Below are 128993 nucleotides of genomic sequence, written 5' to 3' on the forward strand. Positions count from 1 at the left end.
AACTTTTCTTTATGTAGTTCATGCTGTTGCTGCCCTGGACACGAGAGGATTGAGGGCATTCCAAAATGGCTGACAGTGCTGTACCTTAATAGCACTACAGTGTCTAGGTAATTTGGTACAAGGGGCTTGACAATAAGTGGGAATTCGGAGAGGCTGATCCGGTCATACCTCTGGCAACCGCTCGCAGTCTGTGATAGAACTCGTTCCCTCAGGCTGAGCCTCTCTGAGGCGCCGCGCTTCTGCTGGAAAATGCCGAAAGCTGCCTCATGGCACTCTCTGCAAGTCTGCTTCCCTTTTGTGTGTGTGTGTGTGTGTGAGGTTACAGCACAAGTGCAAAAGAGAAGATAGCGACAATCTATGTGATGGCCCGAGCTTCCTGTGATTGCTAGCACCAGAAAGACGGGCGTGTCTTACAAAGAGATTTTAGTTTTATATACTTTATTTCCTCAACCTGTTGCCACAGTTTATTTATTTATCCTTTCTATCATATTTCAATAGGTCTGTCAGCCCATTTCTCCTTTTCCTTCTTTCCTCCCCTCGGCTTTTTTCTGACTCTCCGTCACTCATGATCTTAATGTTCATAATTTTGGACTTAACACTTTCCATCCTTTTTCCCCTTCTGTATCAAATGTCACACTTTCTTACTGTCCCCTCTCATAGTTGCAGTCCATCCCTAAAAAAGTGAAAGAAATGGGTTCTCCAGGACATTCAGCACTAAAAAACAAACCCCCGGGAAACCTTTGTGGTGCTTAAACACATTCAATACATGTATTTCTGTGCGCTCCTCGAGCCTATGGCATTTCCATTATAGGCCCTTGATGTCAGCTGGCTTGTTACTGCATGCTGATGCCATTTGCCAGTGTAATTATGTTTCAAATTGCTCATCTGCTTGCAAGTGTTTGACTAACTAATTGAAGATTCATCTCAAGGCTCCTTATAAGGTCATTCCCTTCATTTCCTATTATTGGACAGACAGAGTCGGGCTACTGATTAAAATTGAGCTTATATTGTATTCGCATCATATAATATTGGTATAACAATGAGCTGTTGCTGCGTTCAGAAACACACAGCAGGTATTAGGCTGAGCATTGTTGAAAGCAATCACAATGCAATGGCTGGGTCAGATACGGCGACACATACTGCATTATGTTTATGACTCATTCTGATGGGGGAGATAGTGAAGTCTGCGTCTCTGCCTGCAACTCGGTATGTGTGTGTGTGTGTGTGTGTGTGTGTGTGTGTGTGTGTGTGTGTGTGTGTGTTTACAGATACATGCTCAAGCTAGTGAGACATCCTCTGCCAGATATCTCTGTTTGCCTCTGAAAGCCATCACGTCCTTGCCATTGTTGGCTAAAACAACAGGGGCAGGCCGAGTGCCTCCCTCCAGCAAATCTGTCAGCCTGGAGGGCGAGCGCAGAGGGGAGAGAGCGGGAGGAGGGAAATTCCTAAGAGGTTCCACCTCTCAGGAGAGTTGTCAACTTAACGGGGTTTGTCAGACGACGTATCACAAATTCCATAACTCAACACAAAAGAGAGACCTTAGATGACGTTCAATTTACAATTTTTTTTGCAGCTTATCAACGCCGTGTGTCCTGTCAGAATATCCTTCATCAATGCACGCAAGACTTATTATAACAGGATCATATTTGAAGGGTACTCAAGGGTACTGTGATAACATATCTTGATTGACAGATGCACGAGAAAGAAAGAAAAAAAGCATCAAAATCAATGGAGCAGAACTAGAGATATGGTCTTTTTGAGTCTGCGCGTTCTTCTTCAGGGTTAAAACTTTTGCGCCTCTATTGCCCACAATGCAATGCTGTCAGTACAGTTAGAGATCTGAGTGTGTTACTCTCGAAGCAGTTAATGTAGCCCTGAGCGCTAGCCGCTAGCAGAGATGAGGAGAGGGCTACAAAGGTCTGGTAAGCTCACATCCCCATATTCATCATTTTCAAACTTGTAACTTTACCCAACCCACTCGGATAAATTGCCTTAAGTGACATCACTTGAGGCAATTTATTAGACTTCTCCCAGCTGCCTCTGAGGCCACAAAAAAGGCTTCTTATAACCGTATTCACAGAAGTCGTACTCCCCAAAAGTTCCCCTTTTAAATGTGAAAAAAAGACAAAGGGTCTGATAAGCCAACATCCTCTCACGGAGTTTTAAAAACATGTGTTGGTTCATGAGGGAAGCGAGAGACGCAGAGAGAGAGAGCGAGAGAGAGAAAGGGAGAGAGAGAGAGAGAGAGAGAGAGAGAGAGAGAGAGAGAGAGAGGTGCATGGGATTAGATCTGAGGCTGCTGTCAGGTCTGCACAAACTGCACCTGGTTGTTAGGACTATGACAGCTTTACAGGGCATGGGATTCCAGTCTAATTACAGGTGGAACCGCTGTTGAGATGGGAACACTGGGAGGAGGAAGACGAACACTGTGAGAATAGAGGAGAGGGCAGCCGGGAGATGGGTGGTGAGGGCAGGGAGGGAGTCAGGGAGAATTCAATGCGTTTTAAAAACGTCAAAAGCGGAGACGTAAAACTTAAAGCGTGATGGCTCAGCACGCCGCCCGAGAGAGCCAAACAAAAGCATGTCAGCACGCACACCTGTTGACAGACAGACACATGTGTAGGTCATTATCCGAATGTGACGACGATGATTAAAGATGACGCTTGAAAGGAGGAAGAAAAATAAAGGAGATAATGGCAAACGCAGGAGGAAACGTGGAGGACCAGTCCCACGGGAGAGAGGGGTGTTCATCAATGAGTTCGCCATGACAACCCATCGACAGAGAGACGGATGAGTGGGAGGGAAAAGGAAGCAGTGGAGACTGGGCCGCTGTCCGAATGGCAAAATAAGCACGGGAGGAGATTGTACATCCCGGGACTTGTTTGTGTATGTGGGACCCCCCCCCCCTCTCTTCCCGCAAGTGTCACGTCTCCCCTACTTCCTGTATGTGCAGCTCTGTTATGTAGAAGGAGATAATGCATGCAGACCATGGGATTAGACTCACAGGAGGGGTTCAACGTCAGTGATGTTTGCGTGTAGTAGTTAAACATTAAACCAGTCCAAAGATAGCATAAGAAGCCTGGAAACATAGCGCAGTAACTTCAGAGAATTAGCCTCATTGCCGTGCATGTGAACGGGGGTGCGTAACAGGTGCATGCTACGAGACAAAATGTCATGCCTTACGTCCCAGCATCGGGTCGTCATCTCCAGCTCACATCCAGAAGGTGACAGAATGAGATTAACCTCCTGGACTAAGTTGTTCCTGCATGCTCTTCCTGTAATTTCAATAATAGCTTCTTCGTCTGTCAACACGTACAATTTCTGTTACTGATGGGTTGATCCATTCAAATTAGGATTTCAGAGTTAATTCGGATAGTCGGACGAAACCCACAGACCCTGACGATGGAAAAAAGAACTTGTGGCAATATGTTGTTTTTTAACACTTCTGTCTTGTTTGTGGCTCTTTAATAAATCAGTCATACATAAGCTACTGTCCAACTTCTTCATGTGAACATGGTGTTTGTTATCAAGCCGTATTATTACATTTGCAAACCTAGCTGAAGCTCACCCCAATACGTTTTCCGACTAGTTGTGCTCGAACACAATGGACCCGGGAGTGATGTCATTCCCCGGAGTCCAACTTCAACACTGCTGGCAAACGCTGTCATACGGCCAGCTGACTGAAGTTTTAGGCATGTGTTGGTTATGCTCAATTGTCTGCCTTCTAATAAAAGCGGACGCGCTGCGTTGTGTTCACCGAGCACACAAAATAAAAACTATATTTCCAGAGGAAAAGTTTATCAAAAGAAGTCCCTTATGTATATATCTGACAACAAAAAGAATTTCCAGGGCACAAAAAAAAAGTTTCTTTCCTCTTGATCCAAACTGCTCCGGAGTGACAGCTCTGCTGACCTAAATACAAATCACATTAGGACTTCTGCGATCCCCCTGGTGTCCCACCAAAACCCTTCTGCTATGAACCTGATGTTTTTTGGTGTGTGGACGGTTAAGTAGCCACACTTACCACTGCAGCTGCCCTGCTTCAGAAATGTGGTCGAGCAGCAAGAATTTTGTCACAGATCCAGTTTCCCTGAGGGAGCCCAGATCTCATGCAGACTGCTGCTCCGAGTTTTTTATGTCTGGGATAGAAGAGGGAGGAGGTTTCCGGGTCACTGTACATCCAAGTCTCCCAGGTCCGTTCCACTTTCCTCTTCCTAAACTAAAGAAGAGCTCGGCTGGGATTTTAAACTCTACATCAGCTTGTGAATTTCAGGAGCTTCAAAAACAACATTGCTCGTCAAAGAATTTTCATCTTTACTCTCAACCTGCTCCTTAAATGACACATGCATCATGATGCATTTTGTGTGTGTGTTTTTTTTTTATTTAGTGACCCGCCTCTAGCGGCAGCAAGAAGACAGTGGGTGCCATGCCAGGGCACACAGCAAGGGAATGAATTAAATTGCGTCTTATCGCATTGAGCAATATGAACAAATAAACCACGTCAATAAATTCAGACTACATATTTGGACAGGCTGGATGTCACCCAGTATGTCTGATGTACACTTTGAGCATGTTAACATCTCACTGAAGTGACAGGCATGTCACTACATGTGGGTATCTCTGGGTATCGATACCATCTATGATTCTTATCAGCATGAGAGTGATACACTCCTGGTTCGGGCTGGGATGCGAGCCAAGCTGAACAGACTGCGGTTAAGTGGTCCGTTCCTCCTTTGCTCTCCTCCATCTTTCATGGCGTTCTCATTTCGGAGTCCTTTATCGCGATGCCAAGCAGGCTCGGCGCTCCCTTATTTTTAATTAAAATCTAAAACGTGCAATAACTGCACGGAGGCTCTGGGCTCGCTGGCAAATAGGTCCGTTGGCCTTGTTTCTCCATTCGAGCCTTTGTTGCTTATTCCATCAAAGCCTTCCACCAAGCCTGTCTATTTGTCCAATTCTGTTCACTTCACTGGATAAAATACTTTGAGATAAGCCACACGAGGGTACACAGATTTACCAAGGGTACACCTTTGTAGAGAGGCTCTACACCGAGCAAATGAACTCTCCCTCTTAGACAAGGGCCTAATCCATTCAAGGAGCCTGAGAAAAATCCAATCCCCAAAGTCAGTCTTCTTGACTGCTCCGTGCTGAAGACAAAAGGCTGTTTGTGTAGACACGGACTGGATAAAGACCCCGGTGCTTTAGCTCAGTCACCTGTCTGCGTCGGGTTCTCACACACTTTCCGGAGCCACAACAACACACACTCCATCTCTCTTTTGGAATTACCCAAACAGCTATAAGTCTCCATACCTGGGGAAAGGTGAATTATACGGTAGGTTATCTTGCTTTGTTCCGTCTTGAGAACGAGATTAAAACATGAGCAGGTGGCGGTGGTGTCTGATATTTAAATTATAGGGAGCAAACAGTTTTATAGCGGAAGTGGACTGCGCCTCATCAAAATTATTTATCTTTTCAGAAACAAAACAAGTAGAGGCGACACACCAGATAAAATAATCCCTAGAGCCATTCATTTATTGGGAAAGGACATTGTTTAGGCCAAAACATAATAGCACGAGACATATTAGGATCTCAGCTCAGATGGCAAAAAAAGGAAGTAAAAACCTGGGAGTAATCCCAGGCTGGCCTATCAACATAATCTCAACATCGCATGAGCGTCTTCCAGGGCTCTGAGTCACTGATTAACCACAGCTGTTCAGTGACCTGCGCATTTTTTTAGCAAGCCTTTAATTGTTCTCGAAACACAGGAGGCAACTGATCTGCGGATGATTGGCATTTACGTAATGGAAAAGCAAAAAAAACGAAACAACGCTCTCCATTTTGCCCTTATCATTCTGTCATTATCTCCTCACATATCGAGAAGGTGAGAAGCGGAGGAGGTAGGAGCTGGGGCAGGTAAGGAATTCCGATGCCGATTGCGGGCCTCCTCCTTGAACAAACACTCAACGTTTTTCGCGAGGCCAAGGCTCATTCACTGAAGGGAGCGCTGGAGGAAAAGAGTAAGGTGGAGGGGTGGGGGCGGCTCAAACAGTCATCCCACATCCCACCCACCCCGAGGAGCATTCCACAGGACTGTCTGCTCGCCCATCATTAAGCGAGACCACCTGCTGGCAAATCAGGACCCCCATCATGTTCTCAGCAAGCCTGGCTAACCCCATTACCAGTGAGCCTCTGGACTGCTGTACACATACATCATACAGAGTCAGTGGTGTGTTGAGCAGTAAAAATGCTGCTCATTAACATCCCACAAGGAGTTTTGATTGTCCAACCAGTGGAGCACACTGGCTGCCCTCAGCGCAACGCATTTAAATAGACGCAGGACAAAAGGGACGAAGAAAAAGATCTTTGATGCAGCTGTTGCATGACGACGCACTGATTTCTGACTGGCTCGTCTCCCCCTTTTTTTAGAGACAGATAAAAAAGAGAAGGAGAAGGAATAAATGAAGGCAGCCCTTTGTTGCCGTTCTTCGTCGGGGCCTTGAGGGAAAGAATCTGGCATCAAGTCACCGAGGGTTGAAACAAAAGCAGCTGATAAACACGCCGAGACAGATAAGATCTCCTTGGACGCTCAACACTTTTCCATCAAGAGCACTTCCTCTCTTCCAAAGCCCAAAACACCTCCGCCTTCTCCCTTTGTTGCCATCAACACCGTGTTGGGGCAAATGTAAATGACAATAAACACAGCACACACTTTTCATCCTCCTGCCTCTATGCAAAGTTCTAGTTTGAGCCTTACATTTCTCCCTACATCCCACTTTTAACAAAACCGGCACTTCATTTTTTTTGCCAACAAAGGACGCAGCCAAACGCCTGCGTTTGATTCGGAGACATTATCTGTCGACTCTGCTCAGCGCGGCTGACTTTGGGAGCGTTTCCCTCAATGGCAGCTGGAGGGACCCAACAATGGAAGAGATTCTGCGCCAAAGGCCCTGTGTTTATCAGGCCCTGACAAGGTGCAAACCCACGAATGCAGTGCACTCAATTGTAGATTTAGGCTCCCCCCCGACCCTCCCGCACCCCCTCCCTGCAACCACACACATGGTGGTTAAGGATGTAAGTAGGTAAAAAAAAAGTAGGGGTGGGGGCATTCTTTTGCACTGTAAATAAGGTGCACAGCATCCTAAAAGCTGGTTCACTGAGATCTTGTAAACACTCCTCTGGGGAGGGCCGCTATGTGGCGGATGAAAAGCCTGCAGCCGAGTGATCGCGCACACATGGACCGAGTGGCCCTGAAGTGCCACCGCCCAGTGCGAAGAGCACAGGAGTAGAACGAGCGTGAATCACGGCGCCTGAAGGCATCTACCTTCACGCGGCACTGCTCCAAACTCTAAACAAATATGCCACAGCAAACACAAGATCCCTCGCGCTCCACATATCTATACAGTCTTTGTTATTTTTCTTCTTCGTTCTACATCACTCATCTCACTTTTCTTCTGTGTCCCTCTCAAAACTCTTGGTGGCTCACACAAAGCCTTTTTTCTCTTCTTCTTCTTCTTCTTCTTCTTCTTCTTCTTCTTCTTCTTCTTCTTCTTCTTCTTCTTCTTCTTCTTCTACCTCAGACAATGCGCCTCCCAACCCCAGCTCTCTGCCAGGCATTCCTGAGTCTATCCTAGCTATCGAAAATGTCAAGAATGAGACGAAAGCAGAGGAGGGTACAATGAGTGCCGTGGCAGGTAGAGTCTTGTCCTGCTGCACTGACATCCCACAGTCTCCGGGGCTGGTGGTTGCACAGAAAGGATGGGATCTGACTTGACTCTCTTAATTAAAACTCTGCCGTGGAACAGGCCTTAAAGCTCATTCTCTCCCGGATGGAGGCATGCAAGTTAATTACCGGGGCCAATTCCAAACCCCCCCAAAAAACAAATACAGTTTTTGCGGCGGGGCTGAACCTAACAATTAGTCCATAGGATGTTTCTTTTTGGACAGCCAGTGCATACGATTCTTCAGAGCTTCCCGAGGGAAATGTTCCTTCAGATGTCTTTAAACATCCTTTCTGTCTCGTTGGAAGTATTTCCTTACTGCTATTCCTTTGACTGTAAGGCGATATGAGAAAAGCAGGTTGTGTGAAGTAAACCCTCTTCAAGCACAAAGCCACAAAAACAGAAAGGGCACATTCTCGACAGTTCGTCAAGAGCCAAGAAACTCCCCTTGCCACAACGGGAGTCCAAAGGGAAGAAATGGGGGGTGAATAAAAAGGTTAGCAGTGCAGTGTTTCGTGCCTGGACAGACAAACAGAAGAAGTTTTTATGTGTGTGCCAAATGCAACTTAACACTGCAAACAAGCTCGATCCATTGGAACATCCTGCCACCCAGAAATGTTCAGAGGAAAGTACCCATAATATAGACCCTGCAACTCTGAAACACTGATTGCCCCAGAAAGCCTTCAGCAAGGTGATTCGTGCTCTGATTCTTTTCCCCCTGGTGCTCCCGGCCGGCCTAAGTGTTCAAACTTTGAACGGCTGCCAACATTGTCAAGCGCCAGTAAAAGTTAAACAGCAGCGAGCTCCCCGCTCACTGGCAATGGGGGCAGAGGCTGCTACAGTCTCACAGTCACGGTAGATGCTGAGATTTATTAGTTATGGCTGTATGGTTTCGTCTCATATGAGCCTGACAAATTGCTTCTCAACCCCAAAAAAGGTCTCGGAGGAATAAAAAGGACATTTTTGTGAAATGGACTCCTCTCATCGTCAAGTTCTGCTAATACTTAGACTAGAGTAAACGACAACATTTGAAACACGCCAGTCACTGCACCCACCTTTCAAAAGCTTCTTAGGAACTATTGTATAAAGCCTTATTTGTGCACGGGCAAGTTTGCTCTGTCCATTCATCGCCTATAGATAAATATAATATCTAGTATATATAGTTAAAATGGTGGGTCAGTTGGAAAGATTTGAATTTGCAAAAGTGTGCGGGAACCTGCCTTGCCTCGTTAGGATCCCACGTCATGTGATATGTGGATGCAAGTGTTTCACTCTCACCTCTGACTTCATAAAATGCCACAGCTACATGGTGCAAAGGTCGGCAATCGGCCCTGAACCACTCAACCCGAGTCCTCGAGGTGTTAATCAGACACATCCACCTTACGGGAAAGGCTGGAGCTTCACCATGGCAACAAAGCTCCTGAAAATGACTCAGGTGTCCTCGTTTCGGGGAGTTCAGGTAAACTTTGACGCCACTGAGCCTGAGGCTATGTAATTTCAGCAGCCATGAAATCCTCGCTGCTTTAAGTGATTAGCAATTACTGTGAGAAACTACAGCACGGATCTTACACTGGAAATTCCTCACAGGCAGCACAAAGTATTGATACAGGTCACAGCAAATTGACTTTGATGTATAGCAACTATAGGCCCTGGTGGACTCCCCTACCGGCTTTATCCTTCATATAATTACTTCCAACGGCGTTAAAGACGTAGGTCCCTCACGGATGGACAGTAAATGGAGGAAGTGAACTCGATGGCAGTTGACACAGACTTGATATGACAGCAGGTTTTTCTTTTTTCTTTTTGTTTTATTATTGTTGTCAATGTTGTGGATGACTTGTATTGGTGTACTTATTGTTGAATAAAAATAAAATGGTCAAAAAAAAAAAAGACGCAGGTCCCATTTCATTCCCAACGTGCCGCTTACCTTCCACGCAGTGCTCCACGTCCTCCAGGTTGCGCAGGGTAATCCTCATCAGACTCGAGTTGAGCATGAGTTCGTTCTTGTGTTCCGGCAACATGGCCTCCAGGGCCGGGTTGAGGAAGAATATGCGCGTGTCGCCCGTGGCCACCTGGTTGTCGCAGATCCCGGGGTTGCCGAAGCCGCCAATCATCAACTTGTTGCCACCGTCCAGGAGAATTTCGCGGTTGACGTCGGACTTGCCTTTCAAGTAGCGCCACACCCTGACCTTTGGGCCGAACAACAAGAGAAAAAGAGACAGCACACCCTTTTTTTTAGTGTTTTGTTGAAACCAAACACAGATATGATATTATGCTCTGAGATTTGGGCTTCCGTCCAGCTGTGGAGGAAGGGGGGGCATCTGATTGGATGTTTCTCCATTGAGCGTGCATGTTTTTCGTGACGAGCTGGTGCTTCTCCTGCTTTACCGTTTCAAAAAGCAAGAATGGTAATTACACCCGCACAACCCAAAAAACATCCCTTGACAGTTTACACAACAACAGTGATTACTTCTGCTGGAATAATTACCGTACAAAACCCCCAGAACACTGCAGACTTCCTGCAGGAAGCGCAGCAAAGCTCGCTTCGGGCACAGTCATAGTGCACAGCTCGCACCCTTTCTTTCCGCTCCAGGTTAGCCGCCCTGTCTCGTTTTGGGGGGCTTCTGTTCCCCCACCACCAAGTACTCCATCTCCTCCATCTACGCTGCTGATTCACCGCGAGACGGCGAAGAGCGTGGGTGCTGAGTGGGGCAGCAAGAGGGCTGACCGAACACCACTTGTTTATTTTGACAGATTACAGAGCGGTCGACCACAAGTCCACGACGATGCAAAAGTTTAGTTTCTCGGCGAATGGCTTTGGAACGAGGACGGAGGACGGCTGCGTCCTGACTGAATATGTGCTTATTTGAAGAACAGCAGATGCTTTTTTTCTCTTGTTTTTTTTTTCACCACAAACCATAATGTGATCTGCCACTCATACTGTGCGTGTGACACTAAGGGGATATGACATTTTTACAGTTTCAAGTCCAACACACAGATGGATATGACTAATGACAGTGTAAGGCACAGCGATACACCTGTATTGCTTTGGGCACACCTTGCGGCACTTGTCGAAGCTCTGCACTGAGAAAAGCAAAAGCATGCTATAAGTGTTTCTGTGGAACTTCACAGTTATCTTATTACATGTTTTGAACATTTTTCTTTTCTTTTTTCCTCAAGGGACATCACTGTTATAGCCAGTGACACACATTTCCAGTTGGGAATGGCACATGTCAGCAACACCACAGTATGAGGGATTCAGGGCACATCACCTTCTGCTGCCAAAGCAGTTGAGGGGCCAGTCCTAACCTTCCTACCGCAGCCTGCCCCGGGGATGATTACAAGGTCGCTTCGGCCTCCCTTGCTGTGTAATTGGTGTGAGTGGAAATTAAAAAAAAAAAAAACCCACCATCTATTTATTTCTGAAGCCAAAGCGAATTCGCTGTCAACGTTCATGCCAAACGCTTTCTGGATGGAGTTTGCAAAATGTTTGTTTTTTTCTTCCTTCGTTTTTTTTCTTCTTCTTCTCAGGCAAGCTGTTGATGCCCTTTGAGAATTGGACTGGTGTCGTACCACCGGGTAATGGCTTCCACCAGCGCGAAAGGCATTAAGCGATAATGTGACTTCTAATTGTCCACTTACAACCCCGCGAGCGGTTTTATTGCCAGGAAGCAGGTGCATGTTTCGCCCCGGAGTACGCTCCACGGCTACTTGCGCCTTACGTTACGGGCAAGCTCGCAGAAACCACGTACCTTGCAAGAATAGGTGTTGTGCACCGGGTCCATGTTGATTATTTCGTCCACGGTGCCGGTCAAAACTATGTTGGCCTCCTCTTCCCTCTCCTCCAGGTCTCTCTCCGGGCAACTCGCGGCGCAGCAGTGCCACAGAGCCACGAGCAGCCCCGCCAGAAGCAGCGCCGTCCGGCCGGCCCCGAGTGTCCGCTGGGAACCCATGACCACCACCGTGACCACCACCGGCGATATAACCCCCTAGAAAAAAAGTTAACTTTCTTGAATTGATATTTCACCGGCCGGCGCGCCCGAGAACAAACTCCAAACTCTTTTGAATTGTGCTTTTGAAGAAGAAGAAAAAAGAGTTGCTCCTTTCCACAACTTCCCCCTGCGGTCTACCAGTCAGTGTCTCTTTCCACTCTGCAGCCCTGCTCCCCGCATCTGCAGCCCGGGTCGAAAAAATCCCTCTCTGCCGCCGCCGGCTGGGAGACCAGGAGGGAAGAGAGGAAGAAGAAGAAGAAGGAGGAAGGAGGAGGAAGGGGCAGTGATTCTGTCTCTCCAGGAATGCAACCGCGCTTCTCTCTCCCCCTCTCTTTTCCCTCTCTCTCTTCTCTCTCTCTCTCACACACACACACACACACACGCACACTCGCGGTGACGCTCCTGGATTTGCATGCGATCTGAATTGCTGATCCCACAAGTGAGGGTGATGGTGGGTGTTGGTGGAGTTGGGAGGAGGGGAGGAGGGGGGGGCTGGGAGGCCAGCGCGCGAAAAGTGGCTGTCCAACGTCGCCCCCAGTCGGACAGACGGTGTCTGTACCTCCGGTCCCGACATAGGCAACCCTCCAAGATCTTGCAGAATACTCGTACCCCCTCCTAGACCTATTTAGACCATCTCCATTAGATTTGATCCTACGTTTGCCTGCACTGCACTGATGGAGGACATGGCTCTCCAATAGGATTTTACAGCTAGAAAGGTCACATATTGTGTAAAAAAACAAACAAAAACAGTGAATTATCACCTCGCTCTTTTGTGTGATTTAGCACATGTGAGCTGATCATTTTGGTGTGACAGACTGCAATTAACTTTATTCTCTCGGATCACTCTCTCAAGCTGCATTTCCAGCAGAAAGTAGGCAGCTGTTTGCACCTTGTAGCAGATAGTTTGTAAATAGCTGGCAAACATAGTGGAGCACTTAACAGCTAAAAAGGCAGCTGTTTTTTTAAGGAGTTGGTGGAGACCAAAACAAAGATAAAAGTGGAGTTGATATTACACCAGAAAAATGGCTCAAAGTGAATGCCGCATGCGTGTCAAACCCATGTAGAAACAGTCAACTGTTTGCTGCCATTACAACCTTATAATGCGTTATCTATGTGGCAATAATAATTGTTCTGTTTACAGCTTGCTAACTCCAAATCTCCAAATAAATCAATGACTGCATATCAATCAGAATAGCACATTGTAACATTTGTACTTTGACCTTACTACTAAGTTTGCATGTAACAATGTCTCATCATTTGAAAACTCTGACATTTCGCTCCCAAACTTAAATCTTGGAATTCAAAAGGATCCTTGAAAGGTGATAAGGCTACAGGCTGTATATCATTTCATTACAGTACTAATTATCTGAAGATAGCTTTCCACAGTTTTAACCTTTTCCAACCTTTACCAAATCTGGATCTCTGATTCTAAGTATTAACTTTGGGGTCTGGGACAGTGACAGAAAATCCTTGTGAAACTGATGTCTACAGCTGTATAGGCGGATGCTATACTCACGCTATGTTGTGTGTCATTAAAGATTCCCCATGTATCGTTAAACTTCCCATGTTTCAATCTGTAAATGTTACCATATGCCTTTTTTGTAAGAGCTTCTTTTTTAAGAACAGACAGTGCGTAAATTTCCACTCCTCAGAAGCTGTAATTTTAACTACCCTGCTATTCCTGGGAAAATGACAGGCTTGGTTATGCACAGTTGCAAGAGAGGATATTTGCAGAAATTTGTTCAAGTAGGCCTCAGCTCTGACAGCTGAGTTAACCCAAATAGACAGCTGCCTTTTGAATAAAAAATTATGTTCGTCCGTGCTTTTAATGTTGTTTGTACGGATGGGGTGAGAATCAAATATGTTGCTTCTACAACGGGAGAACACACACAGCTCCTCAAGGCCAATACATTGAAATAAATTCTAGTCAAACAGAAATGATCTCTCAAATCAACAAATGACATCATCTGTAATATGGTCTGACCAGGAGTTACTCTAGAGAACGTAAACGGCTGACTGACTTTGGGGTTTTAAATAATATTTCCGTTGGCTTCCACATCTAAATGAGCTGCATTTTGTACAGCAGTAATCACTAGTTTGAACAAGAGTACACCCCAACATTTCCACTGCATGTTATTATGCACATCAATTATTCTCAATGTGTAATGTATGTTGTTGTCTGGTCGGGAAATGCTGCTGTCATTTTTGGACCATACTAGCTTTATTTGTGTGTGGTTTTAATAGTTTAGTTAATTCAGTGGCATTTCCTTCTTAACACACTGTGCACAGTTCTTAAAGCTTTTAAGCTAACGTGAAATGTGTAACCAAGTAACGACAAACACACTTCTATTGATCATTTTAGCATCTTTTAGCTCATTGTTTTTAGTGTCTGTGCCAGAAACCAGATTTAGTCTCTCTCATCAGTCATGTATCTCGCAGCTGCATTTAGCAACAAATAGATAATATATATATATATATATTTTGAACATACCTTCTCCAACACCAAACAGCAGACAGACAAAGCTCGCTAGCAGCTAGCTGGCAGACATCAGCCGTTCGCTGCTCGCTGCTAGAAGCTAGCAGCGAGCAAGCAGCGAGCAGTTAGCAACTAAAGAAGGCAGTTGTTTGCTAACTCCACCACATTACCTTCATCAATTTGAAGTTTATAGCTTACTCCAGCCATGTAAAGAGAACACAAGTTGTTTAATACAGCAGAATAACAAATAAGATGTCAAGTCCTGTTGGTCCCATTAATCTATATCATCTCAACTATAAATCAAATGTTTGCAATTGTTGATTTGTATCACAGAAAATTAATTCAGTACCCAAATTATGTAAAATTTGTTTTTGAAGCATATTTTCCTACAGAGAATCTTAAAAAAAAAAAAAAGTCAAATGTAGTCAGAGGCATTTGTTAGCTTAATTATTTTCCGTATCAGGAAAACGTCCTTGAAACATTGAAATGATCAGTTGTCGGTCTCTGTGGACACAAAACATGATTATTGTAGCACCTCTCATAATATGATACTAGCCAGAGCACGTGAACTATCACCTCGTACGCCCCCACACTTCCAGTTATCTCCCGATGACGGCCCCTCCTCCCACAAATATTTCAACACAAAAAGCCCCAGAGAGTAAACACGCTTTAACAAGAATTTTACTGAAAGATGACTTTTTATAGTCTCTTTTGTGAATCAAAGTGTAGGCAGATGTAATTACAGCGGGCGATGAAGAGGATCTGGGGAGCGAAAACATCAACCTACATTCCCTCAGAGGAGTTTTCTGGCTGACATGGAGAAGGTGTAGCTAAAAACACAGTGTATTACATTTCTTGGACTCTTTTTTTTCTTTCTCTCGCCTAATGTCAATTTTGCACTCTGAGATCGTCCACTTGATGACTGTGCCGTCTTGTAACAACACCTTTTTCACAGTATGTGCAAAGCTAGTCGGTCTATACTTTAAATAACACATGGCAATAGAAGGGCCTCCTTTTAAAATATTAAATATCATCAGGAAATACTGGCTCTCAATTTAAAAAGAAAAAGAGAAAAAAAACACACAGTTATGACAGATGGAGTCTTTTATTATAACGTACTTTGATAAGTTACACTTATGATGATAGCTCACACAGAGGAGTCCATCGCAGCTGGAAAGAGTTGACTGTATTCAGGCGTGTGTCATTGGAAAGAAAGAGGTGTAACCCGAGATGCAGCATTAGCAGCCAAATTGTATGCAAAAGCCCCGGGGGCTGCGTTTCACAGAGAAGCAGCTGCGTTGCTGCACCCCTTGTGTAGTATCACTGCATCACGGTCAGTCGAAGAATCCCTGTGCAGTGCGGTATAGGAAAAAAAAACAATCCAACCTTTGGAGCTTGTGTTTCAATCATGTAAGTGATACCTTGCAGTGCATGCCACATAAATAATGCACCACTCCTGCAGAAGGTATTCAGCCTTCTTGGCATTGAATTGTGTGCTCTGTTTCGACATCCTTCAATCCTGACAGTGTCTGTCCGGTCAGTATGTTATGTTTCACATCGGCCTTTATAGATAATGTGCAGGCACACTCCCACAACACACAGGCGCACACAGTACACACATAGGCCGAGACATTCCAGCAGTATCAAAACGAGGCTGTTGCAGCTCTTTCGTTTTTTTTCCCGAGGACAGGCTCGGTCCTTTTTTATCATTATCAGGTAACAGCATGAGAACAGAGGAGAGAGCCTTGCCTGCCTGGTATCTATCTGCCTCTGACCACAGACACGGTGTCCAGTTCCCCGGCCCCTTTCTCTGCTGTGTCTCCCGGTGTCTTCGTCAGACCTGGCTGGAGTGGGATGAGGGGGGGTTTAAACACATCCGGTGACATGCTTATGTTTGGAAACTCGCAAGTCCCTATGGTTGTGTTTCCATTATTTGTGTGCGCGCATAAATCTGCACACAGATCGCTATGAGAGTAATATCAGATTGAGGCGAGGCGAGAGATTGAACGCATCGCTGGACTTCTCATTACAGCCTGGACCAGGTGGTCTCCGCACCACATTGTGTCAAAGTCAAACAAAGTCCTCAAAGATTGTGAAGGGTGGAGCATTCAACTTCAAGTCCGGATCTGGATCTGAACATACCCGAACACACCTATTCAATGCAAAGATACCATGTCATGCATTATAATGATACCGTAAACTACAACCAATTATAAGTTTTGCCAAACAACCTTTTTACGTTGACCTGAGCGCAGATAGTATAGAGACACAATGCATGCATTATTCGTCAAGAGCAAATAAATTAAACGCATCACGATCACCTTTAAAGGATTCCTCGAGGGTCCAGGACCCCTCAAGAGGGCTGATAAAATAACCTCAAGCCTGGACCTGGTTTCCTTCAATCACCCCTTTTATAGACAAGGACCGAAGAAAAACATGTTGGTTTTTGGTATCATTGGCTTAACGCAGGTTCCCGGTCCTGGCTTCACAACCTCCACACCTTGTTCTAAACTATATTGACTATTGCAAAGATGCTTAAAGCAATCATCTGCAAAGATTTTCCCTTCAATAAAGGCAACGTGCAGGGACTACAGTTGCAGGACCAGACGGTGAATGTCTGACATGAACAGTCAAACACGGGCTGAACACATGTTCACTGTCAGGTGGCAGACACAAAGTTTGTGTGTGACAGTTGTACACAAAGAGGAGCAGGGAGGTCTATGTATGGCAAAGAAAATGTATACATGAACTGCAGACTTTAAGTGTTTCTCTGTTTGATGAAACAGAGCAGCGAGAGGACAATCTGAATAGCTTGAGAGTCTGTCTTTTTTTCCATCATCTTGCAGAAAAAGAGAGCATTATCAGACAGCTTTACTTCCGTCTATATTCCATTATTCTCGCCACGAGGGCAGACATTTACATTGCGTCTGTGTCTGGGAAACTGTGTTCATCAGTTCCTCGTTGAACTGCCATGAACAAACTGCCTATAGCGACCCACTGCATTTGCATAAGAAAATTGCTTTTTCAATTTTGTTTTTCTGCACATTTCAGAATTATCTCGAAGCCATTAGACCGTCGCAAGTCGATTCGTTTTGCAAAACAAGGTGCGATGTGTCACAAGTCTGTTTTGGGCATCGAACTGTGGCTTCGCAGGCTGCATATTAGGCATCGATGCAAGTATGGTGCTGCGCCAGTTTTATATGCGTCCATCTTGCATAATATGCCATTTTATTTCCAAATTACAATAATAGTCATTTCTCCGTACTCTACACGTCCAAACTAGGCAGATGGAAAGTTTAGTCCTCATCCCAGGGACAAACAACCGAGGCAGAAGAGCTTCAGCGATCGGACAGTGTTCAGCTGGCTGACAGTTTGCCAGATGGCCCTCTGCTTTGTGGCGTCAAGTCTAAACAGGAGAGGTGGTTTCACACCTGGTTTTATCCCTGTGCATTTAACTGGAATGTCAGATGGTTCATCGCCCTGTGGAGCCTCTCCTCCTCTTCCTCCCTCCCCCACTCCTCTCTGCTTTCTCTTTTAGTCAGAAAGTCTGAAGCTTGTCAACAGTGTGAAAAACAACTGGGTGCATTGTGGCAGACTCAAGCAGACATCCCCAGCAGTTTCTCACACCCAAATATGCTTTCTCTGTCCCAATAATTTAAAAAAAAATCCATAAGTTTTCCACCACCATCAGCATCTGTCCTATCGGAATGGATTGCCAGAGATAAGGCTGAGTGGAGACAAGATAAAGGAGTGTCAGTGAGGAACCCCATGTAGACTGTCTCTGTTTCATTACAGATAAGGACCAAAATAAGACATAATCCCATCATGTTTTAATGCCACACATAGTGGCTGTATGTTGCCTGGAGAGGATGTAATGTTGCCACACAAGCACATAGTAAGATGAGAGTAGAATCGAGGTCATACAAAGTTTTTCTAAAGCCCCCCAAATCCTCCAGATTAAGGCTGTAAAATTGTCAATGTCAAATACAACCTGCCAGTATGTCAATCATTGTGTTTTTAACCAGCTGTGAAGAGGTCACGGGCCATACCGACGGCGGTGCGGCAGAGAACGATGGCGAGGCGGATTCCATTCCTCTCAGTTGGTTACGAGACCTCTCCATCCATCTGCTCCCTGCTCCCCGCTCCCCGCATGTGCTCCTGCGGACCAGCCACAATTTGCTCATTTTATCTAATGGATGCCGTGCCGTTTATTCATTCCCAGCATGCCCTTTGGCAGGCGTTCGTCAGAGTCCATTAGCAAATGAGTCCACTGCGAACGACCACACCGCTGCAGATGAACGGAAAGCACTGCCCGACTCCGAGCGATTGGGTCGCTGATTTTGTTGTTAGATATGCAATGAGATACATCTCGATGCGAGATTGAATCCTTCCGTCCAACATAAAGATGATGATTTCCTAAGACAGTAATAGAAATGATGAGTAACGTCGCCATGGAAACACCAAACACCACTTTAAACCTGAGGCGCCAGTGTTCACTGTGATGCTGCCTGATTAAGGACTTTTTGATGTACAGTCAGGATCCTCATCTCCATAAGCCGGCCTTAGGTTTCCCTGCCCTGTGATTCATTGATTAGTGTTTGAGCTATAGGCTATGCCTCACTGAGGGAAGGAAACACAATCAATAGGCTGACTCTGTGGGGGTACGTGTGTGTGTGTGTGTGTGTGTGTGTGTGTGTGTGTGTGTGTGTGTGTGTGTGTGTAGCTGCTCTTCCCAAGTCAGGGAGCTGGGCACCGTGCCAGAAGACAAACTAAGCACTGTGACGAGAAAGTGCAGCATCATCGTGCCTTTCCTTTCTGCAGACTTGGTTGGATCCAAAATGGCTGCCCCGGCTGCATTAGCTAATTAGTGTCTCCATGCCGCCTTGCACATTTTCAGCTGTGCTGATTCACTTCGTCAGCCCGGCGATCACATTGCTTAATTCTGCGGCAACTATAGTGTTTGGACCTGCCAAGATTATCATTTATTTATTGAGGCTTTAGGAATCTTGGAGATTCAGACAGACCCGTGATTAGGGTAGCAAAATTCCGGGAATATTCAAAGCTGGAAACTTTCCACGGGAATTAACAGGAATTAACTGGACATTTTGGGGTAATTTAACTGTATTTACCTTGTCATAAGCAGACATGCATGCAAACATTTATAATACAACTTTTAAAAATGACTTTTTTGACATTCCGAAAGCCGCGAATAATGGAGGCGATGGTGTACTTTTGTGTGGACATACATACTTCCTACTATCACTGCTGTAAAAAGTCTACTGTATACAAATAAACTTGGTATAAAAAAGAACATGGCTTCTGTTCACCGAGTAATCAATATGCTAATGACAAACAGTGTTCTACATGAACTAGTTCAATTCATAGTCCATAATTCAAAATTTTGAACTGAGTTCACAGCTCCAAAAAATGGACTAGTTCAGTTATTTTTTTCAATAAGTTGCGAGCTATAATTGAAACCTCTCTCTGTCTGCAATACCGCTCTTGGCCTCTACGCAACTCGGCGCTCTCACACTTGCCAGGCATCGGGCTGAAACATTCAGACGCAACACTGATGACAAAAACGTCAAAAACAACAGAATGTTTTATGTTTACGTTTATGTTTCTGACAAACAATGTTCCCAACCAGCTGCATTCAGGGTCCAGCTGAGCTAGGTGTGCATAGTCTTGTTCTCAACTTCATTTAAGTTCCCCGTTACATGCACTTTTAGCATTAAGTGAATTCCATTATGATCTACTGTGTGACTACCGCCAGTGGAAAGCATAATTCTTTTTAGCTATTAATATGTGGTATCTTGATTTATTTATTTTCAAAAGAAGAACACCAACTAGTCAATGTATTGTAAGTCATCAACATCCTTCAAACACAAAATTTGTCGTCAAAGAAAAACAAAAAGGACTCTCAGATACAACTACAGTTGGACACCTAAATGGCAGCCAACCCCCAAAATGGTAGGACTACCTCCACCGTAGTGCTCACAAGCTCTCAAAGTCGCCTTGTCTGACCTGGATTGGTCATTGGACACATCCACAGGCGCCCGATGTCGGTGGGTGTATACATTAAGGCCAGGATGCAGCTCTGGGCTGTGGACCAGGTAGGGGACGAGAGCCGCCCCCAGCATCTAGAAGCAGATGTTACTTTATGAATCCTTGCCCAGGAATCTGTGACTCATACCAAATCCCTCCTTCGGCTCAAGGAGAAAACAAATTGTTGAGAACTGGCAGGGGGGAATGGGGAGAGGCGGAGAACATGGGCCGGCGGAGGGTAAATCATGATGATGTGTGTGACAGAGGGAGGGAATGAAGAAGGTGATAAGGATTAACGGATGGTAGGACGGTAGAGGAACAAGGCAGGTGGACGAGAAAGTGCAGGAGTGAGCTAACTTTTCTTTCTCTCTCTAGTCGAAACGAAAAGCTCCTTCGTAAAGGCTGGGAGGGGAGGAGAGGGGGGGGGGGGATTTCAAACGCACGGCTGAGTGAAGGAGGCCTGGCAGAAAATAAACAGGAGCGACAGCAGAGGAATCAAAGCCTTTGCCTGATGAAAGTGCTCCCACAACATCCTGTCTGTCACTTAGCTGAGGAGGCCGGGCTGACTGTTAGGACAAGAGCCCTTTGTGGCTGTGAGTGTGCACGCTAGTTGCATTTGTGGTACTCGAGTGGATCTTTTACGTGTGTGTCGAAGTCAAGTGACTGCATGTGTGTTTCATCTCCCTGAGGCACCTTCCCTTTGGGATATGTAACACAGACACACACACTCACACACACAGACACTTTCCAATGAAAGCACGCATCTAACAAGACATGTTGCCGATTGAGTGAAATATGCCTGGCTCGTCCAGGAGAGAGGGGCCCTTGGGTGCAAAAGCATGGATCTGCAACCCTTAGTAGACCCCCCCACCTCCCTCCGTCCCTCTCTCTCTCGCCTTCTCATTTTGCAAGGGCTCTGTCTTTATGCTTCCCTTCCCTCTGCAAAACACACACACACACACAAACACGCCACTGCACGTCGTTACAGTGTCAACCTGATTGGAGTTTTAACTAATGTAACATGTTCATTGATCAACTCGCACACTAATTAAATCAGCAAAAACATTTTAAAAAATGAAAAAATAAGTGGATTTACGCCTTTTGTTTCCAGTTTTTTTTTTATCATAATGACGAATAGGAAAAACAGAAATATACAAAATACAAGACAAAACAGTTATTCATTAAATGAAATGTGTTTAGCGACGTACAATAAGTGCGTTCAGTCATGTGGATACAACCACGAAAAAGTACATAAACTTTGCCAAGCATGCTGCACTTCCTCAAGTGTCTTATTCATACCCACATTTTATTCAAAAGAACACCCATTATTCTGAAATCCTGGGAGACAGGCTTTTTAAGTCTATGAATATGTTATTTTATTTTATTGGAGAACAGGGGTCAACAGTATAAAAGCACAGCAGTTTTTTGATTTAATGAACACATTCATCGTCGATTTCTCTGCGGATGTTTCAAGGTGATTCAAGTCCGCCCATCCTTTATAAGCAGCGACAGCTTCTAATACTCTTGGACTGAATTAAATAGAGATCAAATACAGGTTATTTCAAGAATACTTTAAAACAGATGCTTATTGCATGGTGTTATTCACACTAAGTGTTGGTCTAGAAGCTTGTTTGGAGCAGGTTCAGTCAGTGTTAGTTGGGTTCATCATCAGACTCGATTGGAACTGCTGCTCTGGTCATTGATGGTGAACCATTCAGTTTAATTTCCCACGGGGTCACAGTGAGAATGTCACCTGCTGGATTCCCATTAGAATTATTGTTTCAGGAAGGAAGCTAATGTGTTTTGGTGTTGCTTTCATGGTGAAGTGCAAAAATGACTAATGAGTGTGTTTGTGCTTTGAGGATCGCATTGGATTTTTTTCCTTCTTTTTTTTTTTTTGTTTGCCTGAAAGTAGCTAGTCGAGTTTGGTAACTTCAGATGAGGCCAATGGAATAGATTCATTTTGAAACTTGAACGTGAGCGTATACTTCCCCTTTTGCATGGGACTCACTGGAGCTGCCCAAAGGACCACCGGACCAGTTTGGGAACTACTCATGCACCTGAGCCACTGACGGAGTGGAACATGTTTGCTTACGAGGAAACATCCATCACACCATATGACCTTAAGCTAATGATGATTGTGATGGACCGGTAAAAGAAGACGGTGATTATGGTTCATTTTAATGATGGAAATGCTTTTGACGTTCAGGTCCTAATTTGAGACAACTTAAAAGCAAAAGGGGTCGAATTGGCGTGTGTGCACTGTGATAAATGTCATAAATCAGAGCTCCACTCCATCGAATATGTTCCTCTCAGTTTACACAATGTCTCCCCCCTAAGGCTAAAGATTATTTACACCGTGAAGAGAAAAAAAGAAGAGAAAAGAAACAGCGAAGTGTGCATCAACCACACCGTACAGTGTATACCGCTATACTTTTAGTATATTTATGCAGAAACTCAGTGCCATTTAATTTTGTACACTTTTTGCATGCTTGTAAAATTTAAACATGTTGCTTATAACAAGGCTGGTATTGTCATTACATATGAATGTGGATTGGTGATGTCCTTTCAATTCATTCTCACCTTTTCTGAATCCTTTACACAACACAGATTCCAGTAACTAAACTAGGTACCTGCAAATATCTGTCAGATTTCGAGTATGTTATTTATATATCCATTGTTATTGTTTATGAAAGTAATATTTTTCTTTTTTCTGTGCATTATATTATGCTTTTTGTTTTGTCATCGATGTCTACAATCAGAAAACATCGAAATAAGAACTATATGGTACACAGTGAATCCTTTCTCATAGCAGTAAAACTTTGGACTTGAGCTTGATTATATGTTGTATTTGTGCCTCTCAATTAGTTGCACAGCTTCTTCAGTCCCTTCAGTTCTGTTGGATGACGTGATCTTTGAGAGGTGGATCTCATCTCATCTCATTGGTGTCCCTGTCCAAGTTTAGGTCTTAATGCAACATAGAGGCACAGAATGAATAGCAGGGCCAAATTAACCTGCGGGGGTTTGAAAATAAATTCACCCGCAGGTCAATTTGACCATTTAATCATCTATACCTCCGACTAAATCTTGTCTTCTTCTGTATTATGTTTTAATGCTTTTAATGTGTTTATGTGAAGCACTTTCAATCGCCTTGTTGATGAAATGTGCTCTACAAATAAACTTGTCTTGACTTACTCTCAGGTGGCCTGTGCCGCTCCGTGTTCTGATCACACACACACACACACACACACACACACACACACACACACACACACACACACACACACACACACACACAGACATGCAGTCCCCAACAGTCAGGGGTTTAGTGCCTTGCTCAAGGTCTCCAGCTACCGGTATAGTTCATAAGATGGTCCGTATTACACTTGAACTGGGCCACACTCTGGTTCCCAAATCACCATACTGAGCTGCTGTCTGCACGTTTTAAGAGGGCTTTCTCCATATATAGCTTTTAATATGAAATAATAATTGCGATTTAAACGTGCATACTCCCAAACAGATTCATAATAAGCATGAAACAGTTTGTCGCAATTGACGAGTCTTTCTGACGTAAAAAACATATATCCGTGTATCCCTCTCTGGAATTCAAGCGTAAAGTATTTCAGACACAAAATGTTCCAGAAATTCTCCAAAAACAGTAAATGTGCTCAAGGACGTCTGAGCTGTATGCGTTTAGCGGACGCAACACGGCGCTCGTGGAGTTCGCCGTGCTTACCCCCTCTGGAAGAGAGGAGACGGCCCAAGTTAACGTAGCGCTGCCATATTTTGGCTAACACTTCCCCTGCACTGGCCAGTTGGTTGTACAATGAGAGACATTCTGCAAGAGCTGAATAGGAATTAAGTGGCCGACACACATAACAGAAACAGGAACACGTAAGTGGTTCAAAGCGACGTTACTGTTGTACCAACTAACACTTTGCAGCAGGTAGCTTAACGTTAGCAACCGTTAGTGACCGTTAGCTAAACAAAAACCAGCATGATAACACTCATGAGGCTCTGAATTAGCCTGTAACGTGCCTCACATTGCATTGCGTGTCAGTGCTGCACTAACTCTTGGCAATGTACAGATGGTCATGTTTCGTGTGGTGTGTGATGTTTGGTACGTTGTCGAGTGATTCAGCTAGAGTTTCTAAAGCTATGCTAGCTATCTAGTGGCTACGTCAGCTAACAACAACAACATTGACCAGTGTAAACAATTCTGGACAGGTATACTTTCTTTCCAAGTTTGGTCTTCAAGCTTGTTGTTTTTTTTTTGTTGTCTTTTTGTGGCAGAACGGTTCAGCAAAGGAGAAGGCGTAACGCTAAATCCTAGATTATTTGTTTCTTTGCAGATCAGGACGTCCAGATGGTGATCATGTTGGGCACAGCCACTGTGCTGCAACAGTTTGTCAGCGGGCTGAAGAATCGAAATGAAGACACCAGAGCAAAATCTGCCAAAGAGCTGCAGCACTACGTGACCACAGAACTCAGAGAGGTAAAAACCAAAGTGTTCATGTAATAGAGACCTGCCAGGAGACCTGCCAGGAGGATGTGATTGCCCAGCTGGAGTTGGAGAGTGATGAGCTGTTTTTACACCAATTTAGTAGTGGATATGAAGATTAGTGATGTACAAGTCACCAAGTATGCTTTTTTAAATATGCAATTCTACAGTTAAGCCAAGATGAAGCCACTACATTCTACGATGAGTTAAACCACCACATATTCGAGCTGGTATCCAGCTCAGATGTGAACGAGAAGAAAGGAGGAATTCTCGCCATCGGTAAGCCGTAGACATTGACATGCCAGATTTACTTTAAGTTTACTTTCAACTTTTGATTTGCCTATGGTCTGTTGGAAATCTTCGAGAGAGAAGTGACTGTCCTTGATGCATGTCACATGAAGGTGTATGAAACACTGAAACAGTATATTAATGTGACTCAATCATTTGTTCCAGTGAGTCTGATCGGAGTCGAGGGAGGCAATGCCACCAGGATCAGCCGCTTTGCCAATTACCTGCGCAACCTGCTCCCCTCCAGCGACCCTGTGGTGATGGAGATGGCCTCCAAAGCCATGGGCCACTTGTCTATGGCAGGGGACACCTTTACTGCCGAGTATGTGGAGTTTGAGGTCAAGAGGGCCCTGGAGTGGCTGGGAGCAGACAGAAATGAGGGCAGACGCCATGCCTCAGTAAGTGACTCAAAGATGGCGGGGGCTTGTTTGTTTGTTGTTGAAATACCACCACTTCTCTGTGGTGTTTACAGTATGTGTGGTGGGGATGAGGGCTAAGCACAGTTTGACTCAAAATTGTCATGTTGCATTTTCCATTTTTTACTTTGTAAAGCAGCTCTAGGCACATTATGTTCTATTTTGTAACACACTTGTGGCTGTTTAGGAGGCCATGTTGAATTTTGCTAGTAAAGGAGGAAATGATCGCTTTATTTACCTTCCCGACGTTTTTCCTGTCAATACATGTGAAATATTTTTGGAGAGATTTTTTTCTTTGGTATCAACTTTCTTTTTGTCTGAAACAGCCGCTGTCTCAGTAGATACGAGTGATTAGTAAATGTTTCTGGGACACATTTGCACTCTGGCCTTGTTTGTCTGTGATTATTCTCTGACGCAACTAGCAGTCTGTTATGAGCACCCTACAAAGTTGTAAAGTTTTGATTTGTTCGTTTCCTGCCTAACAGGACAAATGGGGGGTTTCTAAGGTAGATGAGTTTAGATGCTGTTCCGCTTCATTGGCAGATTTTGTGGCTTAAGTTGATAAAACAAGTGCATTTTCTATTCAATTGCTTAGTGAGGTTTTAGGTAGAATACACCCTTTCTATGTATGTCAACAACGCAGTCATAACTTGATTAAAACAATGTGAGCGATAATAAAAGCATACTTTGATTTTAATGCACTTATGCTAATCATGGGAGTGGTCATAATTGCACTAAAAGATTTATGGAGTGCTTTTATTTAAGAGGCATAATTTCATTGAGACACTTTTAATCTCTCACACTCTTTACCGCATCGTCCTTGCTCGAGTTGATTGTGTGATGGTGAATGATAACATCATTCTAGCAGCTAAAGGGAACATATTTTGGTACAAATTTAAGATGATGTTTGATTAGCATAGTTAGAAGGGATATTGGTTACCAAGCTTGCTTTAAAGAAGTTGTAGGCCCATCGAAGACAATTCTTGAAGGTGCGACATCACATCATTGTCTTTTTATTTTTTCTTCTAAGGATTGAACTGTGGATCTCTTTAATAATATATTTTTACACTGGAAAGAAATAAACCCAACACAAAGGAGATTAATGACCAGGGGTAAAATGCTCTCCCGTCATCCACAGGTGTTGGTGTTGAGGGAGCTGGCTGTGAGCGCACCAACCTTCTTCTTTCAGCAAGTGCAGCCCTTCTTCGACAACATCTTTTACGCAGTGTGGGACCCCAAGCAAGCCATCCGAGAAGGTGCTGTAGCTGCACTGCGAGCCTGCCTCATTCTCACCACGCAGAGGGAGACCAAGGAAATGCAGAAACCCCAGTGGTACAAAGTAAGACTTTCCGCTATGTCGAAGTAACGTCCTTTCTAGTGTTTGCCAGAGTGTAAACCCAATGTTCACGTAAAAAGCCAACCCGAGTGTTTGTCCTTTCTGTCACAGCAAACCTTCGATGAGGCAGAGAAAGGCTTTGATGAGACTTTGGCCAAAGAGAAAGGGATGAATCGCGACGACAGGGTCCACGGCGCTCTCTTGATCCTGAACGAGCTGGTTCGCATCAGCAGCATGGAGGGAGAGGTGAGGGCTGTGTTCACTTTGAAGAACATTCCCGCGTCCACAAAAGCAAAACCTTCACCTTACTGCCTTGTTATAACAGCGCATGCGCGAGGAGATGGAGGAGATCACGCAGCAGCAGCTGGTCCATGACAAGTACTGCAAAGAGATGATGGGATTCGGAGCCAAGCCCCGACACATCACGCCGTTCACCAGCTTCCAGTCTGTGCAGCCGCAGCAGTCGAACGCCCTCCTGGGCTTACTGGGCTACAGCACTCCCCAGGGCTTCCTCAGCTTTGGAGCCACACCCGCACCCGCCAAGAGCTCGCTGGTGGAGAGTCGATACTGCCGCGAGCTGATGGAGGAACGATTCGACCAGGTAGGTCTCGCCGAAGAGAGCTGCCTTTTCCCAGAAAAGCTGTTTCGGTAGTTGCTTGATCTGACAGTTATTTTTTTAATCTGTTGATAAAATGATACGTTGTGGGCTTCAGGAGTGATGGATACCATGCCATGGCTTTTTTTTTTTTATTACACAAGGAATCCAAGTGATGGAAGTAAATAACTTTGTTGTCCTCATAATTGAGCCAAAATGAGGCTCATTAAACCTTTACTGCCCCCAACACAAAATGAGAAGCTTGTTAAACGGTAGAAGCTCTGATTGCAATTAAGAATGTATTTACTTTTTTTAAAAATCAAAAGCACTTTAATGCATATCAACCCTCGCATCGCTACCCTTTTTTTTACCTGATTGTATTCATGTGGCATCTCAATACCAACAAAAACTAAGAAAAAAAATCATACCTGAAGGTGGTAAAATCAGTTTCCCACTCTTCCACAGCTTTTCTCTCCCATAAGTCGCTGCAGGTAATAATGCTCAAGACGTGTTCATTGAATGATGGCGTGTCTTTGACCGTAATGTATGGCGACTTTGCATCATATGATTTGATGTTTGCTGTTATTTTGTCCACTTTGGGATGATATGATTGCTCATCATGACCTTAGTCTGTGGCTGTTAGAACAATTGCTTAGACAATGGCTGAGCTGACTTTATCAACTTGCGCTCTCGAGAATGGGCTTCTAAGTCTTTGATTACCTACTGAATGCAAAGGTGATCTCTAAGAAAAAAGTAGTCCAAAGTGTCATTGACACCAAATTGAAATACGCTTTCGTTTAACAATTAAATTAGTTTTTTTTCCTGCTCTATATTAGTTTAGGAGTTTCATCTAACACTGCTTCTAAGCTCCCAAAACACTGCAGGAAACAAGTATGTGTGTCATGTCAACAACAGGTGCTGCTGCTACGGTGCCAGGTAAATCATAGTCGAAACAACCTTTTGTTTTGTGCTTTTGTCCAGGTGTGTCGGTGGGTGCTGAAATACAAGACCAGTAAAAACCCTCTCATCCTGATGACCATTCTCAACCTGCTTCCACGCCTGGCTGCCTTTAAGTCACAAACCTTTACAGGTGGGACCAGTTAATATTTGAACGTGATCCAGGATCCATTTTAACCTTTTAATGAAATAACACAGCTGATGCCTTCTCTCCTGACGCTATATCTGCCACGCTTTTTGGGAGTTATTGACAAGAAGTGCAAAGAGATCATAAACAATACCTTGCTGTCACCTCGGCCCTAATGTTAACGAGCTATGTTGTGATAAACTGCTTATAGTCTCTCCTCTCCCCTACCCTCCCTCCCGCCAGTCAGTTGACGTTTGTGTCCATACCAGACATATCGATCTTTAACTATTTCCACCGTGGTTCTTCCATCCTCTGTGCAGACCAGTACCTGTCGGACACCATGGGTTACCTGCTGGCCTGTCTGAAGAAGGAGAAGGAGAGGACCGCAGCTTTCCAGGCTCTGGGACTGCTGGTAGTGGCAGTCAGGGTAGAAATCCAGCCATACCTCACGAAGATCCTTGAGATCATCAAGGCCGCCCTGCCGCCCAAGGACTTTGCCCACAAGTCAGTAATTTAATACAAGACACGATGGCTCTGGCAGCTTTATTATATTTCTTCATATTGAAATATTGATCTGTTTGCTTTGTCATGTTTGATTTTGTAGTTATTGCTGTCTTCCTTAGTAGACCTGCTCTAAAACAGTTTTGGAAGACTTGCCATGATCTCGTGTTTTCCTCCTTGTGTGCAGGAGGCAGAAGACCATGCAGGTGGACGCCACAGTGTTCACCTGCATCAGCATGCTTTCCAGAGCCATGGGTCCAAGCATCCAACCCGACATTAAGGAGCTGCTGGAGCCTATGCTGACTGTGGGCCTCAGGTAGGACAGACGGGTCTCACGTGTCTCTGGATGATTGAGCGACCAACGTGGCTGGGTTTAAATCCAGACTTTGTCTCGTATGGCTTGTTCCGTTGTGTTCACAGTGTCACGTGTTGACAAACATAATCACAACACGCTTCCTTGTCCTTGTCTTAGGATGACAACTGTGATGATATTGGGTTTTGTTTGGTCCGTTCGTTTAGTCCGGCCCTGACGGCGGTGCTGTATGACCTGAGCCGTCAGATCCCCCAGCTGAAGAAGGACATCCAGGACGGCCTGCTGAAGATGCTCTCCCTGGTGTTGATGCACAAGCCGCTGCGTCACCCCGGCATGCCCAAAGGCCTGGCTCACCAGCTGGCCTCGCCAAGCCTCACAAACATCCCCGAAGCCAGCGACGTAGGCAGCATCACTCTTGCCCTGCGGACACTGGGCAGCTTTGAGTTTGAAGGCAAGGACCTTTGCACGGGACACAGCTTCATAGCAGGATTGCCGTTTCATTTGCTTTATGCCTGTTTCTTAAGAAACACTAGGAAGGAAAATCAACACATTGAAAATACATGTCCAGACCCCAAACACACCAAACTCTCGTGATCTTTGTTTGGTTCAGTCAGAAAGAAAAAAAAAAATCATGATTTTAAAATATGGACATTACAGCCCTTAAAAAAAAGTCTTAAAGCTTGAGTAAAAATCACAGATGGAAATGATTCATCGGTTCCTACTCACAGTCCTCTGTGGAATTGGAAACAAAAACAAGGTTTTAAATTGGAGGCATAAACCATCAGGTATGAAGCACATAGTCTGTAAGAAATAATTAAGTGAATAGCAGACATGGCTGGAGTAGTTGTATTCTGGACCCATGGAGTTTTGAGGCAGCATACCACAGATCATACAGCAGCCCAGGGTAAAACAATTCTTTAAATTCTTATTTTATCCCCAGGGTGGACTGCATGGGTTTGCTTTTATTTAAAAAAAAACTGCAAGCCAACATAGCTGGACAGCCGGTCTTGCATTGTTGGAACTTGTTGTTCCGAGTTTAGTTCTGTAATCCCAAATCAATTGAAATGGGAGCTGTAAAACTGAACATGCTTTATGATTACCTGTATTTCTCCTCTGACACTAACCAGAAAGTAGCTGTAATGCCAAACATTTCCTTTCCCCGATCATTCTGACTCTTAACTGTTCTTTCTCCAGGACACTCCCTTACCCAGTTTGTGCGCCACTGTGCCGATCACTTCCTGAACAGTGAACACAAGGAAATCCGGATGGAGGCAGCTCGGACCTGCTCACGCCTGCTCACCCCCTCTATTCACATGATCAGCGGCCAAGTTGTCAGCCAGACAGCTGTGCAGGTTGTCGCAGATGTGCTCAGCAAGCTGTTAGTTGTTGGCATCACTGACCCAGGTAACACCTCAAAGAACATAACAAGGGGAGGATGTGGATTTGTTGTACTCAGTTATGCAATAATTGGCATTTGCCAATAGGAAATGTTGCATTTCAGGTTAAGCGTGATGGAGTCAAATTGTCTTGTCCTTGTCATCCCCCTGCAGACCCAGACATTCGATACTGTGTGCTGGCATCGCTCGATGAGCGCTTCGATGCTCATCTGGCCCAGGCGGAGAACTTGCAGGCGCTGTTTGTTGCACTGAACGACGAGGTGTTCGAGATCAGGGAGCTGGCCATCTGTACAATCGGACGCCTCAGCAGTATGAACCCCGCCTTTGTCATGCCCTTTCTACGCAAGATGCTCATCCAGGTAGGAGAGGCACACCAGCTGGCACACATGGAGTAGCCAGATGCTTTAACAGCTGTGGCACAAGTCATATGTTTTCCTTTGTGAACATCAGGTCGGGGTTACAGTCGGTCCGGTCAGGTCTTTAAGGGGGCAAGATAAAACCCTCATTCCCAAAAACTAATGCTCCAAATTTGAAATTTGTCAAACTTTGAATCATATTTTAATTAGAGATACACTTTTTTTGTGCTTGAAATTATTTGAGAACTTATTCCCAATGAGGATGTTACAAAAAAAAAACAATAAATACAAAGATTCTATTTTTATCATTGTACAAATCTATATGTACATAAATGTTCTGTTGAAAATATCACTGTCTGTCAATTCAATTGGACACCTATAGATGGCAGCAAAGGCTGTGATATTGTGCACAGTTTAAACATCCAAAATATTCCTCAATAAGACCTAGTGAAGGTTTATTTTTTTTAACGACACCATTATGGATGAGTAGCCTCCACACTTAACTCTGCTTTGATTTCTGTTGCAGATCCTAACAGAGTTGGAGCACAGTGGCGTCGGCAGGAACAAAGAGCAAAGCGCTCGTATGCTTGGGCATCTGGTTTCCAACGCGCCACGCCTCATACGGCCGTATATGGAGCCCATCCTCAAGGTACTTCACCTGCAAGTTCTCCATTGTGACGGGTTGTACCGATTTCACACATGAAAGTCTGTTGACAGTTGTGTTGTGGGTCATGTTGGTGCCAGGTTTGGAGGAGAAAGAAGAATGGTTAAAATAATGAATAAAAAAAGACAATGTTATAGGGGTGCAATTCAAAGTTTATGGGGGACTCTTTTATGGTTGAATTTTCTGAAGCCCTTTGAAGATTTTTTCCCATATTATTAAAATGATGAGGAGAGCTTGGGTTCACCGTGTTAAGTGACCACGTTACCTTTTACGTTTGCAGGCTCTCATCCTCAAGCTGAAGGACCCAGACCCCAACCCTGGAGTGGTCATTAGTGTCCTTGCGACCATCGGAGAGTTGGCCCAGGTAATACCGAGTTCTTCTATTTCTTGAAGCTGTAAAAGGACACTATTAGCCTGTGTATCATATTAATTCTCCAGCTGCTGCTGAGGCCCAAACACATTATTGCTCACTGACACAGTTGTAATGCAAGCATTTCTGAGCTTGTCCTTTTCTGAGGTGGAAAGTTCAGGGTAGGTCTCCGCCCATGGATCTGTGCATTGTTCCACCCTCGCCCAGGTGATTCGATTGTCCCTACAGAAGAGTCAGGAAAGCACGATTACAGGCAGGCAGACTCCGACAGACAGACAGAGTGGAGGAGATGCTCAGGTAGACCATGTGTTCACAGTTGAGAAGCTCAACACAGGGAGACACAAAAAAAGTATGGAATACAGACCACAGCCATTTAAAGCCAAGCCAACTTGCATGCTTTTGTAAGTTTTTAGCCACTATGTGTAGAATTGGAAAATGTTTGATTAATGACCACAAGAGATGAGGAAATGTTGCAGCAAAACACTCCTCTCCCCTGTTGAATCCGACCCAAATTAGATGTCAAAGCAGCACACAGACAAACGCATCAGAATATTCAAACCATTTCTCAGAATTCTACCCATAAGGACTATAGTTTGATGTATTCAGAGTGAAACTGTTCACTTATATCTAATGTAATTTTAGAGTAAAAAAGTAATTATTTCATCCCCTTTTAAGATTTTAGGATATTATTGACGTAGAATTAAGAAGTGTGGGTTTGATCACTTCACCTGTGCCTACCTTGTCAGGTGAGTGGGCTGGAGATGAGGAAGTGGATGGACGAGCTTTTTCCAATCATCATGGACATGCTGCAGGACTCCTCCTCACTGGCCAAACGACAGGTACGCCAAGAAAATTAGTGACTGCCCCATCTGGTTCTAATCATTTGTTTATTTTTTTTCTCTTACCAAGTTCTGAAAAAAGTGTATTTCTTGGGTACAGTAAATCCACGTCTAACCGTACTTCAGTTTACAAAGTACGATGTCATTTCTGGAAACATTTTAAGACGCTCAAAAAAAGCATTTTAAAAACCAGTGTGCGGCAGGTATTTCATGTTTGAACAGGATTGTGTGCCAGAAGCTCACACAGAGAGGATTGATTAATAACTAGTAACCAACGATTTATCAATCAAGGACTGAAAGCAGCTTGAATTGCAGGATGAATGGCAGACAATTTCTTTTATACCTCTGAAAAAAGAATAAAGTGTAGAACGAGATCCCATGAAAATCAAGATAAAGTAACGGTAGCATTGTTTCTTAAATTGTACAAGGATGGTGAAGTAATGCGAAGCAGAGTGCATGCTAAACATGATCTTTTGTATGCTTTCCACCAGGTGGCGCTGTGGACGCTGGGCCAGCAGGTGGCTAGTACAGGTTATGTGGTGGAGCCCTACCGCAAGTACCCCTCCCTTCTGGATGTGCTGCTCAACTTCCTCAAGACAGAACAAAACCAGGGCATCAGGAGAGAGGTATGCCACTTCTGGTCCCATTTTCCCCCACAGTTGCCCCAGGAGCAATGTGAACCCAAAACTCTGTTGTTCAGTGAGTCACCATGAAGCCAGAAACCCTACCTGTCCACATCTATAGAACAAATACAGGTCTGTTTAGTTGTATTGACTTGACTGGTAAATTATAATCACGTGTATGCAGACACTATGAGGCTGTGCACATAGTTTCCATAGTTTGTATTGGACTTGAGTTGTGATGTAAGTGATAATTGCCAAAGTTTCTTCCCTTGCCTATTACATGTGTGTGGTCAATGTGTGTGTTGTGTGGCATGTGGACATTGGCTCTGGCTTTTTTCACCCCTGGATCCAGAATCAAATGCATCTGAAATCCAGTTAGGCTCATTATTCAATTGTAGTTGCTGGTCGAGGTTGACTGCATGTCCTCTGTGCCACAGCATCGGAACAAACTACAACACTTTAACAGCAAGCACTTGTGTCACGTCTTAGCTTACTTTTGCATGTTATCGTGTTTTATTAAAGGAACACCCCCAATGAAAGTCTGTCTACGTTCAGCTTGTAGCACCTTAAAATAGATGGCTCTTTTTCCTGTGTGAAAGAAGTTAGAAGCTGAGTTGAGTTTGAATTCACAGCACTAACTACCGATTCCAGCAGGGACTCAGAGATGCACAAATCTGTCTTTTTTTTCCACGTCTATTTATTGCAAATAAACTCTTGCAAACACCAATGTTGTTAGTATTAAACTATTTATAGAATTTGATTACTGAGCACATAAGTGTTTTCATATTGTGTGATCGACACATTTTCAATCACCGCAAATGTCTATAAGTAAAAATGTTTTGGAAAAAGATACGAAATTCACAACCCTTTTTCTTCTCTTTTTTTCTTCTGAACTAAATGTTCTGCTTCAATGAATATTCGGTGACATTTAGCGTTTCAATAACAACATTTTCACAGCGGTTAAAAAACTACTGGGTGGTCTAGCAGCAATCCAACTACATTTATATAACCCCAATGACAAAAACATGTTTTTTAAAGTTTTATTTAGGGTCATGACTTAACAGAACATGACAACATACCTTCAAATCTTCATTTTAAAACACCACACTCTATAGGAGCTCATAATATAAAAACCTGACATTCAGCACAGCCCTATATGCTCCTTCAACACAGCTCCAGAACTATTAGGAGGCCATCTCGCTTTGTAACTGTTTTTCCTTTAAATGCTGACACCATGACCAAGTCTGAACGCCTTGTTGAAGCGTTCTCTGCTGTTCGACATGTGTTACAGTGGAGGAAACACCGTTCAGTGGGCGCTTGCTAACTGTGTGCTGTGTGTCCCAACAGGCTATCCGTGTACTGGGTCTCCTCGGAGCTTTGGACCCCTACAAGCACAAGGTGAACATCGGCATGATCGACCAGTCCCGAGACGCCTCTGCCGTCAGTCTCTCAGAGTCCAAGTCCAGTCAGGACTCAGGTAGGCCACAATAACTAATCACGAATTATTTGTGCAATTCTGCAACAGCTGGAAAAAACTCCAAATCAACAGGAACCTTTTTTTAAAAAGTCCCGCTGTGATTCCTTCCATTGGGGACGTTTTGTTGCTTTAATAAGGGTTTGTCTGTGTGGGCCTGATAGATAGTATCCTAAAGAGTCTGTGTATAGATCGTCATGGAATTTGTGATGATTTTTTTTTTCTCAGTCAGCGGGATTGTAATGGGCAATTAAACTGCAAGGCAGAGGTTTTTGGTTCACATTTTATAGCCATTATACTGTAGTTCTTGTGTTTTAGTATTTTATTTTTTTCAAAAAGAGAAGTGATGTTTCCACTAAGGATTTACTGTATTACCTTTCATCTCAGAACCTCCCCAGAGCCACCCGTTGAGGTGGTCCAATGCGTTTGGAAACATCAAGACGCATATTGTACATAAAGCGCCTCTACATTAATATAATATATATCAGGTCCAACACCAACGTGCACGCATCTGGCAGCAGGCGGCCTCACACACTTCTTAGAGACGGGCTGTGAGGTGACTTATTGGAGCAAACGGCTCCAGTTTTAAAGGTCAGGCAGTTAGCATTTTGGACGATGCATGTAAATGCCATTTTTGAAAAAGCCATACAGGATGTAGACTACGGCATTTTGCGTTTGTCTTAAATTGACTGAGCGGTTCTCGTGCATGTATTTTAGATTTGTAAAAAAAATAGTTTTTTTCATATTTAGCTATTTAAAACAGCCGAAAAGGAAAAAGGGTCCTGGATTACACCGTTTGGTAAAGCAGCTGGTCCTACTGATACGAGATGTTTAACGTTTCACTGAATTGAACAATATTGAATTGTGGGACTATTTGTGCAGGACGGGTGTGATCTTGAATACAAGTTGAATGCACAGAGATTCCCCTACTGTTAGCAACAAGCCCGTGCTGCAGAAAGAACACACCGTTGCAATTATTCTTTGGTCTGAATATGATCACTCTGATTTCACCCTCAATTACATGAATTGCTGAATCTGACTCACAAAACCAACGTCTGGCTAAAAACACACATGATTATCCGCAGATCATTAGAAATAGAGGACAGAGACGTGATGTGTCGACACACTCGAGACAAAACACAATTTGTTTTTTTAGAGGTCTCGCACCTGCATTTGAAAAGTCAACAGCAGCTTTGGCTTTGGGTTTTGAGATTTGTTGGATCCCCCTCGCTCTTCAGGATCCGATTTCTGACTTCTGGTCTGATCGACGTCCAACCAAACCGCCAGTTGGGTTGGCTGTGCCAATTTAGAGGGAGACGTAACCGAGACAACTGGATTGGGACTATTTGGACTGGAGAAATAATTTGGAGTGACCCACTTCTGCATGTTTAATACAGTTAATGATATACATCACTTTTATACGTGTGCGAATGGTTACTCAAGCGAAAATGTATGAACCATTTGTCATCATGCATTATTGGAGAGTATTTTTTTCTCTCTATTCCTGTCGAACTATTTTTTTCCCCAATATGTTTGTTGTAACAAACAATGAGAACAAAGCATGGGCTTTACAGAGTATATCACCACAGTAAAATACTGTAAAAATAACACGGTTACTTGGTTATACAAGGTTACACTTGACATCTGGGTCATATTCAAACCCCCAGGAAGAACGGCGGGCTTTGAAGTAAATGTAACACCTCAGGCCGAACGGTGGAATGATGTTTCCTGGCTCCGTCACGTGATGCCATTGCAGCGTTTTCTTTTTTCGGTGACTCAAACAAGATTTTATTCAAGTCTATTCATCCTAAAAGTTCTAAAATGAGCCAATCAACCAAGCCTAGAGGGTTTAAAGACGGGGTTAAAGGAAGCGCCAATGTGCTAGCTCTATGGGCCCAATACGTGGAGGATCGAAGGAACATCCGTGTATTATTATACTCGGAATGAAAACTTTTTTTCTGCTGAACCGCGCTGAGCACCTTTCATAGAAAGGAACAGTGCGCCGACACAGCCAGCGCTGTATCCAGTTCTCTTTGAACACCAGTGGTCATTTTCTCTTAGTGTAAGTACCGGGGGTATCCATCAGAAGCGTTAACGACCTTAATCCGGGAGAGCGATAGGCTGCATTGTTTTTTAATTTCCGCAGTATTAAATAAATAATATCATACACTTGTGATTTTAGTTTTACTAACAGAGGTGTACAAACTGAAAGGCCACTCTCATGGTGATTCGGGAGGTTTTGACATTCCTCATTATACGTTGACCCGAGTGAAAGCTCCTGTTTCAGTTCAAAGCCTGTTATTCTCTTCAAAAAATTCACAATGATTATGGACACAAATGGTAATTTCGGGGCTCTCTACTCGTCTGTCTCCGAATGGGATCTTGCACGACATGGTAATAGTTTTCCCAGTTTGTTTGTAAATGGCCTGTGACTGGGAGCAGCGGCTGTGTATCTGTTGGCAGATTTGTCAGGGTGAGCGTCTGGAGCACCAGCAATATTAACAGCATGCTTTTCGTTACGTGGGAGGTCACTGGCGAGACTCACCTCCTCACCTGATTTCAAATAAGACTTATCAAGTCACTACAGAACGCCACGGTGATAAAACTTGATGAAATGGTGCGTATGCCCTCTTAACAATTTGCTGTATTTACATCTGTTATTATGGCTGGGAAACAGTTCAGTTTTTTTCCCTTTTTTTTTTCCTCCTCTGCACAGCTGAAACCCGAATTACTGCTGCGCTGCTCCCTCACTTAGCTCCACTGGTGCCTGTTTGTGGACTGTAAAGATGCACATGTGTTGCCATCTATCACCGCCATTATTCTGGACTTGGTGAAGGCCGGAATAATAAAAGATCCAAAGCCTCCCCTCTTTAGCCTGCGAGCTCTGTGCCAATCTGTTTTGTCTACGGTCCAGTCTTCAGGGAGACAACTGGAGCAGCTGAAACTGTACTCCTGCAGAAGGCCAGTGAAACGCTAAATACCAGAGATCTGTATTCTCAGATGCCTCGTAAAACCTAATAGCTCTGTATAGATAAATGGCCAGACTGACCCCATTTGTATTGCCTGTCACAAAAAAAAGCCATTAATAAAACTAGTAAGTTTCAGAACGAAATATGCATTATAACTGTTAAATAGACCACCGCTGTTGCTTGGTTTCTTTTAAGAAATGCATAAAACCGTGCTCTCTAATTTTGGGCACGACTGCTGAAACCCTCATGTGGCTCTTTTTCTTTTCTTTTTTTGATTCTCCTGTACTTAAAGGTGATTCTGAAGTGGCTTATCACATATGGCAGCAATTCCACAAATACCCTCAAAGGGAGAACTGCCGGGTGTTCAGACCAAACGGCTCTGTTTGAAAGAGACGCAAGAGACACCATGCAACCTTTTTAAAATGCTATCGAACAGAATTGTTGCGTTTCTGTCATCTTATCTTTGGCTTTGACGATTGCAAGGCAAGCTGCCGCACTAATCTTCCTGTTCCAACAATCAGGAATGCGAGCTTGCGCTGAAGTTGCGATGCAGTAGCAAATGGGGCTTCAAAACTCTGCCTTCGCCCGATAATTAACGTTAATTTCATGCAGCACGGAGCAAACGTCTTCAGATGTTTTTCTTTACCTTTCTTTGTAATGTTCATGCTTATCCCGTTCTCTGTGTAATTACATTTGTGACTGACTGGACCGAAACATATAACCGTGTGAACCCACATCATCGCGCATTACGTCATAATACTAATACAAAAAAATGAAAGTGGCTCTAAGGAGAAACGATACGATGTTTATGTTGGCAGAAAAAGAGGCGCTTGCGGTTCAAACAAGAGTAAACACACCAGCGCATAGTCATCAATTATTGCAATAAAACTCTATTTCATTTGTTGTCCACTGCTATAATCCAGGTCGGGGACAAAATGACAAGCCAACAACATTAACTCTCTTCTTTCATCAGCCGATTATTGTTGTCTTACTTTACAGCCAGCACCAAAAGCTCCGTCAGCTGTATTTAGAGTGAAGGAGGAGGTGTTGATTTGGATGGTAAGGGTACGGGAGTGGGGGGATGATTGGTGTGCCATGAATCACAGTTGATATACTTTTGCACACTGGAGAGTTATTGCCCGACTAATAGTCTCTGAGTGTCATGGCGCCATAGCTTTCTGTCCTACATAGTCACAAGGGTTGGGCGGGATGAAGTTATAGTTGGAGTTGGGTTCATACTCATAAAATGAGCTCAAGTACTCGTGATGGTATGATCACATTTGGAAAATATCAAAGTAGTTTAGTTTTGAAGTTGATTTTTTCTTAAGAATTGAGCTGGAAGTGTTATTTTACATTCTGACTGACACCAGTTCTGGCTTCACAAATGGAGTTAAAGACAAGTTTTTCCCCCACCACCTAAAAGCAAACCACTAGTTATTTTAATAGAGGACTACATTAAAGTTGTTATGGTTTTCAAAGTTTTTTTTAATTTTCTTTTTTTTTTTTACGTCTGTATTATATTTTTAAAAAAAACAGGAAAACTGGTGTTTAATATTAAGACCAGCTGTGAAACACTGCAGACTAAATGCAGATATTTAATCTACAACACATTATTATTTATTATTATTGCTCAGATGTAAAGCAAATGCAGATTGGACCTCTAATCCAGACGGCAGTTGATTGATTTGATTGAGACCTGTAACCGTTTTTCACTTTTGGATTATGCAATGCCTCTTGTTGAGCACTGGTGCCTCATCCAGGAAGGTTTAGCATTTGCTGTAGAGAATTGTGGGGTAATGAGACAAAGGAGCACTTGAGCGGTCCTTGACGATTTGTATTACAGCCAGAAAGCCTCCCTTGGGTGATTGACAAAGGAGGAAAGTTTTTTTTTTAGCGTACCAATTGCTACATTGTGCAATGGCCTCAGTTCATTCAACATATTTACCGCTTGGTATATGTGTTTTTGTCCTATGCATCTTTACGTTGCGTTTATAAGGACCGCACGGATGCCTCTTTAAATACATCTGAGCAGAGCGCGATGGCTTGTGAAATACTGATAGCGTTAAAGGTCACGTCAGGTGTGTCCTTATTAAAAGTTGAGCTAAAGATGCGGCAATTCTCAGCTGTATTATGAGCAAAATCTTTGGAACGAGCGTGCTTGAAGTTTTGACACAGCTCCTGTCCCTCGTCCGGTGCAAGCTGGGATACGCTGTCTGTGGATGGACAAGATATTTCTTTGTCTAGTTCTGATCAGAAAGTGCTCTGATTTCAAATGATGTCAATAACAAGTGTGCTACTTGTTTCAGTTCAAGGACAATGATTTTTCTCACGGTTTTAAGGATTTCCCTCCCCAAAAAAATTGCCACGACATTTGTTTCATTGTGCAAATCTCACCATGTGCTCCTCCTTACAGCGGACTACAGCACCAGTGAGATGCTGGTGAACATGGGCAACCTGCCACTGGACGAGTTTTACCCGGCCGTGGCGATCGTCACTCTAATGCGCATCTTGAGGGACCCTTCACTCTCCAACCACCACACCATGGTGGTCCAGGCCGTCACCTTTATCTTCAAGTCTCTGGGCCTCAAGTGTGTCCAGTTCCTGCCGCAGGTCATGCCCACTTTCCTCAACGTAATCCGGGTCTGCGACGCCAGCATCCGAGAGGTAGGCAGCGGGACAGAATTCGAGGCTATCAGAATTCGGCTATCTGGTTGATTTTGTCGTTGGTTTACATCTGGTCAATAACGGCAGTTATTCTCATCATCAGCGAGTCCCTTACTCTTTTTTTTCTCCCTCATGTGTGCTCTTTTTGCTCTCCAGTTCCTCTTCCAGCAGATGGGAATGGTGGTGTGCTTTGTGAAGATCCACATCCGCCCGTACATGGACGACATCTTCACCCTCATCAGAGTGAGTAACTGTGTCAACAGGCCCGCAGACACTCCTCAACTGATCAACGAGTCATCCCGTGTTTTCCTGTGAGTGAGGCGAACAGCTGCAAACTCTTAATTGCACTCAGTTGTGCTCTCCCCCAGCCTCATTGGGAGCAACGTGTTCAGGCCCCTGTGATGAAGTCTGGCCACACGGCAGTACACGTCGTGTGGGGTATGGCACCAATCAACAAGATTAAAGAGACTCATTGTTTAGAATGCACTTGCACAAACACACTTGCACAAACACACTTGTCGATCACATAAACATATAGCAAAGCACGAAAATATCATATGACTGACTGGTAACACTGTTAGCGGCACTTTTATTTTTGCAATGGCGGCAACTCCTCCTGCAGAAAAGTAATTGAGAGAACTGGACCGCTGCACCTCAAGTCCCTCTGAGTTAATAAACGGCGAGTGAAACAAAGAATCTATTCATTTTTTGCTCCCGCGTCCAGATGAGGGGGCTGGAATAGCCATTCAGGATGTTCACTCGCTCCCGAGTCAGCTGCCACAGGAAGTTGGGGGCTACTCGAGACCTCTGGCCGCTGACGAAACACCTCCGCCAGATCTCACAGCTGAAGCCCATTGACTGATTGAAGCGTTGCGTGACTTCTAGTCCGCCACCTTAACTCCGATTGCAATTATCTGGAATGGACACGTGGCCGTGCCGAGTTTTACCCCGAAAAAACAGTGTGTCATAAGCCACACAGACGTGATGTCAGTCCCAGTTGACGGGAAATCGTCTCCGTTCCTCGCCATCGGAGTATCGTGAAACTCCCCGCTCGGCCTCTGGCGCGTGAGCGCTTCGACCGTCCAGGGGGAAGTCTGTCCAAATGTCTCTGTCACACTCGCAGCTCATTGATGGAAACACATTTTGACCCAATTCTTCAGCACCATACAAACACCACGTGAGGGAAAGGTGGATGAGGTAGTTCTTTATCCTAAGTGCTTTGGATGTACCCTCTGAATATTCAAAATTTATATTCAGAAATTGGATTCTCATGAATTGAGGTCACTCTTAATTTGACATATAACTCACTACAGCCACATCTGTCTCTTGGCTCAGATAGTATTAGTTTTGTGTATTCTTTTGAGGTCACACTGGACATTTGTGGAGAATTTCAATTCTAGGATTCTCTACAGTCTGACCTCCTACTATTATTTAATTGTGTATATATAGTATTCCTGTTAGAGCTGTGTAGTCGCAGAATGCCTTTTTGCTTGTGTGCTATACAAAGCAAAGACAGTAGTCGGATTAGTTTATCGTGTTTTTTTTTCCCCGTATTTTTTATCGTATTCTATATCATTGTATTCTAATTCATGCCAACATCTTCTGCTCTGTCCCGTAGGAGTACTGGACACCAAACAACCCCATGCAGAACACTATCATCCTTCTGATCGAGCAGATTGTGGTGGCACTGGGTGGAGAGTTTAAGCTCTACCTGCCTCAGCTCATCCCACACATGTTGCGCGTCTTTATGCACGACAACAGCACCGGGCGCAGTGTTACCATCAAGGTCAGTGCCATGCGGTGCAGTCCAGCTGGCTGAGTATCACGTATTCCTAATGTGCGAATGGTGTGTACAAAGGTTGAACCTTCTGTGTCAGAATTAATGACCGGATACATACAAATGTCAGAATTGGGATTGATGTTCTATGACGGCAGAGAGCTTTACGAGAACATTTATACAACAACATTAAGGACTAAAGATGAAACCTACAAATACATGAAGTCAGAGGAAGGGAATTTAATTTAGTTATTGAAGCTGTTTTGACAAAAACAAGTAAATAGATTATTTTAAATGACCTCATCTGTTGAGGAAAAAGCCTGGAAGATAAATACCCACAATTGTACACAATATTTTTTAACATTGTCATGGTAACGGAATATGTTGCAGGAAAGTGCTTTCCCATTCAGATTCACACCATGTGTACAGTCTCTCACACTCAAACCATTAAACAGTTCCCGAGGGTTTGGGGCCTGAGGGGCGGGTGGCGCTAACCGTTACAAAGGTCAATGACAGGAGCTCAGTCCGTAGGGATTGGTCCTGGGAAACGGAGTCCACGGACCAGTTGCTACAGAGGTCAGACGGGCAGCTGCAGAGGTAACGTTTACCTCCTGGGCACTGTTGAGCAAGACATCAAACCCATAACTTCTTAAGCACTTGACTCATTACTCCGACATTATCCACAAATAAACTAATAATGCAGATTTTGGTCTGACTGTGGCGCATGACTCCTCTTAGCAGGACCAACCCTGCGTGCCAGCGAGAGGTCTAGGAAAGGATAAAGATCACCAACTCATTTAGATTCAATTCTCGACAGTTAAAAAAATAGGTTTTACTTTTAGTTTTAATTGATCATGCCAGTGAAACGATATTATGCATCACTGCGTTATGTAATTTTTTTTCATGGCTAGACTGATAGATGGAGAACGTATGTCATAAATCAAGTTGAGAAAGGGCACTAACGAGATTAGAAAGCTCACGTCATATTTGAGTTGTAGTTTGAGTAGATAACTTAATTCTGCCTAAGCTGCCAAGGTGTGTGCATGTGTGTGCGCGCGTGTGTGTGTGTGTTTTTAAAGTGCTTCCATCGCTCCACGCTCTCTCAGAAGGAACAGGAGGTCAGTTGACTTATTGGGGTGCTGTTTTTGCTTCGTAGCTTCCGTCGATATCCATCAAACTCATTCAGGCCTCCAGCCGTTCACTTGCAATACAGCAGTTCAAAGACTGTATAGACCTGTACCTTACGCGCTCTCCTGTTTCAGCAGCTGCTGCCAGAATTTGTCGGGGTTCTCTCGGAACCCCTAAATCATGGTCTGGGCACAGACCACAAAGGCAGAATATCAAGAAGCGCGGCCACCTAGAGCTCTCTGCTCTGCTGCTGTTTTGCTTCAAGAGTCTGCTGTATTCGATAACCCTGCAGCCCACAGTCTGGATAGTCTATAACTCAGGCTCAGGTCCTGGAGCTTAATCTTAAGCACAGGACGGGGGTTCACAAAATGGGAAAGCCGGGAATTGGGTTACCCTCGAGTCCAAAGGAGAAGAAAAGAAAAACATACCTCCATCATTTCAAGGAGCTGTTGGGCCCGACCACCACCAAACCCCCTAACACGCACACTCGCACACCTCCACACCTCCACCTCGGCTTCCTGCTGTCTCGCCGTGCGTCATTCAGACGGGGGGATGGTGGCGAGCAGAAGTGGTCATGGTGTGAGGTGGGGGCTGGGTTTGCTTCAACATACGTCACCCTTCAAAAACCATCTATCCGCACATACTGCTCACACACATGCTCCACACAACATGATGTAACCATCATATGAAACTACAGGAGCCTTTTCTGGAAAGAAAAGTAAAGAAAACAATCACACAGTCAATGTAAATTATTACTTTTTATTTTTTTGCGCCTGAGCACTGCAGCCTCAGTGATCCCCCTTCATGAATTCATAACGTAATACTCACTCATGAATTCATATTGCTCATTTCAGGCTCATGTAGGCCACCCTGTGCTAGCTGGTTTGAAAACCGTGCCATTTGAATACATGTCAGATCTGTGATGAAACATGATCACAAAACATTCAACAAATAAATGACAGAGAGAGGAGTACAAACTTAGGCTAGATGCAATCAAACAAACAATAAGCCATCTCTCAGTAGGATCAGTGAGAACATTACTGAAAGCATTGGCAATCTGTTTCAGTAAAGGAAACAAAGCATTTTTAATGAAGCAAAATTATGACGCAAAATGGGTATTTAAAGCTAAATGAATCCATGAAAAGCTTTTCAACCAACTTGTTTAAATACACTTGGGACTGTAACGCGGACGTAATCAGACTGTCTTTGTGAATACTTTGACGTTTCAGGAACAAAATGAAAATTTTTTTTTAATAATAGTTTAAGACGATTGGGTCCAAATAAAATGAACCGGTACTAGTGAAATTGACGTCTTGGAGCCATCTGCGTGTGTCTAACATTGTGCAAGGATGTGTAAAAAAAAATCCCCAGATTTATTATGCATAATGCTGAAGGGACAGAGGTCAGCTTTAGTTTCAGTGTGTGCTCTCTTTTTTTGCAGATGCTTAACGCCATCCAGCTGTTTGGTGCCAACCTGGACGACTACCTGCACTTGCTGCTGCCTCCCATCGTCAAGCTGTTTGATGCCTCTGATGTGCCCCTGCAGGCCCGCAAGTCAGTGCGCCACATGGCCGTCCATGTGTCAATGTCGTCTTTGTTTTCAATTTAGCAAGATGTTCAAAAACCTCCTCTCGCTACATCTCACGCAGCAAATCTGATTTTGATTGTCTACACACTCACAAAAATGGGGAAAAAAAGAAAGAAAAACTCGCCAGAATGAAGAACAGGGTTTCCCGTTTAGTGTTCTTCACAGCGTAACATTTTTATTTGCACTTGTGTGTCTCGGGTCATGTCTCTCTGTCGCTACTACTGGGAAAGTGAAGCTGAGCGTTTTGTGTGTGTGTTTTATCTGTTTTTCCCCTCTGTGTGGCCCAGGGTTGCCTTGGAGACTCTGGACCGGCTGACGGAGTCCCTGGACTTCACCGACTACGCCTCACGCATCATCCACCCGATCGTTCGGACACTTGACAGCACGCCCGAGCTGCGCGCCACCTCCATGGACACCCTCTCCTCACTCGTGTTCCAGTTGGGAAAGAAGGTAGCCCCAGTTGTCCCTACGGGGCTCCCATTTAGATCATTTAGACTGCTCTTCAAAAGACTACTTCCAGCCTTCCCGCTGCTGCGCTACACATGAACACCGCTTCGCTAAACCCTCCACCATCGCACCAGTCTTAATTACCAGTACTTCCCGCCAGACTGCTGATGTCATTGACCATTTGGCGGCAGGGGGGGTTGGTGTTTACGAGGCTGGGTGAGGTCACGTTTACCCTTCCCTTCCCCCGAGGCCAGCCCCTCCCTTATCCCTCATCCCTCCTATGGTTTTGGGGCCTAACCTCAGAAGCACCGGGCCACGTGCAGCCTCGTCTGGCTGCCAAAACGTGCAGGGGAAGCTTTTGATCTGAGACTTGTGGTGGTTCAAGACAAGTGCAGGTTTTTTTTTAGTTATTTGGCTTCTGGTGTCTGGGTGGGGGGGAGCAAGCCAGACTTAACCACATTAATCACTTGTACACCCTTTTATTTACTCTCCTTCTTTGTTCCCTCCTTTCTTAGTACCAGATCTTCATCCCCATGGTGAACAAAGTGATGCTGAAGCACAGGATCAACCACCAGCGCTATGACATCCTCATATGTCGCATCGTTAAGGTGAGTCCCCCCAATATAGCAGGTTGTTTTCTCAAAAAACATATGCGCCCCCCCTGAATTAATTGTTCTTTGCCTTTTGCCCAGTCAGGCCCAATCAATAGAACCCACACAGAGTAACTGCACATGGTCAGGCAATAAATTACAAAAGTCATCACCATGCTTTGTTTATCAACAGTTCAAGGAAATGCACTTCAACAGTCATAAAACATGTTTTGAGACCTCACTCAACTGTGTGTGTGTGTGTGTGTCTGTGTGTGTGTCTGTGTCTGTGTGTCTACATTATAGGGCTACACTCTGGCTGAGGAGGAAGAGGACCCTCTAATCTTCCAACATCGCCAGCTTCGTGGTAACCAAGGCGATGCTCTGGTCAGCGGGCCGGTGGAGGCGGGGCCTATGAAGAAGCTTCACGTCAGCACCACTGCACTCCAGAAGGTCAGAAGAGGGGTTATTGACATTTGGTGCTTTGATAGCGAACGGTAACGCACGCAGGTCCGTTGTTGATTTCACTGGCGTGGTTGTGTACAAGAAACAGCCGACTGTTTAGCTAAAGTGATGACATACAGACCAACAGAGCAGCGAAGAATTAAAGGGAAAAACCTGCCCAAATGAGCTCGAGAAGCACAATGAACTCAGGTGCTCCCATTCAGGTCACAAGGGGTCTCTGAATACTTTCATGAATTCGAAAGTGATGTGAATCATATGCTGTGGCCTTCACAGTCACTAGATATCAACAGGGCTCTCCGCCACTATCATCAAAACGCCAAATGAGGCAATCTTTTGGGGAGAACTCTGTTTTCCTTCTTTGGAACGTCTTACCACAAGTAGTAAAAACACAATTTATGTGTCCATCTCAGCCAGATGAGCCCCCACACACACACACGCGCGCACACAGACGCAGACGTTACCTGTGACACTCTGGGGAAACGGTGCTGCTCCCACGTAGTTCTCAGTGAATGCTGAGCTTTCTGTCTCTCCACAGGCTTGGGGTGCAGCCAGGAAGGTGTCCAAAGATGATTGGCTTGAGTGGCTGAGGCGCTTGAGTGTGGTCCTGCTCAAGGAGTCGTCCTCACCTGCCCTGCGGTCGTGCTGGTCTCTGGCGCAAACCTATATCCCTCTCGCCAGGTCAGGTCTACCGCTCTACCTCACTTCCTCTCTCCTGTATTTCAATTTCATTTTTTCTACTGTCTGTCCTTTTTCAGTCCACGTCAACGATAGTCCACCACAGCAGAACTGTTCATATAATTGCCATGCTAATGCAAGCAAGCTAATCTCGCTACTTGATTGATTTGCTGTTCCCCCAAATTCAGTTAAGACCTGTTTTTTTTGTGTGTGCACAATATCATATTGTGACCGTGCGTTTGCTGTTTCTGTGGTCCACAGGGACCTGTTCAACGCCGCCTTCCTGTCCTGTTGGTCCGAGCTGAGTGAGGACCAGCAGGATGAGCTCATTCGCAGCATCGAGTTGGCCCTCACCTCCCAGGACATCGCTGAGGTCACGCAGACTCTGCTCAACCTGGCAGAGTTCATGGAGCACAGTGACAAGGTAAGCGGTGCGTCGCAGCTACTTTACACCACAGAATCACTGTGAAATCGTGTGGTTTTATGAGACTGCTTGCAGGTCTCTCGCATTTTCTAAATTCAAGTTTTGATATTACATAGTGCATTTTAAACTGGCGGTCTATGAAGCTTTTCCTGTCTTATTGAGTTTAATGTCAAAACGCCCACCATAAATTGACAAGATGTTATTTATTACGACCCATGACTCAGCTCAAACTTGTCCTTTTTCCAGCTTTTTCAGACAAACTGCCCCTTTTGGGAACGAAACATGCGTGCTGCGTGACGTTGAAGTACCGTTTGAAATTAGCTGTACTCCTCTGTACCGCTGGCAATGCTGCAGCAATTAAACCGCATCTGCTTTAACGTTGTCTTTTGTGGAAACATCGATGATGGTTCACTTGGCTCTGATGTCTTCAAGGTTTTTCTCTGTCATCAATGTATCTTCACACTAAGTTGTGCGTGAAAGCACTCCGTGTTGTGAGCTGACGCATCTGCCGGAAAATTGGGAATGGTGCGTCAGATGCAAAACAGAGCGTATGACCACAAATAACAGAACCTGCACAGAGGCGCTCCGGAAATGATGTACCAATGTAAAAAATCAAAACAAGAGGAAACCAAGTCTCCTTGTATGCCTTCTCATTTTGTGCCGACACCCTTGCTACGTTTCATCATGGTCGGGAAAACCTGCGTCACTCTGCAAACTGTGGTTTTCGGTGCTAGGTGGTATTCAAACAGATTATGGTTGCAGGTTTGAAGCTGGCCCAAAAACTGCACTCCATTATGCTTCTTAACAATTATTCAGAAGTCGCAAGAGGAGAGCTGAGCGGAAACCATTTCGGCTGCTGTCATTGTGATAACAACATAAACGGGAGCAGATAACACTTTCAAACCACAAAAAAAAAAAAGAGTTAACAGAGAAAACCTTTCACAAGTGGCCTCTGTTTGACCGAACATGTTGAGCTAATTAGTGACGAAGCTGTTAGGTTGAGGGCAGAGACCGTCATGGCCGAGTCATGATATATTATTTCAGTAGGGTTACCCCCAGCTGTGAGGCTGCAGTAGAAACAGACATAAAGTGTCCGGTTCCAAGCCAGTGGAAAGAAGGGCATGATCTGTTTTCTCTAGGTTACCAGACGACCTTTTGCACGTTAACTCAATTGCAACGAGAAGCTACCTTATTTCGCAGTAATTGCATTATTGTGTTTAATAAAGTGTCCAGTCAAATAATAGGTTCTGTCGATTGTCACAAAAATTAAAGGCAGATGGAGCACAGTGGTGTTCATTTTAAATTTCATTTTATTCAGAGCAGCAATTCATTACGTGCAATTTGTTTTCCTTTTCCAGGGCCCTCTGCCACTCAGAGATGATAATGGCATCGTGCTGCTTGGCGAGAGAGCCGCCAAGTGTCGTGCCTACGCCAAGGCTCTGCACTACAAAGAACTAGAGTTTCAGAAAGGGCCGTCTCCTCTCATCCTGGAGGCTCTTATCAGGTAGGTGGTCTGAAATTTTTTAAAAATTATTTTTAAAACTGTGAGACGTTGCTCTCACTCTTCATCACAGTATTTGACTGACAACACCAAGCACACATTTGTTATTTACATAAAAAAGGGAGTGTAGTCTCTTAAGTTTTTTTTTAAAGTTAAGTTCGAGTAGAGTCAAAGGAACATGTTGTTTCTTCAAAGTTAGGATTTAATTTCTTTGTAACTTTGAGATCATTACATAATTCTGTGTCCGTGGGAGGTCTCTTCCTTCGGGTGTAGATTCATTTGAGTCACAAAACCTTATTTGACAGGTGCCTCAGTGATAAACAGTGACTGAATTATAAATCATTACTTCAAGACAAAACATTAAACCGATCTCTCAAAGTCAATTTTTATTCAAATATATACACAAGAAATGATATTACATATATCTTCCTATAAGCCTTTGATATCTTCCGTCATCTTTTCCATCCTCCTTTCTCATCCTTCTTTATTTCTTTGCCTTTGGCATGGCATGGAGAAATCTGTTTTCCAGCCATCTAATTGGACGCTTGCCTCCTTTTCATCTACGAGTGTCTGGACGTGTGTTTCTCAGGGGCCTGTTTTCAATTTCTCAGGAGCCTTGATGATGATGAATGATGGGAGCCGGTACTCTGGTGTTTTCAATATTCCCATCTGGTTCTCACCTCTCCAGGATTTCCCATAAAAAAAGATCCAGAGGCTGGTGTGCAAAACGCACCATGTAATCGCTGGCTCTACTGAGTCGCCGCCTTATTGAAAGAAAAAAGAAAACAACAAAAAACTGATGCACACTTTTTTGATGACAGGAGGCATCGTCACTGCTTTTTCGGTACCTGATGAGTCATGGTGTTTGTAGATGAGTGTGCGATTATTTCAGGGAAATAGAGATTTTTCATATATTCACAAATGGACTTTCAGTTAAAATTCAAAGAATTCAATCTGAGTAGGTGACACTCATAATAGAACATATTTTTACGAGTTGTAACTGGTATGAATAATGTGTGAAGGATTTTTAAGAAAATCCAAATAATTAGCTTGTGGTTAACGATATTCACAGGCCCCATAGCTGTGGACAGAGCCAGGAAACCAGTCACATTTTCCCCATTTAACCCCGCAACAGAAGAACATTGTCAATTGAGCATTTGGCGAATGGTTTTATTGTACATCATGCTGGGTATTTAAATTTACTTAAATAAGTAATTTCTTAATTTCATTCATATAATGTTCTACAATTTGACAATCTTCATTAACAATGGGGCGAAAAGTGGCGCTACAGATAATATAAAGGTCTGAAAAAGTGCTCCTTCATTTACATTAAGTGTAACTATGACTTTTGTGCCTCCGTCCAAACTGGCTACTAAAGCTGTGCATTCTTTGCATCTGGACCATGTGTTAATAATAAACGAGTAGCCATAATGTTACCAGCTCTATGGAACTGCTTAGAAATGGAAATATATAGTATGTATGTAGTTTTATCAGCTGTATAGGTGGCTACAAACTAACACAGGGACAGGATGCACAGAAGTTTGGTTTTATATAAAATCTACATTCCAAAGGAAAGTGAGGTGAACGTGAGATAGTGTAATCACATGACCAACTTTTTAAATGCGCACAAAATAAATTCCACGTGTTTCCTTAGGCTTTACTCCGCCCGTTAGGATATTTGGATAACCTTTAGATGGTATAATTCATTTCCACGTGATGGCTTCTGCTCAGAGGTCAAGTCACATTCACCTTAGCTCATCTTCATCAAATAACAACTGACCCATTTACTAAAGTTTAACTCCAGAAAGTGTATTGTGTGGTGCGTTGCCCCCTCACGCCATGCGCCACTCTTCAAGGTCTGTGTTTGTTGTTTAGGTCACAAGTTAGAATATTTTTAAACACTAGAATAGAGCAGGTCATTTGTCATCCAAAGCCCCCACCCCTTTTTTTTCTGGGTCCTTCATTCCATTGTGGCTATTTCCTTCTAAGGGGAGGGATAAATGTCCCGCTTTAATTAGATGTTTACCCTGACTGTGTCACCTTGTTAAAGGAAGAGAATTTCACAAAGCCTGCTACCACTGAGCCTGTATAGGCAGTGCTCCCCGGCTGTAGGTATTTAAACGCTCTGAAGAATTCTTTGCTGTTTCGAAGCGTAGCAAAATGACATTATTGTTTTCAAGGTAGTAAACCTCAAGGTAGTTTAACTCGCTGGCAGAATAGAGAGTGTGTGTGGTCCTCATTCTTGCATTTGTCTAAGGAGCCCTGGGACCTTTGACCGATATGTCATAAGATGGTCGAGGGGCCGGAGGTCTGTTGCTCAGGGCCAATATGTTGCTATTACTGGACATGAATGGGACACAAGACATTGTGTTGCTATCGGACATCGCTACATATCAACCTGATGGGCGATTAACGTTGGATTGCCTGTATGACACGGGTTGTGCTGCCATGTTTCGTTTAAAAAATATGTTTATTTTCTATCACATAAAACGACATAATTACAGAGCTGTACACATTTTACAAATGACACATTTCCATCATCAATGGTTAGGGTTTTATAATAAAAGGCAGCGTAATTCATAGGAAGTGCCTTTGGTGGTTGATCCCATTCCAGCAACTCACAAAGATCCCTTTTCTTTTTTGTATTAGTTCCTACCAGTCCTTAATGATTTATACCTGAACCAGACTACTCTGGACGGATTCTTGCTACGATCCTTACATGTGTTACTTGTGTTAACTAAAAAATACATCCTAGTGCTTTCAAGACAAACGAGAGAAGGAATCAAAATCCAGTCACCCTTACGGGACAGTGGTAAAAGAGCATCTATTAAAGCATTTGAAAAATAAAATAATTTTACTGATAAATACACAAAATTAACTACAATTTACAATCAAACACGGCAACAGACATGACACACTCATCTGACTGAAACGTAACCAGACCATCACAAACTACATTTTCATTGCTTTCGCATTGCGAGATCGTTCGGCATTCACGCGTGTCATCTCTGGTCCAGCGCGCCACGGCTGAAGCACTTATGGTTGAAAGTCCACGGGCCGAACCTTCATCTCTACTTTCTTGAGGGAGTAGTTGGACCCGTGCCAGCCGTACCAAGTGATACCATCTGGGTTCTTCGTTATGTGCTGACCGTAGCGATAAAAAATGCCGTTCAAGTTTGAGTCAGTGCAGCAGTTGTACCAGTAACCACCTGGGAGGAGAAGAGAAAATAATATTTAGACTTAATGTTGATCGAAGTGAAATGCCTACCTGTAATGTTGAATGTAAATGGATCGCTTCGGTTTACCTTTGCGCAGGGAAGCACAGTGGTCCACACACTTGTCGTTGTCCTTGTTGGCGGTGCTGAAGTTGGTGTTGTTGTGGTAGCGCAGCGAGTCTCCAGCATTCCCGCTGTAGTTGGCGACGAAGAGTTTGTAGCTGTTCAGCTCGTTACTCACGGTGAAAAAGCCGTACTCGGCGTAGCGCATCTCCCCCTGCCAGTCCTGTGTTGGGAAGCATACACAACCGGATTTAGAGAGGGACAGTTACATACAGCCAAAAGCCACTTTGATTTATTCTTCATCTTCCCGAAATCGATTCATGTGTTAAACGTTTACGCATTGGTTTACGTGTTTTCTCGCTCAGCCCGAGTTCACACCAGTGCCATGTTTTTTCCGACACGTACCTCCATCTCAATCCGGAGCACACTGGGCTGCCTCGTTAAACGGAAGATGTGGTCGTTGCCGAGCCAGAAGTCTCCACGGATGGATCCAAATCCGTTTTTGTACTGCTTCCAGTCCCGGTGGAATGATGTGAGGCCAACTTTGCGTCGTTGGATCAGAGTCCAACCACCTCCGTTTGTCTCCATATCGCAGAAGACCTGAAAGTATTTATCAAGATGTAATAGACTGCAGATGCCACACGACATGCAGAGTACCAGCTCTTGGAGTGTAACTTACGCTCAGCTCAGGTGTGCCCAGAAACTCATCTTTAGGCAGTTTGTACTCGCCAGAGATTTTGTAGTTCTTACTGTACAGGGATGCGCAGTTGTATATGGCGTCTGGAGGGGGGAAAAAACAAACAAAAAAACAATTTCTTTAGTTATGATGAAACCATATGTTGTTTAAAAAATGTCAATGTCATGAATTCTAACAGCTTAATGGATATCTGAGTGATTGGGCAGATGCAAAAGTGACCTTTACCCCCCACTAAAAGCAAAATGGATCAAAACAGAGTGGAACCACAGTTCTTCTATTTCACTCCCGTCACAGTATGGCGATGCCATTAATATACCGATGAGATCACTATGGAGCAACAAGCCCAATACTTAAAAAATAAAAGTCTGTGTGAATGAGAGAAAAAAGAGATGGAAACCTTCAACTTCTTCTAATCTTTACATCCCTTCCCGTTCGGCCCTGCCGTCTCTAATTTACTCCAGCTTTGAGGAAAAAGGCCCCTGTGTTCCCTTTGCCAGTGACATAAACGTGGCCCTGCTCGACCACACAGTTAAGGGTATTGACATAATAAAACTACGTCATGCCTGGTTAACCTCTCTGCGGCAGCCAGCACTGATTAGTGGTGTGTTAAAGTTGAGCTGAATGTCGGACATGATTTGGCTTTGATGGAAGTTCTTTATTGACAGCCGCGCAGATGGGACTCCAAATAAATGCTTCAGACCGCTGTCGGAGCCGCTCGGAGAGAAGGCGCGTGTACTGTAATCTGTGCCTGGCAAGCAATGCACAGCATTTTGTTGAGACTCTTCATGTAGCCATGGATAAGACTGAATATAGCTTTTCCCAGCTGAAATAAATATATAGTGTCTTATCCTCTTCGAGGACTGTTTTGGAAAGTTTAGTTACTTTTTGGAAATGATGGTTTATGAATAGTTTTTTTGTTTTATCTTAGGTCGTTATCTACCAGGTATTTATCTTTTCAATTTAAATTCAGTGCCCTCCTGAGTAAAAAAAATGCCAATGTAATGTAGTCAAATTGAGGGTGATTAACCTGTAATAGGTAGACAGACGGTACACTTTTAAGTTCGGTCTTGTCTGAAATCTTTGTCCGTATGTGGAAATAATTTGTCTGTGAATTTGACAACAGCTGGCTAAAGAGTGCAAAGAGGCAGGTTGCTCAAATATGTGATGGAGTCACAGATGGGTCTGTTTTTCCCCTCCCACATGTGAGCACTTTACAGCCTCTCTCCAGGTCTTACTTTTCTGTCTATAAATTGCTTTCACGTGAGTACGATTGAGCAAAAAATATATGCTATTGACACCAACCATCTGCACACAACTTCATTCTCTGCTCTACTAACAGCTTCCCATGCTCACCTGATGAGGTCTGGGTGGCAGACTGCAGGGTTTGCAGCTGCATGATCTCCACGCGGTTGTTGATCTCCGAGTACTTGCTCTCCGCCTCTGTCACCCGGGATTCTTGCTGCCGGTTCTGCTGGTCCAGATCCATTATTTGCCTCACAATGCTCATCAGGTCCGTCTCCTGCTTGCGACTCATCTCCTCGAGGAGGCTGGTCAGGTTGGCCACCTGCACCTTGAGAGAGCGCACGTCATCGCAGCACTGCGCCTTGGGAGGCTTCGGAGGCGTCAGCCTCTTCCTGGGACTTTGGGCCCACGTCTCGGCCAGCAGGAGCAGCGTGACCCCCAGGGCCACTACGCTCACGTTCACTTTTGCCATCTTCTTATCGCAAAAGTCCGGAAGGGTCGCGAGCCTTACGATTCAAGTTGCTGTGATTGTCCCCGTGGAAGGCCCTCTCTTTCTGGGAAATGTCAAACGGACAACAGCTGTGGCCGACCAGTTGAGTTGGAGCTCCTCTTTGACCAACGGCTCACCCAAGCTCTGTCTTATTTCCCTCTGTGAAGCCCTCCTCTGCCTGAACATCTTAAATATTTTTGCAGGAGGGTCCTCCCCTTTCTCTCCTGGTGCGCACCAGTCACCGAGCTGACCCTCTCCAACCTTCAGGGTGGAGGGCCTTCCCCATCCCTCCTCCCACCACCCCCATGCGCCCTGCCCCACTCTACCCCCCCTCCCCCCACCCCACCCGTCCGGCCCCCTCCCCTCACTTTCACTCATTCCACAGAGGCTTCGACCACGTTTCTCCACTCTTCGTCGTTCAGGTGTCGAGGGTTTATTAGGCCGTGTTGAGCCTCCGCCTCGAGGGGCAACATATGGAGCCACGTTGAAATGACACAAAGACTACTGTCCGAACTCGTTGCGCTTCCAGTTACAAGCCAGCCGCTTTGTAGAATGTGAAAAAGCGAACTTTTGAATACTGTGACATTTGAAGTAATTTAGCCGCACAGAAACATTTCTCACAACCTTTTAATACCTGTTTTTCAGCTTTCAAGCAGTTCCATGTAATTTCCTTCCCTGTCTTCACACCCAAATTACCCCGTTATTGAGGGGGTTTTACTATATCTCTGAGGCCAACCTTTTCTTCATTAAATTGGGTTCTCACATGCCAAGAGGTGAGTGAAGTCACTAAGCAGTCTTAATTGTAGGTTAAGTGTTCTATTGATGCTACCCGTTTTGGCAGATGTTGAAACAGGCACGTTTTTCCTCTGAGCCTTTCGGCATCAGATTTCAGAAGGGTGTTGATGCAAGGAGAACGGCTCCGTGAAACCTTCAGGATAACACAAAGCCAAAATTCAGTTTCCATTTAGCGGAAAGTATTTGTTCAGGAGAGGACCGGCAAAGTCTGAGTGTGCTGTCTACATGTGTAAAGGCTTAACATTTTGCCATCACACATGCACTTTATTTTTTTAATAAGTAGCTAAAATGGTTTACTGTTACCCACTAGAGAACAACAGAATGAGGTGGTATTCGTAAGAATAACAGAAGGCTGCTTCCTCCTCTGCGTTATAGCACAGACAACACTGATATTGGTTTTCGTGTTGCTTTACCGCCACAAAATCTATTTCAAGAAACCAATTTAATAGAAATACGGGAAGCATGGGAAAGGAAAGTGTAGTTGGACAAATAGCCACATAAATATTCCATTTTCCTTTTGTATTTCTTTGTATTCTACTGTGACCTTACTAGAGCTTAAACTATTAACAGAAGATTAAACAATTATTATTTTTAACCTTTAGTTTATTTGGGGGAGTTTTACATTGACCATGTCAGTAAAAATATGTTTTTTATATACTGTGTGAATGTATGTATGTATGTATGTGTGTGTGTGTGTATATATATATGTATATATATATATATATATATATATATATATATATATATATATATATATATATATATATATATATATGAGTGCACATAAAGTCGGGTACCTTCATTATTTCTGCAGACGTACAGTATAATGGTCTTGAAGTTGTGCTGATGACGGTCCTTTTTACTGAAAGTTCTTGTCACTTTTTGCACATGCAATAAATGCGTTGTTTTTCCGCAGAGCCGCGTTGACCCGTGGAAATTGACCTTGAATGTGGATTTGACCAGGTCACTCTGCCTGTCTGAAAAGGTTACAAAAGAGCTTTGTAGAGTGGTTCATAGCAGGTTAAATGTTAAAATGTGTGTACTGTATAGTGTTGTAAGGAAAACACTCACATGCACTGAAATGATCTTTGGGTGCGGTGAATTTTAACACCTCCAATTGTGGGAGACACAAAGCAACCTTGTACCAAGGAAAAGTGTTTTGTTGGTAGATTTAAAGCACGAATTATAATTTTTCCCCGCTGAATGTGGTGCGTTTTTGTGTGGCTCAATGACGCCGTTTGCAAAATTCCTGCTCCTGGCTCACCTTCGCCTTTTAAAATGTCTGACATGCCAATCACTGAGTGGAGCCGTGAATATTGCACCTTTCCGATGTCAGAGATCAGAGAGGCTTTCTTGAATCTCCATTCTCTGGAATTTCTATCTCATCCCAGCTTCCCAGAGGAGCTGCCAGCCCTGCCAACTTAGAGGAGACGCCTTTGGAGATTAGGCCAAGGGGGTGGGGAGGGTGAGGGTGTATGCCTTCGGCATTGAGACAACAGATCATGCATGACTTTTATGATACTCAACCATGTGTGATCATTGCTATGCAAAATAGATGAACTGCTATAATGAAGTGCCAGAGTATGCTGTAAATACAGGGAGTTGTGCGTAATAGTAACTGAGACATGGCTGCAACAGGACATTCCTGTCAGTATTTACTTGAACTGAATAGTTTTTCCCTTTCTGCTCATGGACACTAATGCAGTGTCTGGAAAAGACAGGGATTCACAGACGAAGAAGAAAAGTTGAACTATGAGTATTGAGTATTTCTTTCTCTCTGGGACGGCTGCAGCTCACGGGGAGAGTGGTCGTCGTCCTAAAACCAACAGGCAGCACACTGCTCCTTAATTACTTAGGATGAGTTAAATGCAGAGAATAGTTTCCCCAATGGGGATTAATAAAGGATACTTTCTTTCTTGAAACCACAACAAAGCCTTTGAAGACCAGCGTGTTTGCCTTAAATGCACCATTCTGGTGCCAGATCTGGTGTGCGCGTGAGCACAAAGGATGCAACGCACATTCCTGCCAAATGTTTGGCAGGTGACCCTCTCTTTCACTCCTTTGGTCGGGCAAACAAATGTGGAGTTTTGATTGTTCTGCTCAGCATCATCTTTGTTTCATGGAAAACGCGGTTTGGAGCACAAATTCCTGAAATATGACATAATTAGGACATGGTCTGTTATTGCTTTGATGCTCAACATTTGGATGCGCACAACTCTTCCTTTTTCCGGGTACTGGGCTCCTCGAATATTACGGGCCACTTTTTTTTTTTTTTTTTAATACAGCTGGTCACTGTTTTGCAATTTTCCATTTACTCCTCCTTTTTTTTATGTTGACATTTGCTTTTAGTTTCCTGTATTTGTTTGATTTGTGAGACGCATATGGTAATAATAAGCCATTTGTTGTCTTCATACGGACATAATAGCCTTCATGTTTAGTTTGCGGCAATGTCTTTAATTGCAGATTCTGCTCTCTGGTTAGATCATAAACATGATCCTCCTCTAGATTACCAACATTCATCAGAAATATAACAGCTCTCCAAAATGTCATGGTCAGCCAATATTTATGTGGCTCCGTCACAAGAAACCTAACTGCCAACAAATGCGATGATTGTAGAGTGAGTTCAGTCACCACATGATGTTCTCCTGGTCTTACCTTTGCATTATATTTTATAAGTTGATATCCGCCAGAGAGTAAGGTAATTGAGTTAGGATGAGCATCGTTGTTGCTGTGATGTGATAAATTTAATCAAGTTACAATAATCACTAGTTCCAAATCCGTTGGCAATAAAAAGACGGCAGAAAGGTTACTCATCCCTTACTTTTAAAGTTTTCTTTATTTTAATTCTTCATTATGTTCCCCCAAGCGTTTAATTATTAATATTCCCTCAGTTGGAATGTTTCTAACTCGTAATGTGACATTAACAATCTGATGTTTGATGGTTGTCGTGCTCATTGACGTCTCTTTTTAAGTCTTAATCCAGAGTCATGGATGCCAGATCCTTTTCGGCAAAAGGTGGATAGTTTTCCCTACCTGGATTTCTCTTTTAACTCTTACTGCTCTGTGAGTCACCTCTCACTCTCCAGCACTGCATTCCAGCGGCATCCCTTTCCTCGGGTGCTGGACTCTGTCATTGAGATGCTGTTTTATATGTTGAGCGCCACGCTGTTTCCCCCCCTCAGAAACAGCTTCTTTAAACAGCATTCGCCCTCTAACTATGTCTCACCAGACTCTGTGTGAAGAATGCACGGCTCCTCTTAACATTAGAGGCATTCACTGAGCTCTAACCAAAGCCCCCTTCTTTATATGACTTCCTCTGGAAGCCCACACATTTCATTGAACAGATTCTTTCCTTTACCCTCTGTGACAAGTTGGACACCCCGCTGTGCTATTTGCGGCCGTCGTCTATCTTTGATAAAGGCGGGCTGAAAAAACAAAGATTTTTCTTGACATTTTTTTTAATCAGAACGTTCTCACAGACCGCTATGGTGTCCCTAAATATACTGGAAAAACGTTTTGTAATCAGACAGGGGCCGCCGGGGCCAAGCTGTCAGCGGAGCGCTCATGGGTTCAATTACAGGAAAGGCAGGAGGTGAGAGCGGGAGCCAGTGGATTCCAACCCTTCTATCTCAAAACTTTGAATTACATAATCTTTATTAAAAGTAACCTTTTCCACCTGTCGGCCCTGTCCGTGCAGAAGAGCCTCAGTCTGAGTTGTACAAAGTGTTTCGGGTGGCTTATTGAATGGATGATATTTCTCTAAAAGAGCATGCGCCTGATTTGTAAATCAATAATTATCGCAGCCCGTGTGAAGATGAACCAAACCCATCAAGAGATGATAGTTATTCAATTTGAAGGACCATGTCTTTTCTGAATATAAGATTTAGTAGTTGGATATGATATTGGTGGTTACTTTCTCAGAGACTTGTTTAATTATTAGCACACCCCCTAAAGCCTTTATAAAATGACCATGTAAGGGATATTGCCTTAAATTGAGACATGTAAGGCAAGTAGCTGAGTTGCCATGGAAATAGCACAATGGATAACGATCTGCAACTCAGTGAAACCTGGTCACGTACAGGAGGAGAAATAAACTGTTCCATATTTCCCGTAATGAAGGAGGCAATATGCACCGGGGTCTCCCGCTCTGAGGCAGACTTGATGCGCTTGCAGAGCACGGAGAGGTCTGGTGGCTTAAGCCGGTGATGGCTACCAGGTGGCGTCCATTGTCGCACTGCGCATGCCAGCGAGGCAGCGGGCCGTCCGCTCGCCACGCTGCAAACCAGTCGGGCAGCCGCCGCCGCCTCACTTCTTCAGAGACGTTTCGTGACATTGGGATGTAAAAAATTGCTGCTTTACGGAACAGAAAACCAAAACCACTTCTGTAACCATTAAGTGGTTTTCATTGTCTTTGGTGGGACATCAAGTACTTTTTTTTTTTTTAGCTGTGTTGGTATGAGAGAGATGTCAGGCATTTAACCATTAAATAAAGTGACTAGAAATGCAAAAACCCTTGCGGCCTATGAATTAAAAAAAAAACGATGGAACCACTGGAAGTATGCAGACTATGAATATATGAATGCTAGGTGGTGCTCTGCTACTTTCGTGACTGTTGTAATCCTTTCAGTTTAAATGAGACAACGGAACATAACCCCGCTGTTGACGAATCAGTTCTTGCGTGAGTCACTTAAAACACAACGACGCCAAGTGGCATCTTTCATTTGGAAGTATTTCATGGTTAATTTCACTGGAAATGTAGTCAATAAGTCTGAATAATGAATATGTCTTTCAAAAAACACATAATACGGATCTCTCTCACATAGCAACAGCAGCATTCTGATGAGGTAGCTGGGTGGGGGGTGTTGGGGTGGGGTTGGGGTTGGAGGGGGTTGGAGGGGGTTGGACACCACTTGAGACACTTTGTTCTGTTGGCCTCTTGACCTGAAGGTGAGGAGCCCAAGAGACACATTCTGCAGTGGTGTCCCAATGCGGTGTTAGTGTGGCGTAAACAGGCGTCGAATGGTTTCTCCGGCTGATTTCTTTATGGCCCCCTAACACGCCTAGCTTCCTTGAGGAAAAGCAGAAAAATCTTGGGAAATGATGTAATAGACGATGGACCATTTTTTTTCTTCTTTTTCTCAACGTACCATTTCTTAATGTTTTCAATATTTGCATCACCCCTGGTAAATAAGTAAAATAATAGTGTCTCCTTTTCCCTCGTCCAATGCCACATTCCAAAGTACTAAGCTTTAAGATAAGCTTCACCGAGAGAGCTGATTTTGGTCATTTCGAGGAAGTAGTTTCAAGTCAAGGGATACTAAGTGTTTCCCCATGCGGCGGCATCTGTTCAGCCATGAAACAACCACCTTCTTGTCTCGAACGATTTTCAGAGAAATGGGAGACAAAGGGCCAGTGAGAGAGCCTGTCAGAGATGAGTTCAGCCCCGCTTCAGCCCCACACATCCCGGGGCAACGTGGAAGGAAGTGGGTGAGGTAACCACCTTCCTATGCCTCTGTGCTCATCTTGAGCAGTGATGTAGTGCTGTTTCTCAAGGCACGCAGGGGTCGAGACCGGCATCCCATGATGACAACGCGTCGCTCGTTATTTCCATAGCAGATGTGCGCATGCCAGCCCGGAAGATTTATGTTGCGTTCAGGTATTATAAGTTTTGAGATTCTCGCTCCTTTCAGATTCCATGTGGTCTGTTCAGGCGCGTTGGTTACGTCAAAACATTTATCAAAGCATCGTATCGCTGAGCTTCAAATGGTTTGATGACGGTATAATGTAGGATGTCCTTATCCATCGGCTGTATTGCTTAGTGGAATATTTTGATACTTCAACATTTGATACTTTGTCAACTATTTCTATTCTCTTTGCACTTGAATTATTTCTTTCATTTTCATTCCCTTTGATTCTTTTTTCTTTCTTCCCTCAAATGTTTAAATTTATTTGCCGAAGGTAAAGCATGTTGATTTGTTTGAAAGAGGTTATAGAAATAAATTGCCTTCCATGGCTTCATAACTCAGCCTCATGCCGCTAAAAAGAATGTCCAGCTGAAAAAATAGGAATCTTTTTGGGCCATTAATGTCAATCATTTTCTAATTGCCCGTGACTGAGTGGGATTGTTGGTTTATTTTCTGGACAGAGAAGGAAAACAAAGCTAGTTCACGCTACATTTCTCACTGTGATTCAATGAACAAAGGAGGGTCTCTTGAAGCGAAACATTTACCCAAAAAGACGAGTATTAGGGAATGGGCTGTCTCAATATTAGTGGTGTGACGGATCATATCACGGATCAGAGTCACGGATCGGATCAGCACAAAAGAGAGACGTTTATTCAGCCGCTGACACTAATTGCCAATCATGGATGATCCATATTTGCAGATACAGATCCCTTCGTTGTTTGATTATAGAAGCTGATCTACAACACTCCGTCCATCACAAAAATCATCTCAACCGCTCTGAAGTCAGTATAAACCATCAAAAGTTATAAATGATATACTTTTTACTTTGTGAAAGTCACTTATAGTATTTTATGGATAAAAACAGATCTTGTTGAGCCTGAAACTGTTATGTTAAGTTTTTTAAAGACCATTAATCTTGTGAAAATGTAGTTGTTGCTTTACTTCTAACACTCCATAAGCTGTGCCGAATGCCTCCACCTCAAAGCTCTAGTATTATTAAGAATGCAGGATTAAAGTGCGACGTGCTTCATTTGTTCGATTTCTTTATAGATGCCATTTGTGTGCATCTGTTTCGGTATGTGAGAGTTTACTTTTCATACTTGTGTCACCTGAATAAAAATTATTGTTGTTTTGTAAAAACAAAAAACTAGACAGGTTCTCCATCTTGGCTGTCCGTAATGTTTCTCACTGCTCGACATGTGTTCTCGTAAACATGATGTGATCTGAGATTGGATGTTTATTTGCCTTTGATTTTCTCAAAATGGCCTTCCTGTGCCCAAATGCCTCTGGGAGGTGTTTGTCAGGCAGCACAGTGAAAGCTCTCGCTCTGCGTGTTTCTCATCTGTAGTCCGCTCGGACGAGGCCCGTGCAGTGGAAAGAAGTCCCCCGAGGTGCCAGACAGTTGGGTTCATTCTGCCTGGGAACATTGTTGATTGCATTTTGGCTGCCCCACAGATGAACAGCTCCTTTAGGCACAGAGTCAAAAGAAGTGTCGGACAACTCGTGTTGCTTCTCCCGCAGTGGATCAAGCGTAAGGCTCGGCGGTGTGAAAGACGATGGACCAGCTAATCAGCTGCTGCCTCGGCAGGCCTTCGTCACATGCAGGGTCTTTGCCTCCTTGACGTGTCCAGAATTCATGCCTCCAGGAAGCTTCAATGGAGTCAAACCATGAACCAAATATTTATTTGTGTGTGTGTGTGTGTGTGTGCAGCTTTCTCTCTCTCTTGCAGTGACTGAAGTGACTTCTTGCCCAACTCAACTATCGTCCGTCATTGTAATCTCAACAATAGTGTCCTCTTGTACACATTTTCCACATGTCACATGTGGTCTACGTTTGTGATTACGCATCAGGATTTTCTAATATTTAACAACATTTGGTACAACTCTGCTTTGTGAATGCAGCATCTCTATGTTCACAACTTGCACCCAATGAGTTGCAGTATACCAATCTTCAGTGGGGAATCAATACACTTCAATTATATACCTCTCAATAGCCATTATTACATAAAAGGATATTAAGAAAACCCAAACTTACAAATGTTTACATCATTATGAATAAAAAATATCTCAAAGTGAATAAATTCAATGGGCCTTGATTGAACTTTTACTTAGAGCAATGTTTCGATCGCCAATCTCATGTTGAAATTCGTGTGTTCAACACTAAGGAATGGAGTCAGCACTTGGCAAGCGAAGCGCCTGAAAATCAGTAAGGATCAAGCGGATACCTTCCTGATTAGATTAGATTAGATTAGGTCCAGTAGTGAGGCTCCATCTTTCCTCTCTGTGCGATCAATGTACATCTTACCCTCTCCGAGAGGAAATATCTGCTATTTCCTGAGAGATCACGCTCTCTCCTCTCAGTAAAGAACCCAAGGTACTTTAGACTAGCCGAGATGAGGTTATGGATTATTTTAATGGCGTAGAGGGGATTTTCTTTCAAGAGGTTAAGATATAAAAAGAAAATATACATTTGTAGTCCCTACCGATGCTCGCTGTCCAGAGGTAATCATGGCTAAAGGCATTGCATTCATCAGAATCTAATGCACACATGCTGGTTCAGAGATTGCAGTGTGATAAATCGTTTGCGTTACGCTCTTGAGTCACTTGAGTGGAGTGCGAGTGATTTGTTTCGCTCAGTGTTGAAAATCCAACAGCATGCCTCGACCCATCTGAAAGACTCTGTCAACGTTTTTCTGATTAAAAAATATGAGTAAAACGTATGCCACTACTGTAAATGTTTTAGTTTTAAAAAGCCAAATACAAGGTACGAGTCCGTGTGAGATGATTGTTTTTCTTTCGCCTCAAGTCAGAGATGTTTAAACAGCAATGGTGCGGCGCTCTGTTTTTGTAATGGAGGAGGCAATAAATATAAAAATTTGCACTCATAAAGCAAGCTGAAAGACACACTGTTCTTTCTGTATTTGACCAAATGTCGGCCAACGTCCCGTAGAATGTATTCTTTTGTTCACTCATCACATTTACTAACTGATGTCAAGGATCTTCCTTCCCAAACTTCTGTGGAAAAGAGCCCGTACGCTAACCCCATTCGGGGTTTAGACTCTAAAATCTAATTCAGGATACACAGCACTTAGTCTAAATTTCATGGCATGATTTGATAAGTCTTGACGGTTTTACGGTTGACAGAACTAAAGCTCAAGCTCTCTCCCGTGATTCTCACGAGCAAATCTGACAAGAGTCCCAGTTCGGAAGTGCGACTTGTGGCCCTGCACGAAAGAAAGGGGCTTGAAAGCGGTTTCAAGGAAGTTTTATGCTCACTAATAGTTTGATGGACTTTCTACTTGAGGAGAACATTACGTGAGCCTTGTCATCTGGTTGTGTTTAGACTCTGTGTGCTCGGAGCTGGCAGCCAGATGGCTTCAGCTGAGGGACAATGAAATCTCCAGGGTCCGCAGGAGAGAAAGCTCTCATTCTGATTCGTCTCCTCGGATGAAGCCACATCTGGGCAGCCTTAGCATACCTCGGCAGCTTGTGTGCACGCGGCGGGACACGGAGGCCTCGGCAGTGCTTTGTTCACTTGGTGCCGAGCTGATTATTTGACAACAGGTAGTAATTTGTTGGTCAAAGTGGAAATTGCATAGTATACACAGCACACCCGCCGCGCGTTATCGGCAGTGTTATTAAAAAGTACTGGATGAGTAGGTGTGTTTTATTGAAGACTGTGGGATGGTTATTTAATGAGTTGCCGAGAGAGTGCATGAGACTCACGAGAGTCATCGACCAATACTTATTTACTCAAATGAGCTCACTTGGTTACGCAATCGCATCCTGTCTCGTTCGATTTCCGTCTGGTCCTATTGTCCTGAAGGATCCCCACCTTGTCAGCTGTTTACACGGACGTTTTTGGCAAATCACTTTAAGTACTACAGTGTGTGAGCAGGGACAATATTAGTAGTCCAGCGAGACCAAAAGATATATAGGATATCTTACGTCACTGTCTGGTATAGCTTGTGATACATCTTAGAATATTGTAACTGTGATACATACTTTTCTTTCTTTTTTTTTAAGCTCACTTCAGTTTCACTTCATAAGAGATGTAATTTTTTGTGACTGGCCAATTGACTGGCCGACTTTAATATTTCATGGCGAGCGGCTTCGTTGGTATCATAATTGATACTGAGGTATACTCATTCAATATCTAAAAATAAATAATAAAAAAGGCTGAGAAGATACAGGGCTCCACTATTGTCACAACACATTTATATAACATGCATGCATACATACATGATTGAAGCTACACCACTTGGCTGAAGGCTACACCGGATCTGTTTGGGCGTATTGTTAAAAGGCGTCTTGGTAATTTGGTTATTGCTGTGTGAACACTTGGAGTTAAAAAACAATGCTCAAGCCTGCTGACGTTTTGGAAGCTCTGTGAGTCCGTCAGTGACATGAATACAATGAAGCCCTTCCTGCTTTTGTCGTGGTTGGGATTGAGACCTGGAGACGCAGTGTGCCTGGGCCAAATCTGTAATGTGCCTCTGCTACTGTTAGCACGACGCTCATCCTCCTCAGCTGGCGGAAACTGGTGCCACCATCTTAGTAAAGTCAAAAATCAATTTAAAGCATGGGGAGCCTTCTTCACAAATAACAGACTTGGAGAGCTCATAGCCTGACTCCGTCTTGGCTTGGTGTAACATTGGAGCAGTCCAATTTAAGAGTTACTTCCTAATTCTGTATCTATTTATTGTTTTTATTATTATTTTATATGCTGATTTTTGTGATTTTTTTTTTTTAAATTGCATAATCCCATTAAACATAAGTATTAAAAATGGCGTCATGCAGATGATTAATTCCAATCAGTTCACACACTCGACACCCTGTAACACCCACTTTTTACTTTTGTAAGTATCTATGTATGTATTTGTGGATGTATTCTCCTTTTTATTCTATTTCATCTTATTTCATTCTATAAAAAAGTCTCCTGTGGACAGGTGTTGTAAATTAGTATTTCACTACAAACACTCAACATAGTGCATCTGCTTTTTGTGCATAGATGTATGTTATAAATTCTAATGCCATTGCGATGTATCATATCCATATCAAATAATAAAAAGTCAAGTCACTGGTATTGGATTGGTATCGGTGCTCTGTGTCCGTCACTACTCTGAATTTGTAAGTCGGTATCAGAAGTGAATGTCTTGAGAGTCTTTTCTGGTACTCGCACTGGCCCGTGACAAGCGGCTCGAAGCTTTGAGTCCCTGAAGTCAGCGAGTGGTCAGATTGTCTTCTGTTTCCAACTATGTACAAGACAGCTCCCGCTGCGATTTGTTTTGTTAAATTACTTGTCGCCGTGCGGGCCGGCGCATGCAGCTCTCGCCAAGCTTTTGGCATGACCTCTTGCTGTGCATTTTCATCATATTTCTTGGCCTTTACCCTTCGTCAAACCAGGTTTCTGACACATTTACTCAAGAATCCTTCATCAACTTTCCCCTGCTGTCCTCAGGAACACTGCATACCGGTCCTCTTCAAACGCTACATTTTACAGATGTATTGGCCGTGGCTGCACAAGGGTTTTTGCAGTTGAGGAAATATAATAGACTCGGCGTTCATATGAGTGTTTCCAGATGTGGTGGCGTTGCGGGTGAGCGGAGGGTGTATAAACGGGAATTGTGGTGTCCTGACCGGTAACACATCATTTGTCATGCAAGCGTGACACACGTCTCAAGGTGCATTTCGTTTCCACAATAAACACCTTGCTGAAAGAGGAAATGTTTGTTCTACGTTGCCAGAACGTTGAAGCAGACTTATTATTCGTATTGTTGGGTGAATTACTTTCCTCGAAGGTTCAGGGACACGCTTCTCTCTTACCTGGGGCTCAATGTTACAGTAGGTTGTGGTTACAGTGGCTTTGTTCTGCGTTCCACTGATCTCAGTTTGCGGTGTTTGTGGGTGGGAAGCGGGTGAAGGATCTCAAACTCGTCTCTGCACCACTGACTCTGACTGGTTGGTTGGCGCCTGCACGGTTGATCTGAAAAAGGAAAGCCCTCAAGGTCAACTGGAGTTGGCAGCAACACAGACTTCAATGCAAGGCCATCACATTACAAGCTTGGGCGTCAAGGACATTTGACATAAACCTGTGCAATCACTCACGATGTGGAAATTATGAACCATTTTGTAACTACTAAACAAACGGCCTTCCTGTAATAACAATAATACCTGCATTTATATGCATTGCCCAAGTTTTGATTCAACCAGAGATTTCCCCAAGTGTATTAACTCAACGTGTCTTCATTGGTCTAAAAGCTTGTCTTTTGCTCATCTTGCAGCATCAACAATAAACTGCAGCAGCCAGAAGCCGCATCCGGGGTTCTGGAGTACGCCATGAAGCATTTTGGTGAACTGGTGAGTGTTTTTTTTGTTGTTATTTTTTTCTTGGGTCTTTTTTGTTGCCTCCAACAAAAAAACCTTACTTTAGGTTGCATTCAGACACTGGGACTACATCAAATGTAGCCTCCTTTTTCATTTCAATCACACCATTACATTGGCACAGCAGGCCAGCTACTACAGGGGGCCTCTGCAAAACACATTTTGTCTCTAGTAACCATAGCAACAACCACCACTAACGCAGATCTTTCTGTCTAAATATGTTCCTAATGGGCAGTATTTCATGTGGCCTCTTGTACACATACACTTCTTCCCGGAATATTCTTTCCCCAATACACACATGGGGACGAGGGCCATTGGAGACGCATGCCCCAGAACACCCTGTTCTTAATGTGCAGCACGTGGAATAACCATCTGCTATGTTGATCAGTAGTCAACTGCATGGAGCAGAATTATGGACATCTTGTCCCATGGACAGGAAGTTTGGATTTTCTTGCATTATGTGTCTTCACTGTGTATTTTATAAAAGACTACCTGAGAACACTTTGCACATTTTTTCCCCCCAGTGGTAATGTATCGCAAAAGTAAAAAGTTATGTTTATACAATACAAACGTTAATTGTAGGGTCACTAAATAGCTTTGTCTTCTGTGAGTTCCTTTGTGACGGACAAGTTGAAGGCCAAATTGAAGGCCACAGTATATATATCTCTGGACCTTTTCCCCCTAATATTACTGAAAACTCCTCCGTGACTATGTTCTGTGTGGATAGACCTGGTCCAGATAGAAAATAACCTGTTATAATTAGTTATTTTCTACCAAAATCCTTTAGTAACTGTGGGTTTGTTTGCTTCCTTGCATGCACCAGACAGCCTTCTCGGATTAGTATGAATTATGGACTAAAACAAATATGTCACCCTTAAAATGACCATTTTTATGTGAAATTCATGATGGAAAAATCAGGTTGAACATTAACCTCAAATTCAAATACAGATAAAGTAGATATAAAATAGATGATAAAAATTAGTGAGTGCCATGGCTGAAATGGACTGAAAATGATATCCCTGTTGTGTACACACTAGTGTACACTAGAGATTATAACCGTTCATGGCAATTTGTGCCTGACAGTAAAAACAAACAAAAAAAATCTGTTAGCAAATAGTTATTGATATGCATTGTTTTTCTTTTCATACAATCCACTGTTGCCACAAATCCAAATGCAAAGCTCCGCTGGTGTCGATGACAAACTCAACGTTTGCCGCAAGTGGTTTTTTTATATAGTATTTTTTAATAGAATGCATTCACTCAATTTTATTAAGTGTTTACTTTGAGCCAGTCAAAGTCAAATGTTTTCCACAACCCTGTGGGAACAGTCTTTCTGTCTTTTGTGAACTGCATTCATGTTGGTCTGTAAAAGCACGTTAAAAGTGAAAAGACTCCGTTTCACTGCCGGAAACACCGGAAAACCTTGTTAATGAGGTGATCTTCTGGAAGGCTCTGCTGTAGGAGGATGCAAGGTTTCCCTGTTTGGTATACTAGTCAGGAATCATACGCAAAAGTTGGAAGAGATCTATGTCCGTAATCTACCAAAGGAAGTCAATACCCACAATTCACTTTTACTATGAGGTCAGTGTTGAGATGGAACAGGTCCAGGACAGATGGAATAAAATGGGAATCTCCAATCCATAATGCAATATTCTCATGAAAGTTGTGAACGAGTGTGTTGGAGCAACACTCCTACACACCCCAAAACAATTTATTAAAATTGTAAAATGGTCAAGATAACAAACATGTTTTGTGTGTCTACTTTCTGTTTTTTTTTTTTTATTTGCTAGGAAATCCAAGCCACTTGGTATGAGAAGCTCCATGAGTGGGAGGACGCTCTGGTAGCGTACGACAAGAAGATTGACGTTAACAAAGAGGATCCGGAGCTCATCCTGGGCAGAATGCGCTGCTTGGAGGCCCTTGGAGAATGGTATGTCAGGAGTCAAGTCTGCTAGGAGTTCAGTGGGGCTCCAACCATCCATTCAAACCGGTGTTCTTCTGGTCCACAGCTTCTGATTCATTGACACGCATTTGCCTGTACAAACACTCAGAGTCAGCATTATTGTTGGTTTTCACTTTAACATAAGGACTTTTTTTTCTAAGACCTACTGCTGTGGGTTTTTTAGTATTCGTGTTTCTTCGGCTTTTAACGTTGGGTTTGATGGTTAAAGACTGTGTCTGAGGTAGGATACTTGGTGCAAGCTATTCCATCCCTTTTTTTCTATTTCCGTTGGCAGCTTGAGTCCCCAATGAGTCCGAACTACAGGGTCTTTGATGAGTGGTCAAAAAGAGAGCGAACTTTCCTAATTTTACCGGGAAAATGTACAAACAGGCGTCCAACTGCAGTGAGAGGCGCCGCCGCTGCAGTAAAGGCTCACCGCAGCTGAGGCTCCATAACGACCGCCCACCTTCAAGAAGCTTTTTTTTCCCTTCTTTTTTTTTTTTAAGGGAAAAAGAAAGTCACAAGACGTCCAAGGGTATTCAAATATGCGGCTTGTCACCATGCCTGTGACGCTAAGCAGATGTTAATTTGCCTGCCTCTATGCGCCATTATTGTGTACGCGATGATTCAGTTCACAAGAAGATGATTCAGTCAGTTCACAAGAGAATGATTCAGCTGAAAAGAGGCTCTGTGTCTGTTTGTGTGCCGGATGGGAAAGGCGGGGAGATGATGTAACATTTGACCGGGTCATTAGTCAGTGGAGATCAGACTCAAGAGAAAATATTGTTCCCCCGTTAAGGTAAGCGGATATTGTACAAGTGCGCTCTGTGATAATCCTAAACTGGTGAGAGAGATTTTTTTTAGCAGTTGAACTCAAACATTCGGTAAGTTTTGGACAGTTTTGAAGCATCCTTAAGCCGAGAATGTCCAATTAATGTAGGGCATGCATTTTTAGTTCAAAGTGATTTTTGGCCTTTTCCGTTCTGTTAATCCTCACATCTCAGTTTGCTGCTCACAAAATCTGTTTTAATACCTGACCAAAAGCTGCGAGTTGACCATCAAGCATGCAGCTATTTTGGCATGTTGTGCTCTGGGGATGAAGGCTTGTGTGTCTGATGACACCCCTGTATATCTTTGCGTTTACAGACTTTGCCATTTATACCAAAAGAAGAAGAAATTTGCCACATAGCTGATCTGAAAACAGCCAATAAACTGAAAAGTAATGTTACTAAAAGCAACTTTTTAGTACATATAACAGCCTTTTTTTTTAGGAGGAGGTGGGGGGCACAAAATAGAAGATTTTGTCAAGAATATACTGCAAAGTACCAGGATGTCTATTCTCTGTATTCAGCACTAGGTCTGTTCACTAGTATGATGCGTGTAACTACTTAAGATGCTGCACATGGTTCCCCAGAAATATGCTGGGAGTTGTGTAACCGACAATGACACGCTCATGCAAACCCTTACATTGCTGCTTTGCTGTCATGGCTTACCGGAACCCTTTAAGGGCGCTAACGCGTGCATCGCTAACGCGTGCCCTGAAAAACGTGACTGTTTGTCCCGCCCAAACGGGTACAAGGAGACTAATAGGAGAGTGAGGGAGGATCCCACAGTGCGGAGAAGAGGTCTGACCCGGCTCAAGTTAAACCCCCCTCTGTGCAGGTGGACCAATGGCTTCTAGTGGAGGGCCTCTGAAAGAGTCTTTAGACGTACGGCCAGTGTACCGGAGCTTTCATGTTATACGATAGCCGGGCAGCTGGAGAACGGCTTCACCTCACAGACCCCCGTCCAAACCGGCCTCTCTCCATTTTCGTCCTTCTGCGCCTCCCCTCTTTCTCGCTCGCTCCCTCCCTCATCTGAGCTCGCTCCAGCATCCCGCCTGCGAAACACATGCGGCGGGTTCTATCTCCTCCTGGACAATGGCGTACTGATTGTTGTTAATGAGGAATTAGTCTTGGTTTGATGCATCTGACCCCAACAGGGAACAGAACGCCTATCAGTTTGCAGGGACACTTGATTTTTTTTTTTTTTATCAGACTCTTTTGGGACATTACACTGATTTTGAGAAGTTTAATCTTTGAGAATGAATGAATAAATAATAGCAGATGTAAAAGAAAGCCTTATCTCCTTCTTATGCTCGGCTGGAGTTGCTCGACTCATCTGTTGACGGAAAACTTCAACTGTTGTTCACTGCAGGAAAAGTAAATGAGAACTGAGATCAGTTTCTGATTAACTGATGTCATCATCACTTGATCTGCCTTTTCTTTCTTTCTACTGTTTCTTTCTAAGCCTGCGGTTCATGTTTTTCAGGGGGCAGTTGCACCAGCAGTGCTGCGAGGAATGGACGCTGGTGAGCGAGGAAACCCAGGCCAAGATGGCCCGTATGGCTGCTGCCGCCGCCTGGGGTCTAGGTAACTACTTCATGTCAGACATGAATTTAAGATTGAATATATTTGCGAGAAGAACAATGACGACAGTAACCCGGCTCACACATAACCAGACAGAAACAGCATCCAGTCATAACACCGACATATCATAATGTGCAATGGTGGAGAAAAGCAGGGACCACAGTGCAGAAGCTTCCTCAGAGGTCTGCGGTCTGGCTTTGACTTTCTCAAATCAATCGTAAACCTTGAGACGAAACCTAACCAGCAGATTCAGACTGTCTTTTATTCTTATCGTTGGGAAGCACAACATGTTGAGGTTGCAATCATTTATATTCTAGCAAGCAAGCTGAAGTAGTCGAAATAGCCGTTTCGGTATTCATTTAAAACGCCCTGCTTGAACTGTTTTGATCTTTGTTTGGTAACTTGATCGTTGTCTCTCTTTAGGGCACTGGGACAGCATGGAGGAGTACACGTGTATGATCCCAAGAGACACACACGATGGTGCTTTTTATAGAGCGGTACTTGCCCTGCATCAGGACCTCTTCTCATTGGCCCAGCAGGTGGGTTACATCACTACTCACAAATACACACAATGGCTGAGATCTCTTCTCCCCCCCCCACCCCCCATCTCCCATCTCCCATTTGATGCACATTAAAAGTCTATATTTTTAGAAAACATCTCATAAAGACATGCCACATGGGAGTCTGGTGTCTGGAATTTTCATTAGTCTTTATAGCAAGGTATGAAAAGTTAAAATCATTGGAAACCAACGCTGTAAAGAAACATAAAAATGGCTTTACGGCTATTCCAGACAGGATCGAATTCCCCCATCAACGCAGGCTTTTCATTAAAAGGATTTTTTTTTTCTCTCCCTTTTTACATCTTGGTGTGGAAACGTTATGTAACTTTTGAAATGATAAATTATCGCAGCATTCAGACTGAAACGAATACAGATCCCGTCAGCCTGTCGACAAGGTCGGGGTGGCGTTTTTCTCATTTGATGAAGGCCGGGATTTTAGATGAGCTTCCGCTCCCCGGAGATGGATTTGTTTGAGCTGGATGCCGGCACATCTCAACGAACACAAGCTCCAGCACTGACACCACTTGACCACCTGCTCCTCCAATTTCCCTGGACTCACCCTCCAAATCCCCTTTTCACCACAGATCCCGGGAGACCTGCTCTCTGTGGCCCCTCCCCCTTCACAGCCGCCTTCCCTGCTCTAATTTAGAGATTAGATCCAGGTGTGGCCCATAGGATTCTACACCGTCTGAATAGGGAAAGCAGACTTTTGACTCTTGGCAACAATGTGGCCGCTCACAATGGGTGAAGAGGAATTAAAAGCAGATGGAGCGAAGGGTGAAAACTTCAATGTCAACATGAGCTCAGTCTAGTCTTCCGGATGTGGTTGGTAATCCTCGCAATTTAAGTCCTTTTGATTCCATAGGGCTGTTCCTTTCCTCCCGCCGTACCCCCAACAACCAGGCATTAGTTTTGGCGTGCGTCTTTGTGACACGGTTCAGGTTACTTTAACGTTATAAATCTCGGTGTTTGGTCCGTTCCAGCGATGATGTGTAGACATGGCAGTCATACTCGCCCCCTTCCCCAAAGTCAAGAAGTCTGTGGCTGCGCCAGGATTCGTGATATATTCAGTCCTCCAGTGTGCGTCTGATTAGCAAATTGTCTCATGGTTTTCACAAACTTTGAGCTTCCTCCAGTAGTTGATTTAGCTCCAGCCATTCACAAAGAGGCCCTTTATATCATGCTGTAATGATAAAGTAATCGCACTGCACCTATGCAAGTCGGTAAGATCAACCTTCATGTGAGAGAATGGAAGATTGGGTCACGGTTTGTTTGTGCCGCCAGAAGCCAGACACTGCATTTATCAGGAGTCGTCTGGACTGCACATTTCCAATGAGGCCCCGTTGCAGTAATTCAGGAGTAAACAGGACCATAACTGAGGGGAGGCTGTAAAAAAGCAGCCTCATTGTCACCTCGTCCCATTCCCCCTACAACCCCTCCTCTTGTTGTGCATGCCTGAAGAGGTGTTTAGGCACGCCATTCCCCCTTATCCTCCCCACAAAAAACAAATTGGTGGGAGTCGGGCTGAAACAGCTGTGGGCGCCGGCCTCAGAGAGCTTCCTCAGTCACCCTCCCTTATTTTACCTTCCTACTAATACCAGTTCCCAAAAACATTTGCTTGTTGTAGGCTGAGAAATCAGCACGTTTTCATCCACGATACCTGTGTCCTTGTTTGTCCCCTTTGCTGTTCTGGATCGGCTCTTTTCTCCCAGTTGTTTTTCCACCCCTCAGGGTTCTCCTCGCTGATGGAATGTATGCAGTAAACTTGAGTTTGGCGAGGTGTAGGCCTCTTACGAAAAGTCAGGCAACTGTGAGTTTACAAATTAGTCGATAATAGACAGTAATACACCCCAAAAAAACAACATTTTTAGGGCATGAGTGTACTGTGAGAGTCGGGAAGACATCATGAAAACATTTTGGAAATTTGCATTATGGCCCTGGAAGGAACCGTGTCTAACCCTATTTTATTCAGTCTCTATTTAAAATTCCCTCTCCCATTTGTTGAATGGCCATGTCAAATCTGGCTGTTTTTTTGTGTTTTTATTTTTTTTAATGTTGTGGTTGCATTGCTTCCACACTGTTGCTCTCAACAGTTCATTTTCCTTGCCTCATAAAACACTTGGCACTCAGCGTTGCATCAAACCAATTCCGCTAAACAAGCTGGCGTTCTAGTCCTCGTTGCACTAATGTGTCACTGTTGGCTCAACTTCAGTGAAAAGGGTGTGAACAGCAAGCAATAACATGCCTTTGTACACTTGGTACAAGGTGTTTTTATTCCCTGGGTCTGGTCCAATCCCTGCCGGTCCTGATGCGAGACCTTTTTTTCTGGACGGTGTGACGTTGTGCTATGGTACATAACAGGGTCATGCTCGCCATATGTTACGGAGTCATATGTTACTGCTATTTGTTAGCTTTACTGAGAGTTGAAGTATCTTAGGCACAACTTAGTGAGGTCATGGATTAAACCCTTGTTTCTCATGTGAAGGATGCACTGCGACTTCAGAAGCTAGTTGACAGCCACACCGCCATGGCAACATTCAGACAGCCATTCATATCATTCAAAGATCACAATGTAACTGTTTTGTTGTTTTTTCCCCATCTAGTGTATTGACAAAGCAAGAGACCTCCTGGATGCCGAGCTGACTGCCATGGCCGGAGAGAGCTACAGTCGAGCCTACGGGGTGAGTCCATCAGTTAGAGATATTCAGCGCTTGGCTTCAGCCGAACATCTAATTTTTCATCGCACTCGGTTGCAGAAAGATTATGCCACGGCATCACAATTTTATAAAAAGTGTACGGCTCAGATCTAGCTTCTTTAGAAAGTTAACAGCATTATTATTTGCAGTCTATCCACCGCTCCATGCCGCCATTTTATTATCTGTATATGTGGAATTTTCGAAGTTGATGACGGTCCACCGACATGCTGAATGCATTTATTGTAGATTCTGTTGACAAGCTTTAATGAACCCTTGTTTTTATATTGCACAGAAGGGAGCTTTTGCGACTGTATGAAAATATATGTGCGGATGAGAATGAATGTGTGTGTGTGTTTCGGTTTCCAGGCGATGGTGTCTTGCCAGATGCTGTCAGAGCTGGAGGAGGTGATCCAGTATAAGCTGGTGCCAGAGAGGAGGGACATCATTAGGGAAACATGGTGGGAGAGGCTTCAGGTAACTGCAGCGCATGATAGACACCCACACCCCCACACACACACACACACACACACACACACACACACATGTGCAACTACAAATGTGAAACAGCTGTTGGAAAGGCTACCGTTACTAATGGGAAACATTACAAGACAGACGCCATACATACACAGACTAATACCTCAGCTAGTTTGTTTCTTTGTTTGTTTATTTCTACATTTAAAGTATTTATGTGAAAGCAGAATCATGTTGGGCTCTGGTTAGTATCATTTACTGAGCTTGAACAAACTTTAAATGAAGGTCAGAGAGCACTTAGTCAAAGATATGTTCCTTCCACATAAAGCCAGAACTAGCTGCAATCTGTCCAAAGGAGGCTATTTGTGTACAGAAACTCAGTCACGGCCTTGTAGCTGTGTCAATAAATTAAAAAAACAAGTCACATAAGTTTAAAAAAAATGTTTTTAATATGTATTCCACAAGTGGACACATGTGATTTGTGGGGTCCGTGTTTGTAGTTTTCTGTTTTCATCTATCTCCCCATGAAGCCAATTGAGGTGATCTTGCGCTATAATGAGTCCAATTTGAATAACCAATTGTAATATTTGCCCCCTGAATGCAGTCAGCACCAGCGTGTGAACCACCCAGTCCCCTTTTGATTTTACACTGTTTATTGCTGTCCTCGATGCCTTTATTGTTTTTGTTGTCTCTCACCTAAGTCAACGCTTGCGATGTCCTGGAAGTGGAAAAACTTGACCTGAAAGCCATGACCATACGTGAGAGTTGGAACATACAGAACACAGGCTTATAAATCATGAGCTTAAGTTTGTCTGAACACCCCCAAGACACAGACACATTTAAGAAAATTATATATATATATATATATATATATATATATATATATATATATATATATATATATATATATATAATATCTCTGTGATTTAACAGCGCCCTTGCTTGCCGTGGAATATTTAGAAAAGAAACCCCATCTAAATGCCTACTTCCTGGGACTGATTATGATTACTATTATTATTATCATTATTAATTGTGAATTACAGTGTTGTACGTGTTGTTAAATGAGACTGCAGGACGTGTGGAAAGACCACTAATCCGCACGCGGTCAAGGAAAACTGTGCCGCCCGCCAAGTCTTTGGCATTTGAGACCAATGTCATCCGATCTAAGATGATTCTGATCAAGTTCATCATTTCCATGTTGACCTTTTTGCAGCTAGATCAAGATTGGATTGTTTGAATAGGCCTCTCATGCATGTTGAGGGAAGAATTTTGTGTCAGGCGGAAAAAGCTGAAACGCCATTGACCGTTGATGCACCGTTCCTGATACCATGACATCCAAACCCCTCAGTTTAATACAGGGTTCATAACCATGCTTACTCTCTCTGCCCGTTGGCATCCCTGTCCTTCATATCCTGTCTTAGATATTACTGACATCTTGGAAATTCCCAACAACAACCACGTCATCCTTTACCCTCGCTGCAGCCCGAGGCAATTATATTTGTCTTTTCCTGCCCAGCTGTAGGCAATGCACCTAACTCTTACCAATTTCCTTTTGACATTTCAAAAGTTTCTGTGTAATTAGCTTGACCATTGGATGGAAACCTTTACACACACACACACTCAAACCCTAGGCAGTAAATTGAAGATACTCTTGAACATCTCAACCTTTTCCAGACGGAGGTTGGACGGGGGAGGTATTTAGGATCAAGAGGGGTCTTCTTGACCAAAACGCAAAAGCTCATAATGGCACCTGAGCTGAGGGGGTTCTTCTCTCTCTCTAATGATTTATTGGCGGCTGACCTCGCACATCTGTCTGGGAGTCACTGTCCTGCTCCTTTCTTTCAATGCCAGTCTCTCCCTCATCAAAGGATTGCAGGTATGGCAAAGAGCGTTTGAAAACCGCTTGTGGGGTGCAGTGTTGGAACTGACACTTTTAATGCGCCAATTCCATATAATTCAGGTGTAATATGTAACATTTCCACATCCACAAATTTCTAAAAAGCACTATATCCATGTTCTTAATTTTGTTCGAAGTTAGTTTCCTCAATGTTTTCAATCATTTTTCTAACCTTGAAACAATGGAGTAATTTAATTATTTAATTTGGTTTCATGTCAGGGTTGTTAGCAGAAGTTGTCATGAATACATTTTTATTATCCAGTTTTCAGCCATCCTTTTGCGCTGCACTTTTTACATCTTGGTTATTTTCAACCATAGATTTTAACTCTATGTAGATGTTTTGTCGTCAGACGTCTGGTCCTTAAATTTATTAGAGGAAACAAGCTGAGAAAACGTTTGCCTCAGCTCGAAGCCCCTCCGGGACGTCCCTTTGCCACTCAACACTGACTTTAAACCTCTCCGGATAATTCGGCAACTGGCGTAAATGCCTGAATCTCAAATTATTCGATAAATATGCTGTGTAAATCTGACTCCAATGACGGCAATGGCTGTGAAAACATCAACTTCCATGAGCCCACGCTACTTTATAATGTTGGCAACAGCGTCTTTTGTTATTGCTTCGATCGAGAGACCCCGAGAGGCATGTTTCCCCTTACGATAGTATACATTAAAAAGGCAGACGGGAAACGGTAGGAGAGAGAAAGCGAGATGACAATGATCCACAGCTGGATGGAAACCCGGAATGTTGCGGTTTCATGGTCCACGCCTTCGTCCACCTGTCCCCCAGCGATACGGCTGTTCATTTCAATCAAGTCGCTTGAACTGGATAATTTGGCGCCTCCTGAATAGCTTCTCAGCCGAATGTGTGCGATCTGACAGTTAAACCCAGAGAAAACTTTTAATCACTGAATGTAGCTGCTGCCAGATTTCACCTGCACTCAGCCCCTTATCCCTTCATGGTAAGCCCACTTCAGAAACTGATGTATTTAAATTCGGCCTGGGCTTTTAACAGCTTACCAACAGGCTTGTCCCGACAGACTCCTGCCATCTGAGGAATACAGCAAACAAGTTGCAAACAGAGTAAACACTTGATGAAAGAGGCTTAAAGCACAAAGTAAAGCATGTGGTGGGTGTCTTCAAAAATACATCCTCACAGCACTGATTTAAAGACCTCGTTTGTTGCTGCTAGTTGCCATGTAACCTGCAATGACCCCTTACTACGTACAGCATCTGTAAATGCAATCAAGTGGCATCAAGTAATTTTTCATGAGATGTTTATATTATTTTGTCTACCCCCTATAGACTTGCATTCAAATCGTACACAGTGGATTATACGGATCACTCACTGTCGCCTGCTCCTACAGCACTGTGTTGTGTCACAATGATGAATGAGGTTGGGGTTGAGAGAATCTTTGGGCTAATGGTACTTTTGAAAATGTATGAATACAGACCTGGGATTGTGAGTTTTTTTTTCTCTCTTCTCCCCCCTGCCACGTGAACTTGTACTCACGTGTGGACATGTTCAAGACAGGGACCACTGGTTGTATTAGTAGCCCCCTGGGTTTCAACCGTGCCCCTCTTTCACATGTGTTCATTCTCTTGAGTTTTAACGAGTAGGTTGTTCTCTTTGAGGGGAGTAACAAAGGGGTAATGCATCTAACCATCTGTCCCTCATGATCCACGTGTGTTTTTCCCCCCAGGGTTGTCAGCGCATCGTCGAGGATTGGCAAAGGATCCTGATGGTCAGATCGCTCGTCATCAGCCCCCACGAGGACATGAGGACTTGGTTGAAGTATGCCAGTCTCTGCGGCAGGAGCGGACGCCTGGTCAGTACATTGACTGATTTTTACAAAGCCCCTCACTAATCTCTGATCGGATCCCTGATCATGCATGATTAGGCTCCCATAACATTTAGGAGGAATAAATCAGAGTTGATTAAATCCGACTTGTCTAACGGAAAAAGGTAAGTTGAGCTGTGACAGGGTGAAGTGCAAACATTAACCGCAGCCATGAAAGTTAACTTAATTTGAACCTGTTTTAGGTTGGCGCTGATGAACGTAACACAGCACCCTCAATCACACTGTTTAGAAATCTGAGCCGGCGTATCTGCACAATTAAAGTGGCGCAATTTTCCTTTACCTCACTGTTGTTGTAATTGATTGCAAGGAAAAGATGGCAGACAATCGGCCAATTTTCTTTCTCCCGCCGCACTTTGCGTTTCAGCACGTGCACGCCGAATGCCAGAACCCGCATTTCCCCAGATGTGATTGGCCAGCGTCAATCGTAGCAGAAAATGTGATTACAAGGGGTTTGAAAAAATAACATTTACCGTTTTCTATCTTCACAAAATCTTTGGCACTTACCCCTTCCTCTGACTTTATTTTTTTTACTCTTTTAGAATACAAACAAACAATCACGGTAGAAGTTTAATCACGCTCTTATTACTTCGGGGTGGCACTTAAAAACCCTCCTGGGTTCGTATTAAACTATAAACCGCCTTGCGATTCATTTGCTTCTGTTGCCTTCTTCATCCCACCAGGCACTGGCCCATAAGACCCTGGTGCTTCTTCTGGGCGTCGACCCCTCCAAGCAGCTTGATCACCCGCTGCCCACGGCCCACCCGCACGTCACCTACGCTTACATGAAGTACATGTGGAAGAGCACCCGCAAGGTAGGACCAAACAGACCGGTCGTGTTGAGTCGATGATGAATAATTGTTGTCAATTTCAGTTTAATGCCTATATGTTAATCACATTTAGCTATAATGGCCGAGTGTTTCATGCACAGACTTTTGACAAATATTTACATATTCATGTGATTATAATTGACAAAAGAGATGGTGTTACTCTTTTAGGATAAACAGCAAAGGGCATCACGTTTGCTTCTCAAGAGTTATGATGGTCACTGCTGTTATATGGAAGTTTTTAGGCAACTATCACAATTTCCAGATTGGCAGGGTTTCAATCAATGCGTCGTTAATGACATGAACAGCTAATTAATGGACTTTTATAAGGGAAAACAGCCTGAGAAACATTAACACCAACAAACAACGGCCGTAAAATGGAAATTGCAACCAGCCTCATGATTGTTTTATCATGCTTAATGAATCCGTCCCACCAGGATCTCGAAGAGGTGTTTTATGATCATTAAAAATGGCTGAGCTGAAACAAATTAATAGTTCTTCCTAGAACTATTATTATATATTTATTGTATTAGGTTCTATTTATGTCACCGTAACTATAAAAAGCCTTCTTGGGGGAAAAAAAAACTTTGAAAAAACTTGAAGCATAAAATTGGGAACATTTTTCAAACTGATTCCAAGAAACACCACTGGCCCAGCCCATTTTCTTTTAAGACTTAAACTAAAAGAAGTTTTTTCAGGGTTGTTTTAGTCCCTCCTAGGCACATGCGTAGTAATAAAATCACGGAAACTCTCAATAATAAGGCTTGTGCCAAAACGAAAAAAGACACGTACAAATAAGTCAAATGATCTTCGGCCTTTTTGCAATATATAACCTGCATATTGTGGAAAACAGCTGAAGGACTTTTGGCCGGCCCCGTGACCAGCACTGTGGGCACTGTGCTGGGTCGGCTCCAGTTTGCTTTTTTTTTGCTTTTTCAGAGGCCCGTGCAACGCCGTGCTGACTCTGCTTAGCACAGCTACAAAATACCTTGTGCGTCCTACAGGTAGTGCCATGGTTCTATACGTGGATTCTCGCTCAGCTTTTAACTCAATAAAAGGCTCATTGAGCTCGACATCAATACTTGATTGGTTCTCTGGATCAGAGACTTTTTCTCCTGCCGCCCACAGAGGGTCTGTGTCAGGCGGGAAGTCGGACTGTGAGCTTGGGCTGCAGACAAGGCTGTTTTTTCCTCCTGTGCTATACTCTTTTTGTTTTTTAAAATTTTATATATATAATAGAATTTATGATCAATGTTTTAAGTTTGCAGATGACGTGGGCCGTCTACTGAACACGGACCCGACTTGACTTAGCTGCAGATCTGGCCCAAGGTCGCATTAGCCAGCTAGAAATCAATGTGGCCAAAGATGAAAGAATGAACAACGTGCAATACAAAACGGCGATCTTAACACATTTACCTGGGTACAGTTCTCTCACAAATTGAATTTCACTTCATATCACACTCTTACTTTGCACTCACAGATCCTCTTCATTGAGAACCATCAAACCAGCAGTGTTGTTTGCACTTGTGCTACAGAACTATAACTATTTCATGAGCATGCTTTTGTTGTAAAAGATATGAAACCTCAAATAAAATTTCACTTAATGTCTGCTCTCTCCAGCGCTGAGGAGAGGGCCGAACTACCGGCACTCACGGTCACATGTGAAGCAGCTGATGACTAATCTTCTAAAACTGTGCATGTACTGTCACCTTGTATGATTTGAGTTTTCATGAAAGTAAAATTGCTGCACATGAACAGGACTTTATTCCAGAGGAATAGATGCAGCATGCTGCACGCAGACAAACTAACACGGATATCTGATGCGAGTATCAGAGCTCACTGAAGCAAAGCAGTAACCATGACGACTGCCACGAACCAGTCACCTCACTTTGCACATATGGTTTGAGTGGAAATAAAGCCAGCCATGGCGCTCGTACGATCACCACACATCCTCATTATCGGACCTCATCAGCCACAATTAAAAAGAATAAATAAATATATTAACAAAAAAATTGTGAACATCTATCATATATATATATATATATATATATATATATATATATATATATATATATATATATATATATATATATATATATATATATATATATATTGTTCTTTTTTATGGTGGATTCCACTGATTGGAAGCAATCAGTCCGATTAAACATGTAAATGCTGCACAATAGCTGCTCTGGCACTGTTGGGGCTGTTGGGAGGGAACGCGTGTCACTCCTCTCGGGGGTAGTTCACCGTAAAGACCCACTCATCAGCTGGCTCACTTCTACACTCCAACATTCAGTAAGTGTGCTGCATTGACCCTTTTTATGGAACCAGCTGTTCCAGGTGGATTTGTGATTCATAAAAGGGAAAGGTTTTTTATGAACCAGAATATGTTTTGCCGTACTACGTGCATTTCCTCTTGTACGTACGTTAACATTCAGTCTGGCTCCTACGCACTGTTTTTTAAGTGAGACCCCTGTAGACCATTCTGATTTATTGTGATTCGTAAGATTTGCAAGTGTTTGTCTGATTTGACAGATCTGATATCGTTACAGTATCTCAGGAACTGTAAGAAGACCAAAAAGTGTGGATTTCGGCTAAATGTGCATCACTGATTTAGAATCCTGTAGCAACCTGCAAAAAGCTCAATGTTTAGTAACTTCTTAAAGGTTTTAAACCTTTGCTATTAAAAGCCAGGGTCGATCAGTAAAAGCAACTCATCTGTTAACTGTAAGTCAATATTGTTGTTGCTGTTTTGTGTCCACGGCAACGGTGGAGGAAATTAGCATTAATAATATATGTAAATATTTGTTCTGAGCGAGATGTGCTTTCTGTGGCTGAGCATCCAGCACAAGAACAGCCTCTGGGCTACCGGCAGCGGTGGCTGAACAACAGACTGTAGGTTGGCACGCATGTCACCACAGCAGCCTGGGACTGAACTGCTCTACCTGGGTCCATTTGTCTACGATGCACACACACTCACTCGACATACAGTATATGCATGCCCCCCCCCCGCCACACACACACACACCCACACGCACATGCACACACACACCCACACGCACACACAGATTTAATGCCAGGTGTTGAGTAGTGTTTGTGGCTCCGCAGCGCAGGTCTCATTAGGGGACTTAGGTAAGTGTGAACATAAGCGTTGCTGTTGCTCGGGCCAGCTGCACCGCTCACCAGACAAATCTGAATATATTAAAACACACACATCTGGAGCGTGGTGCTTCTGAGTGAAAAGATGCAAAAGTGAGTCATTTATTAGGGATAATGCATTGGAAGCAAAAGTCAGACTTGCAAGTCAGATCCTGAAGAGTTTCGGGTCAAGATTTTCTTCTCTTCTTTCATACCCTTTTCATGTCATTTTTTAATTTTTCGATTAATTACCATGTTATTGATTAACTGTCTGAATCAATATGCCGGCCGGGCCTTACATACAAACACATGTGGTCTTGATCGGTATGTCCGTCCATTATTTTCATGGCCGACATCTCAGCCCAGACCACACCGTCGCAGTCGTCATGGCTGTAATACAGGAAACAGTGTAGGCTTGACAGCGGAGGATCGTTCCTGAGTCCAGTAACATTGATAAGAACAGAAAGCTGCTTGTGCTCGGATTGTCCAGCATCAAGCTGACCGCCGGCTCTGCAGTAGCAGGAAGATGACAATAACAGATGGCACATCGTTGTCAGTTCTGGCAGAATGGACGGACATATATGGAGTTTGACAACTTTGTGTCCTCGTCAGTTAGCCACCGTCTGTTTGTCATCAACCAAAACCCCACAGACGAGCGTTTTTACTCTCCGTGACGCCTTACCTGCCTTTTTTGATTTGTGTGTCCCTCCAGATTGATGCCTTCCAGCACATGCAGCACTTTGTGCAGGGGATGCAACAGCAAGCCCAGCACGCCATCGCTGCCGAGGACCAGCAGCACAAGCAGGAGCTCCACAAACTGATGGCCAGGTCTGCCCTTTTTTTAAATTATTTTTTTTACTGAAAGCCCTATAGCAGTAGTTGTGAATGGCCGACACAGAGACGATAGAGCAGAGCCATCGTTAATGCTGAAACCTATATGGGCACTTGATAGGCTTTTTCAGTTTTTAATGATGGAAGTACAGAACTACTGAGACAAGTCAGTTTTTTGTGTAAAACAGGTTGATTTAAAAAACAGACATTAAAATTCACCTGGATGAAGATGTGAATGCTTTAAGTCCTATGGGGTAGTGATGCACTTCAGCCTCTGAAAATTTGTATTACAGCTAAATATACTTATATTTAGAAATTAGTAAAAGAAATGTCAGTCGCCAAAACTTGTTTTTTCAGTTGAAAGAGATTAAATTTAAAAAAAAAAACAGCACTACCCATTCGACTGGAAAAAAGAGGCGGCGAAAAATGCAGATAGTGTTCTCGACATGTTTCACTGTCATTTGACATTTGATTAAAATAAACACGCAAAACAAATGACGTTCTGGTGAGATTAGCTGTGATCTCAAAGGCTTACTACAAAAAGTCAAGAATTTAATTCAGTAGACTGTTATGGAAAGAGATGATTCACTTAAGCTTCTAAGTTTTTACATTACCACAAAGTAGCTTTGACGGGAGAGTTTCTTGACTCCTCATCCAGGCAGAGACTAATGAGCAGCACCTGCACATTCTTGTGGTCACAGGCATTAAACAGAACCAAGGGACATCTACAAACTATGTTGCTGTTGAGTAAACACCAGCCGGAGATCAGTCGGAGGGCAGCACGGGCGAGTGGAATTTGTGAACGTCGACAAATAACTGAGAAGCTCCTCTTCGGAGAGCATCGGTTTGTGAGATAGTGAGTAGAGCTCAGCACCTGCTGCCTTCATCTGCTGAGCTCAAGAAGAATAGTATCCTCTGAAGGAAAAATGAGGATATTAATATGACAACACAGCAAGCAGCTGGGTTCCTGTTACAGAGGGACGGGAGAAGAGGAGTGATGCTCAGACGTATATGTTGCGGCATTACATGTAAAGTCATTACATGTAACCATTAATCAATTTACAAGTACTAAGATGCATTCAAATCATTAAGTGCTCAATGTGTCATCATGCATTTAGATGGGGGTTCAGTAGAGGGGTTCATTAAATGTCAGATGTACCTCCGTAAACTCACTCCAACACGCCGGAGGAAACTCAAAGCGAAACGCTAAAGTCAGGAAAACGTTGTAAACACACAGGTCGCGTACAGTGCAATCTGATTTGTTTCCTTGAGCGTGACCCAACATGGCTTAGCTGTGGTCTTTTTCAACGTCTCACCTCGAAAACGTCTCAATAAAAAGGATGCCGGTTGGCAGTTTGTCCCCACACAGCTACTTATCTACGAACCAAACACGGCGCGGTGTTAGGGTGTGTCGTGTCTGCCTTCAACTCCCCCCACTGGGTGTTGTGCTCTTCGCCTAACAGCCCCGCCACAGACTTGGCACCTCTCCACTATGATTGCCCTGACCGCACTGCGGGATAAGAAGCTGTTTAGAGTCTGTTTCAAGCAGTTGTCAACACAACACCGGTTTCTTTTTTCTTTTCTTTTTTGAAAAAAAAGAAAAAAAAGAAGTGACATTCAAATAGTTACCATGTGTTCTCAAGACGCTGATTTTTGTGCGGATTAGAGAATGGAAAGTTTTGTATTCCCCCAAAATTGCCGGGAAGGACTTCAAAGGCTTAAAGAAGTTGTTTACATGCTCTTTGTTGGCTAATGAAAATATTTTACAGAGGATATTGTAAGCTGCCTCATTTAGGTTTGATTGTTGTTGTTGTTGTTGTTGTTTTGTGTGACTCAAAACAAGTACACGGGACCTGGGAGCAGACGGGTATAATCCTATCCTACGTACAGTAAATCATACAGTAGCCTCATCTGGTCTTGTGCGCAAACACACGTCATGTGCATCCTCCCATTTTTATAAATCATACATGGCAACACACAAGCGTGACAGCAGGCAGAAGGGTCCTCTTTTAAAAAAAATTAAAAAAATTCTTCTTTTGCATCGTCCAGACCGTGACTGTCTGACATGTCTGTCTGAGGAATGCATGTTGAGAAAAACACCTGTATAATGTCAGTCGGGACGGGTGCTCTCCAGACGTGCTGACACACTTTCATGAATACAGGTCGGCCGCGTGGTATGGAGCACACCTGGACCGCTCAGTCAGGCGCTTCCCGTCCACGTGACCCGCTCTCTCCCCCCAAGGAGTCCAGTGGAATTTCAGCGCCGTTTTACTTGAGATCAATGACTCTGCCCGTCGCCGTTCTAAATAAACATGTTGTTCCAACATCCCCTTACTCCTCCTCCTGCCTCTTCCCCCCCCCGCCCTCCAAAAAAGGTTTGACCGTGCTAACCGTTTACGGAAACAGTTTGGCACAGACGCGTTGAACCCAAACCTTGCGCTTCACATGGAAAAGCACTCGGAGGCGACCACGTAATCCCGGAAAAACTCCTTGGACGTGCTCTGTCAACGGCATTCAGACTGCTGGTGGACGGGCCGACAATACAGCACTTGCCAGCTGCTCAGTTTAGTGTAGCTGTATGTGAATTATATGTCTTGGCCGCTCCTGACTAGCCTAGTTTTACTGTGTGTGTGTGTGTGTGTGTGTGTGTGTGTGTGTGTGTGTGTGTGTGTGTGTGTGTGTGTGTGTGTGTGTGCGCGCGCGCGTGTACGCGCATGCATGTGTTTGGGGTGACGGATAGGAGCCAAGTCCTCTTCATGGATACCACAAAGCTCACAGTAGTGTTAAATTAATGGAAAAATTAAAAATGTTTGGATGATCGAAAATCTCCGGCTGTGGTCCCAGAACCTTTCAGCAGATAAACACACTTGCATTGTATTTCTTTGTCGTCTCGTGATCATTGAATTAGTTGTTGCTGCAGAGCTTCTAGGAAGCAGCATTGCCGTTTGACCTCAGCAACTTGTATTGTCTCAAAATAGTTTAAATGTTGTTGTTGAAATGTCAGTAAGTGTGGTCATTATTTATAGAATGGAGGCTTGTCATAGGGGGTTCACTGGGTGGGCGCCACTTCATTGTCAGCGTGTAGGTTTTTATAAATGTTGGCGGGGAAGGCGAACGCAAACAATCTATGCTCCAACGTAAGAGCATTCAATAAAATGATGTGTCTTTCTGTTTACCTTCTTTCCTTTTTATGTAGGTGTTTCTTGAAGCTGGGGGAGTGGCAGCTCAGCCTGCAGGGCATCAACGAGAGCACCATCCCCAAGGTTCTGCAGTATTACAGCCATTCCACTGAGCATGACCGCAACTGGTACAAGGTCAGCATCTCCCTTTTAACTCTAACCTTTCCCTTTTGACTTCTCCCTTGCCGCACTTAAATCCCAGCTGTGTCAGCGGGAAGGTCCCCCCGTCCCCCTTCTCCAGAAACACTGACGTGTCACCAGGAAAACTTTGGAATCCATTTTATCGGGCTCTTGTCATGTTTAGTTTCATCCCCCCACTCATTGTGATCATTAGGTTGTTGATACTTGTGGTGCTCGTCTGTTGCGGTATGATGTTGAGAACACCTCTGCCTTCTCCTGTGCTGCAAGCGACAGAGATGTCCCTGTACCCACATACCTGTCTCCCCGTTAATCCTCACCAACTTATGTTTGCATGTGAATAATTACAGCCCCCACCACCCGGGAGATATATGTCCCCCAGTAAACTGGAAAATGACATCTTGCACAAACATGCAAGTCGTTTGCAGTGGTCGCCATTTCTTATCCGGTTTCACTCAGTATGTGCCGTCTCTCCCGCAGGCCTGGCACGCCTGGGCGGTGATGAACTTCGAGGCAGTGCTCCACTACAAACACCAGAACCAAGGACGCGATGAGCTGCGACACGCTGGCACCACCAGTGCCAATAGCGAGGCCAGCAACAGCGACAGCGAGGTAGACAGCACCGACCACAGTCCTGTGCCGTCGCCGGGACAGAAGAAGGCCAACGAGGTGAGTTGTAGAGAGTCAAGCCCTCTATGCACTCGTCTACAGGTCATTCAGTGCTCTTCTCTTAGCCAAGGTAGAAATAATTAGGCAGCACAATCAAGTTATTTTCTGTCCCTGGTAATCAAATCATAATTTTTGATCTCTACACTACAATGACAACCCAGACCTCTGTCATCCCCCACAAATGCTCTGCACCAGTACAATATGTTCTCATTAACAGCTTCTTTTTTTGCATGAAGCATCTGCTGTGTGCTGACCTTCCTCAGGACCTCTCGAAGACGCTGCTCCTGTACACGGTTCCCGCCGTTCAAGGTTTCTTCCGCTCCATTTCCCTCTCCCGAGGCAATAACCTGCAGGACACACTCAGGTGAGTTAAGTGACTGAACACGGGAAACGCACCCATGTTCATGGACCCCCCCCTAAGCCAAAGTGGTATGTGGGGATATGAGGACCTCTAGTGGTTTTGTTGTGATTGCACCTCGTCATGAGCCTTAATAACTCGCCGCTGCTTTTTTTTTTACAATTTAGGGTTCTGACGCTGTGGTTCGACTACGGCCATTGGCCTGAAGTGAACGAAGCCCTGGTGGAGGGTATCAAGACCATTCAAATAGACACCTGGCTACAGGTAATTCCTTAGCGTTAAACTTAACTTCCAAAAGAAAATATATTTTGTATTACATGGGTAAAGCCGGGTCACTGAGGTTTTGTTCGGTTATGCCTCCGCCTGTGCAGGTGATCCCTCAGCTCATCGCTCGTATTGACACTCCTCGAGCCCTGGTGGGTCGCCTCATCCACCAGCTGCTCACGGATATCGGGCGGTATCATCCCCAAGTAAGTCTGCTCGCGCTGCTGCCGTTTCAGAACAGAAGTACGAACGCAACCTTTTGTGGCAGCTTACAGCATCACTGTTCCCCTCCAGGCTTTGATTTACCCGCTAACGGTGGCCTCCAAGTCCACCACCACAGCCCGCCACAATGCGGCGAACAAGATCTTGAAGAACATGTGCGAACACTGCAACGCTCTGGTTCAGCAGGCCATCATGGTAAAGACATTGAATTATTGCTGAAGATCATTACCCAATAAAATCATCTTCATCCTTTATTTAGAAAAGGTCTGTTCTTGAGGGTCAAACTCCTGTTAGTCTGTTTTTTCTGTCAGCTGCTTCTTCAGTTGGTGACATGAATTATTAACTTTAGGACAAGAGCTCTTTCTCGTAGTCCCCTTATCTTTCGATTTCACATTCTAGTCTTGGGTCCCATTAAAACTAGAAAGTGGCAGCTTTAGAGATGTGCATCAATCAGAAAATCTGGACTTCTTCCTCTGCTGCTACGTGCACTGTTCCCAGCTGACCAGATGCCTGCTATCTTATTCCCCCCAGTTTTGAGGGGTTAATGTCAGTCTGCCCGTCTCACTGTTCACCTTTCTTCATCCAGGTGAGCGAGGAGCTTATCCGGGTGGCCATCCTATGGCACGAGATGTGGCACGAGGGCCTTGAAGAGGCGTCGCGTCTTTACTTTGGCGAGCGCAACGTCAAGGGCATGTTTGCTGTGCTGGAGCCGCTCCATGCCATGATGGAGAGGGGGCCGCAGACCCTCAAGGAGACCTCTTTTAACCAGGTGCGTGCTATCTTGGATTGGGGTTGACACGCCTCTGCATATCCGCCGTGCGACCTCTATTAAAAAGTTGCACGACCGTCCTGTTTATGCCACAAAGTAAAAGGAGTTTCTTTTAAATCTCTTGTTATTGAAACTCCAATACAAATGCACGGAAAGTGCCGTTGAGCTCTGACATTGAATGCTTCGTAAGCTGAATGCATTTGTTTCCCCTCTCCGAGTCTTTCTGTTGATCAGTGTTAAAAAATGCGTCATTAACACACTGTTAATCAAAACCGTGAAAGAATGGATGAATGTTTTTTATAGGCATCGTAAAATAAACTATGCATATTTAGTCAGCCCACAATAAGTGTGAGTTTGTACACAGGCTTATTTACTTCACAGCCATAAGTCAGACCAGTGACCCTAGCTCTCAGCGCATGCAGCCTCACATGTTTCCATTCAGGCTGCCTTTTGCAGATGTGCGCCATTAAAAAAAAAAAAAAATACTTACTGAAACCCTGGATTAATCAAGTTGGAACAGTGATGTTTAATGCCGTGACATTCAGTTTTATAGTCCCGCTTTGGCAAACCATTTCTCGTATAATTGAATGAGTCATTGCACAAGGACAGAGTGTGTTTGTCTCACTTCATGCCACAGGCTTACGGCAGGGACTTGATGGAGGCTCAGGACTGGTGCAGGAAGTACATGCGCTCTGGAAACGTGAAGGACCTGACCCAGGCCTGGGACCTCTACTACCATGTGTTCAGACGCATTTCCAAACAGCTGCAACAGGTGAGGGAAACTACGCAGTCACAGCAGTCCCAAAAGCCTCGTTCTAGGATTACTGGATGTACCCGACCGTAAGGACTTTGAGGCTGCCGGTTTAATTAGCGCTGACATCCCGCCAGCTCTGCATGCCCGTGTCCATCAGATGAGGTTTGCCCGTCGTGGCTCCTTCTTTGATCGCGTGGCAGTTACATTTGCGCTTGCTGTCTGTAAAGTAAATTAATTAAACAAGATGCCAAAGTAATGTGGTTAAGGATGAGACACAGGTGAGATAGACGTCCAAGAGGAATTGCAGTGCATCATGGAAAAACATTGCTCCTTTCAACAGCGACAGCTCTTTTCTTGACATTTTCCTTCCCCTAAGATTTGAATGTACTTAGTATCTAAATGCTCCGACAAACGCTCTCATATCCCAGACATATGCATATGCTAATATGCACATTATTATACCCACACTGATCTATACACGTGCAAGCTTTCACGTGGCAACACCGTATACAGATACACACAGGCTCTTGGCCATTTGCTTTGATGGTTCACTCAAAGTCACTTTGTCATGACTCGAGGCCCTAAAACTTTATTTACACAGGTGGAATTGTACCGACGGATGTCGTTCCTTGCAGCGATCATTGCGTCGTTGAAGAACGACATTGAAAGAGCTAAGAGCTGCCCGCTTCACATTGAAAATGGAAACGGCAACACCGTTTGACATAGTCGTGCTGTCGGGGATGCTCCCCGCTTCGACATTACAGTGAGCAGCATGAAATACACAGCGACATAATACGATGCTGGGAGCATTTTATTCCCCCTCTGGGCCTTAACATATAAATAAACCTTCTCTGCAGGATACATCCAAACAGCAGGTTGATGAAGTAACCATACATTCAACTGCAAAAGCATTTAAACAGATTTAATACAGTTTAAATCCCATGATTAAATGCAGACAAGCAGAAAGTGGCTTTATTGACGGATTACTTAGATGGCAAAGTGCTACGGAGTAATTTATTAAATCTGGAGTATAAACAACTTTTTGCACATAACTGAACTTAGATACGAGCCAGTGTCTTTAACACTGTTGGAAGGAGTTGTTTTACAAGTGCTGTTTTTTACACAACAAACTAATTGCCTCTTCCTGTGCTAACATCTCTACCTCATCAACGTTCTCCGCAGCTGACCTCCCTGGAGCTACAGTATGTGTCTCCAAAGCTGCTGATGTGCCGGGACCTGGAGCTGGCAGTACCGGGCACCTATGACCCCAACCAGCCTATCATCCGCATCCAGTCCATCGCCGCCTCCCTGCAGGTCATCACCTCAAAGCAGCGCCCACGCAAACTCACCATCATGGGTAAGATTAGGAGGACGGGGCATAGGCCTTGTGGCTCCAAAACCATTATATGAGGAAAATAGATTAAAAGGCATGTGTAGTTGGATGCTTTCAGCAGGCGTGGGCCAAATTCAATATTATTAGAATATTTACCCAAACAGCTCCAAAGCCACTATTTATTTCATTTGTGTTCTGTGTGTGCATAATAAACCAGAATAAAAAAACTTGTTAACAAACAGAAGCAAGATTAAACTTGAAATATATTTAATACCAAAATGAATCCCAACCACCACAAAAGGAAAAACTACTTTTTTCAAACTCAATTGACAAGGAGTTCACGTCATGAGTCACAGCTATTGTGATTTTCTCTTCTGAGAAAAGTGGTGCATGTTGGTCCGATTGATTTGTCAGTAATTTTCCCAACACTGACCGCTGGCATTAATTTGAATACATAAAATAAATAATTCTGACATTTACCAACCTGCTCTGCAATATGAAATAAGACTCTGAGGTGCTTCTAAAATTGCGCAACACTATAAAGTCACTTTGTCCGGAAGCCAAATCCTCAGATTATCAATCACAAATGGTCCGCACCACTTCACTCTTCTCTCCTCCACAATGTACCTTGTTCTGACGTATTCCATCAGTGTTACACAACATACTCCAATAAGAAAGATGATGGCCAATAAATCAACTGACCCCTGGAGCACGACTTCAGATTAAGAACTGTCACCCTCCACAGCCCGCCTGGATTTACTGTCAGCACTCGGTCCCCCCAGTGACACGCAATACATTGCTCACTGGGATTGTCATCAGGAGCAGACGGAGAATAAAGCAGTGACCCGTTCAAACTCGTTCCACCGGAAGTATCGGTTAACTCCATTAAAGGTGGTATGATGATTCCAGTGTTGGGAGAATCATGTGGTCGGCTGAGAATACTGAGGAACGGCATCAGATATGAGATATGGAACAGTTAGACGAGTGACATCATCTGTTCTTCAGATAAATACTTGGTCCTCACTGTCGTTGCGCTGAAGAGGATTTAGTTGATGTCACAGTTCATCCAGTGCACAGATACATATTTTCCTCTCCACGTGAGTCGAGCTTGGCTGCGGTCAACAGAACTCCACGTGAACTCCACAAGGTACTTTAAGCACCTACTCGTGAAGCCATGTGTTTTGTGGGGTTCTTTTCCACGGCAGAGCTCTTTTACCACAGCCCGTCATATCTGTCGTTCTCGAGCACCTTTCCAAACCAAGGGCGGCCATTATTTACGGTATTATGGGGAAGCGAGCTTACTGTGGGAGCGACAGAGTTCATATGAAATCATTTATTGCCGCCTGCTAAAAGTCACTCGGCATCGCTTCAGGCGAAGGTAATGGAGATGCAGCTGCAGAGCAGCAGGGGAGCACCCTGGGGAGAACAGCCAGCACTGCCAAATCCAGCCACACAATCTTATATAACACCTCAACCCTTTAAAAAAAAAAGAAAAAGAAGAGCAGTGCATTAATGCCGTGTTGTGTGGCGCCCTCTGCAGGCAGCAACGGCCACGAGTTCATGTTCCTGTTGAAGGGCCACGAGGACCTGAGGCAGGACGAGAGAGTCATGCAACTGTTCGGTCTCGTCAACACACTGCTGGCCAACGACCCGGCGTCCTTGCGCAAGAACCTCAGGTAGACACAAGCGCACACACACACACACACACACACACGCACACGCAGAGTCTGAGGTACAGTACACCTCACACTTGTCTGGAGCACACACACATACTTACAGTAGTAAAAAGAAAATGACAATTGTGTGTTTGTTTGTTTCTTCCGTGTGTTGGGTTTCATCAGCATTCAGCGCTACGCAGTGATCCCCCTGTCCACCAACTCGGGCCTGATTGGCTGGGTGCCCCACTGTGACACCCTGCATGCCCTCATCAGAGACTACAGAGAGAAGAAAAAGATTCTGCTCAACATTGAACATCGCATCATGCTCAGGGTGAGGAGCCACTAACATTAGTCGCAGGGATGCACCGGCCGATGTTTGAAATGACATTTCTGACGATATCAATGTTTTTGTTGTTGTTGTTACTTTTTTTGCTGTTATTTACACCCTTTTCGTGCCAGGTAGCTGTTTTCAAAGTCCTTTGAATGAGCACAAATTCAGTCTGACAAATTTATGGAGCAACCTTTACTATAACCTGAACAAACATTCTTAAGTATTGTATAAATGTATAAATATATGTAGTTGCTATACAGACCAACAAAGGTTATCTGAAATCAAATGTAATTAAATATAAATGTAAAGAGGATTTAGACACACACAGACTTTACTCGGGGCGGGTTGCCCGGGTATATTTCTCACCCTCATTTAAATTTTGTTTATCCATACATGAGAAGTACAACATCCGCAATCCGTAAAAAAAAAAAAAAAAAACACACAGCATTTAGTCTGCACAAACCTGATGCAACAGAACATAGAAATCGCCCCCCTGCAAGGCAAATATTGGCCAATAGATCGGTGCATCCCTCCTGCATTTTAATTGCAAACAGACTAAATGTATGTTAAATTAATTAATGTGATTAATTCTCATGAATTCACATGATATCCAATGCCTAAATAAGGTCCAGAGAACGTACGCATTAAAAATCCTCTCTCATGAAAATGTCACGACAGGAAGTGAGAGTGATGATGACATATGGGAGCCGGTTACAACCCAGACATCCGCGGTGCAAAAAGCTTTTCTCGAAAGGGGTTTGATTGAAAACTGCACACCGAGGAAGGAACATCAAGGCTGCAGGAGAACGGCAGAGCTGAAATGTCAAACGTCTCAAATAGGATGATGACATGATGACGTCCACTTCCATGATGTTGAACAACCTGTTTTTCTGTTCTTTTTTTTTAACCACGACTAAAACTACACAATATCAACAAACAATATCAATAAACCTGCCCACCACACAAGACTCTAGGCAGGAGGACTCTGGATGAGCAAAGCTTTTTCCATCAGATAGAATAAAATCTGACGTCAAATATGTTGGACTTAAATGATTGAATTATTGATTTTGCCTAGATTGACTGAAACATTCATTATACAACTGGACTAAAACCTTTTTTTGAGTTTTCATCGACTGAAACGGCACTAAATCTATGACAACAGGAGAACGAAATGACAGAAATGTGACTAAAACTAATAAGCATAATATAAATTCCCCTGTAAACACATTTTTCTTCGGCTGGCATGTTTCTAATCAGACTCTTTTTCAACTTCACTAATAGTGTTATTAATGATGTGTTGCGTTCGTTTGAAGCCTTATAAATGGCAAGATATTAAGTTGACCAGTCAATCAGGCCGACCATCAATCAGTTTTAGATGAACCAGTTGACTGAGACAATGATAGATTGTCGCCTTTTTGGAGATTCATCGCGTTTCTTTCTCAACCCCAAAAACTTAATGGCTCATTAAAATATAAACTATTATTCCGGTTGTTTTTCAGTTCTGCCTCAAGTTCGCGGGGGACTGTGTCATCATGCACGCCTTCAGGGCAAACGCAGAAAAACAAGCGGCGAGAGCATTTTATTTGAAAACAATTAGGACCCTCAGCGTAATGGGGCCTGGCTTCCCCCTAGTTTCTAATTCCGCGTGACCTAAAACCAGTTTATATTTCAGCATTGACACAACCTATTAGCTGTAACTACATTAACTCTTGACATGCTTTTGAGGTAATATAACTTTCACTGGAATTCATTTCACTGTGCTAGTTATAACGCCGACAGTAAACATTCAGTATGAGGAGTCAATCAACTTATTTGATCAATAATATTTTAACCTAGGAAGCACATTGCACAGTAACTGTGATGAATAGATAATTTAAGGTAAAATTCAGCAGAACGCAAAGTCAATTTTATTGTTTGAACACGTGAAACGCATTTTTAATTATCGTTGAAGAAGTTTGAAGCCTTGAATCGTGTCTTAACTCGCAGCATAATGCATCTTTTTTTTTTTTTATTCAAGTCCGTTTCTGTAATTGGCTTTTGTTTCCCTCCAGATGGCCCCAGACTACGACCACCTGACGCTGATGGAGAAAGTGGAGGTGTTCGAGCACGCCGTCAACAACACGGCCGGAGACGACCTGGCTAAGCTCTTGTGGCTGAAGAGCCCGAGCTCTGAGGTGAGAGGCTCCGCGTCGCCGCTCTGTCGGCACAGCGGGGGAGGATCGAGGTTTCTTGAGCTTTCATTCATAGAAAAGATACCACGCAGATCTAGAACGCAACATTTTTTACATGATGCCGGACCGGCAGTGCTTTTTGAAAAGGTTTTAATTTTTGTGCAGAGGAAACACTTTTTTTTAAAGTGTATCCAGTCTCTCTGGACGTTTCTAATTATTTTGGGAAATACAGAAAAATAAAAGTGTTTTCTTCCCTGAAGAATCCGTTTTCTGGGTCGCGTGTCCCACTTTCAAACCACTGACTCAGCAGGACTCGACCAACACCTTCAAATCTAATCTGTTTTTTGGTAATGATAGTGCCTCGTGCTCCTGATGTAGTGCATGTTAGAGAGCCTGGAAAGAAGCACCACGAGGCCTGCAGGAGATCTCCAAGTCATTTTCCACACTGTTCTGCCTCTACGTTGTCATAACGCCGACATCGTCCTCTCTCCTCCAGGTGTGGTTCGACAGGAGGACCAACTACACTCGCTCCCTGGCTGTGATGTCCATGGTGGGCTACATCCTCGGACTGGGTGACAGGTGTGCTTCCCCGCCAAAAGAACACATTGTCACGGTACTGACGTTTATCATGCGACGTTAACGTGGACGTGATGTTTCTGTTCTCCAGGCATCCTTCCAATTTGATGTTGGACCGGTTAAGCGGCAAGATCCTCCACATTGACTTTGGAGACTGTTTTGAGGTGAGAGGGGATTTACTTTCGACGCATGATCCACAAATTTATGTTGTTTTTTTTTACTTATCCGAGACTGACTGAGCCTACTCTCATTACAACCTTCTAAAGGTCGCCATGACCAGAGAGAAGTTCCCTGAAAAGATCCCATTCCGACTGACGCGGATGCTGACCAACGCCATGGAGGTATGCGACTCTTATGCCGGGATAATAACTTGTGCTGTCGTGGTGCGAGCATTACTGCGTGTAGGCTCGCTTCAAAAGAAGAAACGTTTTTTTAAAAACGCAATAGCGCATATCAGTTTACTGTCTGTATTTCAGTCAAAAATAAGAATTAATGTTTAGCAATTGTGCAGCATATTGTCAGAAGTCCAGACTCACTGCGTTGCATTTGGGCAGCAAAGAAAAGGCATTACATGTTAAAAATTCAATATTGTAAAAGGTTTAAGGGGTGTCATCTCCTCAACAACAGGAGACTTTGTTTTTGCAGTTAAAAGCATGTTGAAAAGAAAAATTTAAGGATGTGAAAATAAAGAACAGGGTTCCAACCTCAAACCACTACATCACATCCTGCCCTGATAGCTTGACCTTTCTTGAATGTTGGAGCACAAAACTCCTCCTTCTGAGGTTTACCTCCGGTTCTGCTTCAGGTGACGGGCTTGGACGGTAACTACCGGATCACCTGCCATACGGTGATGGAGGTGCTGAGGGAGCACCGGGACAGCGTCATGGCCGTGCTGGAGGCCTTCGTCTACGACCCGCTGCTCAACTGGAGGCTCATGGACAGTGAGTTGGTTATCAGCTGCTGACCTTCGGTACATTCGGCCCCGTCCAGGAACGCAGGCGACCGGCAAACTGCTCATGACGGCATCACATGACCATACCGACGTGAACGGATTCAGCCCAGATGAATACATTTGTGCAATTGACTTCACTTAAAGTAGAAACGCCCCTTTTAACTGGTTGAGAGTTTAAAGCATTACGTTTCATCAGATGAGGCTGAAAAAAACAAAAGTGCGTTTCAAGTAGTGAAATAAAAATCTATTGGGCTCGTATTTGCGAGTCAAATTAACCAAACACTTAAAGAAGTGGTGTCGACGTCTAGAGGTTGATGGATCAAGTCAAGTGAACAAAGTGGATGAACATCTCTGGCACGGCGTCTCAACTAATACTGTCTGGGTCACAGTTTTATCTTTTGATTTGAACACATAATTATAATCTTACATAGTAGGCATTTATTTTGAGAATTAAAACGGATATAAAAATAATACATAAATAAATGTTCTCATGATTGGTTTTTGAAAGTTTCATTTTAAGCACACATGTTGCTGTTTTTTAAATTTATTATTACTATTTATGTACATTAATACGTGGCCATTAAGGCTTTCTGTCACTTTGGGGCTGCACTTTAAATTACGGTCAGCACTTTCTAAACCACCACCACAGCAGGACCTCAGTTAATGTGAAGTGCAGTGAAAAATAACATTCAGATGCATAGATGTTTACAATCTGGGGGGACAGTTTGTACAATTCAAACCGATCTGGTCTTTTTTTGTTTTTCACTGAATATCGGAGCCTCGACTACTTGTAAAGGTTAAAAACGAGCTTCTTTCTTCCGCAGTTAAAAAGGTCAGAACAATGCTGCCGCTGCTGCTTCCTGTGCGAGCGATGGCAAACAGAACACGGCCATTGTTGAGTCTAAAAAATAAAACATGAAAAGCCTCCCTCTCACACGTTCCTTGTTTCTGCCACAGCAAACACCAAAGGCAACAAGCGTTCCCGCACCAGGACCGACTCGTACACCGCCGGGCAGTCAGTGGGTGAGTCCGCCGCACAAACTGTACAGCCGTGTTTTCATGGTTTTAAGAACATGTTTAAACCCGCCGCTGCGTGGTCTCCCTCCGCAGAGGCCCTTGAGGGGATCGACCTGGGAGAGACTACACTCAAGAAACCCGGCAGCACGGTGCCCGAGTCCATCCACTCCTTCCGTGAGTCGCCAGCTCATTCTGTCTTCCACGGATTATTTGTTAAAGCCTTTCTTGTCTTTTTTTTTTTCTTCTCCGCCTCAAAAACACTAAGCTTTCTTGCTGTCATACATGATTGGTGTAACCGCTGTGCTATTGTTAGGCGGCACTCAAGTCCACTTTGATTTGAGCTGCAGAGAGACACACTTGCTTTTTGCGGTTTCCAAGTTGGGGGTTGTCGTTGATGCCGCTGTGTTTCTTTTTGTCATTAGTCGGAGACGGCACGGTGCAACCTGAGGCACTCAACAAGAAAGCCATTCAGATTATCAACAGAGTGAGGGACAAACTTACAGGTGAGTTATGCAGCACTTGACGAGCACGTCGAGCTGCGTGTTGTTTGGATCTTTTCATTTTCAACACAAGCCTGTGTGTGTGTGTGTGTGTGTGTGGCGGGTTAAGTAGTAGTAGATTTTGTGGAATAAGTTCATGTTAAAAAAAGATTTATTCACACTTGTTTTTTTCCAGTGGCTTTAAAAAAGTGCAAAGGAAAATGTCAAGTGTTGCTATGTTTGACTCGTACCTTAGTTTCTTTAGTTATTATTATTATCATTATTATCGGACTGTAAGCTTTACCACCAGCTTTTTGTGTAGAGGAAAGGACCTGAACAGTCCAAAGAAATACCCCGGTGTCACTGATTGAAGTCCTTGAAGCGGAAGGGATCCAAGCCTTCAGGGTGAAGGTCGGCGTGTTTTGATGAGAGGTTTGTTCCCTGCAGGTCGAGACTTTGCTCACGATGAGACGCTGGACGTGCCAACACAAGTGGAGCTTCTCATCAAGCAAGCCACGTCACATGAAAACCTGTGCCAGTGCTATATTGGATGGTCAGTACTCGCCTGTTATTAGTATTTTTTATTATATCTGTTATTTTCTGTCTCTGTATTGAATCAGACCAGTGATGTAGGGCATCAGAAATCCACCTTATAAACTGTTACATTACCAAAATGCTGATGACTTTCTTTTTGCTTTTATGCTTCTTTATGCTTTCCCACAGTTTTTAATTTGTGACTCGGCCACTGACGTACAGTAGAAGCAGAACGAGACAGGCTTCAGTGATTCATTACTCTTTTCTGTCTCCAGGTGTCCATTTTGGTGAAGAAGCGCCTCCGGCAGACAAAGACAAACTTGACTTTTCTTTATTTGTTGTCACTGTTAAGCCAAGAAGAAGCACTCAACTCAGATATTCATCCCCAAAAACGTGCCTCAGTGACACGGTGCAGAGCCTTTTGAGAAAGACATCTTGTTTTGTTATTGTTGTTGAGTTATCCGATTTTTCCAGTGGCATGTTTTAAGGTTATGAGAAACAAAAACTCAGTTTTTGACCTAATGATCACAATTTAACTCAAAAGGACTTTCTTCTCTTTTAGCACCAGAATGAATTTGCTCACGCTTTCTACGGCGGCCATATTGTAATAAGTTATGACATTTCTTACTTCACACACTGTATTAAAAACCCACAAGTCCGTTGTATCATCGTGTATTAATGTGACAGATTTCAATAACTAACTTAAATATCATTATTAAGTTTACTCGTGACAAGTCAAATTTCATTTGAGATGATCATAATGTACTGTATGTGTGCCATTAAACCCTGTACAGAAACCAGCGTGACCGCACTGTGTTCATTTGACAGTACGTGTTGTTCATTTGGGTCGAGCTTGTCACACCTACTGCAGAGAAAAAAAAGAAAGGAATAAGGAAAAAAGACCTCTCTCCGCACTATCGGGTGTCTTTGTTTTTCCCTCAATGCCCACAGAGGGCACTCTGACTCCTAACAAGATCCGTCTCCATCTTTTCAGGAAACATTTTGAGAGAGGATGCACTCCTCAGGCCAGAGATGATGAGATCGGACTAGATTCTCATCTAAAAACCAGAACCTCCCCCCAAAAAAAACAGAAATCCCATGTCCTACAACAGCAGCTACTCTATATTTATCCTCATCTTTAAGACCACGGGGAGATGCAGTCATTCACAGAGAATGCAGTCCCCGACAGAAATAAAACCGGCCGAGGCAGCAGTGGAGACAACTATTAATTTTCCCGTGCTGTTATCTGGTCAGTGCAAGGTAGTGTCTGTTTCGCTGGTGCTCATTGCTATTCTCCCTCTCATTTCTCCATTTATTTCTTCTCTGCATTCTCCTCTGAAGGTTAATTACTTATAGATAGTTAAGGATTACAGATCAACAAAAAGCAGCCCATTGATCTCTTCCCGGCCGTGCTCACCTCTGCAATGTCACACTCTTTACACATTGGGACAGAGGCCTGGTGATTATCTGTTCATATCGATCGATTCCTCCTCTTGTTTGGCCCTCGCCTCCCTCCGCTCTGGCACTTTCCTCCCGCCTGCCGCCGACAACTCGTCACTGAAAACGTGGCTTATTCCCGTCGTACCGCGCCCTTATGCTCCTGTTGTTCTTTCTCACTCGTCTAATTTGTTTGTATTTTTTCAGCCTCGCGAGTCTGTCGAGAGGCAGGCGGGTCAATAGCTCACGTTAAATAGGCTGCATTGATTGGGAGAGGGATTTAGCTGTTTACCAACTGTGGAAATGGGCTCGGGCCGCAGCAAAAGATGCTGCGGGTGTCTGCATGGAGCATGTCAATGGTGACAAATGATACTCGTTGGGAGACAATGCCCCTAAAGGAGGGAAGGTGCAGGGCTTGGGGGTGCAGCAGGCCGTGCTCCATCAGCCTTTTAAGGTTGTCACATGAGGCCGACCAGTCCTGGAGTCAAGACATGAGGAATGATGGGATACGGTATGAGTATGATTCCTCCCCCGCCCACCACCACCACCTGCTGGGACCCAAGCCAGTTTCTCTATTCAGTTTGTGTTTCCTTCATCCTTGAGGTTGTATATTCCTCCACAAGAGCTCCCCTCTGGGTGTTTTTCCACTTCCTTGAAACCATCTTTAGCTTCTCATGACCCCTGGAGGGCTTTATCCAGCACTCAGCATCGGGAAGAGTTTTTTTCTCTTCTTTCGGGTAAAAGCCTCAAATAACCTTTTAAATGTCTCATCTTTTAATAGTCAAACATCACTCACGGATAAAGAACATTGAGAGTCCATCACTTTGCCTTTTCGCGCAACGTTACAAACAATGTTGTGCAAGCGCAGTTTCTCCAAGAAGAAAGGCTTCCCGCCTGTTATGTGTTGTCTCAACAGCCACGGTGTGAAAGGAGGTCTTGCCACTGTATCTTGATTTGTAAAAATACTTTTAAGGCCAGGGGTTTTCTGAGGAAAGTCAGAATAACAGAAGGGACATGAAAATGTATAGCTCTGGAAACGGCGTGCAGAGCAGGTGTGAGGAAGTAGAGACCAAATAGTCCTCTGCCTCCCTGTGGCACAACCTCTCCTCCCTCCAACTCGCTCTGTGGCAGGGCTAACAGCTGTGAAGAGAAAGGCCGAGACAGAGGTGGTATTGACGGCCAGCCCGAGGAGTTCGATAGCGAGCTGTGGAGTTGTTTAAAGCAGGGCCCTGCAGCCCGGACTCGGGCTGTTTTTGTGCACTGTGGTGTAAAGCCGCTATCGATGAAGTTGACAGCAGTTTAGCTCGCCTGGAGAACTGCTGCTCTCTGAGGACGCTTCAAACGCGCTCCTTCCCGCCAGCTTTGGCCTTGTTTACCCTGCCTGCTTGTGTTTCCCCGGAGTCGGGATGTCAGAAATGTACTCTGAAAATGTTTCGAGTTATGTAATCATCCGTTTGTCCAGCAGCAAAATCGTGGGGCAATTTAATTAACACAGTGACTTAAAACTCCAGCACAGAATCAGGAGCTCATTGGGAGGGGAAAGAGAAACGTGTTGTAGTCACTGTAATCGTGCTGTAAGCACAAATGGAAGCAGGCCAAGGAGGGACAAGATAAACAGAATCTGGGCCAGTTTGAGCTTAAAGCTGCGCTGAGCATCTTGCACGTTAGTAGATCCAAATGGCATCATGAAATTCGTTAAGTGGTTGAAAAATTACAACTGTAATAGGCAGCGACATCGGCAAATGGCACACAATATGCTCGTGTTTGTGTTGACCAACTCGGCCGGTCTGTGATGTTTTCAACCAGAAGACACAGAGGGACGCGACGAGAAGCGGATCGAACTGGTGAGAACGGCTTTCTGTTTTAGTTTCCAATCATTTCCAATTTTAACTGGCGAAAAAAAGTTGCTGCGTCTACGACATGTTTTAGTTGAGGGATACTTGTCTCTGGTGCCTCGCTTTGTGAATTCATACAAAGATACTTGAATTAAAAATAGTGTAGTTCAGCTTTAAGTCATTGTATTTATTGTGCAATGTAAACTGTTGTTATTGTGCAATTTAGCCATGAGATAAAAAATGAGAGGAGTCGCCCTCTGATGGCCATCAAGTTTAAGGCGCTTCAGCATCGGCATCACTTTTCAAAACCGGAAGTTGCTGCCACCAGAGACTCAGCAATTTGGATATTTCTAAATTTGGCGACTTCTTAGAGGTAGTAAAAACACACACACACAAACGCACACGCACACTTTGCTACTCCAGAAGAACCGACACTGTGGTAATGAAGACATACGTTGTGTGTATTTATATGACAGCAGCAGGCGTGTGCGAATGTTGCCCACATGCTCTCGTGCATGCGTCATGAGCTAGCGTCTGCATTTGAAGAAATAAAATGGGTGCTTTTTAAAAAAAAATGCATTTCATGAAGCCAGATATGTTTGTTTGCACCTCGGTGACGACCAACATTTTCTTCCCGTGGGATGTGTCTCCACCGTCTATACCGCCGGTGATTTTGAGGCAGGTCATAGGGAGGTAAAGGTCTCCGACTGCCGTGAGCCCGGACAGTTGAGTCATCCGTGTGTGCAACTGTAGTAACACGCCGCTGCGGGGGCTGATAACATAATTCCAAGCTTGATGCAGTTATTGGACCTGTCTGACCAAAAGTGACCTCGCCGCTGTGTTTGCTTCTGCCGAGCTGCTCGGCGGGTTGCGGTGCAGCGCGAGAGGCCGTCTGCAATGTGTGTGTGTGTGTGTGTGACGGCTCTCCCAAGGTGCGAGTGTATGAAAGGGCTCAGGAAGGCTGCACGCTCAGCACATAAACAACAACCTTCCCTGGATAAATAAAGATTGTTTAAGCGTTGTTTGCCTCAGTACTTACTGTAGATGCAGTTGCATCGTTGGCTGGACGATATTCAATTTGACATTCCAATTGCATTTCGGCTTTATTGGATCGCGGAGAGGGATGGAGGCAGACGCCTCAGCTGACATTTTCACACGCAGTCTAAAAAGCTAACGGCAGCTTAGACTCTGATCTGAATCGGAAAGCTGAACCATTCACTACGCTTAAGTGATTATTGACTTTAACTATAACGTTCCTAATCGCATACCTGTATGTGTGTTGGTGTATATACTGCGTGTGTGTGCGAAAGTTTAATCCTTTTATTTTTCCTAATTTTCAGGTACAATGAGCAGAAATGCAATTCAGTGCACTTTTAGTCTCTGTTAAAGACCTTGACAATGTCTCTCGCCGTTTTTAAACCATTTACTGAAGCATAATTACTTCTATATCTGATTTAAATCCTTAAATTTTCGGTCTTCAAATGTCTTCATTGCAAAGATCGTGCAGGTCGGTGGAGTGGACTTAAGCGTGTGAATGCTTCCTGATTAGCTGTAAATCTCTATAAGAAGGCCACGACTGTAGACAGAATGGTTGCTGCAGCATGGCTCAGGTACACTGTGGCATCCAATGATGCCATTAATGGGCAGCTCGCGTGCCAAGGAAGCCCAGCCCACAGCATTACGCTCCGTCTATCAGCCTGAACCCCTTGACACTGAGACACCAGCTTGCTGCTACACAACACGCTGAGGTTTGTTGGAGAGGCAGCAAGCTCTGCATATTCATAAACCAGGCACAGCGAAGTTTATGGTTGCATGGTTGGGGTGTGCAGTGAGCTGCAGCCAGATTAGCATGTGGCTAACGGATATGAAGAGGACAGGCGCAAAAGTCCCGATGTCCAGGCCTCTGGTCCGGTGGCCTCTGTTACCTAATGTAACCTCTCACTGAGTATGTTCTCTTTGCGGTCATTCAATTTACTTGAACACAAAAGAAGTGGGAGTAGTCCGAATTTGATTTTTGTGGACGGCCATTTTGAAGCCTTGAGTTCTACGTTTTGCCACCTTGCTCTGCTCGGCTTTATGATCATAATTTACTGAATGAATGTGCGCTAAAGATTGGGGGCATTTTGATTGCCTTTCAACATGGCGGCGGCTGAGCCGGCGGCTCGCAGCTAACAGCGCTAACGGAGCTAACAGAGCTAATGGTGCAAACTGCTACTAAAGTGCTGGCAAAGTAATCAGTGTTTACCGGAGGGGGGCTGCTACGCTTGTCCGATCGCTCCCGTTAACCGCCCTACGAGAGCAGGGCAGGCTATGTGAACAAAGTGAGGTGAAGCTCGGTTATCAACACACACAGAGGGAGGGAGACGTCCTTCTCTGCTGTATTAATGCTCTGAATCTCCGTATGTTGCACCTTTTTTTTTTTAAGTAACTGGTTTCAGGCTGGTGTAAACCGTTTTTTGCCTCTTGCCCGCAGTAAAGGCGTGCCTGGTTCATTACTTTACAGACTTCCCTCTGCGTGTCAGTATTGCATCGCCTCAGGGCCATCCTCTGACCCGTTTCCATCCAAGAGCTGCCGGTGCATACACGCTTTGTTGTTCACACCAGTTTCTGAGGATGTGTGAAAACCTCAGGAGGGGGACCGGCTTCAACATCGGCCCACGTGCGCGCACCGCGATGCCCACGCTCGGTCGAACAGCAACTTGGAGGCGTCGCCTGCATGAGTTACGTTGAAGTTGCAGTCACGCGATGATGCCGTACGGAGGCAACTCGAGGGTGAACCTGATGAAGCGGCCCCTTGAGCGTAGATCAGTAGCTGCATGGCTACTCTGCCGTATTAGAGCGGTGGACTGTGTTTTGTCCACGATCTTGGGAGAAGCCTTCACGTCGGAGTGTTGGATTGCCCCGAGCCCTTCGGAGCCATGTACCCAATCATTCAGCCTAAGTAACTTGTTGACGCGGGACCGTCCTCCAGCTGTCTGGGCGGGCCATCCTCTTGTCTCCCTGCTGAGATTTACTCGCCGGGGGAAATAGCTATTACATCTCCTGTTATTATTTGCCATAAAAATGCGCTGAATGGCGACCAACTCAGAGGCGCCATAAAAAGCAGCGGGGTGTGAGATGGCGTCGGCACGTCATCAATCAGACACAGTGGTGAAACATTGGGCCTCTCCACTGGGTGGTGGAAATTGATTTTTCTGTAAGTCTCAACGATTAGGGTGTGAAAGAGGGAGGAGGAGAGGAACTGGAAGGAATGCGGATGAGACGGGGTGGGGTGCGGGCGACTGGGAGAAAATGGAGGAAAAGCTAATGTTTTCAAGCTGGGTTCATAACTGTTGCTCTGCCTTTTGCTTGTTTGGATCTTAACTCATGGTGGACTTGGGAAGCTGTGCAGCCTGTCCCCAATCCGCTCTCAGGAGCCGGACGTTCAGGGCTCAGCTTGGAACGGGAACGAAACACATCGAAGTGGCTTCGACCCATAAATACTTCTTAGCAGGAGTAGCACAGGTGTAAACAACCTTCATAAAGGCTTCATTTCATTTCTACGGCCCCTTTGTTGTACATGCTGGATCCATGACTTAGTGCGACAGACGTTTACGCATGTGCTTTTCTGGCTTCGACATGTAAAAATAAAAATATCTGGCGTGGCCTTCGGAGCAGCAGGCTGGGAGACGCGTCGCTGGTTGATTTACTGAAAATGTAGCACTAACTGTGATAGTTTTCTCAGTGATTTAAAGGAGTGGGTTGGTATATACTGTAATTCTTAGGAAAAGACCAAAAATTTGTAAATTATCGCGGTAAATGGCTTTGTGTTACTTAACTCCTTTTAATTAATATTTGTTGAAAAAACGACAGTGCCTAAATATATATATACACACACACATAATGTTGTATATTTATTATTAATATGCACAACAAGTATTAACTTGAAATTTCTGACGCTGGACTGTAGGAATTTTACGGCACAACACTATATAATTCATTAAAATACGCGCTTAGTCGTAGGATGAACATCTTTCTGCCTCTGTCAGCCCTCTCCACTGACATGTGAACCTCACGACTTTGGAAACATGTTTTTATTGCCCGCTGTTTTTTCTTCCAGATGACTTGAACGGGAGAAATGCGGAGGTGTAATTCAGCCATTGAAGGTTCCTTGAGCCTTGAAAATTGAGATTCACAAGCTGAACTGGCTACACATCCACTCACACTTACACACATCTGTCTCTCGAGCTTTGTGGGGACATTCTTCAACACAATGCATTCTCTTGCCCTCTTATTCTAAGCTGCAACTATCACAAATAAATGCCTAACGTCAACTAACCCCCCACCTAAACCTCAAAAACAGGTCTGGACCCTAAAAAACAGTCTTTAAATAACCTTTGTGGGTTCTCACAAAGATAGATGTACAAAAAGACACACACGCACACACACACACACACACACACACACACACCTTGCATCGGGGAGAAGTGATGCCGTGTTTAGCCCATCCAGCTTCTTGGCCTTATCTTCAATTCATTCCTCGTGCATCATCCATACACATAACCGCACTGTAAGCGATGATTCAGTGCACTATTCTTATCGTAGCCCAGGCGCGATGATGTTCTGAGGCATGCTGGTGCAGTGACCCCCCTCGCCTGTGTCTCCAATAAGCATAACCATGTCTGACAAGGCCAGAGCTATTGAAGGAAGGGGGGTGGGGGAGATTCTCGCCTCCTTTCAGCTAGTTTTCCACCCTTCTGTTCTCTTGGCTCGTTTCCACCGGCGCTCTGTGGCCCCGTCCTCCTCCTCCTCCTCTTCCTCCTCCCTTTCCTCCTACTTGAAATGTAGCTGATTTATTTTTCCATATTGTTTGCTCAACCATTTAATACCCCCACCCCCTCCACACCACCACCATTTGCATCCCAGGGTATTTTAGCATCAACAGGCAGAGGAGTCGAGTCGACAATATGGAGGGAGATAGGGGGGGGGGGGGGGGGGGGGGGGCTCCAGGTTGCTCTCAGACGCGAATGGACTCCATCCAGCAGAGAGGAGGGAGAACCAGGTGTGAAGCCACAGGGAGCACGTTACAGGATATAAGCCCACCGATCATTCCCTGCAGTCATGTGGGAATACTTAGGAATCCTCACACACACACACACACACACACACACACACACACACACACACACACACACACACACACACACACACACCAAACCAACACTTGAATGAATTTCACTTACTACCCACACACTGCGTTTCTTTCTCTCTTCTTTTTTTTCCCCCGAGTCTACAGAAATAATGTGCATGTGCCCATTATCTCAAGAAGGGGCCGCCAGAGCGTGAGGGGCATCTTTCGCCTGACTGACTTTCATTTACAAAGTGACGATGTTACTTTTGTGTGGGGAAATGAGATAGCACTGCAGCAGACAGTGGGCTACATTATCCCAAGCCGGGCGCACATCCTGCTCTGCTTCTTTCTTCTTCTTCTTTTTCTTCCTTCCTTTATCAGCTTTTTCTCACATTGTTCATCAGCCCCCAAGACACACCCGCACACATTAAAAAAAAGAAGCCCGTCTCCCAGGATCAATTAGTCACTTGTAGGGAGTTGCGGAGCGGCGAGGTAGCCGAGGAGACAAAAAGCCACGGCCGTGTTGAGGCGAGGTGATAAAGCGACACGGTCTTCCTTCCAGGCCATTAACGTGACAAGCAGCCCTTGTCCGGGGAAGGTGGACCTGACAAGCCGAGTAGTTTCCCGCCAGGATACCAAGAGAGCTCTCAAAAGAGCAGTCTCTCTCTTTGACACACTTTTTTTCTTTTTCGCCCCTCTGCGTCTTTTTTTTTTTCTCTCTCTCTCTCTCTCTCTCTCTCTCTCTCTCTCTCTCTCTCTCCAGCTGTTTTCATTCAGTCGGCCTGCTCTCTCCCCCGAGCTCCCTCCACCTCTCAAACTCTCCCTCCACCCCCCCTCACTTTCTTAAAAGCTGTCTCTTTCTAAAGCCCCTTCCCCCAGACCACTCCAAATGTCTATTCTTTCATCTCTTTGACTCTGATGCAGCCTCCTCTCCCTCCATCTCGTCTTCTTTCTTTTTCACATTTTTTTTTTATAGCATCTTTCTATCTTTGGATATCGCACATCTTCCACCTTTCCCTTCCTCTCCAGCAGCAACGTGTCTGCTGTCTCTCGTCCTACGAGACGACCGGAGGAGACACTGGCAATGCAGAAGCTGTGAGCTGGCACTCAGAGTCACAGCAGGACACTCGGGCCCAGCAAAACACAGGAGGGTAAACAAGGACTATTTTTAGGGCGCTGTCGCCTGTCCTTAAGAAGCCAAAAAAGCTATTTAGTTGGCATTACATCATGGGCCATTTCTTTGGCATTTCGTCGACCATGACTTAGTGCATTCAACCTCCATTAAGGAGAAAGAAGCAGATTTCATAAAAAAATGTGCACGTGTTTGGAAAAAGCAAACGTTGACAAACTTGGTAACGCACATGGTGTTGTTCTAGTGAGAGTCTAAAGAGAGATCTGGCCAGATCATTATCAATAACATCACCATCAGACTGTGAAGAAGAAACATGTATGTAATGTTATGTAACAGTAACGCATGTCATAGAGATCTCTACTGAAATGATCCCGCATTCAAAATATTGCTCAAGTAAAAGCACTAACATGTGCTTAAAGTATGGAAAAAGTTTGCAGTACTTGTTATGTAGAACCTGATATAGCATAATATTGGGTTATGAGCATTGATGCATTATTTTGTTCATCACTTATTTTGCAGCTGGTAAAGGTGGAGCTATATTTTAAATACTTTGGATACGGCTGGACAGTTTAAATAAAACATGTTTTCATTGATTCTAAATATATTTGTTGAAAGTAACTAAAGCTTTTTAGAGGAATTTAATGCCGTAAGCATTTACCTCTGTGGAGCAGAATGTAGCATAAAATATAAATATAAACAGTACAAGTCTTCAAGTGCAGTACTTTAGCACTGCAAGCAGCGAACTTCCACCAGTGTTCAACATAATGACCGTTTTCCAACTCTTATAATAAAGCATTGCTGAATACTGCTTACTAATAACAACTACTGATATTCTTAATGAGCACAAATGGTCCACACATTTACTTGTTTTCATGATTAAGACATGCATTAAAAATAATCAAAATAAAGCTTGGTTATGTTTTGAACCCCTGGTTAGCGGGGCTGTAGCAGGTGTGAGGTTAGTTGGGGAGCACTGGCGGAAATATGTAATTGTCTCATTTCTGAAAGTTTGGATTATTAAAAAAAACAGATGTACAGCCCTTGATTGGTTGACGTGTAAAGCCACACATAAAGATTATAATATAACTTATTTTGACTGTCTCTCAGAGTTTCAGGAGTTTGAATTTGATGTATTCTTGCCCTTCGTAGTTTATTTTTGTATAACTGATGAATGTAGATTGTTGTACACACCCTTATATATATATATATATATATATATATATATATATATATATATATATATATATATATATATATATATATATACAGTATTCATAGCAGCAGGTGAAATGCTGCCCCCTATTCAGTTGAAGCATGTGGCCACATATTCCTTTCAAGGACCTTTTCTTCTTCATAAAGTCATGAATAATGGAAAATGGCAAAAAAAACAACAACACTCACGGACATTAGTTTTGCCCCTTGACTTGTGCCGAGTTTGAGCTGCTGCAACAGCTTGGATGCAGGAGTGTTTATCCATCTCTCACCGAGTTCGGCCTGTGAGTCATTTTCTTTTTCAACTCTTTCTGCTTGGCTGTCATTTGCTCCCCTAAAAGAAAAAAAAGATATGCTAATATGTGCTCTATGAGTGTTGCAGATATCCAAGTGAAACATCCACGGATGTGAAGTATGCATGTATGCATGGACAGGCTTTATTTGTGATGGCACATCACACACTTATACTCAATCGGGGGAATTGGTTGAACACGGAACAAATCTCGCTACTTGTTCATTCTGCCCTGCGCGTTCACCTCCACGATGAAAACTCCCGTTATTTCTGCTGTTGTGGGGTTCATTTGGCGCCTAACTATTCTGCGCCCGCAGCGTTGGTCTTCGCAGCGTGTGAAGTGAAGGGGAGGAAGAAGTGACACACAAACGCTGCCCCCACCCTCCGCCGTCTCCTCCTATCAGCCTCACTTCCTGGAGTCCACTGCTGAGTCTGACCCTGCCAGCTTCCTTCCCCCAGAGAAGCCCATGGCCCGACCTGCTGAATGTGCCGCCCGTCGCGGTTACACAGACCCCTTTGAGGGGTGTGTATTTTGGTTCATGTTGACGTCAGCTGTGTAACTAAGAGACTCCCCAAAATCAATCCCGAACCTATGCGGGGTTGAAGGTTGAGTTGAGCCTCGACCTTTTTTAATCCAGACTGGACCACTTAAAGGGAAACACTTATCAAGAGAGAGATTAGTGAGCAAATTACTGTCAGTAGTTTTCAGTGGGACTATCATTTACAAAAAAAAAGTAAACCGAAAAATCCAAAATGACATTTAATCTAGCGCCACAAGCACCTTCGCGTATTTGGTTCAGTGAGAAAGGTCCCGGCAACTATTGGCTGGATAACAATGACATTTGGCACAAAGAAATAATTTGTTGTAGTGTTATCATGTAATTTACAAGAATAACGATAATAGGAAGTAAGTACAGACTAGAGTTTAGCGCGGGCCGAAAGCCGAGGCATGAAGACATGTGCCTTGCAGACCGGACCAACTTAAACCCGCCTGGTGTGTGTGTGTGTGTGTGTGTGTGTGTGTGTGTGTGTGTGTGTGTGTGTGTGTGTGTGTGTGTGTATTGTGGCATAACAAGGGGACAGGTAGAGGAGGGGCGCTACATTCCAACGCGGAACCAGTGCCCACACTACAAAATGGCCACCAGGGCCAGCACTACATCTCCCAGACTGCCTCATTGCTCCCCCAGATGCAGGTGCTTAGGGCACATCATTGAGGAGGAGGAGGAGGAGGAGGAGGAGGAGGAGAACCAGCAGAGGGGGAGACAACACCTGGGTGGAACGTCGGGCTGTGCAATTAATCAAGTTTTAATCGCAATCACGATTTTGGCTGCCACGATTAAATGAGCATGATTTTGGCCATAGTCGAGCAGCCCTACTGGAACAGGGCTGCAAAGAGGCCCTTGTAAACCAGGACATCCCAGTGTTGAGTTTTAGTTACATAACCCCTTTCTCCTTTGGGACGCTTTGTAAGTTAACTGGACTTTTTTTTTTAATATTTGGATTTATGGACTTTATAGATTTATTACCTTGCTGGTGGGACGGGAAATAGAACCTTCTCTTTTGTTTGGACAATCTGAAGTGCCTGTTTCTAGCTTTTTTTGTTGCATTGCCCCACGCTAAACTGCCCTAGCGACACTATATATATATATATATATATATATATATATATATATATATATATATATATATATATATAAAAATAATCTGTTATCCTGCTTCAAAGAGACATTATGTGCTCGCCTCGGAAAGGCCTTCTCACAGTAAAAACTAATCTGACAAGAGTAATGGACCAACACGGTACAGAGGCTGACCCACAAAGCATGGAGCCATTGTTCGGGACCCGTTGTGTTCACGCCGGGTGCAGAACTCTACTCGCGAGCTAAAGACCGTCCGAACAAGGTCTTAGTCTGGTTTCAAATTTAAATGTGATATTTCCAAGCTGTCAAGCGCCACAAACTCATTTCCTTTTTCACCTAAAATGTGTAAGGGTGGCAGAATTTTCTTCGGCAGGCGTCTCAGAAACCCGACTAAATAAAGCGGAAGCTATCTGTATAGCTAGATAAGGTGTAAGACGGTATGAAAAAAAAAAGATGTCTTTTTATTTTGCCATTTGAATGAACTGATCCTTTAATGAGCGGTTCAGCTCAGACATATTAAGCTCTGGGTCTTGAGGCGCTGATGTCAAGCTGTTCAGCTGCAGTAGGAATGAGCACATACGTACTGTAGATGCCGACACTTCCCTTCCAAACTGCCCCACAGGGCAACCCAAGCCTCTGTAAGCTGCTTACATTTGTAGCTGTTCGCTGGATGCTGTAAAAAAAAAAAAAAAACCTTTATTGTTGGAATCATCAAACTCTTGAGAACTTCATGCTTTTTTATTGACAGCAAATTTACAGCTAAAGGTGGTCGCCACTCCGGCACAACACTGCAGAAAACAGCGCTGAGGGCAAATTCCTCTACTAACTTCTTTTCACCAGTACCCAATACCGTACGCACACAGACACACACACACACACACACATGTGTATATATACACTCGGTCTCCCACCGCCCCCTTTAAGCTGCCGTGACAGCTTTGTCACAAAGATGAATTCATCGTCAGCACTGCAGCCAAAACAAGTAATTTGATTGCCCCGACCACAAATTAAGTTAGTGTGATTCAATTTTCGATTTGGGCTTCTCCTGCAGCCATACATCAAGGGAGACATATTTCATTACACAGCGAAACCACAGGCGAGCAGGCAGCGGCGGCCCGCTCCCTCCATAGGAACACATCATGGGAGCATTATGGCATTTACTCGATACTGCCGCCGGGTCCAGTGAGGCCGGTGGCGGCATCGGTGCCACCGGCGGGCTTGTTATCCACGCGGCAACACAGCTGCATACTGTACAGTCATCTTATTTAGCGAGTTTAGATTAGCTGCAAGCCGAGCTGTTGGCAGGTCCGGCTTCACGAGAACTCTCACGAGTCTGGTGCAGAGTGCGAGGTTGTCGTCGCCGGCTGTGTGAGAGATGTGGACGTAGACACCGTGACGTTACCCGTTGCTTTGTGGATTTTTGCCGTTTTTAAGCCTCGATATTGGCTTTTTGGCCGTCGCCATTTTGGTTTTTGACGTTCGGCGTCTAGTTTGTTTGGCAGTTGCTGTATTGTTTTTTACAACCAAACACTGAATGAGACATTTTTAAGCGACCAAAATGTTTTAACATTACAACTTTCATGAACTGAAAACACATTGTGAAAGTTGTAAGACGAAAACACGGACAATGGTGTGGTAACGACCTGTCAATCACAAGATAGCAGCACCCTAACGCAAACCTGCTCAATGGTCTCTTTTACTCGAGTTGGCAAAAAAATTTTAGCAGGCTGCTGGCTATGAAAAATAATACAAGTTTGAGGGACATTTGCCGCCTGGTTTTCATTTCCACCTGTAGATGCCAGCTGCATGGCACTGGCAGGCTCCGCCCATCACCTTTGAATGGTATACAGATAAGTGGAATCACCTGGTTGATTGAAGACCTGTGCACTCTTCGTACTCTTTGCAGGAAGTGTTCTCATCTTCAAAGTTTCTGATACAATCGCACCATCTCCTACTTCCTCCTCCGCCTCCTTAAGGGTTCTCCTTGCGTTCTGGCTTACTAAATGGGTTTGAAGACAGAGTGCTCAATCAGCAACTACTGCCACCTCCTCCTTCCTTCTCCTTCCCCGCCTCACAATGGAGCAGAGAGCTTTTTAATTAAACTGCCGGCTGTTCTTCTGGCTCGACCAGAGTTTGAATGCTGAGGAGTGAGCGTGCGCCACTCGACCATTAATTGGAATGAATATCACTGAGTGGGGCTGAAACGTGCCCCTTGTTTCCCTACGTTATCGACAGCAGACTTTGTTCCGGTGCAGATTATTGTTGTACTTTACAAATTACCTTGCTGTTATATTCATGAAGTACAAGAGAAAAATGTCATTGGAGTAATGGGCCGTGATCAAACGCTCAGCCAGATTAGAGCTGAAAGCGTTGGGTGATTGTGGTCGCCTTTTGTCCAGGACAAAGATTTACTCTGAGAAATGCTGTTGTTGTCGGATGCCAGAAAAACTTCCTTGGCACGTAACGTCTGCATTGTGTAGCTCAGCCACTTTGCAGCAGGAAAAATTAAAAAAAAGAAAAAGAGAGACTGATTTTAGTTGTTCTGTTCTCTTGCAGCAACATGAATGACAAGTTTCCTGTAACAAAACAGTGTTGCCTTTCAAATGAAACATCTTTTTTTCTGTTCCATCTCTAACTGTTTGCAGAAAAAGTGGTAAGGCCATGTTCACGTCTTTCTGATGAATCAAAAAACTTAGGTTTTTAATTTTTTTTATATTTTAATTTGACTATATATGTGAAAATCCATCAAAAATAGTTTATAAAAAGTACTTAGTTGCTTTTTGCTGATGGCGTTTTTGTCCTATTCAACCTTGTCCGGGCTTTATTCTCGCCTCAGGTGAAGAATTTTAAGTAACTCAGGATCCCGAGAGTCGAGTCCTGGATTGTCAAGGTGAGGAAACATCTCCCGTGAGCTTCTGGTAGTGACCACAAATGTAACTTTGAAGCATTAGACTGTAAATGGGTTTCCTTTCCTGATGTGGGTGTCTGGACTTTTACGGACTGTCTATAAAGGCTACTGTCTCAGTGGAGACACCAACAGAGGACTGAAGCTGCTGCTGGGCTCCTGTTGCTACAAGGCCAGTGTTAAAAAATAGCCCCGCATTTAAGCAACGCAAGAGGCTTCACAAGCGGGGTCATGGGCGCGTGAAACACGCCGGGGAAATAAAGCCAGGGAGTTGAAGGCTCATAACACGCTTAAACCCACTGCACACTGGTTTATATGGTATCTTTTATTTGCGACAATTGTGGATTAAAGTCACATGACATTCAACTTACAACGTACTCTGCCAGGAATGAGTGCTATTTTTTTTTTTGCCTGGTTCAACTCTTTTTGCCATAGGCCTGCTTGTTTTAGGCCTGTACCCTGTACGAATCATCTAGCTTCACTGAAATGAAGCTAGATGATACGCCAATTTTTTTTCTTTCCGCACATTGGCTAAAGTTGATCTGAACACAAAGAGAGGGAGGTGGTTTTGAGGAGATCAGATTGCGGGATCTCCGAGTATGAATACTGTGGCAGTTCAGGAAGGGGATGCTCCGTAGGACGACTCGCTCTGACACAGTTCTGGGAGGAGAGCCGACGCAAGTCACTGGAAGAATCCACACGTCCCATCTGACCTGAAAAGCCTTCAGGACGACCCGTTCAGACCGGTGCAGATGGCCGGAAATGTATGAACGGATACGTCTGATTGCAGATACCCCTAGCTAAGAGAATTCATTGGCCAATTAAATTTGTAAATACATGAAGATTAGATGGACTTTCTCTCTTTCTTGGTTTCTGCATTGCCCTTTTGGGAAATTAAGGAGGAGAATAAATTGCCACCGAGGTCTCCGTCTTGTGGTCTCTACCTACTGGGATGCTGCTAGTATGTCTGGGCCAAATGGAAACTGCTCCCTTGGGGCCTCGACATATAGTGTGCATATCTATAATCCCTGGCAACATCATCCACGCGTAGGGCCCCAGGAAATAGGTAGAAAATATCCCCATGAGAACATTTGCATGTTGGGTGGATATAAAGATGTCACAAACTGTTACTTTAAAGGAAATCCAGAAATGGCACAGCGGTTTGGAAGCAGCTCAACGTTGCCATAAAAGAAAAGCGTCCTTCTCTTTGTCTGCCGAGTCTATCAATTCACATTTTCCCTTTTTGCCCTCCGCAATTGAAATGATCCCTCACGGCGTTGTGTCTTCAAGGCTGGCTGCTCAGGTATAGTGGAGATATGCTGCCTGTCTTGTGACGCAGGTTTCATTTGTGCTCCGTGCAGGATGGATAAGCACTCCGGAGAGAGAGAGAGAGGAGGAAGGAGAGAGAGAAGCAGCGACAGAAACACACACCAGGCATGGGACTGTTTCTGGCAAATGAGAGTCTGTTGTGTTTCCCCCTTCATCCAGATGCCAGGGCTGTGGGATTCCAAATTACCGCAGTAAATTTTGCACAACTGCTTCATGCTTGATTGTCCCTGATCTGAGTTTTCGCTCCCCCCTTTTTACCGGCCACTCTTTGTGCCTCCTTTCATTTTATCTGCTTTACACACACACTCTCTCTCTCTCTCTCTCTCTCTCTCTCTCTCTCTCTCTCTCTCTCTCTCTCTCTCTCTCTCTCTCTCTCTCTCTTTGCTCTTACTCAAATGGGACAGTTGGTGAAATCACATTGATCACATTGACTCCACCATCCACAATTTTTTAAATAACAGAGAAGACAATATGTCTTTTTCTTCTGCTGTGTAGCATCTTGCTTCCTTCCTTCTCACAAACGCTTAATGGATCGTCCACTTTTTGGAGTTCATTCATTGCCTCTGGTGTTGGATAAAAGCCCGATATTTCTCGCTTTGTCACCAACTCCAAATTCTCACCCTCTCATCCGTGTCTAGACACCGGCGAGGTCTTGTGGCTTACTTCCTCATCCGGTCTTAATGCTTTAATATTTCATGCGGTTCAGGGCCTTCTTTGTAATATGCAGGCACTGCACTTTTCTGGACAGTATTTGAATTATGTGCCTGCTGGCCATTCTCCGATTCAAGCAGGGAGCCGTCGTTGCCATGAAAAGAAATAGGGGTCACTTGTCATAATGGTGGAACACGTCTTTGCTAAATGGATGCTAAGATTAGCTCTTCTGTAAGAGGATGAGTCATTATAATCACTATTCAAAGGAAAGGAAGCAGCCATTCGACATTTAAGTGGACAGCGCTGTGATTCCAGCAACAATAGAGCCGGAGCTCCTGAGGGAGATGAAACGAACACGAATGTCAGGATGGCAACATTTTCCACAGCAAATTCCAATTAATTTAATTTAATTTTTTTTAAACTTTTTTCGGGGGTAGACTCATTGCCTGCTCCTCCATAAAATGTTAATGTGTGCTGCTGGGAGCGAGACAACATGAGGGGAAGCTGCAGAGACAGGACTGCTGTTCCAGGTCCGTGGAGTTATTTTGCCTCCGACTGCTTGATGGGGAAGCACAAACTTCCTCCTGTGGCTGTGCGGCTGGCTGGCTGCCACGCTACTGGACAGTTTAACTCCATGGTTGAAAATAAACAAAACAAATGCAATCGGCTAGACTTGCTCTTTTGGAGAAAAGGCTTTGTTTTAGAATTATTGCCTTTACATATCTACTTGTGTAAAAACAAAATCTGGGGCATGTTCACCCAAACCAGGAGAACGTTGCAGTGCTATGTTTTGAGCATCGCCGCTAGTGAAGCTAAACATTCAGCAGCAATGTGCCTTTCCTTTTTAATTTTTTTCTATTAATTGCTTTTGTCCTGACAGATTAGTCCGTTGTGCTTTTGAATAACTCATAAAGCACTGAAATAGCATTTACGTTTCATGATTTTTCAGGTTTTTTTTTTTTTTTTACAGCTGCTTTCAATAGAAAATTGGTAAAAAGAAGACGACATGTTCCCACTTGGCAGTGAACCGTGGAACAGAGGTGGTATACATATTATTTATGGCTGACATCATAGTGTTTGTATATGTGCGTGAAAAGAAAAGTGTATATATACATGTATAAATGTATATATCCGTATTTATGTATAAGAAAAACGAAAAAGACTATTTATACATATAAAATTATTTAAACTTTAATAAAACAGTTTGGGAGCCCAAGTTAGATAATGTAGTAAAAAGTACAATATAAAACAATATCTGCAACACAATTATTTATTTTTACTTGTGTTATTTTAGTTTAAGTTAATTTCACTTTTACCACTGGAGGCCTTCAGATGTATCTCGTCAAATGTAAGTCTGAAAAGGGAAAATCACTCTTTGAGCTGACGACCTCAATGCTTCATAACTGCAGCGTGATGAGTAGGAAACCACATCTATCTGTCTGTCTGTCTGTCTGTCTGTCTGTCTGTCTGTCTGTCTGTCTGTCTGTCTATCTATCTATCTATCTATCTATCTATCTGTCTATCTGTCTATCTGTCTGTCTGTCTGTCTGTCTGTCTGTCTGTCTACACGGCAACATTACCAGGAGTATGATGTGTTATTCAGGTTATTGAGGTGTCATTTCTGTATTTGTGACGGACTTGAGCAGCTATTGCTTCATCGACACGGGTCACCGGTTACCATGGTGCGCACGTACCTGTTGCCTAAATGTAGTTTTCAGAAATCCTAGAAGATTGTCTTTGGTTTGCTTCTGGTCTCTTTTCACCTGGGCTTCTGGTTCCTATGTAAACGGCTCACATGGAGCTCTGTGGATTATTCACAGTAACCAGAGCACTGCCTCCGGGGAGCCATGTTGCTGTTGAATTTTTAAAATGTAATTTAACAAAATTGTCAATGCTGTGAGCAACAGCTATGCACTTCTATTCACTTCCATTTTATTTGGCGAGGTAGAAGAAATCTCAGAGAGAAAGAATCAATCCTAAACTATCGGCATGGCCGGGTATTTAGGGAGGAATATGATCATTAGATGGGTTTCATTTTACAATAACATGTTGAACTGCAAGTGCACTATTCGACTCTCTTCACTGTTGTGAGCTTTGCAGATCAGAGGCACCGAGTGCGGGCCTTCAGGTTGTTGAACATCACAGCGAAGATTGTCTCTCCTTATTTTATGATATTAATATTTGACGACAACAAAGTTGCAGGTTTGGCAGCTCAAGTGATGTCAACCCCCAAAAAGATGACTCGCGGCATCTCGCTCTGTACTTCTCCCCTTCCCCGCCCCCGTCTTGGTCTCTTTCAAAGTGCAATTTCAGGACTTCAGATTAAATTACCGGCCACCATTTCAACAGCTCTTACATAGACAGATAGCTTTTAAATTGCCGAAGAAAATCCGAAAGATCATCAAAAGTGTTCCCTGTAATTCACATTTTTACTGGAGCAATGGTTCAGTGTAGCCAATAAATTTTGCTTGTTAAAAAAAGTCTGGGAAATGAGAGTTTACCTGCTGGCTATACCCGCTGTGGAGGAAATATGGTCTTGTCTTTGGCTGAGGGATATTAAAATTGAATTTCAGTGCGACTTTAGCGTACTGAGTGACTAGTGGAACGGTGATGACACAGACATTGGGATTTTTGCCCCAAAGGATAATTCTGGTTAACGCCTCAAACTCAGGATTGTTCCTCAAGTTGGCTATTGAGAGTGAATGTACATTTTTGACTTTTGGAAATAAAATAACTATTCCTAACCCGAGGATCATTTACTGCCTTGTTTCTGAGCTTTCCACCACATTTGACCTCTCTTCATCTGAGCAATTTTCACGTCAACTCGGCAAACTTCATCTGCTGATGAAGAACAGAAGAAACGGGGAGTGGTGAAATGATTCACTGAGCCAATGAGTTTGCTCCTATCGTACAAATCCCTCATTACACAGTTGTCTTAGTGACATTTGGGTGCATTCCAATAATAATCTGAATAAAAAGTGACGGCGGTAATCTGCTTGTTTACAACCTGTTTAATAGTCCCACTGCTTCGGTGTCTTGCCCCATTGAACTTAGCAATGTCAACATGTAGCCAGAGCTCAACAAAGCTATAAATACTGGAATAAAGCAGATTTATCCTCTAACGTTCTGAAACTTAACAATAAGTTATGCAAATACCGTTCACTAAAGACGTCACAACTTCTAAATCCTCTGCAGAGAAAGTTCATTGATAGCTTTTGAGGCCTCAACTTAACCACGCAAGCTTCTTTTCTCGCCTGCCCTACATTCTGCAGCCATATTGTTTGCATTCAAAGACAGTGCCCACACAGCTGGAGGATAAGCCAGGTCTCTCGGCAGATAAAGTGCGGCGCCATTGGCTGCTGCACCCTCTTTTCATTTCCCTCTGTCGGCTGGGGTGTCAGAGGCTCCTGGCCACAGCTGGAAGATGAATAGTGCTGCACCACTCCACTTTGTCATGGTGTCCAAGAAGGCTCTAAATGGCATTGAGAGACTCTCAGGCTCGCACAAATGGGATCTCTGCGGCTCTGTGTAACCTTGTGTGTACGGGACAGCCTGAATCTTTAAAATTGTCTGAAACAGGCGATTCCGAGTCTCTCGTGGGCATTGCTGCTCAAGCCACGTTTGTATCCAACGCAACGGGCGCCCTTCACGTTTACTTGACTTTTTAAATTGTTTGGTGAGGGTATAATAATTGCAACTAATCTGCTAATTACAACATCATCCCTATCCGGAACCCGGGCCTTGATGTGCGTTGTGTTGTGAGCGTGTGGGAAGGCGTAGTCGTGCGCTGCATTGATCTGTCTCTATATGTGCAAGGCCACATGTGTGCACGAATGCAGCATTGCCTTAACTTGCCTTGCAGTGCTTGGGCTGGGAAGCCACAGATAACAGGGATCTTTCAGCACCGCTTCCTCTCTCTTCAGTTTGGCTGTTTTTACACCAGGGGCAACACCACCTACCTGCTCTGTCTCACTGTTCTCATGGAAACGCATCAAAGGAGCTGGAAGACAGACAGAAACCGAGAGGGGGGTGGTGGCGGTGATACTTTGTTACTGTACTGTTGCTCTTCTCGGCGGTGACAGTGAGCCCTGTCACACATCTCTTTCCCTTTCTGTTGCAGGGGGAAGACCAAAGTGGAACACAGCATGCAGGTGCTGTTGCGCTGTGTTAAAATTGAAGGCACCCAAGTTACCCACTCAACCGGCACAAAATGCACACTTTGGTCGGTCTCAGGGTACACCCATACATATTTCAGCGGTTTGAAGGTATTCCTCCATGTTGAGTTTTCCTCATGTGATGAAAGCAGGGCTGACACATAAGAGAGCCCGGGGCCTGGAGAGTCCGGGACCAAGATTAAACCAGAGACGCCTGTAGGCCTACAGGCGGTGATTACAACAGCTCCCATTAAAGCCGGCCTTGACGGTTATCCGAAGCGGCGTGTCTCTTTGGGGTAGAGTCGGGCAGAGGGTGCGCTCACGTCTGCCTTATAGACATAAGGCAGTAAATGCTCTAGCGTTGAGCGTCAGTGATAGCATATACAGTAGCAACTACTGCTGACTGTCACAACAGCTCCTCCACAGCAAAAACAGCACAGCAGAACGAGGCTGGAGTTGGTATGATGAAGCAATCCACATTGCCGTGATCGGAGCAAAGTCTCACGGAGGGCCTTGTCCCGATCTCCACTTAGTCTGTGAAGACTGGAGCTGTCCAGCTGTCGAATTGTCCAGTGAACACGATATTTCAATGCACACTTTCCTGCATTCCTGCAGACTTTGTCTGCGGGAATGGCGGACGGTCAGAGCAAAGGATGCCGTGTTTAATAATGAGGCGTCCACTGAAGGTGGGAGGGAGTGGTGGATGCGGGAAAACAAACACAGGACTTTAAATCTGAAGTGTGTTCTATAAATAAATCAAACCTATTATGAACATTTAGCGAAAGGCCGCGCTGTAATAACAGATAATGGACATAGAATATTCTATGTGAAACAAATCCAACAAAGCATGTGAAGCATTTAGGCATCCTTAATAATTCACATACAATCACAGAGGAGCGTTGACTTTGGGAAATGAATGAGACAAAATGAACCAAAGTGACAGGAAAGTGAGGAAGCGGAAGGAAAACCACCCGGGGAAAAAGGAGAACGACTCTTCATAGTTGGTTTGTAGTCACAAGGTGCTAAAGAAAAACATCCTGTTCCTCTGACATTTCTGGTAGAAATAATGCAACAAAAAAAAACCCAACATGCGTCAAGCCCAGAGCTGGAAGGAGAGGATTGGAGTAGCCCAGCACAGAAACAATAGATCCTCGGCAGCGTGCCCAGTTTGGCCTCTGAGAGTCTTTAACTGAACAGTTCCTCTCCGCGTCGGTGTGCTGCACGAGGTTGTGTAGGCTGTCTTTTGATCGTAACTAAAGAGGAAAGTCTTTCATCAAGAGAAGGTCCTTCAAGTAGTTTGGCAGCCGGCTCATTAGTTCTATGACGAGAGAGTAACACCCATGACTGCAAATGAAAAGGGTGTGAAAAATATTTTTTGATTACTCCTTTTCAATGACATAAGAAAATAACAGAAGCAGAAAAAAAGCTTTTGACATAGCCATCAGACTTTTTTTTTGCTTCGCGGGGCAACAATTTGAGCCACGCACCTCGATGGAAAGTTTTTGGCAGCGGTGAGAATGCAAATGGATACTTTAGATGAATGAGGAACCGAGAATCACGATGTGATTTTTTTTTGGCTCAACTCTCATCAGCAGCAGCAGCAGCACCTTGGACTATTCAGACAGCAGAGAAATCCAGATGCGTGTGCTTTCACGATCCGTTATTTTTAGGCCTACTATCGCATAAGTGGTGCTTAGTAAAATGCTGGCAAAGTTTGTAGCGGGATTGGAAGTCCCACCTAGGAGGATTTAATTAGCGCTTTGAATGAATAACATTTCACCCATTTCTCTCTCTGTCCTTGGTAATCAGTTCTGGGCCATTAATGGGAGGATGACTATCGACTGGCGGAGCAGGCTGCTGATAATTGAATGTGTAGAGGCCATTAAACATTCCTAATCAAAAGCAAACACTCCAAAGCCACAGTTCCCGCAAAACAATATGATGCAACAGTAATGGGAGTATGCTTGCTGGAGACTGAAAAAAGAAGGAAAGAAAAACAAAAGAATCTCTATCGGTCTTTTTTTTTTATTATTGGGCTATCGGCGCCAACGGTTCAGACGTTGACAGGCCAGAAAATAGGCTGCATTAAATTCCCCAAGTCAGTGTTTTGATCCACACAGCTGAGAGGGGACGGACAAGAAAAACACTTTGTAATGGAAGCGTTCTCAGAGGCTCCATCCCTCATGCAAACAAACCAGTAAATCACTAATAGTGGCTGCGAAATCTCTGTCCCTCTATTGAGCTGGCACTATTGATCCCACTGCAGCGTCCCCACAACTCACACGAGGTTGGTAGGTCAGTGTATTGGCCCCCTGCTTGAGCCCTGAGATAACAACGTTTAAATCAAGCTTTGGTTCAAGCCCATTTTCTTGTGATTTCAATATCTCTCTATGTTTTTCACTATCGTGTTTGTGTGCCAGAGTCACATGACTTTGTGTTGTTGTGAACCATCATATGTGAGGATCCAGTGCTCATTATGCTTACATTACTCATGCGACACTAAATATTTTAGTACATGCAAATGTTATTATATGCAAATCTATGGAGAGATATTATAGGTGTTTATGGTTTGCTGGGAAGATTATTGCCCCCGGGTGTTTGGAACAGCAAATGTAAATGTCCTCACAAACTGGAGACGCTGAATTATTGACATTTATGTATGTGGAAATGTCAATGTTAATTTAACCTTGTGATTGTTTCATTAGATTTGTACAGTGCAGACACGCCAAGGCTGCGGCGGACCGGAGTTTTTCTTGGAGTCGCGGGAGGAAGCTAGAAGGATGGAGAACTCCTCAGTTGGAATCATTATGAGCAGCACGTTGCATCTTCGGTAATTGCGTGAGGGACCTTGCTGTTGCACTCAAATTTGTTTGTGTTGTTCCTTCAAGGTCCGCTGCGCCTCAAAAGGAAAGACGCTCCTTTTCCTTTCTGCAAGCGGCTTGTCGACATGACTCTTTGTCCAGCGGAGCAGAAAAAGGGGTCCAGTCCATGTCCCGTCTGACTGGCATGTCGCTCACGTCGGAAGCAGCAAGAGGGGAGTTGTGCTTGTAAAAACCCGAGCAGACGCCCGCATGGAACATGGACGTTGTGCCAGAAGCCTGGATGATACTGCTGGGCTTCTGTTTTAATCCATTTTCATTTTTCTGATTTTTTTGTTTTGTTGAGATATTGAGAAATACAACTGGAAGCATTTGATCTGTATGCAAGTGCGACACCATGATTAAAAAAGATACACCCATGACACTGATTTGACTTAGCTTCCTATCCAGATTATTATTTGTTTTGTAGTCGTGCTAAAGTTTATGAATCTGGGTGGACTCTACTCCAGTTCAATGGTCCAGAGACGAGAAAAGTGCGATATCTTTCTACCTGCAAAATCCTGTCGTTTCAACAATGGAAATAAAATGTCTGTAGACGTCTTCAAATGAGCGCTACAAACTTTTCAGAGCTGCCTTCCAAGTCTATAGCGGTGAGTGTTTGTTACTCAACCGAATACACAACACAGGAAGTCTATCTCTTGAGTTCCTAAAAACAAACTTCATAGTGATGACTACACAATATGTACAGCAGTGGCAGTATCCGCCCACTGTTTCAATACTGTGCGTATGCCATATGCTCCTCTCCGGCATACAAGCGAAGCACGAGAACAGCTGGTGGCTGTAAAATGGGGATTGGAGTTGTGGGTCCACATGGCTGTGGCCTGTCTTGGTTTGATACGAGCTCACAAATCACATTCCTGAAATGCCTGCACGTCCTAATGCTCATGCTCCTACAGTTGGGGTGTCCTAATTTGCTTTTCTTCCATCCCCAATGATTTGACAAATGTAGCGAATTACCTGTAACAAATTCTCCACCTGTTCCAGTAAAACCCACGTTCATGTGGAAACTTGTGAACGTGCATAATATAAGAAACAGATGACCCGCAATATGCTGCGGCAGCTTGAGGACAGTCAAATTATGAACAATATTTGTATTTTTTGTTTAAATTGCTCTTCATCTCCACATTAACAGTTTTTGTTGCATCCCTGCTGAAGTGCCCTTGAGCCCCTGAGCCAGATGCTGAATCCCACTAGCTCTACGGCTGATGTTTAGCAGTTGACCCGGACCTCTGGCTTCCCTCGCATGCACACATCAGCTCTGCCTCCAGCTGCAATTTTTTTTCTGCTTCCAAGTGCCACGTTCAATGTGGAAACGCAGCAGCTGAGCAAACTGTGTGGTGAAGAAGCGTCACAGTGAACCGTATCATTCTACTCTGGCTATGCTAACTTGTCTTTTACTGTTAGGCTGCACGCAGCATCCACACTGTATGACCAAAACAACTAATATAATCAACATTTGGGTTGTATGCCATCATGTAGCCTCTCTGTGTGTGTGTGTGAGAGCGAAAGAGAGAGAGAGAGAGACATTCTATTGTACCACGCATTTGGAAAAGTCACTTTCACGTGCGTTGAAGTACCATATAAAAGGGACCAGAACTACTTCACCCATAAAGGATTTGCAACTATGACCTCACCACTTAGAGACACAGGCAGACATAGAGACATGTGCTTCACTGATAACTCAACTGAGTGTGTTTGTAAGAGTAACAGCCAGGTCACCTACAGACCAGGTGTGACACAGCAATAGATACTACTTTGGTGCCTCTACACTTTGAGGTACTTGATGAGGAGTTTATTCCCACCCATTCAGTCTGTTCATATCACCTGTGGGTCTGTGTATGAACTGATACTAGAAGCAGGATTGAAGAGACAGAAGATTTAGAAAAAACTTAAGAGGATAAAGATAAGGTAAATGGCGTAAGGTATTTCAGCAAGCTCAAGACTTTTACTGTGGAAGGTTTAGTTTTTTAATCCCCCCATTTGTTTATGGCTTTTTTGTAGAAATTAACTATAAACAATGGAGGCTCTGAATATAGGAGTTTGGCTTATTTCGACCGCAAAGCATTTTGGGAACATATGCTTACTGCCACTTACTCGTTCCAGTTTTACTTTTCACAATAAAAGCCCCCGACATATATACGCTGCATAACTGCTTTGGAGGGTGATCTTAGATTCATTCTGAGCATTTCCCTACGAGGGAAACACACAGGAATAGCAAACAATATATTACTTCTTACTAAAAATGCATGTATTTATTATGGATGGCGTGACAGCAATGGCGTGATAAACGGGGAAGGGACAATTACTTGAGTGGCTTGTGAAAACATTTTTTTTGTATATTGCCGATGAGCTCAGTGTACAGTCCTCTATTCAGGACTTCCTGGTTTGTGAATAATGAAGGGTTACAGACCGTTTGTACTTTGAGACTTCAGTATTTCAAACGCGAGGCCAAGTGTGCTCTTCCATGGATGCTTTGTGGCGGTCCTTTTTACTTTGGCACGAGGCCAAGGAGTCCTTGCATGACATGATGATGTAGATCGTTCAAACGAGTGACTCGATATCACAGACAGCTGGTGGCGGGCGTGCTCGCAGGTGTTTTGGGCTATGTGAGCCGGGCAATTAACTTTCAGAATGTGATCGTTGGCCCTGCTCAAAAAACTGGTAAACAGAGCGCTGCTTTCCAAAGCTGACAATATCCGCCGCATATGCTGTGATTTGTCTAATCCCCAGTTCATGCTTTTTGTCAGACAGTTCATCATTTTCAAGTCTCATCACCGACTTCATAAAAAGTCAGGTAACTTGCATCGCACTCACTCAGACACAGAGGAAACGTTTTCCTCTTTGCTTTGTTTGAGGCATCGGCGGCAACTGAGGAACAGTCAGCGCTGTAGCTCCGATATTGCTTGCATCTACAGCCAGCGTGGCCTTGAACATTTCTGTGGAAGCCTACTGAGTTGTCATTTGCCTCCATGGCCAATTGAGAATCCCCGACGGCATTAAGTACTGAAGGCTTTTGTCAGCTGAAGGGCTTACACCGTACTTCCTTGCTTCCCATTGTTTGTTCTCGCTGCAAAGTCTTTTCTCTGCTGTAGGTTAATCCATATTTGCACATGCCAAACAACACCAGCCATTAGCAGGAATTGGCACATTTACACGGTACAAACCTGATGCGCATTTCTGTGATTGGATGACAGATGGTGACGTGATTGGCACACATCTCATACACTGTTAGTAGCTACACCGAGCTTAATTTGTAATCCACATTACCGTGGGCCAGGACAGGTGACACAGTATAAAGAACGACAAGTTCTGAGGACTTTCACCCAGGAGACCACTGTTTATGTCTTGTGTAAAAGCAAAAATAATGATCGTTGCCACAACACTTTCATACTGAATCCAAAACTATGATATTCTCCCGAATCTAACTAAGTAGTTTTGTTGCCTAAACACTACAGGGGCACTGATCACTTGTGTTGCTGGAAAACACACGATAAATAACAAAATATCTTTCTGTGAGATATTATAAGATGCTCTGTTTTGGTCTCTACCAATTTCTTAAACGAATACTTGTTGTTTTTTCCGCACTATGTTCTTGAGATAGGAAAATGTATTAATACTGTGGCGTACAGTTTGATCTCATTTTAAATTAAGGATTTAACTTGAGCAAATGTACTCATTCACTTTGCATGAACGGCACAAACAGCGATCAAAGATGGCAGCCAAATAACACAGGAACATTAATGACCATCTTTAGTAAAAACAGTACAACCACCTGTAGACAGCTATAAAGCATCTGCACAAGCACCCAGCCTGAATAAATTACTTTTTTTGAAAGGTTTTTCAATTTTGTTGACTACAGCTCTTTTAAAGTGCACCCACTGGCATTACTATGATATTGCAATGCCCAAATGCAAATAAGAACGAGTCTTTATATTATTGGTAAACACAGAAATACATCTGATGGGTAGACCATAAACTGGCGGACTTTTCACAGCTCTGTCAGTCACAGTGATGGATTATGATTAATTACACTGCAACCCAGCACGGCTGGGACGTCACTCTGACAGACTGAAACGTGGTTCTCCCCTCCGATAGCAGGCTGAGCCAAACTGTAGACGAGGGAGGAAAACAAATCGCACCTCGGCGGCCAAATCCTCCCTGTGGTTCCTCCGTCATCTCCCAAGTATGGTGTGCTGCTGCAACTGGGAGCAGTAACAGCAGAACACATCAGCAGGTTTTAAGACACAGGCTGGTGAATCGGCAAAGGATCCCTTTTAATATTTGACAAATGCAGTTTTTGGACCCAGACATTTACACTACAGTGATGATGAGACGGGCTTGTCCTCATAAAAAGCCATTCAGTGAAAGGCTGAAAGCACAGCAGTGGAGTTACAGTAATGGTCCTCGAGCGGCTTAAATGCTCTTTCAGAAGATCGACTGGTAAGGCTTTAGCACGCGCACACACACACACACACACACACACACACACACACACACACACAATCACTTGATGTGATTGGAGACAGTATATAGAAATTAAAGGCCTGAGAGGGCACTGCACGTCCTCTGAAAGAACAGATCTCTCTCACTCCCCCCCCTGTGAG

The 128993-nt window shown here is 44.0% G+C and overlaps 3 protein-coding genes across 12 annotated transcripts in view; 1 reads left to right on the forward strand and 2 right to left on the reverse strand.

The window, feature by feature from the left end:
* Positions 1 to 14217, reverse strand: part of agrn (agrin) — a 221128-nt gene extending 206911 nt beyond the window's left edge. For 3 of the 7 annotated variants that reach the window (XM_068597710.1, XM_068597705.1, XM_068597706.1), the window contains exons 1-2: positions 11471 to 12023; positions 9646 to 9907 (exon numbers count right to left, since the gene is read on the reverse strand). In XM_068597710.1, the coding sequence (XP_068453811.1) occupies positions 9646 to 9907; positions 11471 to 11671 (463 nt within the window). In that variant the 5' untranslated portion in view covers positions 11672 to 12023. Of the gene's footprint in view, positions 1 to 9645; positions 9908 to 11470; positions 12026 to 14201 lie in introns of those variants that run through there. The other 4 variants (XM_068597708.1, XM_068597707.1, XM_068597704.1 and 1 more) reach the window with 3 other exon arrangements.
* A 9740-nt stretch (positions 14218 to 23957) lies between these two features.
* Positions 23958 to 100616, forward strand: mtor (mechanistic target of rapamycin kinase). 4 transcript variants are annotated; one of them, XM_068596974.1, is made up of 59 exons: positions 23958 to 24125; positions 24584 to 24726; positions 24903 to 25011; positions 25186 to 25418; positions 26575 to 26775; positions 26884 to 27018; positions 27098 to 27373; positions 28349 to 28457; positions 28772 to 28955; positions 29140 to 29268; positions 29472 to 29716; positions 30460 to 30669; positions 30816 to 31021; positions 31545 to 31667; positions 31963 to 32046; positions 32260 to 32349; positions 32799 to 32891; positions 33383 to 33517; positions 34862 to 34991; positions 40371 to 40621; positions 40778 to 40864; positions 42240 to 42407; positions 44968 to 45080; positions 45402 to 45564; positions 46077 to 46169; positions 46455 to 46601; positions 47149 to 47291; positions 47550 to 47712; positions 49071 to 49216; positions 67684 to 67759; positions 69574 to 69713; positions 72036 to 72136; positions 72557 to 72672; positions 75297 to 75374; positions 75756 to 75863; positions 79458 to 79583; positions 80297 to 80428; positions 84294 to 84409; positions 87609 to 87726; positions 88210 to 88398; positions 88635 to 88762; positions 88924 to 89020; positions 89128 to 89226; positions 89315 to 89437; positions 89829 to 90011; positions 90649 to 90783; positions 91948 to 92122; positions 93639 to 93774; positions 93940 to 94087; positions 96139 to 96261; positions 96755 to 96837; positions 96926 to 96998; positions 97101 to 97175; positions 97640 to 97775; positions 98744 to 98809; positions 98897 to 98977; positions 99226 to 99306; positions 99730 to 99835; positions 100092 to 100616. In XM_068596974.1, the coding sequence occupies exons 2-59, from the start codon at positions 24598 to 24600 to the stop codon at positions 100105 to 100107; spliced, it is 7659 nt and encodes a 2552-aa protein (XP_068453075.1). In that variant the 5' UTR covers positions 23958 to 24125; positions 24584 to 24597; the 3' UTR covers positions 100108 to 100616. The 4 variants fall into 4 exon arrangements, with proteins under 4 accessions (XP_068453075.1, XP_068453076.1, XP_068453077.1 ...); XM_068596975.1 differs by having other exon boundaries at positions 88662 to 88762; XM_068596976.1 differs by lacking the exon at positions 32260 to 32349.
* On the reverse strand, positions 51679 to 54902 carry angptl7 (angiopoietin-like 7). Its single transcript, XM_068598189.1, has 5 exons — positions 54542 to 54902; positions 53171 to 53271; positions 52897 to 53091; positions 52519 to 52714; positions 51679 to 52422 (listed from the first exon to the last, which is right to left on the reverse strand). Exons 1-5 carry the CDS (start codon positions 54900 to 54902, stop codon positions 52250 to 52252), a joined length of 1026 nt encoding a protein of 341 aa, XP_068454290.1. The 3' UTR covers positions 51679 to 52249.
* Positions 100617 to 128993: the final 28377 nt, after the last annotated feature.

This window comes from Clinocottus analis, unplaced genomic scaffold (assembly GCF_023055335.1).
Source record: "Clinocottus analis isolate CAN_PGR_092001 unplaced genomic scaffold, fCliAna1.0.p SCAF_4, whole genome shotgun sequence".
NCBI lineage: Eukaryota > Metazoa > Chordata > Actinopteri > Perciformes > Cottidae > Clinocottus > Clinocottus analis.

Coding starts and splice junctions, on each gene's coding strand:
- mtor (XM_068596974.1), top strand. CDS start 24,598: ATGGTGATCATGTTGGGCACAGCCACTGTGCTGCAACAGTTTGTCAGC. Junction 28,458..28,771: donor TAAGTCACAAACCTTTACAG/GTGGGACCAGTT, acceptor TCCTCTGTGCAG/ACCAGTACCTGTCGGACACC. Junction 32,892..33,382: donor CCTCACTGGCCAAACGACAG/GTACGCCAAGAA, acceptor GCTTTCCACCAG/GTGGCGCTGTGGACGCTGGG.
- angptl7 (XM_068598189.1), bottom strand. CDS start 54,902: ATGGCAAAAGTGAACGTGAGCGTAGTGGCCCTGGGGGTCACGCTGCTC. Junction 53,092..53,170: donor TGGGCACACCTGAGCTGAGC/GTAAGTTACACT, acceptor AAATACTTTCAG/GTCTTCTGCGATATGGAGAC. Junction 52,423..52,518: donor CTGTGCTTCCCTGCGCAAAG/GTAAACCGAAGC, acceptor TTCTCCTCCCAG/GTGGTTACTGGTACAACTGC.